At 47.7% G+C, this 127,055-nt stretch overlaps 1 protein-coding gene across 1 annotated transcript; it reads right to left on the bottom strand.

The window, feature by feature from the left end:
- Positions 1-9,732: 9,732 nt before the first annotated feature.
- KIF5C (kinesin family member 5C) lies at positions 9,733-115,833 on the bottom strand. Its single transcript, XM_054177651.1, has 26 exons — positions 115,588-115,833; positions 86,691-86,781; positions 74,475-74,548; positions 68,562-68,666; positions 65,105-65,153; positions 64,241-64,296; positions 63,270-63,357; positions 60,637-60,761; positions 58,091-58,195; positions 57,435-57,583; positions 51,503-51,651; positions 47,485-47,660; positions 44,466-44,534; positions 39,104-39,310; positions 36,874-37,020; positions 34,248-34,436; positions 31,326-31,443; positions 29,365-29,441; positions 27,889-27,998; positions 26,955-27,056; positions 26,293-26,353; positions 23,985-24,056; positions 23,318-23,422; positions 20,339-20,555; positions 19,247-19,360; positions 9,733-11,342 (listed from the first exon to the last, which is right to left on the bottom strand). Exons 1-25 carry the CDS (start codon positions 115,711-115,713, stop codon positions 19,254-19,256), a joined length of 2,874 nt encoding a protein of 957 aa, XP_054033626.1. The 5' UTR covers positions 115,714-115,833; the 3' UTR covers positions 9,733-11,342; positions 19,247-19,253.
- Positions 115,834-127,055: the final 11,222 nt, after the last annotated feature.

The raw sequence follows: 127,055 nt of genomic DNA on the forward strand, positions 1-127,055 counted from the left end.
CCAGCAGGGAGGGGACAGCCACAACCTCCCTGGGCAACCTGTGCCAGTGTCTCTCCACCCTCACTGCAAAGAATTTCTTCCTATCTCCAGTCTCAGTCTGCCCTCTCCCAGCACAAAGCTCATGTGCTTTCCTTCAAGCCCTTGTAAAAAGTCCATCCCCAGCCTTCCTGTAGGCTCCCCTCAGGTACTGGAAGGCTGCTCTACTATCTCCCTGGACCCTCCTCTTCTGCAAGCTGAACAGCCCTGACTCTCTCAGCTGTTCCCATAGGGGAGGTGCCCCAGCCCTCTGCCCATCTTTGTGGCCTCCTCTAGAGTCTGCATGGAATGAATCAAGCCAGGAGTTAGCAAGGCACAGGTGTCTCTTCTACAGCCTTCCCAAGGGCAGAAGTGCCTGTTCTTGTAAGACATTCTTTCCCCTGCAGCACCTTGCACTTGCCAGTTGCACACCTCCTCAACAAAGAGACTGTATCTGCCCTCACCTTGGCTGTGTTCTCCCTCTTTTGAAGGTTGGACTCGATGATCTTAAAGGTTTCTTCCAACCAACACAATTCTATAGCTCTCTTCCTTCCACCAGATAAAGCATGCAGCACCTGGTGCCAGTCAGAAGGTGGAATCCATCAGAAGTCCTTCAAGGATCAACAGGCAGGATCCATCCTACATAAGCTGATTACAGGATTTACTGGACTCCTGACAGTTAACAGCCAGAATGCCAGATGTCAAGCCTTGGAGATAGGGCACTGACAAAACCAGGCCAAGGCAAAAGGCCCTAAAGCTTATCTGCTCTGGAAGGGAAGTCATTGAGAGGATACAACTGGCTGTGAGCAGAACCCTGCAATTATGAGGCTGGGAAATGCTAATTGACTTAAAGCAAGCAAGGCATTCTCTTTGGAGAGGAGGAGGCTGAGGGGGAGACCTCACTGCTCTCTACAGCTCCCTGAAAGGAGGTTGCAGGGAGGTGGGGCTTGGTCCCTTCTCCCTAGTAACAGGTGATAGAACGAGATGAAATGGCCTGAAACTGTGCTGGAGAGGTTGAGGCTGGAGATGAGGAACAATTTCTTTGCTGCAAGAGTGGCCAGGCATTAGAACAGGCTGCCCAGGCAGGGGGTGGAATCGGCTGTTCAAGAAACCTGTGGCCATGGCACGTTGGGATGTGGTTTAATGGCCACGGTGGTGTCGGTTTGATGCTTGGACTTGATGATCTCAGAGGCCTTTTCCAAAACAAAACAATTCTGTGGTTCTAAGGCACGATGTGAAGAGGGAAAGACTCTCACCAGCAGCAGTGGTGGTGAAGTTAATTGTGCATTGACTAGAAGAGCAGAAGTATTACCATGCAGGGACTGATGAATCACCCAGCCGTGCCGGCTGTAACAAAGAGGACAACTCCCTTCACCCATGCTCTAAAACATCCATCCACAATTAGCTCAGGAATTCACCTGCAGGACTGCACTGCTGCTGTGTGGCCTGGCCGCGCTCTGCTGAGGTGCCGACCAGCACTGGCAACGCCAGGGGGACGTTCCAAAAGGAGGACGTGCTCCTTCAGCTTTGAATTCCCCATCTCCAAGCTGGTGTGTGCCTGCTCCAGCGCAGGCAAGGACTACATTTATTCTTTGTTGTCGTAAACCTTCAATTTTGTGTCCTTGCCTTAAAAGCTCACCTGAGGAGAGGCACAGCAGGGTGCTGCAATCAGGAGTTTCAGCGTTAGGGAGGAAGCTTGAAAGCTTTGAGCTTCTGGGTTCACCACCAAGCTGAGAACCAGGGATCTCAGCAGCTCATATTTGAGCATTTTAAAAGCAAACACGTTCTGGAGGGAGGGAAACTTGACTGACGACCTGAGCACCTGGGGTTAGCAGAGCTGTGTTTCTGAAGCAGGCTGCATCTCTGCCTCTGCGGTGCCCAGCTCTACCCCGCACTTCCCCTCAGACAGCAAATCACAGGAGCCTGTTTGCCTGAGATTGCCCTCAGGAATCAACCAGCTGAGTCTTGCAAACCAGTTCTATCTGCACCAACCACACACACTCATCAGCCCTGGGACTGCTTTTATGAACCCTATTACCTGAGAGCCCATCGGCCTTGCGCAGTACCCAGCCCTGGGCACCGCACCAAGGCCGACAGCTCTCGTTCCAAGGGCTTCACAGCCTCATTCAACACAAAAATACACACTTCTGCATGGCAAATATGTACAGGCAGCCCACATCCATCCTCAGGAGAAACATCATTCATAGGGCACCACTGCTACTACCAGCCAGTGGGAGCCCAGCCCCTGCTTGTATACTTTAGGGTGGGTGGCTTGTCTTTTTCACTTGTGCTTTTCACTTACTTGTATTAGTTACTTGCATTTACTTCATTAGGTGCTTCGGTATCTGAAGGAAGCCTACAAGAGAAAAAAAAAGCTGGAGGGACTTTTTGCAAGGGCTTGTTGTGAGAGGGCAGGGGGCAATGGCTTTGAGCTGTAAGAGAGGAGATTGAGACTGGAGATTGGGAAGAAATTCTTTACGGCGAGACACTGGAACAGGTTTTGCCCAGAAAGGTTGTGGATGCCTCCTCCCTGGAGGTGCTCATGGCCAGGTTGGATGGAGCCTTCAGCAACCTGGGCTGGTGGAAGGTGTCCCTGCCCGTGGCAGGGGGTTGGAACTGGATAATCTTTAAGGTCCTTTTCAACCCAAACCGTTTTATGATTTTAATGCTATTTTCTGTAGTGAAGCCTAACGAGCCAGAACTCAGAAGTACTAAGAAGAGTGAGAAGTTCGCTGACAGAGCTGTGAAAAAGGAATCGCGGGTTTGTTTCTCTCTTTTTTTTACAGCTGTATCATCAAGAGCAACGCTGTAATCGCTGCAGTTTTACAACGCGGCTATAAAACACGCTCCGCGTTTGGGATCCAAAGCACCTGACGCCGAACGCCCAGCGCTTCTCACCGCCTCAGTCCCAAGGGTCACGTCTCAGCCTCCCTGCACCTGGACACCGGAATATGGAGCCTCCGGCTCCCGGCAGGGCCGGGGGACGCCGTGCTCGGCACCCACCGAGTGGAGCCCGCAGCCCACCCGCCCTTCCCGTCTCTCACCACACACATCCCCCCGCCGAGGAGAGGCGATGGCGGCCCCGCAGCTCCCGCGGCCCCTTCCCCGCCCGGCCCGGCGGTAACTCACCCTCTGCGCCCGCGGTCCCCGGGCGCTCGGCGGCGGCCGGTGCGGGACGCTGCTAGCTGCGCCCCCGGCTCTGCGGGAGGCGGGCGGCGCTGCCTGCCCGGCGGAGGTGGGGCCGGGGCGGGGAGCTCGGACACCTCCGTGCCCGCCCCCCGGGCGGTGCCGCCGAGCCCGGCGGAGGGGCTGGCCGGGCAGGCTGCTCCGCGGCCCCGGCCCCGAAGGGCAGGGCGATGGCCCCGCCGGTCGTGGAAGGAGCTCCTGAGGGAGAACCCGGCCTCGGGGGGACTGAAACCCTCGGGGAACCCCCGGCCGTGGTGAACCCCTTGCCCTTTAAACCGCCTTTCAATCGTGTGGCGAGGTCGGTGTGTCACAGGGCGCCTGGCTCTCGCGGAGTTCGCAAACGGGGAGCTGGGTCGTAGAATCACAAAGTCGTTTCGGTTAGAAAAGACGTTTAAGATCAAGTCTACCACGGCTGGCGCTAAACCATGTCCCTCAGTACCACGTCTCTGTCTCTCTTAAACACCTGCAGGGATAGGGAGTCAACCACCTCCCCGGGGAGCCTGTTGCAGGGCTTAAAAATCCTTCCAAGTGAAGAAGTTTCTTCTAATACCCAACCTAAACCTCCCCTGGAGCAACTGGAGGAGGCCGTTTCCTCATCCTATGCCTTATTCCTTTGGAGACGATGCCTCCCCCCCTCCCCCTCCTTGTTACACTTCTGGCTGTGAGCTTCACAGCGCTAAAGATGTTGGGCACCTGCACTGGGGAGCCTGTAAATGACAAAGCACCGTTTTCAGCCAAAGGTAGAGGGGAACTGACAACCCAGGAGCTTGAAGGAGCAGGACCTTGCTGCCAGCATTGTCTTGAGGAGCTGACAGTAGCTGAAACTAACCCTGGGACTCTGCAGATGCCACCTGGGCATCAAGGTGGCCACCCAAACACCTCTGCCACAGGTCTGACTGATGGGGAGAGTCCACCTCAGGTATTGGAAGCAGATAAAGTATGAGCACCAAAACTCCTGAAAGCCTCATTTTAGGGTAAATAAAGTCCCATGGAGCTCAGCTGTGCTGCAGGATGAATGTGAAGCAATTAAATTTTATCTAAGAACTATTTTTTATCAGCAGACCTGGAGTGACTTTTCCTAGGGAGGCAAACCCTCGTGCTCTGTTTTCCACTGTGCTCTTGTGTAAGCTGAATCTTGGAGACACCAATTTCTGTTGTTTTGATGGAGTTAATGAACTGACGCAATCCCACTTTCCACAGCCCAAATTGTAGGGACACACTTGCAAACAGCCTGCTCTGTAATTGAGCTCATCCTCCAGGCACAAGCTTTATCTGGGAGATCTTGAAGGGTGCATGGTTCTGACTCACGGAAAAAGCTCTGTGGTGTGGCACCAAACAGTGTTTGCCTCCCTCCGCAGAGCTAGTGGGAAGTGCTTGGGACTCCCTGGTTGCTCTCCCCAGTAGAAACCACCAATGCAGATGAGCCTAGAGGTCTTTTCCAACCTGAACAATGCTGTGATTCAACGAAAGCCTCTTCCTCCCTGATGGAGCCAAAGGTCTCCATCCCACAGGCAGCAGCTGAGGAAGTAGTGCCTCCTGTGTGCCCAAAGCAGCACGATCAAAAGTTCATTCTCATTTAGGAATAACTGACTCCAGATGCTAACAGACTGAATTTCTATGCCTGCTGGGACAGTGGCCTGTCCTGCTAAACATATTGGTTCAATCACCGTGATTATTAGTGCATCTATTTCAGCAGTGCATCTAAACACTTAGTTGCTCAGTACTTAGCTCTTGGAAGCCTGTAGTTGCCCCGCTGACCATCAGTCACCACCAGAACACCAGCAGAGCCTAGCTACAAGTGGCTTCCAATACTTCTGTGTTCCTAGCAGGACTCACAGGATGCACGAGCATACACGAGTCATGATGGACACACACCTCATCCTCGTTAGGAATCTGCTCAGCAGCAGAACCAGACTGCTCCTTTCCTACTGCAGTTCTGGACTGCAAGAGATTGGCATTGCTGAGTAGAAAAGTCATGACCTGACTGAGAAATGCCCAATGATAATCGCTGAAAATAAGCTTTTTAAAGCTCCTGGCTTAGGGGAGGAGGCAGGGATGCTGAAGGTTGTTGCCAGGTGGGTGTTGGTCTCTTCTCCCAGGCAACCAGCACCAGAACAAGAGCTGGTACCAGGGGAGGTTTAGGCTCTAAGTGAGGAGAAAGTTCTTCCCAGAAAGAGTAATTGGCCATTGGAATGTGCTGCCCAGGGAGGTGGTGGAGTCACCGTCCCGGGAGGTGTTGAAAAAAGGATTGGATGTGGCACTTGGAGCCATGGTTTAGTTGTCGGGAAGTGTTGGGTAATAGGTTGGACTTGATGATCTCTGAGGTCTTTTCCAACCTGGTTGATTCTGTGAGCTCCATTACATTGTGAGTGTGACACTGGTATAAAACCAGAAACGCATGCAGAGGGGAAGTAGAGGAGTCTCCCTGCCACCCTCCAGGCTGCTCAGAAAGAGCAGGAAGGAAAAATATTTCCATGGAGAGGTAGCAGAGAAGGTAAAATTATTGAACTCAAAACAAAGAATAATCCTCCGTGAGTCACCTGAGCCTTTTGATTCCTTTCTACACATCCAGAGGCAGTGGCCTCGGGCCTGGCCTCCAGCAGGCTGCCACCAAAGGGCTCCCTCCTAGGTGTGGTGGGCAGGGTGCTCCAGGCCAGCGCTGCCGTAGCTCCGTGTCACACAACACGCACACCGCAAAGTTTAGTTGAGGTTTATTTCTGCTTTCCACTGTAACGGTTGTCGAATGATACATCATGCAGTCTGCCAGCGTATCCATCCGCCTCTCAGACAGCTTGAGAAGGAAGATAAAAGACTTTATCTCCACAGGACAGGGGAAGGAGGGCCGGGGGGCTGCTATCAAGAGTTTAATACATCTCAGCATCGTTTGATGCAATGGCAAAAAAATTTCCCCTTGTTACCAGCACAACGTCTCCAACCATTTATTAAGTAGGGTTTTTTTTTGTTCTTGTTCCTAAATTGAACACTACTGTAAAGATACATAGAGCCCAGAGAGTACACATCTGCAGTACACGTTACACACTTTACAAACTAGACAGGTATAAATCTACAGAATGCCTCAACCCCCGTGGCTCTCCCACAACAGAAAGTGTTGCCATGGCCAAGCTGGTGAGAGCGAGCGAGGAGCCGGTGGAGCGGTGGTTCCATCCCGCACAGCGGATGTTCTCCAGTGCACTTGGCAGTTCAGACAGGCACAGTGAAGACAAAAGTCAAAGCAAGGGTGGACTGAGATTATCCTGACAGCTTATTTTTCGTCCCAGTCCCAGCTGAGATGTACCTCACTCGTGAGATGAGGTCGTTCTTCCCTAAGGGAAAGCGGAGGAGGCCTTTTCCTCTGAGGCCTGCATCACCGTTTGTGTTAAACATCCGTTTATTAAACAATCTTGTTGGCTGACAGGTTGGACTTGATGATCTCTGAGGTCTTTTCCAACCTTATTGATTCTATGATTCTATTTCATGTATTTCCAAGCCTTACTTAGCGGAATTTCAGGCTTTATAAAATGACATTTAGAAGTTACTCATATAAGGTCAATTACCGGAGTACATTTGTGTGTGTGTGTGCGTGACTTGTTTTTTACCCTTCAGCATCTCCAGGATAATCCAACTCTCACCCTTGATGAGTTAAATACAAACTTCAAAATGCATCAGCTGAGATCTTTCCAGGTTCAAAACTTCCCTTGCTTTCGAGAAAACAAAGTTGATGAAACGTGAACTCAGGGACAAACACAAGATATTGGAACATATCCTTAAGAGACGCTCGAGAGAGCGGGCAAGACTCCTTTTAATTCCTAGCCAAAAGAACAATACGCACTTCGGCTCCGGCTGGAGGACGTCTCCCGTTTGCCAACGGTATTCCCACCAACATTTGTCCCATGCATGACCATTCCAGATGTGAAATTTCATTTGCCTCTACAAATCACAACTTTTCCAGTCGGCCTAGAATAAATACAACACAGCATTCAAAGAGCAAAGAAAGTAAAGACAGCGGCGAGAGGTGGGAACAGCAGAGGACAGGGTTAGATCTCTGCGGAGCAGACGTGTGGGGTTCCATTTCTAGGTATAAAATGTGTGAGACTTAAAAATGGTACAAAAGTTGAATATACAATATGCAATACAAACTGAAGTTGCCTAATTGAACTAGGCTTACAAACCAAGAATCTACATCTAAGCAGAGTAAGTTCAACTGACAACAATCTCCAATCGAGCGAATCTCTTCCGTAGTTTGAGAATGCCTGAGGCATCTTTGTCAGCATTTCAGGTTTAGAAAGTCCTCCACAGCCTTGATGGCAAAGTTAACTTGGAGCCCCTTGCATTATTTCAGCTAGGTGAACTGACTGGCTGATCAGCACTAGCACAATTAAGAGATGTCAAAGCTAACTTATTACTCAAGCTGAAGAGAGCTGTCTAAGCCACCACACATAACCGAGGGTGATGCCGTGAGGAACTTCATACATTTATTTGAAGCTAATGCTGCATCCACAAGAAATTTCCATCTACAATATACTTCCATACTGAACTTTGAGACAGAGCAAAGGTTTTACTACAGTACAAAAAAAGAGAATGGGAAAAAAAAAGAAACCAAATCTCTGACAGCAATTCAGCTTGCTTATCTTTTCCAAGATGACTCTCTTCAAACCAAAACAAGAGGATCATTAGCTGAGAGTCGAAATTTCAGCTCTGAACAGCTGGTGAGATAGCACAGAATAGCTCTGAACGAGTCGCTTTATTAAAGATTGCATATGGCAAGTTCACAGTTCGTTATTCATTTGTATTTCTGGTTTGTTTTCTGGCAGTGCACATGCACAGGAAGGAAGAAAGGAAGGAGAAAGGAAGAGAGAAAGAGAGAGAGAAAGAGAGAGAGAAAGAGAGAGAGAAAGAGAGAGAGAAAGAGAGAGAGAAAGAGAGAGAGAAAGAGAGAGAGAAAGAGAGAGAGAAAGAGAGAGAGAAAGAGAGAGAGAAAGAGAGAGAGAAAGAGAGAGAGAAAGAGAGAGAGAAAGAGAGAGAGAAAGAGAGAGAGAAAGAGAGAGAGAAAGAGAGAGAGAAAGAGAGAGAGAAAGAGAGAGAGAAAGAGAGAGAGAAAGAGAGAGAGAAAGAGAGAGAGAAAGAGAGAGAGAAAGAGAGAGAGAAAGAAGGGGAGAAAGAAGGGGAGAAAGAAGGGGAGAAAGAAGGGGAGAAAGAAGGGGAGAAAGAAGGAAGGGGAGAAAGAAGGAAGGGGAGAAAGAAGGAAGGGGAGAAAGAAGGAAGGGGAGAAAGAAGGAAGGGGAGAAAGAAGGAAGGGGAGAAAGAAGGAAGGGGAGAAAGAAGGAAGGGGAGAAAGAAGGAAGGGGAGAAAGAAGGAAGGGGAGAAAGAAGGAAGGGGAGAAAGAAGGAAGGGGAGAAAGAAGGAAGGGGAGAAAGAAGGAAGGGGAGAAAGAAGGAAGGGGAGAAAGAAGGAAGGGGAGAAAGAAGGAAGGGGAGAAAGAAGGAAGGGGAGAAAGAAGGAAGGGGAGAAAGAAGGAAGGGGAGAAAGAAGGAAGGGGAGAAAGAAGGAAGGGGAGAAAGAAGGAAGGGGAGAAAGAAGGAAGGGGAGAAAGAAGGAAGGGGAGAAAGAAGGAAGGGGAGAAAGAAGGAAGGGGAGAAAGAAGGAAGGGGAGAAAGAAGGAAGGGGAGAAAGAAGGAAGGGGAGAAAGAAGGAAGGGGAGAAAGAAGGAAGGGAGAAAGAAGGAAGGGGAGAAAGAAGGAAGGGGAGAAAGAAGGAAGGGGAGAAAGAAGGAAGGGGAGAAAGAAGGAAGGGGAGAAAGAAGGAAGGGGAGAAAGAAGGAAGGGGAGAAAGAAGGAAGGGGAGAAAGAAGGAAGGGGAGAAAGAAGGAAGGGGAGAAAGAAGGAAGGGGAGAAAGAAGGAAGGGGAGAAAGAAGGAAGGGGAGAAAGAAGGAAGGGGAGAAAGAAGGAAGGGGAGAAAGAAGGAAGGGGAGAAAGAAGGAAGGGGAGAAAGAAGGAAGGGGAGAGAAGGAAGGGGAGAAAGAAGGAAGGGGAGAAAGAAGGAAGGGGAGAAAGAAGGAAGGGGAGAAAGAAGGAAGGGGAGAAAGAAGGAAGGGGAGAAAGAAGGAAGGGGAGAAAGAAGGAAGGGGAGAAAGAAGGAAGGGGAGAAAGAAGGAAGGGGAGAAAGAAGGAAGGGGAGAAAGAAGGAAGGGGAGAAAGAAGGAAGGGGAGAAAGAAGGAAGGGGAGAAAGCAAGAGAAAGAGAAAGCAAGAAAGCAAGAAAGAAAGAAAAAGAAAGAAAGAAAGAAAGAGAAAGATAGGAAAGAAAGGAAAGAGAAAGGAAGAAAGAAAAGGAAGAAAAGAAAAGAGCAAACTTTGGAAAATACAAAATAAATACATGCAAATTTGCAAGTTCATTAAATAGTTTTCTTGGTTTTAGCAAAATGCTCCCCCCAAATAGTGCAACATTAAAAAAATAAACCCAAAACACAGCAGTTAAATTAAGTCTGACCTGACTTTGCACAACCTAAATCATTTCAGTAGAAAACAAATAATAATAATAAATAAATACCCAAAGTCAATTCACCACCTTTCAAAAGGCTCTACGTGAACTAAGTAGTTCTACCTCTACTAACAAACACCTTCAGAAATTAAAAAAATCATTAAGAATCCATCTCAACCAGGAGCAAATGTCTGCAAAACAAGACCAGAGGGCTATGCTCGGCCCTAACCTTCCCGGAGTCGGCGCTCGGTGAAGCCGGCGTCGCGCTGCGCATCCCAGCGAGGAGGAGAGATGTGGCACAGAAGCGGTAGGCAGGCAGGAGGAAGGAGCAGGTTCTGCTGCCAAAGGAATGAATTCCAGCACGATTCCAGTGCCCCCTTGCTGAGAAGATGGAAACTTCCTGTCTGGCATGAAAGATCCAAGACAGGCGAGCGCTCTGGTCCTCACCTCCCTGCAGAAGCGTCCCTAGGGCGTTCTTTCCCTGGCAATATGCTCTCCACCTCCTAACCAATGGATTCCCAAATCTGCTCTGCAAAGGACAGATCGAGTGGACAACTCTCACCTCCTTTTGGACTCTCTCCATTGAACTTTTTTTCCAGTAGGGGCCGGGGTTTTTGGGGGGGGATTCTTTGTGTTTGTTGTTTCTTTGTTCTGGCAGGGGACTGTTCACACCTGCCTCTGAATTCCAGGGCAGACAGATTGGGGCTTGCCAAAGGCATGCGGGAAGGGGAAAGGGTTGGCTGGGGAGGGGGAGAGGGGGGATGCTTGTCAGCTCTTCCAAGACAAGATTTCCACAGCATTCTGAAAGCCTTCAAAATTCCATACAGAACAATAAACACATGGCTAGCCATCACACTCCAGGAAAACCCGCCACTGTAGGGAGGACTACAAGCAGATCAGATTTGAGCTTTAAGATAGGTCACACAGATATATTCATGTCACTACCAAAACTTCAAAACCTAGAGCTAGACTAACAGATTTCTCTGCATCCCGTTTGGATCTTTACCAGATACTGCAATCAAGGGGATTCTATACAGTCCAAAGAGAAGAGCTTCTTTTGTTTTTCTCTCCTTTTTTCCCTCCTCATCAGGATATTACAAGTGGTTCTTTGGGGAAATTTACCTCTGAAAATGTAAGCAGTTAAAATTAAAGCATATAGCAGCACATTCCCATCCCCTAAAAATATAAAACAATATGTATATTATACAGTAAATCAGTCATGACAGAGCACAATCACCTGCCTTTGGTGGCACTTGGTCATTGAGTAATCAATTCTTGGATGCCAGCAGTCAGGATTTACTGCTTTGCAACAGAGGACTCCGAGAAAAGCATCGATCAGAGTGCAGAAGCCCCAACCTAACGAGCGCCAAGGGGTCAAACGCGGTCGGTGAGAGATCCGGAGCGGCAGACTTGCTATCGGTACTTAGATGGTTAATGTTAAATACATTGTACAAGTATCTGTAGAAGAGTTGAGCTGGACACTTCTGTACACGTGGAGATCCTACGAAGCTCAAAAGACCTGGGACCGGTGCATTGCAGATGGCTGGAGGAAGCGCAGGAGGAACGGGGCGTGGGGCGGGTTGAAGAAGGGGCAGGGGGGAGGGGAGGAAAAAAAGAAACTAGTGACTTAATGACAGTCCTTAACATGCTAAGTGGAATTGACCTGTCAAAAGAGAGCAAGAAAGGTAATGAGAATTAGTGGATGCTGGAGATTAGAAAGCAGATATGCAAATCATAGAATAGGTTGGAAGGGACCTCAGTGATCATCGAATTCCAATGCCCCTGCCATGGGCAGGGACACCTTCCACTAGAGCAGCTCACTCAAGGCCTTGAGCAGCACCTTCAGGGAGGGGGCATCCACAACCTCCCTGGGTAACCTGTTCCAGTGTCTCACCACCCTCACTCTAAAGAATTTCTTCTTAATCTCCAGTCTAAATCTCCTCTCCTCCACGTTAAAGCCATTGCCCCTCAGCCTATCACTATGCTAAGCCACTCCTAAATCAACAGATATCCACACTTCACAGACACGTGGCAAACAAAGAGCCACCATAAGAGTGAGAAAATTAATCATGTAAAGCACCATTTCAGTCATCCATCAATTTGGGGCCTCAATTATTAAGTCCTCGAGAAGAATTCTGTCACATCTATCTTTAGTTCCCTGGCCATGAACTGGCACAGTTGTAACAAACTGCCTCCTACAAAATTCACTTTTTGCCATCTGCTTTGCCTGAACACATCCCTGAGCACTAAGCTTAGTGGTTTTTCCCCCCCCTGTCATCTCTCTGTTCCTTTAATGGCATTTTTCTCTCCACTGGTCAGCACTTGGAGATGCTGAAGAGCAGATGTGTACATATCTTAAACCACAAGTAATGAAACTAATGGCAGCTGAGTTTGGAAGCTTACTATAAAATAAAGGGATGATAAAATACAAATTCACAACAATCACAGAAGTGTTTCAGATGGACAAGACCTCTAAGATCATCCAGTCCAACCTCCTACCCAACACCTCCATGACCACTAGACCATGTCCCAAAGTGCCGTGGCCACATGTTTCTTGAGCATTTCCAGGGATGGGGACTCCACCACCTCCCTGGGCAGCCTGTTCCAATGCCTGACCAATCTTGCAGCAAAGGAATTGCTCCTCATCTCCAACCTAAACCTCCCCTGGCACAATTTCAGGCCATTTCCTCTCATTCTATCACCTGATACTAGGGAGAAGAGACTAACCCCCACCTCACTCCGACTGCCTTTCAGGGGTTGTGGAGAGCAATGAGGTCTCCCCTCAGCCTCCTCTCCTCCAGACTGAACAACCTCAGTTCCCTCAGCTGCTCAGACACAGAATGGTTTGACTTGGAAGGGACCTTTAAAGGCCATCTAGTCCAATCCCTCTGGAGTTCCACCTGTCTCCTGACAGAAGGATGCTTTCCTGATACACACACACAAATATATACCTAACCCAAGGATTTACAGAAATGTATTTGAATATTTTATACCCAATGTCCTCCTAACATATAATTTTAAAATATTACCATTGTATAAAACATAAATGCAAAGGAACCCCAGGGATCATTCACTCCAACCCCACCGCCATGGGCACGGACAGCTCTCAACTAGCCTCAGCTGCTCAAGGCCTCATCCAACCTGCCCTTGAACACTCCCAGGGAGGAGGCATCCACAACCTCCCTGGGCAGCCTGTTCCAGAGTCTCACCACCCTCATATTGAAGAACTTCCTCCTAAGATCCAGTCTAACCCTGCTCTCCCTCAGCTTCAAACCCTTTCCCCTTGTCCTGTCTATAGACACCCTCTGCAGCCTTCCTGTAGGATCCCTTCAGGTATTGGAATGTTGGTCTAGGGTCCCGCTGGGGACTTCTCCAGGCAGAATACCCCCAGCTCCCTCAGCCTATCCTCATAGCAGAGGTTCTCCAGCCCTTGGATCATCTTTGTGGCCCTCCTCTGGACTCACTCCCAACAGTTCTGTGTCTTTCTTCTGCTAGGGACACCAGAAAGTAAAGGGGCAGAACCACCTCTCTGGACCTGCTGGCCATGCTCCTCTTGATGCAGACATATTTCTCACTAATTTCAAAGTCATTCCAGCCAGAAGCAAAGTCCAAGGCACATCACCCAGCACAAAGATGATTTTCAGTTGATTATAAGACATTTGAAGAACAGACTTTGTGGGTGTGAATCTCCACCTCCCATAGCAGTTGCCTCACACATTTTGAGATCAGCTACTACAAAAATCAGCCTTACAGAGATGTTTTCCTCCTCTACAGTTACTTTAAAACCCCCCAAACCTCATCCATCTTCAACTTATATATAAAAATAAATAACTAAGGATGCATCAGTGTTTTTGAATGTACCCTAAATTAATGATGGCAGCTGTGGTTAGCTCCTAATTATCAGCCTTACTAAAAACCTTCAAGGAAAGCAGGAGGGTTATTCATTTCTGCATTTCCCTGGCTAGATTAACTATGGTCTGGCTAGATTAAAGGAAGTTATTCATCTTCCTGAGGGATGAGGAGGGTGCTGGGAACATACCAGAGGCTTTAGGATAAAGATGCAGAGAGCAGAGCCTGTTTGCACAGCACATTTCACAAGTCCAGAGCCCAGTCCAAGTTGCTTTAATGATTCAGGAGGTCGTGGTGGAGCCTCAGTGCAGCTGTTAGCATATCTGCACATCAGTCCTTTCCTTCTCTTGTGAAACGGGGGATTAGACAAGTTGGAGCAAATATTATCAGGGCAGGACAGGCAGATAACCAGCTTCCTTCAGATAGGAAACACAAAAGCACGCTCATCATCAAGGCTTCTGGCATTGGCCTGCCTGCCCAAGGCATCCAGGAAGCACCTGAGCATCCCCAGTATGCCCAGTTTACTCACAGGGCTGCCAGGAGCAGCAGCTGAGTCACTGAGAGAGGTGTTGAAAAAATGGTGACAGCAAAGCCAGAAGGTTGCAGACAGCACCTGAAGTGCTGTCCATCAAAGCCTCTCAAGTGTGGAATATTATCATCCATGCTTTCTCTGAGCACCAAGCTTAGCTGTCCCCCAGCTCTGCTAGTTACAGAATGGTATCAGAGAACTGGGGTGGGGGGTTGGAAGGGACCTCTGGAGATCATCCAGTCCAATCCCCCTGCAAGGATGACAAAAGCAGGGCTACTCACAGCAGCTTGAACAGGATCACAATGGCCAGGCAGGTTTGGAAGCTCTCCAGAGAAGGAGACTCCACAACCTCTCTGGGCAGCCTGCTCCAGGGCTCCAGCACCCTCACAACAAACAAGTTTCTCCTCATCTTCAGATGGAACTTCCTGGGTTCCAGTTTGTGCCCTTAAACCCTTGTCCTGGAGCTGAGCACCACTGACATTAGTCTGGCCCCAGCCTCTTGACTCCCCCACCTTTTAGCTCCTGCTGAGCATTGCTCAGATCCCCTCTCTGCCCTTCTCCCGGCTCAACAGCCCCAGGGCTCTCAGCCTTTCCTCCTCACAGAGATGCTGCAGTCTCCTCAGCATCTTTATAGCCTCCCCTGGACTCTCTCCAGTAACTCTGTGTCTCTCTTGAACTGGGGAGTCCAGAACTGGACTGAACACAGCAGATGTGGCCTCACCAGGGCAGAGTGGAAGGTGGGGAGAACCTCACTCAACCTGCTGGTCCCTCTGTTTCCCATGTGCAGGACCAGGTTAAGTCCAAGATGTAATCAAAGCAGACTCAAAGATGACCTCTGCTCCATCTTACATCAAGAGCTACAGAAGTGCAGCACCACTGTGGTTTTGGGTACCTTTAGGAAGTATTCCCATGGAGAGCTTGAAAGTTAACAGCATGTGCTCTGTAGCTGACCAGTTTCAAACACATCTGCAGCATAGACAGAGTGAGGAATTGTCTCTAAGAGATCTGCAGACACTCCTTGGCCTCCTGAGTCTCCCATGAAGCCAACTACTGCCAGTTAGCAATTTCAGGGCCACGTTTTATTAACACCCACATTCCTCCTTTCCCATCTGCTGCTGTTACTCATCAAAGGCTACGCGTTCTGGGGTGGAAATCATCTCCTTACATCATACACATTGGCAACGTGGCCCAAACTGGGCCACGGCTCAGCTTTGTCCTGATGAACCTCCCAGTCTTGCCCAGCTCTGCAGAGGAAATGAACTTGATCAAACCAGCAAAAGCAATCCTGGCTGCTGGGTCAATAAATCATCCCCACTGACCAGTTTAACAGCAGAAAGTGTCTGTTATCTTTGCTGTGAATGATGAATGAGCCAAAGATAAATCACCCCTCATCCTGGTACAAGATCTTCATTCCAGACAGAGGGTTTGGCACTTGACAGCAGACATAGGGATAGAAACCCCACCTTTATCTTACTGATGTTAAATGAATAATAAAGACAATTCTGTTCCAGTTCTGATGGTATAGAAGTGTGCACAGTGCAGCCCTAGAGAGCACAGAGATGTTTCCATGATCTTATGGAAATCATCTGTATCAAGCGTTCCCTGCACAAGCAGCATCTTTACTAACACCCTTACTCAGGGTTTCATCCAACCAGCTCAGAATTCAGATTGCTCTGATGCTCCCAAGATCATTTGGCAGCCAAACAGTTGCAGTCTGCCAATTATCTTCTTACCTAAAGGAGCATTATTGGTGAGAACTGATCTTCTCTCATCACTGCTCACTCCTAGTTTACTACATCTTCAAGACATCTTTCTAGATGTGTGCAAAAAAAACCTAGAAATTGACTGAGTTGGATGTTAGGAAGAATTCCTTTACTGAAAGAGTGGTCAGGCATTGGAACAGGCTGCCCAGGGAGGTGGTGGAGTCACCATCCCCAGAGGTGTTCCAGAAACCTGTGGCCATGGCACTTTGGGACACGGTCTAGTGGTCATGGAGCTGTTGGGTAGAAGGTTGGATTTGATGATCTTAGAGGTCTTTTCCAATCTGAATGATTCTATGAGTTTGAAAAACAATTATAAAGCCAACAGTATGAAGTAGTAACAATCATAGAATAAAATCACAAAGTGTCTTGAGGTGGAAGGGACCCACAAGGGGCATTGAGTCCACCTCCCAAGACATTTGAAACTGTTGCTGTACATAGAATGCATGATGCCCAGTACAGCTGGACCTTAGACTCCCATCTCAAACAGTAAGGAAAGCAGATCAATGAAAAACATAAAAGAGCTGTACTGACAGTGAGGAAAAACCCCACATACACATTTTACATGGCTTCATTCCAACCACTGGGAAAAGACACCAAGCCCCACCTGGCTCCAACTTCCTCTCAGGGAGTTTTAGAGAACAAGGAGGTCAGCCCCTCAGCTTTCTCTTCTCCAGACTTCTCCAGTTCCCTCAGCTGCCCCTCACAAGACTTGTGCTCTAGACCTTTCACCATTTTTGTTGCCTTTCTCTGGACAAGCTCCAGCCCTTCAATGTCTTTCTTGGTGTGAGTGGCCCCCAAACCAATGACAGTATTTGAGTGCTGAGTTCAGGGCAATCTTTGCTTGTTCACTTGACATGTGCCTATACCTAATGTGTGGCCTGGTTGAGTGACAGCTTCACAGCAGGTTGTATGTTAAAGGCTCTCCCAGTTGAGGCAAGTAGCAGCCCTTTTACCCCACAGAGCAACTCTCCTGCTGGATGCTTGGAAAGATCTGACACGCCCCTGCATCCCACTCTTCCCTCTGCCCTTCCACAGAGGTGGGAATGCAGTGAAACAGACAGAGGCTATGAGGCTTGCGAGATGGAAAAACCAATTTCACTTCAGAAGGAGCTAATGCACAGAAACCACCTAGCAAAGACTTGCCCTAATTCATCCACAGCGAAAATATGTTGCTTGTAGCTACAGGGCTGATGGAAAACACAATGCAGAGAAACAATCTGCACAACACAATAACAGCTTGAGCGCGACGTGATGGATGGTTTGCATGCATGCATGACACAAAACATTCTCCAAATAAAAGGAAAAGAGAAGGGGGAGAAAGGAAAAAAAGAGCCAAGAATGTTAAGTGCCTAAAGGAAACCACATACTATCAGAAGAGAGTCATAAGACAAAATTAATCCTCAAGGAGGGAAAAATGCCAAACTTGGAGGGACGACTTAACACTCCACTGGCTGCTTTTCACAGCCAGTCACCACCACCCAAACCTCAATGTAAAGTTATCATCTAAAATACCAGCAGATGTTAAAATATCTCTGAAATGATGAGTGTTTCAAGAAATAAAGCTGAGGGAAGGGTACATGAAGCAGTTTCATGACAACAGAACTGTGACCAGCAGGACAGGGGAGGTGATTCTGCCCCTCTGCTCTCGTGAGACCCCACCTGCAGCACTGCGTCCAGTTCTGGTGACCCCCAACCCAAGAAGGACATGGAGCTGCTGGGGCAAGGCCAGAGGAGGCCATGAAGATGATCAGAGAGCTGGAGAATCTCCCCTATGGGGACAGGCTGGGAGAGTTGGGGCTGTTCAGGCTGGAGAAGAGAAAGCTAGGGAAAGACCTTATAGCAACCTTTCAGTACCTGAAAAGGGCCTACAAGAAAGCTGGGAAGGGACTTTTGACAAGGGCTTGTAGTGATAGGATGAGAGGCAATGGAAGAGCTGGAAGAGGGGAGATTGAGACTGGAGATTAGGAAGAAATTCTTTCCAATGAGGGTGGGGAGACACTGGAACAGGTTGCCTGGGGAGGCTGTGGATGCCTCCTCCATGAAAGTTCCAAGGTCAGGTTGGATGAGGCCTTGGGCAAGCTGGGCAAGTGGAAGGTGTCCCTGCCCATGGCAGGGGGTTGGAACCAGATGATCCCTTCCAACCCAACCCATTCTATGAACCTATGACAATATGCAGCTCATCTTCCCAGGATGACATTTTTGCTTAGGAGAAACCCTTAAACCCTTGCAAGTAATGTACAAGATTGACTTTTTCTTTCCCCCTCCCTGAAGAGAACCAAATAAGAGCACAAACCCAAAAGAAACCCACATAAAATGTGCTAAATTGTGACACTCCAATTTGGAGAGCTCTGTGCTGCTGCCCCTCAGGGCTGTTCTACCCTCTGCTGGGTTACACCCGTCCTGGGGGGAGGGCTGTGAGAGCCTTGCTTCCCCCGGGGGACAAAAGAAACCTGATCCAGGTGAACAGAGAGGGACTTGGTTTCCCCCTCCCAGGAGGAGGGGTCCCCTGGGTCAAAGGTGGTCTGTTCCACTCCCCCTTCCTGTCCAGCAAGCCTATAAAAAGGAGGACACTGCTGCTATTTTCTCTCTTTCTTCTGCCTCGCCTGCTCGAGAGGACCAACAGCTGCAGCCAGGCTCCTGATTCTTCCATGTGGTCAGGCCTGACCTCTGCCTCCCGCACCCACGCTTCTCTAAAGGACTGAAATCCATGCACAGCCAGGGAAAGACAAGACCATCCAGGCTTGGTTTTGTGTATTTTCCTATTTGTCCTTATTCCTTACCCTTGTAAACCCTCCCTGTTACTGCTACACACATATATTTTGTTAAAAATTTTACTTCTCCTACTTCCAAACCGACTCCAGGTTAGTTTTGGTAGATTTCTCTCCTTCTCTTTTCCCCTACCCCTTTTTTTGCCTTTCTCTCCTTTCTCCTTATCAGGGAAAAGGAAAGGGGGGGCGGCGGGGGAGGAATTCTCAGTTTGCTACCATCTGAGCTCTTAAACTCCATATAAGGCTCAAAGCACTACATAGCCCTGTCCTGGGCTGGAATATCACAGCATGGAAACATATTTGTGTTACAGAAAGCAGAAAATGCCATTGGCAGCAGGCACCTCTCCGGCTCTATTTTTATGACACAAGTTTCACACCTCGACATGTGAATGTCAGTACAGATTTACCAGAGCAGTTGAGTTTATTAAAGCTAGGTTTAAATGATAAGTCATTAAAAGAAAAACTCTCAGCAGCAGCTTGCAAAGCATTTAACAAGGCACTCCTCAAGTTCCACCACCGAGCTATCACGGTGCAGTTATCAGCCAACAACTCCTACTACAACCAGAAACAAAATACTCTGTGTGTTGTAAGACGAGACTGCAATGGAAGAAAACTGGGTGAGCAGTGAAAGGAGATGAGTAAGTGACTCTGGACTTACTTCTCATCTATTTGGTGTTGTGGTAGTAGCTGGAGTTTGACATCCCTCCCCCTCGGATGGCGTGGACAGCCGTTGGAGAAGACGCTGGGTAATGACCGGGGCGGATGGGCTTGGCTGCAGAGTAGGAGGAGAAAACCAAAGAGGACATTCAGCTTTCGCACAAGGGTTTCTACCTCACCTTCTCCCCTAGCTTCCAAACAAAGAGCTGTGCTTGGCAGAGCAGTCTGTAATCCAGCTCTGCAGAACACAGCATTCCCTTACCTCAGCCAACAACAAATTCATCCATTTTCTGCTTCTGACGGAGCTGCTCAACCATCCCATGCACGCCCCTCACTGACTGTCTACACAACAGAGGGAAGCCATGACCCACTTGGTGGGCAGTGATGCGCTTTCTGTGTCCAATTTGACTGCTTATGTCATTCCAGAAGACGCTGAGGCAAAGCTGCCAAGGGCTTTCCACAGGAGGTAGCACACAGCAGGAAATACTGTGCACCGCCTAATTCTCTCCCAGGTTATAAGACACCACTATTAGCATCACCATCCACAACATTATCCTTCTGCCTTTGGAAGTGCAACAACTCGTTTCCAAAAGTGCCTTCTCTCAGGCGCCTTTTGGTTGGACACACACACACTTTCACATGACAGCCCCAGAAATGCACCGAGCCTCTGAAGAGTTTAGACTCTGCACAGCCCAAATTAAATCACAAGGAGGAGTAATCAAGGAGAAAGAGGGGAAGGGACAAGGGCCAGAAAGGCAAGGGAAGAATGAAAGCAAGGAGAGTACGTGGGGGAGGAGGAAGAAAGTGAGAGACTAATTTAAAGAGACAAGTTTTCAGGTCACTAGAAGGGCACACAAGCCCCATTATGCCATTTATTTAGGGACTGAAATCGCACTCCTTGATGACTTTAAACTTTAGGTGGGGCAGAAGAAGGGAAGCCTTTGAAGATTCTCCTCTGTGCAGCAGAGGAGAAGCAGCCCCTGCGGGTTGCCCTGCGCTGCTGCTTTCAAAGCTGGCTCTGTTCACAGACGAGCAAGCAGCCCAGCCATGAAGCATGTGAGCAGCCACTAAGCCTTTAGCTCCATGTCCTTACCAATCTGAGCAGAGTGTGCTCTCCGTGCCATGTTTTTGGCTCTCACAGCCTCCTTAATGCGATCCACCTCCTGCTGGTAGCGCTTGCGGTCCCGCATGGCGTTCTCCTTGGCCTCCTTCAGTGCACTCTCCAGGGCCTTAACTCTCTCTGCCGTAGCTCGAAGTCGTTTCTCCAGCTTAGGAAGCTCGCAACGAAGATCTGCATTATCACGTACCAGCTGGCAGGAAAGGAATGGCAGAAGTGGCCCCTGAGAAACCTTGCTGCATTCAACACACTGCCACAGATCTCATCCTGAAGGACAAGGCCTGCTAGCCCAGTTCAAGAGGGACAGGGATCTACTTGAGAGTGTCCAACAGAGGGCACCAAGGATGATGAAGGGACTGCAGCACTGTCTTATGAGGAAAGGCTCAGAGACCATGGGCTGTATAGGCTGGAGAGGAGAAGACTGAGAGGAGATCTAATAAATGTCTATAAATATCTGAGAGCTGGGTGCCAGGAAGGAAGGGACAGTCTCTACTCACTTGTGCCCTGTGATAGGACAAAGGGCAATGGATATAAACCACAGCACAGGAGCTTCCACCTCAACATGAGGAAGAACTTCTTTACTGTAAGGGTCACAGAGCACTGGAACAGGCTGCCCAGAGAGGTTGTGGGGTCTCTGTCTCTGGAGACCTTCAAGCCCTGTCTGGATGCATTCCTGTATGACCTGTGCTGGATTCTTTGGTCCTGCTCTGGCAAGGGGTTGGACTCGATGATCTTCAGAGGTCCCTTCCAACCCCTAACATCCTGTGATCTGGAGATGATGAATGTCCAGTGCTTATGGCATGCTCACCTGCTTGTTTCCTCTCAAGCATATCATGAAATCCCAAAATCCCAGCGTGGTGGGGATTGGAAGGGACCTCTGGAGACCATCCAACCCTGACAATTCTGTGATTCTGTGATTTTGCCTCTAGGTATCTTCTGAGATGTAGACTCCTAGTTGGTTTTGAGTAAATATAAGCTAATGAGAGCTATAAAAATCCATATCCCACACCCCCAGCAGATGTGTGAACTGAGTGCTGAAAAGGCAAACCAGGAAAAAGAAAAGCACTCCCAATGTGTCCCAATTTCCACACTCAGAAAGTAGGTCTCTAAACCATCTGTTCCCTGGGAATCATCAAACGCTGCACCTCAGCGGATGCTGGTCATGGTCCGGCGCTGCTCGCTGCTCTGGCACTCCCCAGGAATAAACAAAGCAGATCTCAGAGGGGTTTGTGCCTCACTAATAACAGCTGCAGAAAGCTGTGCTGGAGAATGCTATGTCACTATTCACAAATGAAATCAGAAGGGATTTTGTGCTGCACACCTGGGACGCAGCTCAGAAACACCGATATCTGACAAGAGGCTGGGTGAAGTAGGCACAGAATCACACAATTGTTTGGGTTGGAAAAGCCCTCTAAGATCACCCACTCCAACCATCAACCCAGCACCACCATGGCCATTAAACCATGTCCCAAATTGCCATGGCCACACGTTTCTTGAACACCTTCAGGTGACTCCACCACCTCCCTGGGCAGCCTGTTCCAATGCCTGAGCACTCCTGCAGGAAAGAAATGTCCAACCTCAACCTCCCCTGGTGCAACTGAAAGCCATTTGCTCTTGTCCTATCACCTGATACTAGGGAGAAGAGACCAACCCCCACCTCACTCCAACCTCCTTTCAGGAAGTTGTAGAGAGCAGTGAGGTCCCCTCCAGACCAAATGATCCCAGTTTGCTCAACCACTCCTCCTACGACTTGTTCTCCAGACCCATCCAGTTTTATCTGAGGGGCTTCTACCTAGACACATACACAGGCCATGGATATATACACACCTCCAGTAAGCATGCTACATATCCCCCATCTGCATAGCAGGGACCTAAGGGTGAAGGGCTCTCCATAGCTCTTAAGTCTCTAAACAGCAGAATTCCAAAGGAAATGGCAATTCCATGAAATAGGGGGGGGACAGAGATGGACATGCCCAGAAATAAGCAACCTCAGCATCTCAGGGTGGTAACAGCCCTGAAGCTGCACAGAAACTTTCTGTTTCTTTGCTTTCATACTCTGCTGGTTGACTCCACTCAAGTCACCTCCAAGGGTGCGAGTAAGCAGCTTTGGGCCAGGAGTGAAAACTGGGAATGCTCAATGCATCTAGAAACCAGCACACAAGGCAATGAAAGCCACTTTTATCTGGGCTTTATGCTCCAAGAGAGTGACAATTAGTGCTGCACAACTGCTAGGATCTTTTTTTCACAGAAGAAAACAAAATAATTAGCACTTCCAAAGAAGCAGTGGTGAGAGCAGCTCTGACACCAAGAATTGTAGTTGAAAACTATGGGCACCATTTCCTCAGGCAGTACATCTCATCCCAAATCACCCTTTTCGTAGAATCATAGAGTGGTTTGGCTTGGAAGGGACCCTCAAAGGTCATCCAGTCCCCCTCTGCTGTTAGTCCTTTTCTTTTTCTTTTTCTATTAAGGATGGAAGGAAGGAGGAAATCAGGGTTTCATAGTATGGTCTGGGTTGGTTCCATCCCTGTCCCACCCTGTTCCACCCCTGCCCTGTACCATGAGCAGGGACACCTTCCACTAGACCAAGTTGTTCCAAACCCTGTCCAACCTGGCTTTGAACAACTTCAGGGCAGCCTCTTCCAGTGCCTCACTACCCTCGCGGTGAAGAATTTCTTCCTTACATCTAAATCTCCCTCTTTTAGTTCAAACCATCCCCCCTTGTCCTGTCACAACAGGCCCTGCTCAGAAGTCTGTCCCCAGCTTTCTGATCAGCCCTTGAAGCACTGAAAGGCCCCCAGAAGGTCTCCCTGCAGCCTTCTCTTCTCCAGGCTGAACAAGCCCAGCTCTCTCAGCTTGACCTCACAGCAGAGGGCTTCCAGCCCTCCCAGCATTGCTGTGGCCGTGCTCCAACAGCTCCAGGGAAGGAGGGAAGGAATGAGGCAGAGCCCCTACCTGTTTGTGAACCTTTGTAAGCTGTTCCAGGTTGTTCTCAAGAAAGGAGATTTTCTGCTTCTGCGCAGCACTTCCACCACCATCATCACTGTCAAGTTCAACGCTCTGCACAGAGAGTTGCAGCATTCAGCAAGACCAGGCAGAAACTCAAGAGCAAACTTAGGTCTTTTGTGTATTTAAGCTTCCCAATGGCAGAAGAGTCTTCCAAAGTCCCAAATTAAGGAGAAGTTATTTTACTTGTTCATTTGCTGTTTAAGAGCCACATTCCCCGCTGCACAAAAACTAAACTATTCCTACTGAACCATTATGGTGAGCCCCTTAATAGGAAGATGAGAGATTTGAGCAAATTCAGGGCAGCCTAAGTCAGTGCAAGTGACTTATGAATCATTTCTGGTAGCCATTAATACCATCTGGTAGCCACTAATACCCTCTTGGAGCATTCTGTAACACAACTGAAGTGGATGGGTTTGTTTCGAGGACTTGTCCGTAGCAAATCAGGACCAAAGGAAAGCTAATAAACATCACAACAGTTTTAATCTTACCACTGAGGGTAACTGAAAAAAGACAACATCCCATTCTCTAACAACATGCACTAAAGGCTTCCAGCAAATCACAAGAACAGTGCAGAGAAGAGAAGATTCAGGGTTACAAGGGTCTCTCAGCTTACTTTCTTAACGCGGGTGGTAAGATCCTGGACAAACAGCTTGCGCAGGTTGTGAAGAGTCTGAAGTTCTCTTGCCTGCAAGACAAAACCAGTGAGGCATAGGAGATACTGGGGTGTAACAATTCTGCTCAGACTGGAGTTGGCAATATGACTTTGTTGTGGTTTATTTAGAAGCTGTCCCTGCCCACAGGTACATGCAGCTCACAGAAGGGCAGTGCCCACTATACCCCACTGAAGAGCTCCTGCACCTCCCAAGCTGCTCACCACACCAAAGCCACCTCTGAGAACACGTTGACTTTGTCTCAGGGTGTGGAGAAACAACAGCAGAAGGCTGAAGTCTCACAAACTGGCCATGGCCAATTCACACATACCTACTGGTATAAAAGAGCTCTGGATTCACTCTCCAATCAACTCACAGGCACTTAAGAGCTTTAAGAGCTTTTTAAATCCAGGTTTTCCCAGCTTTTTTGTATGCACATCAAGATCTCAGGCTCAGTAACACAATCACCTTACTCCAGACTGGAGGTGTGACCCAAGAAGGGGCAACCTGCACCTGCTCCCAGAAAGAAGGGAACAAGAAAGAAGGAATCCTTGTGCAGGAAAGACAACCTCATGCTGCACCAGAGCCATGCTGAAGGGATCTCCTTTTCCAAGCTGCTGAGAGCAACCTTAGCTTGGCCATTTTCTGCTTATCCACCCACAGACTGGAATGTTCAGTCTGGAGAGGAGAAGGCTCCGAAGAGACCTTATTGTGGCCTTCCAGTATCTGAAGGGGGCTACAAGAAAGCTGGGGAGGGACTTTTTAGGGTGTCAGTGAGTGATAGGACTGGGGGGAATGGAGCAAAACTAGCAATGGGTAGATTTAGATTGGATGTGAGGAAGAAGTTCTTCCCCATGAGGATGGTGAGAGCCTGGCACAGGTTGCCCAGGGAGGTGGTGGCAGCCTTCCTGGCCACAAGAGCACATTGCTGGCTCGTTATCTGTCCTCACATAGAATCATAGAATCAATAAGGTTGGAAAAGACCTCAGAGATCATCAAGTCCAACCTGTCACCCAACACCTCATGACTAATTAAACCATGGCTCCAAGTGCCACGTCCAATCCCTTTTTGAACACCTCCAGGGATGGAGACTCCACCACCTCCCTGGGCAGCACATTCCAATGGCCAATCTCTCTTGCTGGGAAGAACTTTCTCCTCACCTCCAGCCTAAACCTCCCCTGGCACAACTTGATATTGTGTCTTCTTGTTCTGGTGCTGGCTGCCTGGGAGAAGAGACCAACCCCCACCTGGCTACAACCTCCCTTCAGGGAGTTGTAGAGAGCAAGAAGGTCTCCCCTGAGCCTCCTCTTCTCCAGGCTAAGCAACCCCAGCTCCCTCAGCCTCTCCTCCCAGGGCTGTGCTCCAGACCCCTCCCCAGCTTTGTTGCCCTTCTCTGGACACATTCAAGTGTCTCAATGTCCTTCTTAAACATGAGTTTATTTTAGAATCATAGAATGGTTTGGGCTGGAAGGGATCTTCAAGATCCAGCCTCCCCTTGCACTAAACCAGGCTTGGGGAACCACTAGGAGCCAAACTCAAAGGACCCTAATATTTCAGCTTCGGTAACTAACTCCAGGTGATCCTGAGGCAACCTTAAACTTAAGTTTTTGAAGCATCACACAAAGGAGAAAATTCTGAGTTTGAGTTAACAGCCAGGTAACACTAGCAAGCACCACTGTGGGATGCTCCTAAACCAGCTGTAGCTTTGACCAGCTTCTGAGAGCTTTGAGAAAGCTCCTGTGTTTCACAGGCAGATTAAAATGCAGCTTCCAACAAAAGTGGGCAGCAAGCCACTGATGCTGACCATCACTGACTGCATGTTAAACACTGTATGCATACCCTGCAAGCTGTTACACTGCTCAGATCTGCATCCCCCAGCTAGCTACACTACTCAGCACCTTGGTTATTTCATAGAATCAATAAGGTTGGAAAAGACCTCAAAGATCATCGAGTCCAACCTCAGATGACTTAAGAGACCAAGGACAGCAAAATCAAGAGGATTGGTAGACTTGGTGGTGATACTTATTCACAAGAGGCTACAATAACAGTATTTCATCTTTAGGTCTACAATTCAATGCCATGATGGGGCAAAATGCACTAATTGAGCCTGTTATGGTAGAAATTGGTCACTTCCTTAGGCACAGATACAAGGGTTTGGTAATTACAGAATGGTTTGGATTGGAAGAGACCTTAAAAGATCCTCTAGTTCCAACCCCCCTGCCATAAGACACAGAGTAGAAAAAAGCTGGGTAAGGTGTAATTAAGACATACCACTGTTTCCTCCAGCCCCTTAAGGTCTTCTCTTGCTTGTTCCCTTTTATCATTAAGCAGTCTGGAAAGATCACAGCATCAAACACCAATCAAAATGTTGAAGTCACATAAATGAGAAGAGAATCAATGAACATTCACTTTGAGTAGAACATCTGCAGATGCAAGCAAACTGTGCATCTCCTTGCATCTGTAATTATGCTTTTGACTGTCCCAGATCTGCAGCTTTCTCACAGAGAATGGCTGAGCCACCACCTCCATTTTTCACTTCTTTTTCGGTGCCCAACTTCCAGAAAAGGCTTTTATTCAGATGTCTGATTTACTGCTTCAAAAGCCAGAATAGAAAACAACCACCCAGCCTCCCCAGATTCTTTGTTTGGTTGTGCTGTGAATTAAGGAATGGGGGATTTAGCTCTTGCTGTGACAGTTCATCAAATCAGAGCTCTGAAGAAATGGGGTTGGGCAAGTATCAAACCCACTATTGAAAAGCCTATGAGAGAAGGATAGGCAGTAAGTGGTGACTGGTGCTGCATGTTGGCTTGGTTACTGAAATGATACCCTAAAGTGGATATCCCACCACAAATTCCTCTCATTAGCACCTTTCCTGTGGACACATTAAGAGACACTCCATTGTTAGACACCAGATGACAAAACTGTTGACTTACATCAGCTTCTCCAGTTTCATTTCTCTTTCCTGGTCCTCAATTTTTAATTTATCATAATCAGCACTCAGTTTCTCTTGCTCCAGTTGCAGCTTCTGATTCATACTAGAATGAGAAAGAAAATGTCAGCACAGCTCAGTGCTGAGCCCCATTAACAAGGGTGGGTGACTCTCCATATAGAAAAGGGGGTTAGAGAAGAGGTAGTGAAGCTTTAACTCTCCACTGAAAAACCCTGAAAGAAATTGAGCATAAAGAATCTGAAGAACAATATTTCAGAGTACCAGAGAATTAAATTCATTGTCTTGCTTCCTTTATCTGAAAGGCCACAAACTCTTCTTGCAAGCTTTCTGTCCCACTTCCTCATGTTTCTCATTTTCCCTATCATTAGTCTTTGGCCACACAATAAACATGATGGAAGAATCAGGCTTGCCCAGATTTTATAAATGCTGACAGAAAGAGGAGTACAGCAGCAAAGAATTCTGCTTTCCAAGTGCTGGAGTGTCTGACTTCACAGAATAAAACTGCTGTGCCAGGGGGCAATATTAAGGTGTGAAAAGAGGACATGTTCGAGTCTCTCTGGCTCTCCTACAGCCTCTGGCTGGAGCGGCTGTTGGAAGAAGCCCTCAGAACCTTCAGCTTCTAACATCTGCTCTCCTCCAAGCTACTCTTACCTACTGACCTGCAGGTGTAACATTAATCTTTTTCCTCTCTCTAATTTTATGGCCTTGTTAAAGCTCCACAAGAAAGGCCTATACCTTATAATCCACTGTGCAAAATAATTAGAGGGCTGGCTGCTGCCCGTAAGGACACTGCTTTCTGGAAGACACCAAGGTACACAGACATCAATTAAAAAGTAACAAAACCAACCCCAAAACATCCCTACAGTGGCACAGAACAGATCAGGAGCAAAGAAAAGTGATTAAGGGAGTAAACATACTCTCTGATTTCATCAATTATTTTCTGCTTCTCTTCAATTTCATCCCTCAGCCTGGACAGCTGCTTCTGGTGGGCTTCCCTGTGACTCTCCATCTGCTGCTCCAGTGCCTTCTGCAGAGCACAAAAAGCAGAGCCATGCATGAACAGAGATGAAGTAAGGCACAGTCCAGCTTCCTTCTTACCTGTCAGTGACATCAGCCCAGCTGTCTGGAGGGGAGTGAGGCTTATCAAAGCAGGTTAATGGAGCTTTATCTTTCTGTGATTACAAACCTGCAGCCACTCATCCAAGCTGCTCGTTCAGACACTTTTAAACAACAGATGTACAGCAATTTCTACTCATCCTCCTGCATGTGAAAGCCAGGGTCTTAGCATATCAAGTGCCAAGAATGACACTGGTCTTACCAGCCCTCTTATCATTTTTCACCTCTCTGCTCACCAAATAACTATGTGTAGAGCTCTACCCGGGTCAGAAGTCAAACATCCTCCTCTCTGAGAATTGCTTATTCACAGCCCTGTTATTTAAACTCTAGGATCAGATACAGCTCAGCTACTAAGAAAAACTCACTGCATCTCTTCAGCTTGCTAATGAAAGATTTGGCCCTTCCAACTGCAGGGAGGAACTGCACAACTGTTTTAATAACCTTAACTCTTTATAATGGATGTAGAAGTTCTGCAGGGGAAAAAAAAAATCTCTGGAGGCAGAAGTTCTAAAGCTGGCAAACCTCTCCCACTATCCTTGGACAATCCTATTTTTCCTTCTCTACAATTTACAACCCCAGCAGGAACACAACTCACACTTTACTGCCTGGCATTTCTTTGCATGCCAAAGGAAGAAGAAAACACCAGAAAAGAAGTGCATTATTATTTTTAGCAAATAGCCAGCATTTGTGCAAAATTCTTTGGGAAAGTGGCTTCTTAGCACAGTTTTTAGTGCTTAAATTCTATTAACCCCAGCAGCCAGATTCACTAACCAGCAAACTGACTTTCAGCAGAGTTCCACTGGCAAAAAAAACCCCCAGAGTAACAGAGAGGTGAATCCTGAGCGTTTTACAACCATATACAACAAGGCTGTTCTCACCTGTGGATGCAAGACACTGGGTCTTAGCTTTTGGTTCTTTGATTTGAGGCCTCTCCAGTTCAGCAAACAGAGTCCACTGAACCTCCCTACTCTTTGAAGCAGGCTCAGCACACATGCTGGTCTCAGAAGACATGCTCACCTCAGAAGTTCAGGCTATAACTCACTTCCTCCCCCTCCCATCATCTGGTCAACAACCTCAACACTGCAGGTTCTCTGATTTCATATTGAGCAGAGGTCACTCAATTACATGAGGTCAGGTTTTCTAACAGAGGCTGGAAATGCTGACAGAGGCTGGAAGGGCTTTCTGAAAGCACACAAGGTGTACAGGAAGACAAAATGACACCCCAGGGCTGAAGGCTCTCAGTGGGGAAATGCCCTCTACGATTGCAGCCAGGCTACCTTCATCTCCTCGGCGTCCTGCAGCCGGGTCAGGTGCTCCTTCTCCTTATCCTTGAAACTGACTTCATGCATTTTTTCTGTTTGAAGTTGGAGACAGTTGAGAATTAGCCACACAGTGCCAGGACCTGCTGCATCCAGTCATTAAATAAACACCAGTTCCCCTTTTTGCAGGGGGCAGAGGGATCAGGGAACACAGCTTGGGAGGGGCAGAAAAAGCCATGGTTTGCAGCACCCAAGCTGTGAGCATACTGACCAAAGCCCCTTTTCCTTTACAGGCCACATGGTTTTCAGCCCACCCAGCACCCCCCCAGCCTACCCTTGGCTCCTTATAAACCTTCTTATCAAAATCCAACTTGTCCCCTTTCATTTTCTGCTGGGAAATGGTGCCTCCAGAACCAGACCATTTCTTATGAGCAGGGCAGGAAGACCAGGAGATGGAACAAAAATTGTCTCCTAAAAATGCAGGAGATGTGAAAAAATACAGCAAGTCTTGTCACCACCTGCTGCTCCTGGAGTCAGAGAAGATCCTTTGTGCAGAACAATGATAAAGCCACACCATAATTTTACCTCAATCAGGAGCTTAGCAACACTACAAAACCTGCTTTTGAATGTCCACATTGAAACAGAAAGGAGAAAAAAACCCAAACCTGCAATCCTTAAAATGAAGTCACCTGGATCCAACATAGGAGCCAGGAAAAACTCATCTTTTGCTTGACCCTATGGGAAGCAGTTTCCTTTTGACTGGGGCAGGGCAACTGTGAAATTAGATGGCTATGCCAAGATAGAATAGAATAGAATAGAATAGAATAGAATAGAATAGAATAGAATAGAATAGAATAGAATAGAATAGAACAGAACAGAACAGAACAGAAGTAGAATATTCTACTAATAGAATAGAAGTTTTCACAGAGCAGAGATTCAGCAAGATTTCTTGGTGCTGCTTGGAGAAAGGATTTGGTTGTTCTCTTTTTGTCTCACACATCATTAGAGCTCATGGTGAAAATGGTCATAAAGCTCTTGGCTCTTTCAAAAAATCCAGTTTCTCAGGACTTTGTGAGCAGATTTTTGGCTGAAAGGGGTAATTCTGTGTCAGAGTGGTGGTGAATGGTGCCAGTCACCAGTGGTGTCCCCCAGGGATCAGTGTTGGGCCTAATCCTGTTCAGTATCTTTTTGACTGAGTCCATCATCAGTAAGTTTGCAAGACACCAAGTTGGGGGCAGGAGTTGATCTGTTAGAGGGTAGGAGGGCTCTGCAGAGGGACCTTGCCAGGCTGGACAGATGGGAGAGTCCAACAGGATGGCATTTAACAAGTCCAAGTGCCAGGTTCTTCACTTTGGCCACAACAACCCCACGCAGTGCTACAGGCTGGGGTCAGAGTGGCTGGAGAGCAGCCAGGCAGAGAGGGACCTGGGGGTACTGGTTGACAGTAGGCTGAACATGAGCCAGCAGTGTGCCCAGATGGACAAGAAGGCAAATGGCATTCTGGCCTGCATCAGGATTAATGTGGCCAGCAGGAGCACTGTACTCAGCACTGGTTAGGCCACACCTTGAGTCCTGTGTCCAGTTCTGGGCTCCTCAATCTAAGGACATTGAGACACTTGAATGTGTCCAGAGAAGGGCAACGAGGCTGGGGAGGGGCCTGGAGGTGTTCAAAAAAGGCTTGGATGTGGCACTTGGAACCATGGTTTAGCTGTCAGGAGGTGTTAGGTATTAGGTAATAGGTTGCACTTGATGATCCCTGAGTTCTTTTCCAACCTGGCTGATTCTATGATTCTATGTACTGTAAGGAAGTGCAACCTGTAAAGGATTCTGAATCACAATTCTGTATCTTCCCTGCAAAATACACTAAGGAGACAATAAAAAGTTGTAGGACTGCTGCAAATGTGATGCTTCAGCCAACACTGAACTTTCTAAGGCAGAGGTGGTAAAAGAAATGATGACCACAAGCCTCTATTTGGTACCTTGAGCACGCAGCTTGGCAAGTTCTTCATTGAGAGAGTCCTGTGACTCTTCCAGCTGCCTTCTCTTCTGCTCCATGTTTTGCATGTAGTCTGTAAGGGACTTGATCTTTGCCTCGTGCTTTAAAGACAAAGGGAAGAGCAACCAGATGTGAGATCCTCAGCTTATTACCTAGGAATTCAGGTACATACAGCAGGAAAAAGAGAAAGCTCTCCACATCCTGAGCTGATGACTAGGAGAAAATACAGCAAAGGACCTGAGAAGGAGCCAACAGGTCCAGGCAGACTGTTGTTTTCAAAGGTCACACTTAGTAGCCCCAGACAGACAGAACAGCACAGGTAGTCATTCTTAAACATCATTGCAAGCTCATGATCTGGTGTTCAACAAACTGCAGCAGCTTTCTAAAACCAGCAAAACCATCAGGCTTCTGAGGTGGCTTCCTGGATGTTTCCACCTGCAGAAGCTCAGAGCAACTTTCCCCACCCATCCTGAGGATTTGTTCCTTGCTTACACCTCTCTGGACCAGAAGGGCTCAGGTTTGAATAGAAAATAGTGAAGGATGTAGTGAAAATATCAAAAATTGAATTAAATTTCTAATGGGGATAAAATGAGAATACTGCCTGGAAATTAATACAGCCTAAGGCCACCAAAACATTTTTGGTTCACTGTTCTTGAAGTTCACTTCAGCGGAGAGGGGTTATGACCTCTGGGTTGGTGCTACTTAGAGAAGAGTAATCTTTAGCAGGAAGTAAAATAGTTCAGAGAAGGGGACATGACCAAGGTGCATGCTTTGGGCAGGGAGATGAACATTTTGGGAGAGCAAATATCCTCAGGAATGTGTTCAGCTATGGGATCCTCAGCACAGGAGAGACATGCACCTGCTTGAGTGGGTCCAGAGGAGGCTACAACAATGATCTGAGGGCTGGAACCCCTGTGCTGTGAGGCCAGGCTGAGAGAGTTGGGGTTGTTCAGCTTGGGGAGGAGAGGGAGGAGAGGGAGGAGAGGGAGGAGAGGGAGGAGAGGGAGGAGAGGGAGGAGAGGGAGGAGAGGGAGGAGAGGGAGGAGAGGGAGGAGAGGGAGGAGAGGGAGGAGAGGGAGGAGAGGGAGGAGAGGGAGGAGAGGGAGGAGAGGGAGGAGAGGGAGGAGAGGGAGGAGAGGGAGGAGAGGGAGGAGAGGGAGGAGAGGGAGGAGAGGGAGGAGAGGGAGGAGAGGGAGGAGAGGGCTCCAGAGAGATCTTCTGGCAGCTTTCCAGTGCTTAAAGGGGCTGGCAAGCAGGATGGGGAGGGAACTTCTTCAGGGAGAGAGTAATAGGATGAAGGGTAACAGTTTCAAATTGAAAGAGGGAAGATTTAGCCTGGATATTAGGAAGAAATTCTTTACAGTGAGGGTAGCAAGACACTGGAACAAGTTGCCCAGGGAGGTTGTGGATGCCCCCACCCCAGAAACATCCCAGGTCAGGTTGGACAGGACTTGGAGCAGCCTGCTCTAGTGGAAGGTGTCCCTGATCATGGCAAAGACGATCTTTGAAATCACTTTCAATTCAAACCATTCTATGCCTCCAGCCTCCCTGCAGCTTCCAGCTACAGCTTTATTAAGCAGAACTTAATAAAGACGTCCTGCTGCAGGACAAGAGGCTCTCCTTGCTCTGAGGTTTTCTTAGACTAACAGGTAGCAATTGAAATGCAGTGAACTGTATCGATTCCTCCCCTTCACATGTCCACTTCAAAGCAGCTGAGCATGTCAGAGCAGCCAGCCCCCCTCCCCTGCAGCAGGCTGCAGTAAGCTTCACTGCTTGGAACTGCCACCCACTGTGAAGATCTCCTGCCATCTGGGTTTCTGTCTCATGTAGTCATCTCCTCCAGAATGTAGGGTTGGTTTTTAATTTGCTGCCCAGTTATCTTGGTAGCAAACTAGCAGATCAGATATGGGGAGGCTCTCCAATTGTTTTGCTAGGACTGAGAGAGTTGAGGTTGTTCCATCTGGAGAAGGGAAGGCTCTGAGGAGACCTTATTGTGGCCTTCCAGGATCTGAAGGGGGCTACAAGAAAGCTGGGGAGGGACTTCTTAGGATGTCAGGGAGGGATAGGACTGGGGGGAATGGAGCAAAACTAGAAATGGGTAGATTCAGACTGGATGTGAGGAATAAGGTTTTGAGGGTGGTGAGACATTGGAACAGGTTGCCCAGGGAGGTGGTGGAAGCCTCATCCCTGGAGGTTTTTAAGGCCTGGATGTGGCTCTGGGCAACCCAACCCAGTGTGAGGTGTCCCTGCCCATGGCAGGGGGGTTGGAACTGGATGATCTTTGAGGTCACTTCCAATCCTGACAATTGTGTGATTCTGTAATGAACCATACAATCACTGCTTCCTTTCTCAGCTTGATTTTGAAGTGAAGCTACAAGACACAAATTCATGCTGAGAAAATCACTCCAAGGAGGATTTCAGTATTAAACCATAGAAGAGGACACAGTCTCAAGCTGTGCCAGGGGAAGTTTAGGCTCAAGGAGAGGAGAAAGTTCTTCACAGAAAGAGTTGTTGGCCATTGGAATGTGCTGCCCAGGGAGGTGGTGGAGTCACCATCCCTGGAGGTGTTCAAGAGGAGATTAGATGTGGCACTTGGAGCCATGGTTTAGTTAGTCAGGAGGTGTTGGGTGACAGGTTGGAACTGATGATCTCTGAGGTCTTTTCCAACCTTATTGATTCTATGATATTTGGAGATCTACAGCAGGACATGATCTTGCTACAGAGTGTGCTGAAAAACCTTGGGGGGAGGAACAGAGAAGAGAAAACCCAACCAAACAGACAAGAGGAACCCCACTCTGCTCCCTCAAGTCTTGTTTCTTGCTCTTGGCACACACATTGCACGAGGAAGGAGGCCCAGAAAGTCATCACACCTTGCAGCAAAGGGACAAGGAAGGAGCAAACCTACCTGTGAAATGAGGAGCTGGCAAGCAGCGAGCTCCCTCTCGCTGGCATTCATCTTCCTGTTGGAGTCTATCTGGGCACTCTCCAGCTGCTTGCTGCGATTCACCAGAGACTTCACCTCAGACTTCATCTTGCTGATGTAAAGCCTTGCCATGGTGAACTCCTCCTCAATCACCCCGTTCACATCTGCTAACTAAACACACAGGAGATTGCAATCATGAAGGTGTGGTTCCTACAGGTAAGCTGTGCTCCTTACAGGTGTGCTCCTTACAGCTTCCTGCTGGGAAACTTCTGTCCAGAGCTAAGAAGTCTCTTTGAAAGCACAGCAGGCCTCAAGGAGTACTCATAAACCTTTGGGCCATCTTTAAACACGTTCTACCACTCTCTTCCTTACAATCTTCAGTGACAAGACTCAGAAGTGAGGAAATTGAGGCTTGTGTGCTCAGTGTGTTTTCTTAGTGCAGTGATTCAACATCCAAAACATTCAAGACAACCATCATGGCAAGAGCATATTTTGGAGAAACCTCCTCATGTCACCAGAGCAGGAACATTGCCTTCTTTCAAACTGCTCAAAGCTGCAGAGCAGTTTCAAAGTACAACTTCAAGAAGTCTCCTCTTGAAGGGATGTGCTTCTTCAGTAAGGACTTGCAAGACAGACAGGGGTCTGGAAATCTCACTGGCAAGAGAAAAGGAATCGCTCTTGTCCCTGGCTTAATGTGCTGCCTTTTGGTTCTATGTCTTCAACTGCTTAACTCATGTAACCCACTGAGGAGCTGTGAAAGTTCTCCTGGAGGAAGCATATGGGCAGCAACTTCATCTGCTTTTTGGCCTTCTTCCCAGCACCACCAAGGGCAAGGGAGCATGGCCTCTGTCTTCTCCCAACAGCCTGAAATATGAGACTGCTTCCAAACTCCTCAGCCTGGTCTGAAACTAGACCCACTTTGAGGAGATGCTAATTGCCAACAAATCTGAAGTTATTCTTCTAACAGCTTCTCAATCTGCCCTTATTCATTCTGACAGCTGTCCTGTAGAATGCTGACATCTTAGTTACTATAAAAATTTGTCTCAAGCAGCTTCTGTCTCCATTGTCAAAGATTTCCTCTTCTGGTTCCTACTACAACGGCCACCAGAGGTTGCTGCAGCATCTAGCAAAGCCTGGCCTTGTGGTCCTGGCATCTGCATAACCACCTCAGGCAACAGTGATGGTGTCCTCTGCAGCCAGCCTAGGCTGCAGCAGCTGTTCATATAAGCAGGATATCAACACCTCTCAGAGTCAACTGAAAACACTCCTGCCACACATACTCACTTTCAGCTTGGACTGTGCAGAGAAGTTCAATGCTCACAAACTAAGCAGTGGCCTAAAAGCAAGAAATTAGAGAGCTCTGCATGGAGTCTGCACACATCTTGCACATGAATTTCTTATCCAGATGGATTTCTTATCTCATGGACAGATAAGATGGCATTAAGACTGTCCAGGCCATGGGAAGTTTCCATCAGAGCTGTACCATTTAGCAATGCCTACACAACTATCTTCTCTTAGCATTGTGATCATCTAAGCATTGACAAGGTAGCTCTCTCCTCTACCATATCTGGAAAGCCCAGAGGCAGACAGAAGGCAGAATTCCAAAGCACAGCTGGCCAAAATTGGCACCATCTCCAGGTACTTCAGAAACCAAGGTTTCTGCCAGTTCAACCACCTTTAAGCCCATTCTCAGTATCCCCCATTAATAAATGCATCCACACACAGCTGGGCTGCATCAGTCTGGCCCCAAACACTGAGCTGGGAATAAAAGTGGTGATTGTGTGCACAGACACCAACCATCTCTGACCCAGATAAAGAGCTCTTCAGTGTTTTACTGCATGATCCAGCCAGGGTTTGAATGGCAGTGTCCTGGGAGGAGGACTCCTGTGTCACACACATTCCACAACAAGGCATTTTATAAGCAGCTAGGCAAAAAGAAGCCACAGAAATACCAGGAGCCAACACTTTGAGATTAAGGCCAAGAACATCCTGGCTTGGAACAGCAATGGTGTGGCCAGCAGGACCAGGGCAGGGATCATCCTCCTGTACTGGGCCACACCGTGAGTCCTGGGTTTAGTTCAGGGCCCCTCACTCCAGGAAGGACATTGAGGTGCTGGACCTTGTCCAGAGAAGGGCAACAAAGTTGGTGAAGGCTCTAGAGCACAGGCCTCATGAAGAGCAGCTGAGGGAGCTGCAATTGTTCAGCCTGGAGAAAAGAAGGCTGAGGGGAGACCTTCTGGCTCTCTACAACTCCCTGAAAGAAGGCTGGAGCCAGAGTGGGGTTGGTCTCATCTTCCAAGGAACAAGTGATAGGACAAGAGGAAACAGCCTCAAGTTGTTGCAGGGGAGGTTTAGTTTGGACATGAGGAAAAATTTCTTCCCCCAAAGGGCTGGAAGTCATTGGACCAGGCTGCCCAGGGTAGTGGTGGAGTCCTCAGCCCTGGAGGGCTTTCAAAGCCATGTAAATGTGGTGCTGAGGAACATGGTTTAGTGGTGGCCTTGCAGTGCTGGGTTTAACAGCTGGAATCAGTGACCTTAAAGGTCTCTTCCAACTAAAATGATTGGGGTGGTGGGGGTGGGTGTTAAGCAATCAAGACAGCCAACTTACTGTTTTCACATCATTAGTACCAATGATTCCTCCAATCTCTCCCAGGTCCTTCAGCAGCAAGTTCAAGATTTCAGTGGCTCTCTTCTTCTGATGGTTACTGAGCTCCTGCAACTGCCCCAGCTCCCTCTGGGTCACCGTCAGGGCACTCTGACAAGGTAGAAAAGCCACAGTTAGCCTTCCCTTCCCAGCATGGGCATCAGGTTTTCTGGGCTACCTGGGCTACCTGGCACTGCCTCTTCTGTTTTCCTGAGCATGCCTCCTGGCTCAGTGTCCTGCCACCTACAACTGCACCTTACCATAATCCACTTTCACAACTCACTTGCTAACAAGGCTACTTTAGATCTATTGAATGTGGCAAATCCAGTAAGAATCTCATTTGCATAATGCATGTCAAAGAAGGTTAATCACAGAAGCAGGTAGAGGAGGATATAAAACTCAATTTTTTTCACATGGATTTCCAAGTAATCTGTTTTAGTGAGGGGGGATAATGAAGTCTGCCACAAAAGCAGACCTGTTAATGACAGCTTCCTCAGTTTGTGTAATGAGTTAAGGAGCAAGGATGTATTTAGGCAGACAATCAGCATTTTTCTCAGATCAGATTTGTTCCTTAGGATCAGTGCACATCAGCTGGAAAAGCTGAGTTTTTCTGATTCTCTCCTTGATATCCTAGAATCATTGAATGGTTTGTGTTGGAAGGGACCTTTAAAGGTCATCTAGTCACACCTCCCCACAGTCAGCAGGGACATCTTCAACCAAATGAGGTTGCTCAGAGCCCCAGACAACCTGACCTGGAATGGTTCCCGGGATGGGACATCTCCCACCTCTCTGGGTAACCTGGGCCAGGGTCTCACCACAAAAAGTTGTTTGGGCGGTGTTGGATTGGTTGATGGGTTGGACGTGATGATCTTGAAGGTCTCTTCCAACCTGGTTTATTCTATGTATGTAAGTTCCTTCTTTCTGTCTAGTCTGAATCTCCCTCTTTTAATTCAAACCATCACCCCTTGTTCTGTCACAACAGGCTCTGCTCAAAAGTCTGTCCCCAGCATTCTAATTAGCCCCTTCCAGTACTGCACGGCCACCAGAAGGTCTCCTGGAGCCTTCTCTTCTCCAGGCTGAACAAGCCCAACTCCCTTAGCCTGGCCTCACAGGAGATCCCCTTCCTCTCTATAAAATCCCTGCTCCATTGCACAGAGCAAGCCAAAACACTGCAATGTGCATGAAGCAGCTTTTGACAGCTTTCTTGGCATAACACAGGTTTTAAATAACCACAGCACAGACTGGCCAGGTCTCACACCCACTGCCATTGCCAGCGTGCTCTGCAAAACACAGAGACTGCAAGACAGCCACAATCTGCCATCGGCTTCCATAGGGCAGTTCCTGAATTCCCTTCATTGCATTCTTTGATTGAGATAGAAGAGAAGGTAGCACTGGCAAATGTGGATCTTTAATATAGAATAGAATAGAATAGAATAGAATAGAATAGAATAGAATAGAATAGAATAGAATAGAATAGAATAGAATAGAATAGAATAGAATAGAATAAAATAGAATAGAATAAAATAGAATAGAATAGAATAGAATAGAAATAGAATAGAAATAGAATAGAAATAGAATAGAAATAGAATAGAAATAGAATAGAAATAGAATAGAATAGACTAGACTAGACCAGACCAGACCAGGTTGGAAGAGACCTTCAAGATCATCACGTCAAACCCATCAACCAATCCAACACCACCCAAACAACTAACCCATGGAACCAAGCACCCCATCAAGTCTCCTCCTGAACACCTCCAATGATGGTGACTCCACCACCTCCCCAGGCAGCCCATTCCAATGGGCAATCACTCTCTCTGTGTAGAACTTCTTCCTCACATGCAGCCTAAACCTCCCCCGGCGCAGCCTGAGACTGTGTCCTCTTGTTCTGGTGCTGGCTGCCTGGGAGAAGAGACCATCATCCGTCTGTCTACAACCTCCCTTCAGGTAGTCGTAGAGAGTGATAAGGTCACCCCTGAGCCTCCTTTTCTCCAGGCTAAAACAGCCACTCCAAGTTTTAAAGTACATAATCATAATGTACATCCCTGCCACTCCAAGGTTTAAAGTACATAATCACAGCCTTGGCTGCAGTATCTGAACAGTTCCTGAAATGGGGCAGGCTAGAAGCTACCTGGGAACCCCTGTGCAAGTCCTTAGGGAGAGGAGGCAACCACCTCTATAAACCCCTTCCTCTTACACTCTTCTGTGCCAGCTCATCAGCCAGCTGCTCGTTGGCCCTTGTTTTGTCCTCCACTTCTTGGGATTTCTGGTCATAATTGACGGCTAATTCTTCCAGGGCTTGAAGGACTTCTTTCACTTCATCTTTAGCTGCTTCGTTCTCGATCTGAAGACGGGTCAGCTCCTCCTGAATCTTCTCATAATCTCTCCTAGTGGAGGCCAGAAGCTGGAAAGCAGATATCACAGAAGCATTAGTCACCCAGGAATTTAATCAAAGATAACATTGAAAAGGAGAAAAACAGAAAGAAAGCATGAGCATACAAGTGCCTGCAAGAGAGAGAAAGGGGGAGAGAAGAAACCCTGCTACTCTGCCAGGAACAGCATCAGCTTCAGCATAAATGCATTTGAAGGGAGCAAAGAAGGCTCTGAACTTCAATGAGATGAAAAAATCTGCAACCAAATCCTATTACCACACAAAGCTGAGGCAGAGAAACTTACTTTAAACAGTATCACAGCTCCAAATATATGTTCTGCCCTCAATCCAGCACCACAGCTAGGACCAGAAAACGCCACAAAGTCAAATGTTTAAGCACAGCCTCACGGCTTTGAACTGAACCAAGCAAAAGGGCTCTCTGAGGCAGTCTCAAAGGTCTTGTGGCATTACAGAAACATTTTGATAAGCAAACCTATGAGGAGGCTGCTGAAGACAGATTAGCTGCTCCTATTTGCTGAGGCAGAATATCAACTAGAGGAGATACAGGACTTCACACGTGCAGGTGGGCATTTCTGATTTGTTCTTTACGTGCTCACTGAGAGACAAAGTTCAGTGACAGAGTTGATTGCAGCTCAGTTGTGTGGTCCTCGCCCTTCCTCTTGCCCCACTCCACCTTTATTCAGATGTTAAAAGTCTTAAAAATTCAGCTGTTGGCTTCTTAGTAATCCAGACTCAAACCCAGTCATATACTGCAGAAGGATTTGAAAATAAAGAAAAGGTGGCACCTAATGTTTCCTGCTTCCCTTCCGCCCCTCTGCTCCGCTCTGCTGAGACCCCACCTGGAGCACTGTGTCCAGCTCTGGAGCCCCTAGCACAGGAAGGATCTGGAGGTGCTGGAAGGTGTCCAGAGAAGGGCCATGAGGATGAGCAGAGGGCTGGAGCTGCTCTGCTCTGAGGACAAACTGAGGGAGTTGGGGCTGTTCAGTCTGGAGAAGAGAAGGCTCTGAGGAGACCTCATTGTGGCCTTCCAATATCTGAAGGGGACCTACAAGAAAGCTGGGGAGGGACTTTTGAGGGTGTCAGGGAGTGATAGGACTGGGGGGGAATGGAACAAAACTAGAAATGGGTAGATTGAGATTGGATGTTAGGAAGAAGTTGTTCCTCATGAGGGTGGTGAGACACTGGCACAGGTTGCCCAGGGAGGTGGTGGAAGCCTCATGCCTGGAGGCGTTGAAGGCCAGGCTGGACGTGGCTGTGAGCAACCTGCTGTAGTGTGAGGTGTCCCTGCCCATGGCAGAGGGGTTGGAGCTGGCTGATCCTTGAGGTCCCTTCCAACCCTGACAATTCTGGGATTCTAACATATTTTAATAATAACAACAAAATCAGGACCTGCCATTACATAAACCCATAAAACACAGAACAGCAACTTCTAAAACCAGTCCATGAGATACAAGATGCTCATTCTAAGAGCAAAGTTTGTTCACTGATGCGAGCAACTCATTTCTTTCCAAGGCCTCTCACCTATGGATTCCTGGAATGTTACTATGCTGGGCAGTCCAACACAACCTGTGCTACTCAAGTGTGCTGAATGAACTTCCCCTGACCTGTCCCACCTCTGCCCACCAGGCCATGAGGAAGCTGAGCGCGAGACCTCCAAGCAAAGCAGAAACAGCTCTCTACAACAGATCACCTAAAGGGAGAATGTCAGAGAAGACATTGCTTTTTTTTTGGCTGGGAGTGCTAATGGAAAATAGAAAACCAAGCAGGCAGCTACAGACACTGGCAAGTGCCCAAAGTGGTGGAGGGAGGATTCAGATGTAAGGGAAATTTCTCTCACTGGTGATGCTGCAGCCTCAGAAGTGCACTCACGTTACTGAAAGCCTCACTGAAATGCCAAAGCCAGATGGCATGTAAATATTTAAACAACAAAATAGCTTAAAATAATCTTTCAGCTAAACACAGATGGAACTATTATTTACATTTACTTAAGAGATGTTCTGTGTGAATATTACTGTGACTTCCAGAAAAGGGAAGTGTTAGATATCACCTAGAGCATAAACACAGCTCCCCAGAAGGTCCTTGTGGATAGCACGTGGAAAAATACACTGAGGTTTAAAAAGGCTATTAATAAAGCATCACAGCCATCAGCTGGGAACAAAGGGAAGGAGAGGATGGATCTGTTCACAAGGGGGGAAGAGTCAGAATCCCCCCCAAGAAGAACCCCCTAAGAAACCTGCAAAGGAACCAGAAGATACCAATATCAGCACAGCGCCATCTGCAGCAGGCCTCAGATTTATAATTAACCTGCTAGCTTAATCAAGCAGAAAAAAGTACTCTGGTTAATTAGGGGGAAGCAGAGTGAGGCAGCTGCTCTGCAGCTAATAGATCAGGGAGTTAATCAGAGCTCCAAGACAGAGCAGGTACATGGCTCCCGCAGCGCAGGTGAAGCTTACATGAGGAACACAAAACCCTGAAAAATTAATTCAATTCCCTTAAAGGAGAAACCAAAAATATCACTTTCAGAGGTGTCCAAGCTTCTAGGATGAGCCAGCTGAACCTCCTGAACAAGCAACAGCAGCTGCAGAGGCTTCAGTCAGCCAGCAGAGCTAAATTATAATGTGCAAAAAAACAACCCAAGGGGTGGTTGGGATTAGAGGACACTGAAAACTTGATTCATCTTCCAGATGGGATATGGATTATGGAACACAAAGAGGGTGGGGAACAGAGCAGGGCAAATATCAAACACAAAGAAAGGAAAGCACATCACCCAAAGAAAACATGAAGGGGGAAATAAAGACTTCTCGAGCACACCGGTGTGAGAAAGCTGGGTGAGGCGAGATGGCTGAAATCGATCTTTCTGAGGGGGCATCAACTTCACAGTATCACAGAATCACCAAGCTTGGAAGAGACCTCCAAGATCATCGAGTCCAACCTGTCACCACAGACCTCATGACTAGACCATGGCACCAAGTGCCACATCCAATCCCCTCTTGAACACCTCCAGGGATGGTGACTCCACCACCTCCCCAGGCAGCACATTCCAATGGTGAACGACTCTCTCGGTGAAGAACTTTCTCCTCACCTCCAGCCTAAACTTCCCCTGGTGCAGCTTGAGACTGTGGCCTCTTGTTCTGGTGCTGGTTGCTTGAGAGAAAAGACCAACCCCCACCTGGCTACAGCCACCCTTGAGGTAGTTGTAGAGAGCAATAAAGTCTCCCCTGAGCCTCCTCTTCTCCAGGCTAAGCAACCCCAGCTCCCTCAGCCTCTCCTCACAGGGCTGTGCTCAAGGCCTCTCCCCAGCTCTTCTCTGGACACATTCAAGTGTCTCGATGTCCTTCTTAAACTGAGGGGCCCAGCTTCTGCTCCTTTTGTGAAGACACACACATGGTTAGAACACAATACAGAGGAATCAAAAGAAAATGGTGGCAGGTGAAGAGAGACCTTAGTCATGGAGCAAAATAAAGCTGATTATTCCTGCAGTGAGGTAAGCCCCCGAAGGCAGCAGGTAAGTCGTGGGTGATGAGTAACAGACATTTTTATACTTTGTTCTCTCCCTGCTAAGGAGCTAAACCTTAAAGAGCTAACCCTCTGAGAGCTTGGATAAGGATTGAGACATGGACAGAATAATTTTTCAGTTACAGGAGAGGTTTCAGAGCCAAGAAAATAAAAAAGCAGCCAGCATAATGCTGAACTCCAGCTGAAGTGGTTTGGGCAGCTGGGGGAGGCACACTCCCAGAAAATCACAGCAGTGCTACAGACAAAGGGAGACACAGCAATGATTTGGAACACTGATGATGGGTGAGCTCCCCCCGCACCATGACTCTGTTCTTGCTCTGAATGGTCCTTCTGCAATTCCCACTGCTTGCAAACCAGCATGAAACCATCTTCTAAGAACTACAACAGCAGCTTGGTGATTTGGTGCTACTGCCAGACACTGCACCTTCAAAGCCTCTCATAAACAAGTGGAAAATGACCTGACTCTAAGTTTGTGCCAGCAGTGTGCCCAGGTGGCCAAGAAGGCCAGGGGCATCCTGGCCTGGATCAGGAACAGTGTGGCCAGCAGGAGCAGGGAGGTCATTGTGCCCTGTGCTCAGCACTGCTTAGGCCACACTTTGAGTGCTGTGTCCAGCTCTGGGCTCCTCAGTTTAAGAAAGATGTTGAGATGCTGGAAGGCATCCAGAGAAGGGCAACAAAGCTGGGGAGGGGTCTGGGGCACAGCCCTGTGAGGAGAGGCTGAGGGAGCTGGGGTTGCTTAGCCTGGAGAAGAGGAAGCTCAGAGGAGACCTTCTTGCTCTCTACAACTACCTGAAGGGAGGTTGTAGCCAGGTGGGGGTTGGTCTCTTCTCCCAGGCAAGCAGCACCAGAACAAGAGGACACAGTCTCAAGCTGTGACAGGGGAGGTTTAGGCTGGATGTTAAGAAGAAGTTCTTCATAGAAAGAGAGATTGGCCATTGGGATGTGCTGCCCAGGGAGGTGGTGGAGTCACCATCCCTGGAGGTGTTTAGGAAGAGACTTGATGGGGTACTTGGTGCCATGGTTTAGTTGATTAGATGGTGTTGGGTGATAGGTTGGACTTGATGATCTCAAAGGTCTCTTCCAACCTGGTCTATTCTATTCTATTCTACTCTACTCTACTCTAGGCTCATATTTCCCATCTTAAAACTAACAAACATTCATTTGATGGACAGAATAAAGAAATGAAATACAAGTTTGAAGTGATCAATCCAAGATTTAAAGGGAAATCTGTGGCAGCACCAATGATCAGTTTTCCACCCTCACCCTTTTTTCTCACTGCTGTCTCTGATTGCCAAAATAATGAAGAGCAGGAATTTATTACCAATTTTTAAGCTGTCAGACTAGGAAATCTGTAAGTACATGCAGTCCACAGTGTCTGGGCACCTGGAAGGATACAGACATGGTGAGAAACGTGCTGCAAGTGAAAAATACTGGCCAGGCTCCTACCTTGGTGCCTCCAGCATCCCTTCCCAGCAGGATGCTGTGCTGTTGTAAGAAGTTATCAAGGCTTAGTGCTCCTCTGAGGATGTTATGACATCTGAAGTTTAAACTTAGCTGACACACAGGTTCCCCTTCCCTACTGAACTTTAGCCAGATAATATGAGCAACAATAGCTGCAACAGAATCACTGCACAAGGAAGTTTTTCCTTACCTCCTCTTGATCCAACATTTGTTGCTTCAGTTTTTCTGCCAACTGGCTCTGCTGGTTGATCTCATCATCCTGCAATGAAAAAGGGTTGGAGAGTTTGAGTTTCTTTTTCAGAGTTCTCATTTGGTCACTTTTATTTCCTCTTTCTAGAAAAGGAGGAAGAATAATGCCACAGCTGCACACTTGAGTGATACAAGATGAGGGAAAATTATACACACACACAGCAGTAGGAGCAATGCCTAGATGCAGTTGTTTCTGGCATATATCTAAGCAGAGGTGTCCCTGGTGGTAAACAAGGCACTGATGTGGTCAGAGTTGCACCTGGTAACTTGCAGGAGACTTTGCTCAATGCATGTCATGCTTTATAGATGTACAAATGCATGCACCCCACTCCCCCTTCTCTTACTCTGTCCCAAATTTCAGCTGAAGAGAGATCAATAGAGACAGATTTATAACAGCTACATTTTATAGCTAGCTCTGAGCTGCCTGGATAAAAGGGGAAGCTCAAACCACCACACAGAACTTGTACCCCTCCTCTGCAGAATGCTTGTTTCCCTGCTCCATCAGAGCCCTTGAAGAAAATACTGCTGGGGAATGCACAGCCAGGCATCCAGCTGTACTGACACTTCAACTCCTTTGTTGACAGCATCCTCGTGTGTAGGAACTCAAATAAAGAGAAACAATTAAAGACTCCACAGTGTGAGTCCTTCCTCCAAAACACCACGGGAGGCCCACAAAGAACAGCACCTGACCAAGTCCCTCTCACAGAATGACAGAATTGCCTAGACTACAAAAGACCTTTAAGATCATCGAGGCCAATCATCAGCCTAACTCTGACAAGTCCTTGACTAACCCACATCCCTAAGCACTACAGCTACACAGGGACTGGGGGGTACTGGTTGATAGTAGGCTGAACATGAGCCTGCAGTGTGTCCAGGTGGCCAAGAAGGCCAATGGCATCCTGGCCTGCATCAGGATTACTGTGGCCAGCAGGAGCAGGGAAGTCATTCTGCCCTGTGCTCAGCACTGGTTAGGCCACACCTTGAGTCCTGTGTCCAGTTCTGGGCTCCTCAATTTAAGAAGGACATTGAGACTCTTGAATGTGTCCAGAGAAGGGCAATGAGGCTGGGGAAGGGTTTGGAGCACAGCCCTGTGAGGAGAGGCTGAGGGAGCTGGGGTTGCTTAGCCTGGAGAAGAGGAGGCTCAGGGGAGACCTTCTTGCTCTCTACAACTCCCTGAAGGGAGGTTGTAGCCAGGTGGGGGTTGGTTTCTTCTCTTAGGCACCCAGCACCAGAACAAGAGGACACTGTCTCAAGCTGTGCCAGGGGAAGTTTAGGCTGGAGGTGAGGAAGTTCTTCCCAGCAAGAGAGATTGGCCATTGGAATGTGCTGCCCAGGGAGGTGGTGGAGTCACCATCCCTGGAGGTGTTCAAAGAAGGCTTGGATGTGGCACTTGGTGCCATGGTTTAGTTGATCAGATGGTGTTGGGTAATGGGTTGGACTTGATGATCTCAAAGGTGTTTTCCAACCTGGTTAATCTATTCTATTCAATTCTATTACAGAACTCTGAAATGCCTCCAGGGATGGGGACATCTCTGCTCTGGAGACCGATATCCTTCTCCAAAGGAACTCACCAGAGATAAACAACTGCTTTTCTGCCCTAACAGAGTCAATAGTTACTCTGTGTTTCACTGACAAGCAAGCCAATAGATTGATTTCTGATAGCAAATACAGCTATTAAATACCAGCTGCTCTCATCCATAATGGTCAATGGTGTTAATGTGCCTTTGTTTTTTTAACTCCCCCCCACTTCTTACCTTCACACAAGCTGAAGCTATTAATGGTAAGTTCTGGGTAAATGTATTGCTGACAGCTTTAAGTGCCAATGATGTGTTTCAAGCTGTGCAAATAAATAAATAAAGAAGCCACCTGCACTCCAGGCAGTGTTCACAGCTAAAATAACACCAACTACAGAGACTCAAAGGATGGTTACATATTTTCCTTAAAAGTCTAATATGTAATAAATATATTAAAAATATCAAACTAGGGTCTCTCTTTTTTCTCCTTTTTTCTTGTGACTCCAAGATAATGTCACAGTTTGGTGAGGGATTTCACAAAAATCAGGCTGGACAGATGGGCAGAGGCCAAGGGCAGGAGATTGAACACATCCAAGTACCAGGTTCTGCACACTGGCCACAGCAACCCCATGCAGGGCTACAGGCTGGGGTCAGAGTGGCTGGAGAGCAGCCAGGCAGAGAGGGACCTGGGGGTGCTGGTTGATAGTAGGCTGAACATGAGCCTGCAGTGTGTCCAGGTGGCCAAGAAGGCCAATGGCATCCTGGCCTGCATCAGGAACAGTGTGGCCAGCAGGAGCAGGGAAGTCATTCTGCCCTGTGCTCAGCACTGGTTAGGCCACACCTTGAGTCCTGTGTCCAGTTCTGGGCTCATCATTTAAGAAGGACATTGAGACTCTTGAAGGTGTCCAGAGAAGGGCAATGAGGCTGGGGAGGGGTCTGGAGCACAGCCCTGTGAGGAGAGGCTGAGGGAGCTGGGGTTGCTTAGCCTGGAGAAGAGGAGGCTCAGGGGAGACCTTCTTGCTCTAACTCCCTGAAGGGAGGTTGTAGCCAGGTGAGGGTTGGTCTCTTCTCCCAGGCAAGCAGCACCAGAACAAGAGGACACAGTCTCAAGCTGTGCCAGGGGAGGTTTAGGCTCAAGGAGAGGAGAAAGTTCTTCCCAGCAAGAGAGATTGGCCATTGGAATGTGCTGCCCAGGGAGGTGGTGGAGTCCCCATCCCTGGAGGTGTTCAAAAAGGGTTTGGATGTGGCACTTGGTGCCATGGTTTAGTTGTCAGGAGGTGTTGGGTGATAGGTTGGACTTGATGATCTCTGAGGTCCTTTCCAACCTTATTGATTCTATCATTCTATGCTAGTGCTGAAGAAATTGAGAAACACACCCACCCCACCCCCTTTTGGCTTAGTTTTCCATCTACCCCCAGTGAGTGGAGTCAAACCACATGTCCACACCTTGTCATCCAGCTGTCTGTAGAGACTGGCAATCTCCTCATCGTACTTCTGCTTCTCCTCTGTGGAGATGCTGGCAACAACTGGTGTGATGTTGTCGATAATGGGGGTGTTATCACAGGGCTCCAGGTTCTTCTGCTCCTTCGCGCTGATCTGTTCGTCTTCAGGCACAGCTTCTCCTGCAGACACGCAACCAAAGGTCATTACTGCCTGACAGAGAAGCTTGTCCAAGGGATGGCCCTTCAGGGTTGCTGAGGGGCCCCCAGCAAAGCAAAGAAGTGCTGTATGCAGCTGTACAGGGCAGGCAACACTCACATACACAAATGAGAGGTAGAAGTAGGTGTGGAAGGATGACCATCCTCATTAGAAAGATGACCTCCACGGTTAGAAACGCAGCAGCAGCTTGAATGGCTGTCATTAAAAGCCCTGAACTCCTGGCTTCCCTTTCACTCAAGCCCTCTGTAGATGGGATTAGCTCCATGGATTAACAGAAGTGTAAAGAAGGAGGAAAAAAACCCTGATTTTTGACCTGACAATTCAATGTCTCTGACCCTCCAGTGTTCCAACTGCCTTATCAATGCTCCCACCCCCACTACGAACTGCAAGAGCATCAGGACAAGAAGCAAGACAGCTGCATCTCAAATGATCTTCACCTCCTGCCTTCTCACAGCTCAAATGAAAGCACACACACCAATGTGCAGATGTTGCCTCTGCATACCAGTCAGTGTTCTCCCTACACATTTCCTTTCTCCACCCTCTTCTCAGAGGAATATTGTCTCGTGTAATGGTGGTGCGTGGCAATTACGAGCCTGCTGCAGCTCAGTGAAGAGGGACAGGCAAGGCATCCATGACAGAAATTGAATCTGCTCTCATCAGAGCCTGCTGAGAGATTCTGTGAGCTGCTGGATGCTGCATGTGTGGCTTGAGCTGTGGGCAGGTTACACCCCACCCTTCTCCACCAACAGGTTTAGTCTTTTTCCAACACCCCCACCACAGGCATGGACACCTCCTACTAGCCCAGGTTGTTCAAGGCCTCACTCATCCTGGCCTTGAAAACCTCCAGGGAAGAGGCACTCACAACCTCCCTGGGCAACCTATTCCAGAGTCCCACCACCCTTATACCAAAGAACTTCTTCCTAAGATCCAGTCTAACCCTTCTCTCCCTCAGCTTCAAACCATTCCCCCTTGTCCTGGAGGGAAAGGTCCCCCCTGGAGAGAGACTTTTCATGAGTCCCTCTGCAGCCTTCCTGTAGGATCCCTTCAGGTATTGGAAGGCAGCTCTAATGTCCCCCTGGAGTCTTTTCCTCTCCAGGCTGAAGAATCCCAGCTCCCTCAGCCTACTATCTTTATAGTAGAGGTGCTGTAGCCCTTGGATCATCTTTGGGGCCCTCCTCTGGACTCACTCTAACACTTCTATGCCCTTCCTATGCTAGGGACACCAAAAGCAGATGCAGCACTCGAGGTGGGCTTTTCTATGAAAAGCTACAATATTTTAGACCCCTAAAGGTCTGTGAAGCATTCCTCTTGCCAAAACACCATAGGCACGATTTATCTTACTGGCAGGGAGACAAGGTAAGAGGATAAACACCTCAAAACCCAAAAAGGCTGGTTCAGGGCCCAAAGCAAAACAAAACAGGGCTTGGAAAAGCACAACCAACTAACAGAGAAGAGGAATTTTTTTCAAGCTTAAAGCATGAAAAAGGGAAATGTGAAATCAAGCACCACAAGCTCTCTAAAACTGCCCTGTCACCGATGGCTTGATGATGTTCTGTATTACTGGAGAAGAATGTGAACTGATTCTTTGTTGTTGTGTCTCACTGGGGCAGACTGGGAAAGGTGGGCTCAGTGAGGCTGTGGGACCTTGCCCACAGGGGCAATGCTGCTCAGGGGAATGCACCAGGAGCCTCCCAAAATGAACCTTCATAGATTTTCATTCCTTGGACAAGAACAACCTGTAAAACACATGAGCACATTTTGCACTTGGAGACAGGGCTGCTGAAACCCTGCTGCAGGGAGAGCTGGGCACACCCATTCCCAGCTACACTTTTCTGTTGCATCTTCTTCTGTAAATTTATGGAATCAGCTACACCAGTGGAATATTTATGCACATCCATCCTGCACTTCATATTCCAGCTACAATTTCTGCCAAGCTTTCATTTGCAAAGCGCCTCCGCTGGCTGAATCTCCTTCCAAACAAAGCACTTGCAGAAGGTCAGGCAAGAAATCAATAGTATTTGAAATGAATTGGATGTATTGCTGGGTGAGAAAAGCAGGACAGGGGGAGGGGGTGAGGAGGGGTGTGTTATTTAGACAAAACAACAGGGGCAGCACATTATGTGAGGCTTGCTTACACATATAGAAAGGGTCCATGCAGGGGTTTCTAAAGAAAAAGTGTTTCTAAAGTGAGAAGGGAATTGAAAGTCATCACATTCAGCAAACAGGGAATGCAAGAGGCAGAAGATGAGCAGGTTATAAATCCCCAGCAGTCCTCAGCACCACCGGCAGCCCCAGCGTCTCCATAGCAATTGCTCGGTGCTGATAAGGGAAAGATTCCCCAGGCTGGAGTCTCCAGAGAAAGGCAGGGAGCACAATCATTAGGCAACCATCTCATCTGAAAGGCAAGCTCAAAGCAGGAAGCAATTCTATTATTCTTTCTCCTTTTTTTTTTCACCCATAAAGGTCAGGTATTATCTTCCAAGGAGTGATTTCACCCAGGATGTTCAAAAGCAGACTTGACTGCACAACACAAATGGTGACTAATAATTCAATCACAGATCTGTTCTGGCTTTGGATGCTCCAGGTTTGCAAGAGGGACACACTGCTGAACTGCAAGATGCAGCAGGATGAGGCTGACAAGCAGTCTAGAAAAGGGAAAGGACTCCACAGAATCAGGGGTTTACTGTTGAGGGGTTGCTGGGATTTCAGGGGGCAAGGGTTGGTTTGGTTGGGTTGGGGAGTTGTTTGTTGCTTCTTCAAGTGTTTGTGTGTTTTGTGTCCATTTGGCCTTCTGGCTTTTTTCCAGTATAAGGAATAAAAATGAAAAGCAAAGATGGCTTTGCTGAAACTGTTCATGTTCCAGATTCAATACAAATTCTTTTATTTGTATGCAAGTATAAAAATCACACAACCATGGAATGGTTTGGGTTGGAAGGGACCTTAAAAATCATCTAGTTCCAACCCCCTGCCATGGGCAGGGATACCTTCCACTAGATGAGATTGCTCAAGGCCCCATCCAGCCTGGTCTTGAACACTTCCAGGGAGGGGGCATCCACAATTTCCCTGGGCAATCTGTTCCAGTGTCTCACTACCCTCACTAGAAACAATTTCTTCCTAATCTCCAGTCTAAATCTCCCCTTTTCCAGCTCAAATCCATTGCCCCTCATCCTATTACTACAAGCCCTTGTAAAAACTCCCTCCCCAGCTTCCATGTAGCCCCCTTCAGGTACTGGAAATACTCTTCCTCTTCTACCATCCTACACTTGAATGTACAGCCTACCCTGAGGAGCAATTCCCTGTGTTTCTAAACAGAAAATTGGCTGCTCTCCACATTAATTTCACTTAGGAGCCACAGAAGGAGACAAGTAGTCATTCTCCTAATCAGATGAGACTCCTAATCATTGTACTAATGGATTAATTAATCTAATGTTAAACTGAATCACAACAACAACAAAAAATAAGCCCAAGATCTAGTTCCCTTAAAGCATAATGGAACCAATTCTCCTGCCTAAGGAGCAGAGTTCTTTTAGCTCCCCCTCAAAACAGTGGTATTTTACCTTTTCTCTGTTAATATTGCTAAGGTTATCACAAATCATTGATGCCTTTCTGTATTTTCCACACTGATATCATGCTAGTGATGGCCCTTAAAATGCTACCTTCTGTAAATGGTTGCTGCTGCTTCCCCTGGTTTTCCCTTCTTCCCCTTTTAGTTCTTATGAAGCTACAACTTTTGAATGGAGAGCTTGGATCTAGCGTGACTGCTGTGATTTAACACCTGTACTCATTGCCATCTTCTGGTACTTACCATTCCTCCACCTGTTGAGTTCCAGCTCTAGATGCTGGATAACATTCTTTAGGCTCTTGTTTTTGTCCTTCTCCTTCTCATACTTTTTCTTCCACTCCTCTGCAGTCAGCTCCAGATTCACAGACACTGTGTTCTTGATCGTCTTAGCCCTGTGCAACAAAACCAGGTGTCAGTTGCTCTGCAATTTTTATCTCAAGACAACAGGAACACAAAGGGAAACTCCTAAACATCTGCAATTTGGTTTCTGAAGTGCAATGCCACAATTCCTTTTCCCCCTCAAACCCTCAGTACTGTTACTGCCTAGAAGCCTCAGCAGAAATGTCTCCACATCAAACTTCAGCAGTCAGTGACTTGGAGTAGAAATGGATCTGCCTCTTCAGATTCCTCCAAAACCAGCAGCTCTGGAAACTCTTCTCAGATTAAGGACTTACTGCTCTGCTAGGTATGTGTCACCTTGCTGCTTCTCCTGGCCTGAGACCCACCACAGAGTACCCCACACCAGCCTCTGACCATGGGCTTGCCCTATGCCTTAATGACCATCCCTTGAACTCCACCAAATGCAACAAATCTCAGCTGTGATTCAAGCTTCACAGTGTGAAGGATGTCAACACAGTGAAACAGAGATATGGAAACTTCTGGAAAGCTAAACTGTGCTTTCAAATACATGTTTGGGAGTGGAAGGAAGGGAAGGAAGAGAAGAGCTGGTCACCACCAGGTAACTGGTTACTGCTTTCAGTGGGGAGGGAGCCTGAACTCGTGCCTGTGCCACTGTAAACAAGCTCAGGACTTACTGCAGCTCTAGCAAAAATACCATCAAACTTAATCCTCCTAACAACAACCACCACCACTTTATCATGAACGTGCTTAGCTCTAATTGAACCCTAAACAACTGCACCAGAAAGTGCCCAGCAAGCAGGAAACAATGCAGAGCACCTACTCTAGCAAATCCACATTGAAAAAGAAAAACCAAACAAATCAGTCTGAATTAAGAAAGCCTCAGATCTTTGCCCTTTGCTGCTCAGCTGCTGAGTCCCTCCAAATGACTCCAGTGTTACTGAAGGAAATAGAGGCTAAGGACCAGTACCTGAAATGGGCCTAGGAGAAAACTGGGGAGGGACTTTTAATAAGGGCTTGCAGTGATGGGATGAGGGGCAATGGATTGAAGCTTGAGGAGGGCAGATTTAGACTGGAGGTTAGCAAGAAATTCTTTCCAGTGAAGGTGGTGAGACACTGGAACAGGTTGCCCAGGGAAGTTGTGGATGTCCCCTCCCTGGAGGTGCTCAAGGCCAGGCTGGATGAGCCCTTGAGCAACCTGGGCTAGTGGGAGGTGTCCCTGCCCTTGGCCTGGGGGTTGGAACCAGATGATCTTTAAGGTCCCTTCCATCCCAAGCCATTCCATTCTATGAGTCTATGAATAACAGACAAACTTCCTACACCAGATTGTAAAGGGTGGGCTAAAATGTCAATGCAAGAAAATATGACTAGGAATGGGTCACAGACACATGGGCTTCATTATTTTCTCCACAGCTGCACTTCCTGATTCTAAAGGCATCCTTTAAATGTGGCCAGTCATTAAAAACCCTGAAAGGTCTTTTCCAACCTAAGCCATCCTATGATTCTATGTCCATGCTCATGGCAGGGAGCTGGGACTAGATGATCTCTAAGGTCCCCTCCAATCTAAGCCATTCTGTGATTCTATAGCTGTGTCCCACGCTCCAAACTCTGCTCCAGTGCTTTGCTCTATGTGGCAAGCAGGAGTTTCATTACCTTTGACATAACTTTGTACTTTTAAAATATGCAGGCTCCTAATGGGGGGCTTTTACATATTGTCTCTGCCCAAACTGGGGCTCAAGTTTCCTGAAGCTCACTGAAGTGCACTAGGAGGAGAAAAAAATATGCCACACCATAAAGTTTATCAGCTGCATTACTCTATAGTGATGGATGAAGTACTTAAGAGCACCTAAAATGAATAACAGTGTAAAAGCAGGAGGAAAGATGGAGTAGAAAGAGAAGCCACTGACTCCCTGTAAGCGAGGGGCACGTGTGGATTAGTGTAAGTGGGTCTGTGAAGATGAATTTCACTCCTAACACTTATTTTAATGGTGATATAATTCTGTCTTGCTAGGAAAGATGGGGGCACCAGTAATCACCCATGACTCATAGACCTTCCCTCTAATGATATTCAGGCCCTTACTACTGTCATGAGAAAAATGAAACAGCACAGCTGAAGAGCCTGCAAAAGAAACTGCTTCCTGCAGGCAGCAACACTCCCATCCCAACTACTAACAACCAGCCCTGAGTATGTGCAGTGCATGTGCTGCTCTGCAGGTCTAGCACACCACCAGTCCTCCTGCTTGGCCTCCTTTCTGATAATCCAACGCTCTCCACAAGGAATTCCCATTTCAGCCCCACTCCATAGCTCCTCAGCAAACAAAAATTCCCCCCCAAACCCCAGCCAAGCACTCTCACAAAGTATTCACCCTAAGAAAAGTACTAAAAGGGGCCTAGAAGAAGATGAGGACAGTCTTTTGAGCAGGGCCTGTTGGGACAGGACAAGGGGTGATGGGCTTAAACTAAAAGAAGGAGATTCAGGTTAGACAGAAGGCAAGGATTTTTAATACTGAGGCTGCTGAGGCCCTGGCCCAGGTTGCTAGAGAGGTGATAGATGTCCCATCCCTGGAACTATTCCAGGTCAGGTTTGTTGGGTGCCCTGAACAACCTGCTCTAGCTGCAGAAGTCCCTGCACATGGCAGAGGGGTTGGACTAGATGACCTTGTAACATTCCTAGCAACACCAACCAGTCTGTGATTCCATATGTCCCAATCCTTTCAGCTGACATCCTAGTCCTCAGTGAAGAACAACTTAAAAATGCTCCCCTCCCCAGGGAAGTGTTAAGCCCCATCACATGCCTCCCTGCTCTGCCAACCAGGATGGGCAGAGCTGGTTTGATAACCATTTTGCTCCAAACAGAAAGGCAAGTTTTTCCAGTTACTGGAAATGAAACCAAGAGAAATGTAAACTGAAATAACCCAGAGACTGGACTCCCTCTGCACACACTTGCTCAAGTCCCCAAGAATACAACTGCCCCAAGATCCTGGAGCAGCTGCACATCACACAGCTAAAGTGAACCCTTCCAATCCAGATTTGAAACCAAGAGCTGCATTACCTTATGATCAACTTCATCTGAGCCACTACATTTTATCAATGCATCTGGAGTTGTTTTGGTTGGAAAAGACCTTCAAGAACATCAAGTCCAACCATTCTCTAACTCTATCCATTCTGGTGCTACACCCTTTCCCTCAGCACCACATCTCTGTGGCTTTGAAATACCTCCAGGGGTGGGGATTCAGCCACTCCCCTGGGGAGGCTCTTTCAGTGTTTGAGAGTCCTTTGAGTGAAGAAGTTTCTTCTAACATCCCAATGCTGCTTACATTTCTTTTTACTGTACCTGCAGACAGAGCTCAGCACAACAGCACAGAGACTGAAACCTAGCACAGTACCTACTCATTTATTTAAAATCCAATGTCCCTTGTGGCTGTGTTAGTGCTCTGGAGCCTTATCCAGAGTGAATCAGCAGGAACTCTGGGATTGCTCTTCTGTTCTACAGAGGTGTAAGAATCATGGAATTGTCAGGGTTGGAAGGGACCTCAAGGATCATCTAGTTCCAACCCCTTTCCATGGGCAGGGACACCTCACACTAGAGCAGGTTGCTCAGAGCCACATCCAGCCTGGCCTTGAAAAACTCCAGGGATGAGGCTTCCACCCCCTCCCTGGGCAGCCTGTGCCAGAGTCACGCTTGTCTGAAATCACCTGCAGTGGAAGATTGCATGTGGGGAGGTTCAGACTGTGAACCATCAACACATTTACATGTACACCCTCAACAGGAAAAGTGCAACTCTTTATGCTTCAGAATGATTAATACTCCTCATTTAATTCCTGCATCTTCACCTTCCTAATCAGTCAGCATTTCTGTGAGCTCATAGATGGGATTTCATTAAAACCTCCTATCTTCAATAACTTACACAAATGCTCATCATACAAGGATGAATTAAACCCCCCCAGCACCCCTTAACTCAGTTATATGTTAACAACCACTTCCCCCTTCAACACTCCTGGCCCATAAAAACTTGCTGTAGTGACATAGGAAGTTCCTTTGGGAAGTTTTTCCTGCATGCTGTTATTGAGGTGAGTAGCTCAGAGTTCTGCAGTGAAGGAAGGATACAGCCATGCTACAGGAGGAGCCACATCTACTCATTCTTTGAACACCTCCAGGGGTAGTGACTCCACCACCCTCCTGGGCAGCCTGTCCCAATGCCTGACCACTCTTTCAGTAAAGAAATTCTTCCACACTTATTTTATCCTTGCTTGTTTCAGAGAACTTGACAAGGATGATTAGGGGACTTGAGCACCTCCCCTGTGACGAGAGACTGAGAGCCCTGGGGCTGTTTAGTCTTGAGAAGAGAAGACTGAGAGGGGATCTGATCAATGTCTACAAGTATCTGAGGGGTTGGTGTCAAGTGGAGGGGGCCAAGCTCTTTTTGGAGGTGTTCAATAATAACACAAGGAACAATGGATACAAACTTGAACACAGAAGGTTTCACCTTAACATGAGGAGAAACTTCTTTACAGTGAGGGTGCCAGAGCCCTGGAGCAGGCTGCCCAGAGAGGCTGTGGAGTTTCCTTCTCTGGAGACTTTCCAACCCCACCTGGATGCATTCCTGTGCAGACTACCTTAAGTGATCCTGCTCTGGCAGGGGGGTTGGAGCTGATGATCTCTGGAGGTCCCTCCCAACCTCTAATATTCTGTGATTCTATCAAAGTTGTCATTATTACACTGTGTCCACAGCCTTCATTTTTCTTAATGGTTAAAAAATACTTTTTACAACTCTGGCAATAATCCCTGAGCTGCTATTCAAGGAGGAGACATCCTAAAAGCACCAAGAGCACTATCAGATGAAGCAAACCTGAACCTTTTCCACTGAGTCAGCCAACAGAAGACTGCCCATTCCCATTATCACCCCCAGAACATTTCAAAGAGCAAGGATAATGCTTTGTACTTTCTGCAGGAGCAACGATCACAGCTTCTAAGTGGTGCAGCTGCCAGCCAGCATTAACATTCATTTCTCTGGTACCGTAGGGAATGAAGAAACAGCTTCCTCCTAAGTTCTCCAGGACTATTTTTGAACAACTCCAGAAAACACAATCTCCTTATTTTAAAATGCCCTCAGCTGGCTCAGAACATGTGGAAGAGCCCAAGTGTTGCAGCCACTGCTCTGAGGGCATGCATGCAGAGTGCAGGATCCTTAGCTGGCCAATTCCTTAGCATGCTGCCTAGAGCAAAACAATAGCATTCCATGTGTGCCAAGAACAACATCCTCATGTTGGCACCCTTGGATTGGAATATGCTGCAGAAGCCACCTCCTTGACATGCTGGTACCTCTGATTGGGAAAAGATTTTAGCTTATGCATGTGGTTGGGTTTTACTGGTTAAAGGACTGATAACAAAGAGTATAAAAAACAGCCACTCTGAGCAACAGTTATCTTGGGTTAGGGACTTAGGTAGGAATGGCTTCAGTTAGGGCTGCTAGGGACTTCTGCTTCTGTTAGTTAGCTACTTCTAGCTAGGGCTTCAGTGTAGAGCTGCTGCTAGGGATATGCTCAGGACTTTTGTTAGCTGCTTCATCTGTTAAGGGCTCCCAGGACTTCTTCTGTAAGTGAGAATCTGAGACTCTGTAATGCTGGGGATTCTACAATGCAGCAATAAAGGACTTCTGGGAGGACTTCTGAGTTTCTCTGCTCTCTGCATTGCTGGAGTCTCACTGCTATATGGCAGTGGGGTTCGTGCCTCCATTCGTCACCCAATGGCAGCCCGGATCAGGAAAAGAAAACCACCACCCAAGTGTCAAGCAGACTAAAGCCAAGCAGGACTCACCGCTGTCCAAACATCAGGGTTGACTTGGTTTCTGCTTCATTGAACACAGAAGGAGAACAGCATATCACAATGGTGGTTCTGCAGTTGCCACCAAGGGAGTCCTGAAGTATTCGGGTCATCTTGCTGTCTCGGTATGGAACGTGGGTTTTCTAACCAACAGCAGAAGAGAGAGGAGACCAGAGCAACTTTTTAATGAGACAGAAGGCTGAGTTGACAATGACAGGTTTAATGGGTTTGAAGCATGTAAACCCATGCAATGGTGGTTCTGCAGCTGCCACCAAGGAAGTCCTTAAGTGCTCAGTCATCTTGCTGTCTCGGTATGAAAGGTGGGCTTTCTAATCAACAGCAGAAGAGAGAGGAGACCAGAGCAACTTTTTAATGAGACAGAAGGCTGAGTTGACAATGACAGGTTTAATGGGTTTGAAGCATGCAATCCTGAGGAGCAATTGTTTAGATTGGAGAACCACTGAAGTGAAATCACTGAGCAGCAGTTTCTTTCCTCCAAGCAGAAGAGCAAAGGTGTCACCAGTATGTGGCTGGAAAGCCAAGATTTCTTTCTTTCTAAATCGAAATGGAAGCTGATTTTATTATGAGCATGGCAAAGAAACAGATAAATAAAAAGTCATTCTTCAACAACACACAACAGGATTACTTACAGTTCCTTCTGCCAGAGCAGATATCACATTGCCTAAAGCAGACAAAGACTTATTGATATTTTTAGCTTCATCCAGAACAGCGCCCTCCGCTCCGGTTTTGCTGACCTACCAAAGAGAGCAGGCAACAGTCAGGCTGGGCTGCACCAACACAGCTACAGTGCAGACACTGCAGCCCACAGATGCTCATGGAAGAAAAACAAAGCAACATTTCTGCACAGCATGATGGAGGAATTTTATATGCACTTTCTGTTTGGAAGCCTGTCACCTTTCTTCCAGTCTAGAAGCAAACCAACCCTTACTTTGCTCAGGGAAAAGCTGGTAAGTCACAGAAAGAGAGACTGGCCATTGGAATGTGCTGCTCAGGGAGGTGGTGGAGTCACCAGCACTGGAGATGTTTAGGAAGAGACTGGATGGGGAACTTGGTGCCATGGTTCAGTTGATTAGATGGTGTTGGGTGAGAGGCTGGACTTCATGATCTCAAAGGTCTCTTCCAACCTGGTTAATTTCTATTCTATTCTATTCTTCTATTCTATTCTAACCTGAGGACAGTTGAGGACCACTTCCCAGACCAGACTGTCCATGCAAAGAGGCAACTCCACAGGTATGCTCTCAGGGTACATGCAGTGGCACAGCATAGGCCATGAAATGAGATGCTGAGGGCACTGGAGTGTCTCTCTGAGGTGGAAAGCCTGAGAGACCTGGCACTGTTGAGCTTCAAGAGGAGATCTTCTCAGTGCTCAGCACAAGCTAAAGGGTGGGGGGCAAGAGGATGGGGCCAGACTCTTCTCAGTGGTCAGCAATAAGACAAGGGATAATGGGGACAAACTGGAACCCAGGAGGTTCCATCTGAAGATGAGGAGAAAATTCTTTGGTGTGAGGGTGCTGGAGCCCTGGAGCAGGCTGCCCAGAGAGGCTGTAGAGTCTCCTTCTCTGGAGAGCTTCCAAATCCACCTGGACATTGTGATCCTGGGCAACCTGCTGAGGGTGACCCTGATTTAGCAGGGGAGGTTGGACTGAATGATCTTCAGAGGCCCCTTCCAACCCCCACTGTGCTGGGATTCTGTGACCTTGGCTTTGTATTTTGCTTGCATGGACCAAGAACATCAGGAGAGAAGTGTGACCTCACACATCCTGAAGGTAAGGTTTACCACAAACTGGATCCTAAAGCAGCCCAGGTGAGAAGCGTGGTGGGCTGGGACCAGCACTACTTTAGAGAGCAACCCAGTTTTATAGCCTTTGCTTGCTTTTTGGGGAGAGGGGTGGGGAAGGACACAGGAAGGCAAGATAAAGCCATGTAAATGCCACATGACATACAAGGCAACACAACTGCCTTCTGAGAAGACAATCTACCAAGGAAACCTTCATTTCAGGTTGTCAGTGCAATGTTCAAAGAAACATAATGAACCACATGACTAATGTACAGAGCAAAGTAAGGCCTGACTGGGTGCTCATCTCTTAAACACCACTCAGAGGTTTTAATTTAACATTTAGTGTTACAGGCAATAAGAGAAATCAGCACAATGAATTACTTTGGTGAATGGCTCCTGCATTGTGCCTCTGGGTTATCAAGCAGCACCCCCTCAAGGAGCAACCTGAAAGGTGCCCAGCTTATCAAAATCTTTTAATCTTCATTCTCAGAAAGAAAAATCTCTGCCCACAGTGAGAGACATTGCTTCACCATGAGTTATTATTCTGACAGGCACAGCAGTTACCAAGGATCCAGCCTGAGTAAAAAATCCACTGCTGCCAACCAAGGAGATGTAGCATTTATTTCATTTGTAGCTAAAGAATTTGGAAGACTCCAGAAGATGTCAGACTAACTGGGAAATGATATTTTTTTCCCCACTGTGGTACTGTTCTAGACTGTTACTCTTTGGGGAAAGAAATAGAAGTTCTTTTGTGGTTAGTGTTTTTCTATATTGGAAAGTAGAAATAGTTACCACAATCAAGAGTCATTCAGGGAGCTTCAAATAGACTTCAGCTGTAGAACTGCATTAACAGCTGTTACTTCATTGACCTAATATGTGAAAGCATCACAGAAAACCTAGAAATAGGGCATGGCTGACTATAAGCAAATGAAAATAGCTGTCTAATCTGACAAATCACATTGCTTTCTGCAAATACCCACAACTAAATGTGAGGCTTGATAAAAATACGCTGGTTCAAGCTACTTCATTATCAATGAAGAAGTCTGGCAGATTTGGGGGGAGGTTAAGGGTGGGTGAATTTCACACTGATAGTTTTGATCTGCCCCCTTTCTCCACCCTCCACTTAATAAAAAGAAGGTTGGAGGTTTTTAAGGCCAGGCTGGATGTGGCTCTGGGTAACCTGATCTAGTGGAAGGTGTCGCCGCTCATGGCAGGGGGGTTGGAACTGGATGATCCTTGAGGTCCCTTCCAGCCCTGACAATTCTGTGAAAACAATGATAATCTAAGACCCAATTACACATTCACAAGACCCAGCAAGACCCAGCTGCACGTTCACACCACCAGTTTAGTCACCCCATTAGGGATCATTTACCAGCTTAAGGAACAAGGCGAGATTACCTTCTCGCTTCCGGCCAAGTCGACCAGGTAAAGCTTTCCACTGAGTTTCTTCTCAGTTTCCACATTCTCTTGTTTAATATTGATGAGGAAGATACTGTGGCTCCTAGAGCTGTGTTCATTCATATCTGCAATTACATTTGAAAAGTTTGGTTTAAATGACTTGGAAATCAGTCAAGAAACTTACATTTCACCAGAGCTGCTCCTATGGGCAGGAGTACAAAGCCAGAAGGACATAGACAGCAGTGTCTATGCCAAGAGCTGAAACTAAAGCTCATGGATTTCAGAATGAGCTCCTTACTTTCTCCCAGCATGACCAAATTAACCAAATTCATTATAAATAACAGCTTGGGGGGGAGGGATTAAAAAATCTGCTGGGTTTTTTTCCCCCCTCTTTCTTTTCTGTTTGAAAGTATTTTTATTCCCCTGGAGCAAGAAAATTTGACCAGAAATAATAAACATGACCAAAAAAAAAAGAAACCAAAACCAGATGAATAATAATAATACAATAACATTACACAGATACAATAAGGGGGAAAAAAAAGGTCCTGCATTTCCTGCTTCTTCCTGAGTACAAACAGCTCACACAACAAAGTGTTCCTGGGATAAAGCAGACACTATTTAGACACAGAACTACAATGAGGATTTATGTTCAGCATCCCGGACAGAGGAGTAATTTTGAGCTGAGCAAGAGAATTTACAGAGAAGTATTTATAACTGCAGTAAAAGAAGAAGTTAGGGAGGACTCAGTGCAGTTGTGTGAGGAGATATCCCAACATCTTCCAACAGGTGTTCAAGGCTGAATTGGGCTTTGAGTTACCTGCTCTAGTTCAGTTACCTGCTCTAGTTGAAGATGTCCTTGCCAACGGCAGGGCAGTTGGACTAAAGGATCTTTAAGGCCCCTTCCAACCCAAACCATTCTGTGATTCTATGATTTAGCAAAAGCTTTCATCAAACTCACATTATTTGAATTCAAATTGCAAGGTGTTTTTTATTGCTTGTGTAGTTAAAAATCCCTCTTCCCTGAGGCTATATCTATAGAGAAGGGCAACAAAGTAGGTGAGGGGTCTGGAACAGAAGCCCTATGAAGAGAGGCTGAGGGAGCTGGGGTTGATTAGCCTGGAGAAGAGGAGGCTCAGGGGAAATCTTATTGCTCTCTACAACTACCTGAAGGGAGGTTGTAGACAGGCAGGGGCTGGTCTCTTCTTGCAGGCAAGCAGCACCAGAACAAGAGGACACAGTCTCAAGCTGTGCCAGGGGAGGTTCAGACTGGATGGTAGGAAGAAATTCTTCCCAGCAAGAGAGATTGGCCACTGGAATGTGCTGCCCAGGGAGGTGGTAGAGTCACCATCACTGGAAGTGTTTAAAAGGAGACTGGATGAGGCACTTGGTGCCATGGTTTAGTTGCTTAGATGGTGTTGGGTGGTAGGTTGGACTTCATGATCTCAAAGGTGTTTACCAACCCAGTTAATTCTATTCTATTTGGCTCTGAGGGCTGGCTCCTCACTGCTCTCCTTTCCCCAGCTGTGCTTTCCATCACCCCTGACTCATCAGTTTTCTCTATTTCCAGCATTTCCCCCATTTCCAGCAATGTTTACATCTATCTGAATTCCCTTTTTCTCCTCCATTTCCAAAACCAGTTGTTTTCAATAACACTCCCAAATCTGCCCCTTGCTGCTTCAGTCTCTGTCATCTTTTGTCAGAGCTGCTCTGCCTGCAGCAAAAAGGAAAAGCAGGAGCACAGCCAAAGGTGTATGTTGGATATTTTGGGTTCAAGAGAACAGCTGAAACAATGGGAGGAAAAGAGGGAATATATTTCATTGAGTGTGATGAGAAAGGCATGGGAAAGCTAAAGCAACACAATATTTAACAAAGCAAGAAGGTAGAGACGTGGTACAGAAGAAATTGCCCAGGGGCATCTTAAAAATTACAACTAAATAAAACCCCAAACTAAACCCAAAACTCCATACCCAGAAACCCATCCTACCACCAAGACTTGAGACACAAGCTTGGATCAAAGTCATTTTACAGTATAAACTGGGAGCAGGGTATAAATACCTGCCCTTGTGTCACCATACTGCTAGCAGGCTGCATGCAACACCATGTCAACAAATCTGGCAGAGGCTGAAGTCATTATTATGGGGTTTAATTCCAGATTTGCTTTCTTCAGCATCATTAGAACTCAGTCCAAGTCACTGCTTCATTGGGATAACTCACAGGAGATAAACAGGCAGAGGCTCCTAATTGCTCTGCAGGCTTTGCTGGCCATTTGACCAGTGAATTGCTCTGAGTTCTTGCCCTGCAGCACAAAGGACATCATTGCAGCTACACAGAATTTCCAAGTGTCTGTACAATGGGGAGCAAGGACCTATTTAGATGTTTTATCCAACAATACTGGATAATGACATATTAAATAGAGGAGTTCTGAAAGCTGAAAGTCAATACAAGTTTTCCTGTGCATTGAAGTTGCGAATAAAGGCCCAGCTCTATTAATTTCCAAGTGCTGTAATTTGTCCATCATTATGCTGTTCACATAAGTAACTCAGAGTACTTTGTGACCATGAGGAGTCAACAGACCACTGAGCAGCTCCAGCCACCCACACTTGGAGCCAGAGAAGCCTGCAGAGAATACTTACTCGTGACAGCTACGTGACGGTTAGCTTTCCCTTCATCAATGACATCCAACACTTCTTCAGGACTAGATACAAATCTTTCTGTACAACCCTAGTCAGAAACAGAGAGGTTTAGGCAGAGTCCCAGTACTCCAAATGCTGTCAGGAGAACTACTTAGCAGCTGATGAAGCAAATCATTAGAAGAACCATCAACATCCAACACGATCATTAGCAAGGCAACGGAGCAGAGCAGGTCTTTGCATGACTTCCAGGAGGAGTCCACAGAATAGCACAAGAGACAATGTTCTTTCAGAGGCTTAAAGACTCAGTCCAATCCAAATATCCAACAGAAAAAAGTTTCTATACCCAAATTAGGTTTGTTCTCTCAAACTACAAAACAAGAGGGGACGTTTGACAAGGGCTTATAGTGATAGGATGAGAGAGAATAGATGGAAGCTGGAAGAGGGGAGACTAAGAGTAGCGATCAGGCAAAAATTCTTTCCAGTGAGGGTGGTGAGACACTGGCACAGGTTGCCCAGGGAGACTGTGGATGTTCCCTCCCTGGATGTGTTCAAGGTCAGGTTGAATGAGGCCTTGGGCAACCTGGTCTAGTGGAAGGTGTCCCTGCCCACGGCAGGGGGTTGGAACTAGACAACCTTCAAGGTGCCTTCCAACCCAAACCACTCTATGAAAATTCTTCAGGATGTTCTCTTTCATACCTGACATGAGATGGAAATATGAATACTTCAAATTTAACACCATAATACCACAATGCAAATGTTTCAAGTCAGGAAAATATAGCAAGCATGATTCAAGCCCGCTGATATTTCAGGCAACTGGTTACATGCAGGGACCAGTATTACTTGAAGAGCGCAGATTCTGACCATGAGTTGAATCATCTCAGCAAACACACTGAGAGATACCAATGGAAATGTGTAAAGAAATGCATAGGTGAGAAAGGAAGAATAAAGAAGCATCACATTTTTCCTTGTACCTTAACATATGGGACTCTGTTTTTATCTTCATGTACAGCAAGGTTTGTCTTTGACACTAGGGAAAAAAAAAAGGTGGAGATCATTAGGAATATTGTGCAGGAAAGAATGTGTCAGCTACAGGCATGACAGACAAAGACTATGAATTGATTACATCTGCAGGTGAGCATTGTAGTTGCTTCCTACTCCTTTTGAACTACCAACATTTCTCTTACATAAAACTTGTTTCTTGTTCTGTCAATCTTGGACCTGCTGGGTGGGGATTTTTTCCCCCCAGTTAATTTTATGGGACAAAAGCTTTTTGCTTATTGCTTGGATTAATGAATCAAGCACAGATCAAGATGGATTTTGCCAATGCAGCAAGAATTCCAGAAGAGATTGGAGGCCTCATTGAAATTCAAAAAAAGCTCCAATGCATGTTCCATTAGCATAGATTTCTGCTTCATACTAACACACACAGTTCACACTTTCATTATCACAGAGCACACTTCTGTGGAGACACAAATTCCAAGAGATCAATCACTCCCAACCAACTCTACCTGAAAGAAGCAAAGCAAGGAAGAAGCTGAACCAGATTGAACAAAGCCCCCTCAACAGAACACTATCCACAGGTTTGCTTTAAGAATATTCCTGCCTTGGAGCCTGCAAAATTCTCTGCACTCACTGATCTATAATCAAGGTATGCAGCACTGCAGAGGGAGGGGCACAAGAGTCAAAGCTCAGAAGACTTCAATTGCCAGGTTCTCTTTCACAAACCCAGCCACACAGCTTAAGCTGAAATCTTTCTGAAAGAAAAGAACTGTTTCCTCTTAAGCACAGGTTCAAAACACTGTGACTCAAAGCCACATAAGAAATGCACAACTTACCGTCAAGCAGGTCCCTTATTTTGTCCAAATATATCTCAAAGTAGGAAACCTAATCAAGTAATCAGAAACATTGCAGATTTAAGCTCTGGTGATGTAAAAAAAATCTCCATACCTACATTTCCATACCTGTCAAAATAAAAACCACTGCACTAAAAATAAACCCCACCTCCCACATAGCTTGGATTACATCTTTCAGCTTCACAAGTCATTGATTTCCCTCTGTTTACCAATGATTCAACAGGAAGGCACACAACCACAGCTTGAGATAAATCTTATCTTCACCTTTTTTCTTCTTTCTGCCCCCTCCCCATAACACAGGCAAAATTGACAAAAATATTGAGCAGAATCAGATCAATTCAGCTACCATCACATCAGTACAGCTGCATGATGAGCAGGGTCCAGTTTGACAGCTGTAAGATGTATATTGGTATTTCCCAGCAGCACAAAAGCAGGCAGCACCTTCACTGGTTTAAGCTACCTAAGGCTAAGCAATATATAAGAGATCAAACTTTTAAATGAAGCCTATGGAAAAGTTCTGTCTTGAATTGGGTCTCCAAGAAGAAATTGAAAAATATCTATTTTGTAATAGAGAGAGAAACAACTGTCCTCAAAATAAATGAATGAGGAGAGTTCTGGGCTCCCTGGTTCAAGAAGGACAGAGGGTGCTGCTGCAGAGGGTACAGCAAAGGGCTACAGTGATGCTGAGGGCACTGGAACATCTCTCTGATGAGGAAAGGCTGAGAGAATTTGGGCTCTTTAGTCTGAGAAAGAGAAGACTGAGGAGAGATCTCATCAATGCTGCTCAATACTGAAAGGGTGAGTGTCAGGAGGATGGGGCCAGTCTGTCTTCAGTGGTGCCCAGTGACAGGAAAGCACAAACTTGAACACAAGAAGTTCTATGTAAACATGAGGAGAAACTATGAAAATGTAAAGGTGATGGAGAATTGCAACATGCTGTCCATAGAAGTGGTAGAGTCTCTGGAGACACCCAAAACCCACCTGGACATTGTGATCCTGGGCAAGCTGCCATGGGTGCTCCTGCTTTAGCAGGGGGGTTGGACAGGATGAGCTCCAGAGGTCCCTTCTAAACCTCTACCATAGAAGGATTCTTTGAATGAGTGAGTGACTCCCTCAATAAAAGGGTATTCAATTCCCAGCAAGAAACTAAAATGTGTTTGGGGTGTGGTGTCTATCCAAACCCTAAGTAAGTGTTATCCAGGGATTGTTGAGCTAGAATCCTTGATAGCTAAATTCTAGTGATCACTAAACTCCAGCTATTTAGTAAAGTAACATTTTCCCTCATCTGGAAAATAAATTGTCTTTTTACATATATATACACACTGATGAGTTGACTTTTCTGTGTGGCAACTGCTCTGAAACATTAAGTGCTGTGCATTTGTGCATTCACTTCACCTGTGTCCCATTTAAAGCCACCCCCTGGACCAGCTCGTTTCAACAGTCTGGTCCACCCAGACTTAACTCATGTTCTTTGAATTAACACAGAGGAGGTATCAAGCTTCCCTCCCTGTTCTAAATGGGAGATATTAAAGAGGGAGAAGGGAAAAAAATGGCATTTAATTTTTGAGATGGGCTGAGTTATTAAAAGACTGTGACAGTTTGGTTAAATTCTTGCTCCCAAAGACAGAACATGCATTTCTCTCCATGACAGCTCCTTGTATAATCACTCAATCATTAACTGCTATTTAGGCAGCTTTTCTGTTAAGATATTCATAAATGTCAACTATGAGAGGGAAGCACTGAGAAAAGTCACTGCTGGCAGAATGTGATTTATAAAGTGAGAATCTTCTGCTGGGAGAGGAATTTACTACATCTTGTACAAGGGGGTCCCCATCCGTTGGTAGCCAAGTGTTACCATGCAGAGCAGTAGGCACAGAAGAGCTTCACAGGTAATAAGGTCAGAGTCACTCCTGTGAAACTCCCTTCTAGGAAAATTCAGAGGTGTCTCTTCTTAAGGAGCTCAATACTTCCCAATCTCTTTCCAGCTCTGGGGCCTCCAACACAAGAGAGATGTGGACCTGCTGGGGTGGGTCCAGAGGAGGCCATGAAGGTGATCAGAGGGCTGGAGAACCTCCCCTATGAAGACAGGCTGAGAGTTGGGGCTGCTCTGGGGACACCTTAGAGCTGCATTTCAATATCTGAAGGGGACCTACAAGAAGGCTGGGGAGGGACTGGTTAGAATAGCCTGTGGGGACAGGACAAGAGGGAGAGAGGAGGGGAGCTCCACTCTCAGAAAGAAGTTAGGTGCTCCTAACTCTGCCTGTGCTCAGCTACTCAACCTTACTGAAGCCATCTAGGGATATTTTGTGTGGTTTAGGGGAGGGATGACTCAGGAGCATTCATTTTTCCTACAACCCACTGGGTAATTTTCCTAATGTCTGCTTGGACATAAGCTGTAGCCTGTCCTCAGCTCTGCCAGATGGCCCAGTGCCCCACCATGGCTGAGAGCTGCCCAGGAGACTGGGTGAACAGTGGGAATTGAAGGTCACTTAAACAGATTGGAGAGATCACATGGTTGGGATCAAGATAGGGACATGGAAAACAATAGGAGCTGATCAAACTGAGACTTAGACCTACATCCAGGAACCCATATATAAGCTTCTGAGCTGAAATTACTTCTAAACCTTGTTCCACAAATTGCCCCAAACCATCTTTTCTCCATTTCAAACCTACATATTGAGATAGGAACAACATCTCAGTATTCTCACAACTACTGTGCTGACCAATGGTATTTATGGATATAACAAGTGGGGCTGAGGCCTTTGGAGGAGCAGGAGTGAAATGTTTTCTCCCCACACTGGCTGGTCTATCAATGTGGTGAGAGTTGGGGTTGCTCAGTCTGCAGAAGGGAAGGCTCTGAGGATGAGATCTTATTGTGGCCTTCCAGTATCTCAAGGAGGCCTACAAGAAAGCTGGGGAGGGACTTTTTAGGGTGTCAGGGAGTGATAGGACTGGGGGGAATGGAAGAAAATAGAAATGGGTAGACTAAGATTGGATGTGAGGAAGAAGTTGTTCCCCGTGAAGGTGGTGAGAGACTGGCACAGGTTGCCCAGGGAGGTGGTGGAAGCCTCATCCTTGGAGGTTTTGAAGGCCAGGATGGATGTGGCTCTGAGCAGCCTGATCTAGTGTGAGGTTTCCCTGCCTAGGGCAGGGGGCTTGGAACTAGATGATCCTTGAGGTCCCTTCCAACCCTGCCAATTCCATGATTGTGAGACAAGGCAATCAGACTAGCAAACCTGAAAACACACTCCCATCACAGGCTCTTCACTGCATTAGATGATTTCTGGCAAATATTCTCAGGAAGGTAATGGGGAGCTGAGTTACAAAAGGCAGAAGGGAAGGGTTCTGCAGCAGCCCATGCTAGCAGGAATGCAGATTCCCCACCCAGCTCAACTCCCTTCCCTGCCGGCCGTTACGTAAGGCGTCACTCTGCATTTACCTTTATGTGAAACTCCAAGTTCTCATCCATGGAGTAGATGTGATCAAAGATGTCATGTGCAATCCTTGGAATGATTCCCATCAGCTGAGGGTCGTGCAGCTTCCCCTGCGGACACACAACCAAACTGTAAGCTGGAACAACTTGCTCAGGCACAGGAGAGGAAAGAGCCTTGTCCAAACACACCTTCCCCTCCAGCAGCCCCCTCTGAGTGCTTCTGCTCCTCGCGGGGGGATTTGCTTGACTGAGGTGCACAGAAAAGGTGACAGAAGGACTCCACCTGTCAGGACTCCTGACCCTACAGAGCATCTATCTGTTTTGACAGCTTCCACTGTTTGCCAAGCCTGCTGTCCTGCCCCTGTTTACACTGTCACTCCTCGACTAGAGAGAGAGATGAATAAACACAAACACAGGTACAAATTACAGCCAGCTTCTCCCAGTTAAACCAGAGATTTGGAAAGGAGTCAGAAGCAAGAAGTGTTAAAGTGTTTTGTTTCTCTTTCCCTACCATGCTAGAAAGCTGTGGGGAAATCTGGGTTGCAGGGATTTGGGGATTAGAGTCATATATTCTGCTCTGAGCCTGCTGGGCCTGTTGCCAGAGCACTGTGCCTTGCAAACACTACTGCTCTCCGTGTGAATTTGCACAACTGCCTCCCTCTGTTCTTTCAAGAGCTGAATATTAACTAAACCAAACAATTTCTCTGGCTGTGTAGCTCCTTCTGGTTGCATTGTAAAGAAAATATTAGGAGATATTTCTTCATTGAAAGGGTTCTCAAACATTGGAATGGACTGCCCAGGGCAGTGGTGGAGTCCCCATCCCTGGAGGTGTTCAAGCAGCCTGTGGACCTGGCACTTAGGGACGTGGTTTAGGGTTGGCCATTCTGTGCTGGGTCCAGAGTTGGACTAGATGATCTTTGAGCTCCCTTACAACTGGCTGTGTTCTGTGATTGCTCCTTGCCAGATGTGCAGGAAAGATAAAATCACTTGAACACTCAGAAGAAATTCATAGAATCCTAGAATCAACCAGGTTGGAAAATACCTCAGAGATCATCAAGTCCAACCTATTACCTAACACCTCCTGACAACTAAATCATGGTTCCAAGTGCCACATCCAAGCCTTTTCTGAACACCTCCAGGGACAGTGACTCCACCACCTCCCTGGGCATTCTTTACAGTGAGGAAGAAATTCTTTACAGTGAGGGTGGTGAGACACTGGCACAGGTTGCCCAGGGAAGTGGTGGAAGCCTCATCCTTGGGAGGCTTTAAAGGCCAGGCTGGATGTGGCTCTGAGCAACCTGATCTAGTGGAAGGTGTCCCTGCCCACGGGCAGGGGGTTGGAACTAGATGATCTTTGAGGTCCCTTCCAACTCAAACCATTCTGTGATGCTATGAAAACTGAATAAAAGAGAAACTCAAAATAAAAAGCTTTTCTGACTCCAGTGTCCACTGCATTGCCAAACTGCTTAAACAAGCACTAACAAGTCAGTTGGTTTAAGATTCCAGCACAGCATCTAGAAACTCTAGTAGACCTTTTGAGTGGATCTTGGTCTGAGTAACACCACACACATCAGCACAACAAAGCATCTTACTCCAAAGAGTAGTGTGAAATTATGAGGGTTTTAAAATATACACTCAACAAATCTTTTTGATTAAAAAAGACCTTTAAGAGCATCCAGTTCAATGATTTTCTAACTCTACCAAGGGAGTTGTAGAGAGCCAGAAAGTCACCCCTCAGCTCCTTTTCGCCAGGCTGAACAACCCAGGCTCCCTCAGCTGCTCTTCACAACACTTGTGCTCTAGACCCTTCACCAGCTTTATTGCCCTTTTCTGGACCCAAATACTCAGCACTGCTGAGGTTGCACCTCAAACACATGGTTCAGTTTTGGGAGCCTCACTAGAAGAAAGATACTGAGGGGCTGGAGCAGGCCCATAGAAGGGTGATGAAGCTGGTGAGGGGTCTGGAGAACAGGGCTGGTGAGGAGCAGCTGAGGGAACAGGGGGTGTTCAGTCTGGAGAAAAGAAGGCTGAGGGGAGACCTCATTGCTCTCTATAATTCTCTGAAAGGAGGTTAGAGTGAGTTGGGGGTTGGTCTCTTCTCCCTAGGCAGAATGAAAGGAAATAGCCTCAGGTTGCACCAGGGGAGGTTTAGGTTGGAGATTAGGAGCAATTTCTTTGCTGCAGGAGTGGTCAGGCACTGGAACAGGCTGCCCAGGGAGGTGGTGGAGTCACCACCCCTTGAAGTGTTCAAGAAACCTGTGGCCCTGGCACTTTGGGACATGGTTTGATGGCCATAGTGCCTGATGGTTGGACTCAATGAACCCAGGGGGCTTTTCCAACCCTAATGGCTCTGTGATTCTAATAAAGTAGATAACCATACCATTCCAAATGATGGGAAGTCAGATTTGATTTGTAACTGCTAAAAATAGTCAACCATCCAATGACTTTTAGCAAAAGGTGAAGCAAATCCTACACAGGTATGTGTGCTTGTCAACACCATGCACGTTTATGATTGACTAGTGGGTCACACTGACCTGCCTGCCAACCTTTATTAGTACACTCAGATACAGCCTTCCTATGCATTGCTTCCTGTATGCTAAAGATGGTGGAATGACAAAGCATCAGCCTAGGACAAAGGGAATTTAGAACAAAACCCTGACATAATCTCCCCCTCTATCTCAACGTCTGTATTTGAAGTAGTTAGCAGGCTCCTGCCCTCAAATTACATACACATCTTGGAGGAAAAAAAAGAGGAGAGAATATAGATAATGAGCTCCATTGCTGCCTGCCTGCCCCATAAAGAGGCACTCAGCTGTAGCTGAAGTGTGAATATTTTATTGATATTACACAAGTAACATCACCTCCTGCAGGGGCAGCACTTCAGTGCTATACCATATCCAATAACTTCCTAAGCCTCCCAAAAAACTGGGCAAAAAGAAAAGTTCCTGTCGTAGGACAGACCAGTTTATTTCAGACTATGGTTAAATAAGCTCAGCTCCTGATGGAGAGGAAAATGTGTATGCATAGATGCTTAAATCAAAGCCCAACACTTTGCTCTCCCTGGCCAGCACAGCATTTGGTTCCATCACACGGGGCTGACACTGAGCAGGTTAATACCATTTCCATGTTCTCCCTGAAGAAGTCCTTGGAAAGCTCACTGAAAGCAACTACCCTGCATCACTGCACAGAGAGAGAGACTCTTCCCAAAGAGGGGAAAGGACAATTTCCCAACTTAGGATAAAGAGAGGTTTGTTGCTAGTTCTACAGTGCACACATACCCAACCAGAGGCAGGGCCACGCTACAAAGCGCTGCCAAACACAATCTCCAAGGCAGCAGAACCAGACAAGCTAGAGCTGTGCAGTGCTCCCTTTTCCACAGCAGCTTTGATGGAGCTGGGTCATCAGCTCAGCCACAGGATGGCTTGAATTCAAAGCCTTGTTGCAGAGGTTCTGCCTGCACAGAGGTGCATCAGCTTTGGGATCAATGCAGCAGGTAAACATCCCTTGATCCCTGTGGGGAAGTGACAACTTACAGAAATACCTAATTAAACATTCTCTCCACCCCAACAAGCCCTGTGAGAACTAGGCTTCCCTTTACATCACTTTCTCTGGCTCAGAGGAGAAATCAATCTGCAGAACAAGATGAAGTGTGCACAGAAATCAGTCTCTGCATCTACAGTATCTTGGCATCAAAACTTCCCAATATTCAGGTCAGCAGAAACTTCAGTGAAGCAAGATCACATTCAGGGCTTTAAGAATCACAGAAAAGCCCCCTGGGATCATTGAGTCCAACCATCAACCCAACACCACCATGGCCATTAAACCATGCCCCACAGTGCCATGGCCACAGGTTTCTTGAACACCTCCAGGGATGGTGACTCCACCACCTCCCTAGGCAGCCTGTTCCAGTGCCTGACCACTCCTGCAGCAAAGAAATTCCTCATCTCCAACCTAAACCCCCTCTGGCACAATTTCAGGGCAGAGGAATGAGCTCAGGTCTTTAAAATGCTTTAGCACCAGCAATCTGCTGTGCATTGAAACACATTCATTTTGACTCTGTTATAAAAGGATTTTCATTAAAACAAGAGCTGATTGAAACAGGCCTCACTATAATTTACAATCTATAAACTGGAAGGGAAGAGAAAGGGCGAGGTGGGCTCCTCACTGGATAAAAACACCAAGCCATCTCATGGATTTAGCTGTGACCTCAGGCCATGCTGCCATTGCAGTTAAACTCTTCCAAAGCACCTGACTAGAGAGCTCTCTGCTCATTAAAACCTCTCATTTTAATAAAAGCATTCATTTCCACACTGAAACATAGCAGGCAGTGGCTAGTGAAGTGTAACACTAGAGGCAGTGCTGCCTTCTTTCAGGATACTGATGCAGTACCTACAATCTGTAGGGACCTAGCATTGGAACTACTCTAAGGTCCAAGCTCAGTGTAATCCAGGGGGCAAAAATCAGTAGTTTTTAAGAAGGTATCTACCCTGCTACAGAGGAGGAAGACCTGTGTGTGCCAGAGAGCCCACCCTGCCTGTATGATGGTACCATGGCCAGTTTAAGCTTAACAACTATGAAGCATTTCACAGAAAATCCTCCATAACAGCTTTACCAAGAGGATTTACTCTTCCTTCAACTTCAAACTATTTTTTTCCTCCACAACCTACTCTAGCAACTTTACAAGAGGATGTTAGGTTAAAAGGGGGATTAAAACTGAATACAGGCTTGATTCCACTTTAAAATGACAGCTTCTTTATTAAAGAAGTAAAAGAGGCATTTTCCTACAGTCATTTTCTTTATCTCAGCTTGTAATTCTGAATATAAATTGGCTTTAAGAGATCTTTCCCCATGCCATGTGGAAGCACCAGCTCAAGCCCTGCAGACATTTTGATTTAATTACATTCAGAGCTGGTGGATTACTCAGCCATTGTGCCATCTGTGAGGGCTGAGCTAGTGATTTCCCCCATCCTCCCAAGGACAGACTTAATTAGATGCAAGGCATCAGTTTATTGCCACAATTGCTCCTTTTCCTGGAGGATGCAATCTCACCAGGGCTATTCACTTGAGAGAGTATCACTTTCTTTCTCCTTTAACCTTCAGGTTAGGTAGGTCACCTGTGTTAATCATGTAGCAGAACCATCTGATGCTGTTAAACAAATGAAAGCTCTTTCCCCTCCCCCTCTTTCAATTAGCAAAACTTTGCTGTAGACCTCCTGTTTCAAGTTCATGGCTGCTGTGAAACGCTCCAAGCTAACACACACCCAGTGTTGTGATGGAACAGTCCTATGGGAGGATTAAATGCTTGGATGATCCTCCCTTTTTGTTTTTAGTAAGAGACTAAAATAGCTACATGTCTTCTACTGAACAGTAAAACCAAAATACACTTCATGGAGCAGAAATCTGAACAGACTCAGGACTTCAGCTGCTGTTATTTGGTAGAATTTGGTGTTCCCCTCCTCTGAAGCAACAATTCTCCAACTCATCCATCTGTGCTGCAGTGTGTGAGAGTGGTATTCCCAGAAGGGGAGTGCAAATGAGAGAACCAATAACCAAGGCATGAATTTTCATCACCCTGCACGCAGGCGAGCGCTGCAGACCCTTATTACTCTTTTCAGCTGTGGATTAGCAAATCTCCCTCCAATCCTTTGAAACAGACACATGCCTCAAACCTTAGGTAACCATACTTGGTATTTTTTCACTCACTATTTATTAACTTAGCTTGGCATCTGTAGACATCTCTTGAATAAACTCCACCTCGAAAGAAATACTACGGCTTAAAAGGCAGCAGCAGCTAAACATCCCCAGATCTCTTTTTATATGTCACTCACAGCTGAGTGCTCCAGGGAGCTGCCTTGCTCAGGTAATTGGTACATCTAATTCAACTGCTGCTACCAAACTGATTTCATTTTGCCACTCTACCTCCATAGTATGTGTTTTTCCTGATGATGTCTGTCCATAAGCAAAGATGGTGCCATTGTAGCCTTCGAGAACATCTGCAAGAAGGAAAGAAACAATTAAAAGCTCAGATGGGTTATCGTAAAGCTGAATTAGCAACATCTCCTAAGGCTTAGAATCATAGAATCAATAAGGTTGGAAAAGACCTCAGAGATCTTCAAGTCCAGTCTATCACCCAACACCTCCTGACAACTAAACCATGGCTTCAAGTGACACATCCAATCCCTTTTTGAACACCTCCAGGGATGGGGACTCCACCACCTCCCTGGGCAGCACATTCCAATGGCCAATCTCTCTTGCTGGGAAGAACTTTCTCCTCACCTCCAGCCTAAACCTCTCCTGGCACAGCTTGAGACTGTGTCCTCTTGTTCTGGTGCTGCTTGCCTGGGAGAAGAGACCAACCCCCACCTGGCTACAACCTCCCTTCAGGGAGTTGTAGACAGGAATAAGGTCTCCCCTGAGCCTCCTCTTCCCCAGGCTAAGCAACCCCAGCTCCCTCAGCCTCTCCTCACAGGGCTTGTGCTTCTACAATATTGAAGCTCAAGTAGAAAATAATTTGTGCAATAAGGAATGGGAAAAATATAACAAATAGCTAACTTCAGGACAAAAAAAACCAACATAATGAAATCTGAGTTAGGGAACTGCAGAATTATTCTCACTTTCCTGGGGGTAGGGGGGAAATATATCTCTGGGCAGTAGATATATTGCAACATACCTGTGTAACATGGAAAAGAGAGAATTTAATTGCCTGCATTTTAAACCACCACACATCACAGAGAACATTAAACAAACCCATGCTGTATCTTTCCACAGCTCTAACAGCCTCACCAGTTCATGGCCTCATTAACTTCCAAGCATGGCTGCAAAGCAAGATGATATTCAGACCAAGAGGAATTTGCTTTCTTGACAACACACTTCTCTCAAGGCAGAATGAATGATTTTATATTGCATGAAGTTAGAAAAACCAGCCACTTCTAACTCTTTCCAAGGGCCAGCAACATCCTACCCAGTACCAGAGCTCTGCTCACAGCCTCTGGAGTAGAAACACCAGACACAGAGACAGCAGCAAAGCCTGGAGCTAACAGAGACAAGTACAAGCAAAAGGAGCACTCGACTGGTGCAGGCTGCAGAGGGGACAGAACAGCCAGCAAAGCTGCCCAGCTCTGCCATCCACCAGGGCACAAACCTCCCTGCCCACTGCCACTTCCAAATGCATCTCCTGCTGTCAGAGGTGGCCACCTCTGCTTCTCAAATGTTTATGTTTCCCACCCTCTAGATCTATGCTAAGAGAATCATAGAATTGTTTAGGGTGCAAAAGACCTTCAAGATCATTGAATCCAACCATTCTCTAACTCTGCCAAGGCCGGAGCGAACCGTGGCCCTCAGCACCACATCTCTGCCTCTTTGAAACACCTTCAGGGGTGAGGATTCAGCCACCTCCCTGGGGAGCCTGTTCCAGGGGTTGAGAACCCTTGCAGTGAAGAAAAAATAGCTACCAGAAGAAAGAAGTAGGTGTGTATTTATGGTGTACAGCATTATATTGTGGTATCTGTGATGTTCTAATCTGCACTTGCATGAACACAGGCACACACATAATCATAGAACCAATAAGGTTGGAAAAGACCTCAGAGATCATCAAGTCCAACCTATCACCCAACACCTCCCATGGCTTCAAGTGCCATGTTCAATCCCTTTTTGAACACCTCCAGGGATGCCCTTCTTTATACCTCCTTAGGTACATTGTGAGAGTGGTGAAGCCCTGGAATGGGTTGTCCAGGGAGGTGGTTGAGGCCCCATCCCTGGGGGTGTTTAAGCCCAGGCTGGATGAGGCTCTGGCCAGCCTGATCTAGTGTGGGGTGTCCCTGCCCATGGCAGGGGGGTTGGAACTAGATGATCCTTGTGGTCCCTTCCAACCCTGACTGATACAATGATACTATGATAGATGATCCAGACAGGAAGGGTACATCAGAAAAAATGTTAGAGGAAAGAAGGAACAAGCATGGAATAAAATAATAATCAGACAAAACCCACAGAGAGCAAAGAAATGGATAAAATGAAGGGAAAGGAAAAGAGATCTTTTTCAAAGACAACTGCTGCAAAGATCCACCTCTCCTACAGAGCACCACTGAGCAAGGATGGAATTGCAATGAAGTCATTCAAAAATAGATGTTGTCATTAAAGACAGAGTGGAACTGTATAAGTTGTGGCAGAAGTGTTTTGGAGAGCTGGAGAGGATGTGTCAGAGGTTGTGCAGAGCACAGGTAAACTTTTCACATCCTGAGATCTAGGAGGATGATGGAGTTGGAGACTGTAATCACTACCAGTCTGGAATTAACAGTTTGCATGTTTGTTTATAACCATAAATGCTGCTTGTTCTTGCTTTAAGGAAACAACCTTTTGAAGAAATAATTACAGATAGTAATTGCATAGCCAAAACCCCAATGTCCTCCCACAGTGCTATCCTGAGTTTGTGCCTAAACCCCTTTACTCCACCAACAAGCTTCTAAAAAGGGCCAGGTTTCAAGTTACTGATATTTCAAAGTGTTCATTCACCAGTTGTTTCCTGAAGGGAGCACCTCAGAGATTTCCAGTTCAACACAGAATGAGTTGAGTGGAAGTGGAGGTGGTGCCCCCAGCATAAGAAGGACATAGAACTGCTGTGGCAGGTCCAGAGGAGATGACAAAGATGATTAGAGGCATGGAGAACCTCCCCTATGGGGAAAGGCTGGGAGAGTTGGAGCTGTTCAGGCTGGAGAAGAGAAGGCTCCAGGGAGAGCTTAGAGCAGCCTTCCAGTACCTGAAGGGGGCCTATAAGAAAGGTGAGGAGGGACTTGTGGCAAAAGCTTGTAGTGATAGGTGAGAGGGAGTGGATTTGAGGTATGAGGGGAGATTTAGACTGGAAATTAGGAAGAAATTCTTTCCAGTGAGGGTGGTGAGACACTGGAACAGGTTGCCCAGAGAGGTTGTGGATGGTGTTCAAGGCCAGACTGGATGGGGCCTTGAGTGACCTGGTCTAACAGAAGGTGTCCCTGCCCATGGCAAGGAGGTTGGAACCAGATGATCTTTAAGGCCCTTTCCAACCCAAACCATTCTATGAATCTATGGAGGGAAAGGCTACAACAAAGGTAGCTTGAACACAGGAGAGAGCAGCAGTGAGCCTCACTGCTGGCCCTCTGGCTGCTCCACAACCAAAGCCCATTCACTCAATGTATAGCAAGCATTGCCTTTAAAAGAGATTCAATTTTAACAGGAGATTACAGGCTGAGCAAATTCCTGAAGGTTGTTGATGGTTAAAACTTTAGCACAAATTCTGCCAGAAGCTCCACTCAGCAGGCACCAACCAGCCTGACGTGGGTGAAGCAGCAGAAACACAAAGTGCAGGACCAAGGAGGGAGAGACACAGACATCCCTGGAGCTGTTCAAAATACCTCTGGCCATGGCACTTTGAGACATGGTTTAATGGCCAGGGTGGTGTTGGGTTGATGGTTGGACTCAAGGATCTTAGAGGTCTTTTCCAACCCAAACAACTCAGTGATTCTATGCAGCCAAGGATTTGCACAGAGAGCGGTGGCAGCAGCTCACCAAAGTTCTGTCTTGTTGGAATACAAAACTATTTCCTTTTCCAAAAGTTCATCACATTAATACTGAATTTCAAAATAGCCTCGAGGCAAGGCAGTGTTTCATAGAATCATGGAGGGGTTTGGGTTGGAAGGGATCTGTAAAGGTCAGTTTGTGGACAACACCAAGCTGGGGACAGGAGTTGATCTGCTGGAGGGTAGAGAGGCTCTGCAGAGGGACCTCGACAGGCTGGGCAGATGGGCAGAGGCCAAGGGCAGGAGATTGAACACATCCAAGTGCCAGGTTCTGCACATTGGCCACAGCAACCCCAGGCAGTGCTACAGGCTGGGGTCAGAGTGGCTGAGAGCAGCCAGGCAGAGAGGGACCTGGGGGTGCTGGTTGACGGTAGACTGAACATGAGCCTGCAGTGTGCCCAGGCAGCCAAGAGGGCCGGTGGCATCCTGGCCTGCATCAGGAACAGTGTGGCCAGCAGGAGCAGGGAGGTCATTCTGCCCCTGTACACTGCACTGGTTAGGCTGCACCTCGAGTACTGTGTCCAGTTCTGGGCCCCTCAGTTTAGGAAGGAGGTTGACTTGCTGGAACGAGTCCAGAGAAGGGCAACAAGGTTGGTGAGGGGTTTGGAACACAGCCCTGTGAGGAGAGGCTGAGGGAGCTGGGGTTGCTTAGCTGGAGAAGAGGAGGCTCAGGGGAGACCTTCTTGCTCTCTACAACTACCTGAAGGGAGGTTGTAGACAGGCAGATGTTGGTCTCTTCTCCCAGGCAAGCAGTACCAGAACAAGAGGACACAGTCTCAGGCTGCACCAGGGGAGGTTTAGGTTGGAGGTTAGGAAGAAGTTCTCTACAGAGAGAGTGATTGCCCATTGGAATGGGCTGCCTGGGGAGGTGGTGGAGTCACCATCATTGGAGGTGTTCAGGAGGAGACTTGATGGGGTGCTTGGTGCCATGGGTTAGTTGTTTGGCTGGTGTTGGATTGGTTGAGGGGTTGGACACAATGATCTTGAAGGTCTCTTCCAACCTGGTTTGGTTTGTTTGTTCTGTAGTCCAGCTTCCCTGCAGAGAGCAGGGACATCTGCAACTAGAGCAGATTGCTCAGTCCCATCCAACTTGACCCTAAATGTCTCCTGCAAATTTACTGCAATTATTTCTGATTTTATTTTGAAATGAAAAGCTTAATTGGCCCTTTTCCTACACACACAAACACACACACAGGTAAGCACAACAGAGAAGCTGTCCTATTTAACTGCTGAGGCCATGTTCAGTTGTAAGTATTCCATATGCATTGAGTAAAGAAAGCTCCACCTTTGTTAGCCAGCAAGGCAAGAAACTGTTTGGGTTTAAACTGTTTTTCAATTCTAAACTAAAATGTAGTTGGAAGCTGGAAAAGAAGGAAGGTTCATTTCCCTTTTTAGACTAAAACCAGCACATGGTGAATATGAGCTGAAGTCCTGGAATCCCAGCATGGTAGGGACTGGAAGGGACCTCCTGAGATCATCCAGTCCAGCCCCCTGCTAAAGCAGGGGCACCCACAGCAGCTTGCCCAGCAGCACAATAGCCAAGTGGGTCTGGAATCTCTCCAGACAAGGAAACTCCACAACTTCTCTGGGCAGCCTGGTTCAGTTTATCCTCATCCTCAGATGGAACCTCCTGGGTCCCAGTTTGTGCCCATTGCCTCTTGTCCTGTTGCTGGGCACCACTGAAAAAAAAAAATCTGGCCCCACTCTCTTGCCTCCCACCCTTTAGGTGCTGCTCAACATGGAGAAGATCCCCTGTCAGGCTGCTCTTCTCCAGGCTCAACAGCCCCAGGGCTCTCAGCTTTTCCTCCTCACAGAGATGCTCCAGGCCCCTCAGCAGCTGTGGAGCCTCCCCTGGACTCTCTCCAGTAGTTCCCTGTCTCTCTCAAACTGGGGAGCCCAGAACTGGACCCAGTGCTCCAGATGTGGCCTCACTAGAGCAGAGCAGAGGTAGAAGACAATCCCACTAGACCTGCTGGCCACACTTCTTAATGCACCTTGTCCCTGAGCACAAGTGCACACTGCTGGCTCCTCAAGTGCCTGAAGGTGCACAGAAGTAGATTTTCAAAGGGGTTTAGGCATCAAAAAATTATCCTGGGGTGGTGGTTCAGAAATCCTTGATCAAGCATGTGCAGCTCCTGTTTGTTTCTCAAGCACCTCCCAGCATTCCCAGGACAGTTAAAAAGCATCCAAGAGCCCTCTGCTGCTGTTTCCTCTTTTTGCCAAACTGGGTTAGCATTAAAAACCATAAGAATAAACTATTCTGCCTTATTATCTCCAGGTGAATGCAAGGTACAATGTCAGCTCTAGACTGGTACACAGCCTAGGGGGGGAAATAACCTGATTAATCAACTGTTATGTAAGAAAATGGCTCAGAATTTGCATCCATGTACCCTAAGAAACCTTCTGCTTGAGGAAGCATCAATAATTTATCAGTAATTTATCTTCCCAATTAGGAAAAAATATGGTATTAAAAAAGATACAGTCCTTTGCATCACCTACAAGGCAGTGGGCTCAGAGGCAGAAGAGGTTGTTTTTGTTGGAAGGCTTTCCACCTTAAGATAGTTAATATACCATCTGTCCACTGAATGAGGAGAGAAGACAGTCCCAGACAGACAGAGCCTGAATGAAACCCAGCAGTGAGGGAGAGGGAGGGAGAAAAGCCCCAGATGAACAAAGGGACCAAACAAAGATAAGGATTTTTACATAAACCAAACCTTTAAACAGTGCTTTCCTCAGTTCCTGCTGCACCCTTGCAATGATTTGCAGTTTGATTTACCCTCCTCACAAAGCCAGCCACTCAACTCGACCACCCAGCCACTGCCAGATGGCCTTTCATAGAATCAGAATTGTCAGGCTTGGAAGGGACCTCAAGGATCAGCCAGCTCCAACCCCCCTGCCATGGCCAGGGACACCTCACACTACAGCAGGTTGCTCACAGCCACATCCAGCCTGGCTGCAAACACCTCCAGGGATGAGGCTTCCACCTCCCTGGGCAACCTGTGCCAGTCTCTCACCACCCTCATGGGGAACAACTTCTTCCTCACAGCCAATCTCAATCTACCCATTTCTAGTTTCAATGACAGGCAAGGAGCAATGGTGTGAAAGTGGAACAGGGTGGATTTAAGTTGGACATTAGGAAGAAGTTCTTTGCTATGAGAGCGGTGAAATCCTGGAACATGTTGCCCAGAGAGGTGATGGAAGACCCATTCCTGAAGACATTCAAACTTGAAGGGGCCCTGACCAATCTGACTGCAGTGGGGTTGGACAAGATCATAGAATCAACCAGGTTGGAAGAGACCTCCAAGATCACCCAGTCCAACCTATCACCCAAGCCCTATCCAATCAACGAGACCACGGCACCAAGTGCCTCAGCCAGGCTCTTCCTAAACACCTCCAGGGATGGTGACTCCACCACCTCCCTGGGCAGCACATTCCAGTGGCCAATCTCTCTTGCTGGGAAGAACTTCTTCTTAACATCCAGCCTAAGAACTTCTTTCTTTGTCCTGATGAGGATGGGTAGGACAAGCAGCAACAGCCTAAAGCTGCAGCCCTTGTGTTGGGGTTACAAGAGGGACTTGCTCAGGTTAGGGATCCAGAATGTCCTTGCAGCAGCACTGAAGTGCCCAGCAGAGCTCTGCTATAAGTGGCCAAAGGTGGCTGTGGGCTGGGGACCTTTCAAATGGACCACTGCCAAGTGCAGGACTCTTACTGGCAAGAAGAAAGACCAGATGACTTCAGTTCTGTCAGCCTCATTTCTACAAGCAGATTTGTAGCTCTACACTTATCTTTCCCATCTTTAAACACTCTAGTTCTGCAACTCTGTGGTTCTACACAGCCACTACGACTCTGTATGGGCATGGTGATCTTAGGTGGACAGCTGGGCTGGGTGATCTTCAAGGTCCTTTCACCTGAAACGATTCTGTGACTCTGCATTTGAAGCTCTCTTGTTTTGCAGCCAGAAAAGAAAGTCAATAACTGACCCAGTGAGAGCAACCCCATTACCCCTCCCTCCCCCCCCCCCAAAAAAGAAAATCATTAAAGCAATTTTCTCCTCCTCACAGGACACACAAAAGTGCAGATGTTCACACATGCACTGACATGCTCACAGCTCCAGTGCTCAGCTAATTCTTGGGCCATTAAATATTCTCCCCTCAGTGTAATTATAGGAAAGATGCAAAATTCAGATGCTGACACTCATTGTGTAGAGTGAGGAGATAAAGCTGGAGGCTGGAAATAGAGAGCAAGGGGAAGCTAAGCAGATGTGGTGGCAATCACACACTATTGTTTTTGTCCTCATCTGAGCCAGAGCAGAACCAGTTCTGGTCAGGGCTGGGACTTGCCAGCTCAGGCTCTGCTCAGTAAGGCACTTGATGAAGTTCAGGGCAGGGCGGCACAGCCAGGGGCTGCTTCTAGCAGGCAGAAGCTGATGGGAGAGGTCCTGCCAAGGGATGCCTGCAGAAAGGCTCTGCCTGAGACTTGCTCCTCTGCACACCAAGGGCACTGCCACAGCTTGTGCCACACCTTAGGGGACAGCAAGAGGTGGCAGCTGTGGGGAGGAGCAGCCAGGACAGGGGACCCTCAAGTGCCCAAGAAGGGATTGCAGCCCATGGAGGGCATCTTCAGGAGCAAGCTGAGGGATGCCCAGGGCCAAGCCTCTTCTTCCCTGGCTGGTGTCCCAGCAGGACTCTGTCCCTTCTGCCTTCCATCCCCATCCCTCTGTTCCTGAATCCACTTCCAGAATCCACCTCCTGAATCCATTTCCCATCTGCTGCTGAGTCCAGGCTGAGACTTGCTCAGTGCCTGCCCCCAGCATCAGTGGTGCCAGTGGTGCCCTCATTGCCATCAGGGCTTGGGTTCCATGTTGGTTTGTGTCTCTGTCTCTCTTCCCTGGCATTGTTCTTCTTTCCATCCCAGCTGGTTGAGTTTCTTTCCCAGCCCATCAGTCTCTCTCCCTTTTTCCCTTAGGGAAGGCAGAGGGCTTCATGAAGAGCCTCTGGCAGTTACCTGGTGGTCAGCCCAGCCCTGCCCCTTGACAGTTTCCTTTCAGATTTAGTGATACTTCTTTGGTTAACAAAATGCAAACACAAATTCCCAAAGTGTGACCATTTGTCCCAGTAATGACTCCCTCCACACCTCCACTACTGACACTTCTGCCCCTGGGAGTCCCTTCAATAAACTCAATCCCAGTGCCCACCCTGAGGCAAATCCCTGTGACACACAGACTGCTTCCCCTCCTCTAGACAATTCCCTGTTTCTCACATATGGAATGTGAAATGCTGGGCCTCAGACACTGAGCTGTTTACTTAAACCTAATCCCATTTCTTCTTTAGTGAAAACCAGAAAACATTTAGCTGAATCCTGTAGTTACCATCATTATTGTCCCCATTGCTTTAGAGCCTGTTAGCCCAGCTGGGATGCTCTGTAATCACATTAATCACAATGAAGCCATCAGCTATTCCATGGGAGCATAATGAAAGCTGATAACAAATGGTAGCCTTGAAAAGCCATCAAAAAAAGTCTCCAAGATGTAACTGGTGCTCCAAGTTTTAATGGACTGGAGCTCCTATCTGCATTGTGTTGTTCCAGTCTATCAGAAAGAGCCCAGGCTGTTTCACAGTCACCTTATTAGGCTTTAAACTGGAAATTAAGCTCAAGGATCTTAGGAAGAAGTTCTTCAGTAAGGGGTGGTGGGACTCTGGAATAAGCTTTCCAAGGACATTGTGGATGCCTCCTCCCTGAGGGTGTTGAAGGCCAGGCTAAACGAGACCTTGAGCAGCCAGGCTTCCCTGCCCATGATGGGGAGGTTGGAGTAGATGATCTCTAAGGCACTTTCCAACCTAAGCCATTCCATAGAACATTCCATGAAATCCAAGTCAAAGCCCAAGAACACCATTCCTGTGATGCTGTGCTCTCCCTCTCTTACACTCTCCTCCTCTCCCTCCTCTCCCTTTCTCTCCCCTCTCTATCAATCTCCTCCTCCCTTTCTCTCCCCTCTTTTTCCCCCCATTTCTCTCTCTCTCTCTTTTCCTTTCTTCTGCACCTTTCCCCCATCAAATCTGGCTTTCAAGTTATCTAGAAGGTCCAAGTTAACACACATGCTTGAACTCCCTGGAGGTGTTCAAGGCCAGGCTGGATAAGCAAGCTGGTCTAGTGGTAGGTGGTCCCTGCCCATGGCAGGGGCATTGGAACTGGATGACCTTCAAGGTCCCTTCCAACCCAAACCATTCTATGACTTTGGAAGGCATTTGCCTTTCTGTTTAGTGAATGAAGAAAGCTTAAGTCAGTGATTTAAGTTTTCCAAGTTGCTCTCAAGGAGGATCTTCTTTCTCTCCCCATTTTCAGAGGAAAACAACTCTCACAGGGGACATAAAACCCCTCTGCCAGTCTACAGCCAGCCACGTGCTGCTTCTGTTAGCACACACAGTGGTATTGAAACAGCTCCCTAACTTCCCAAAGTTGAGTGGTGTGCCAGCAACCCAAACTAATGATATCTAAGCTTTGCAACTCCAATCCCACCAGTTTTGATTAAAGGCTTACCAGTCTGAATTCAGAATTGCTGTAATTAGGCTCCCCTCTGAGAAAAGGCAACTGAAGTCTTCTGACTCATTTCCTCTCACCGGCATCAAATAATTTAGCTTCTGGTCCTCACCCCCAGTCAGCTAGACTCTACACACCTTGGTTTGCTCCAGGCTATCTAAGGGAGCCAACCCATTTCCTCCAGAACAGAACCTAGGGTCTGCAGCAGGGCTGCTCAGCCCAGGGACCTCTCCCCACCAGCAGGCACAAACTCTCAGCAGATCCAGCTCCACACCTGCAACTCCAGTGAGTCCTCCAGCAGTGCTTCAGTAGCTCCTGCACCTCTGAGCAATCCCTCACACCAGATACATTTCAGTGTTCAACACACAGCCTTGTGTAGCTATACAAGTGCAACTCTGACACCATTCTCAATGCCTACACAGCTTGATTTAACAACAAAATATGAGGATCAACTCTTGAGGGCCACAAGGACACTACACAAAGCTAGGGAAGAATTAGACCAGGTACTACTTGCGAATGCTTGAGATGCTGTAGCAGTTGCAATACCTTCACAAATGGACTACCCAGCATCAGAATCTAATGGGTCTGAGGCTGATTTGGGATGTAGAGAAACATGGTAGGCAAAGAAAATGCACCAAAACAGTTTGATTCTCAAGTTAAAGTCTTGATACTTGAGTTTATAAAGGCTTTGTTTTAAACTATAGGGGGCTATCCAACAAGGCCCTTGTGTCCTCATTTAGAATCACAGAATTGTCAGGGTAGGAAGGGACCTCATGGAGCATCCAGTCCCAACCCCCCTGCCATGGGCAGGGACACCTCACACTACAGCAGGGTGCTCACAGCCACATCCAGCCTGGCTGCAAACACCTCCAGGCATGAGGCTTCCACCACCTCCCTGGGCAACCTGTGCCAGGCTCTCACCACCCTCATGGGGAACAACTTCTTCCTCACATCCAATCTCAATCTACCCATTCCTAGTTTTGTCCCCCAGTCCTATCACTCCCTGACACCCTCAAAAGTCCCTGCCCAGCTTTCTTGTAGCCCCCTTCAGATCCTGGAAGGCCACAATGAGGTCTCCTCAGAGCCTTCTCTTCTCCAGACTGAACAGCCTCAACTCCCTCAGTCTGTCCTCAGAGCAGAGCAGCTCCAGCCCTCTGCTCATCCTCGTGGCTCTTCTCTGGACACCTTCCAGCACCTCCAGATCCTTCCTGTGCTAGGGGCTCCAGAACTGGACACAGTGCTCCAGGTGGGGTCTCACCAGAGTGGAGCAGAGGGGGAGAATCACCTCCCTTGCCCTGCTGGCTCTGCTTCTCTTGCTGCAGCCCAGGCTCTGGTTGGCTTTCTGGGCTGCAAGTGCTCACTGCTGGCTCCTGTTGAGCTTCTCATCCACCTGCACCTAGAATGGTAGGGGTTAGAAGGGACCTCAAGAGATCATGGGGTTCAATCCCCTTGCCAAAGCAGGATCACCTAGAGCAGGTCACACAGGAATGTGTCCAGACAGGCCTTAAAAGTCTTTAGAGGAGACTCCACAGCCTCTCTGGCTAGCCTGCTCCAGGGCTCCATCACCCTTACAGTAAAGAAGTTTTTGCTCATATTGAGGTGGAACTTCCTGTGTGCCATTTCCTTTTTAAACACAAGCTATCTGCATGCAAAGCAGCTACTAAACCAGTGCCTTCTACATCTTCCTGTAACAGCTCATCCTTCCATCCCAAGACACAGCTCTTCCATGCTCATCCTGCACCGAATGGTCTCGGGCTGCATGAAGAACACACTTTCTGGGGTCATCATGGATGACAAAAAGCAAGGATTTGTGTGGGGTACCAGTCACACAAGGAGAAAGTAAGGGAACAACTACTGCAATTCCTTCAGCTCTTTATCTTTTGGTTTGTTTTCACACAGACAAATCCTTAAAGAAGGAAACACTTGGTATTACTAATTACTGAACTCCCAGACAGACTTCTAAACATTCATTATCTTGTCTTTATATAGCTGGAGGGGACAGGGAGGCATCACCCCTCCCCCCAAGCAGGAAGAAACAAAGAACACCTACCTTTAACAATCTGCTTGGCACAGGCATTATAAACTTGTTCCTGGGTGGTGTTAGGAGGCAGCACTCTATCAAAGACATAGGGCTTCCCTTGCTGCAAACAGAAGAGAAACTCTGTGAGATAAAGAACGTTTAAGGCAGTTTATAGCCCCCATTTAAGCAGGCATCCTGAAACGCAGCCTTTGCTACAAAGGAAGCCTTTCAGTGCAATGGAGACAACAGTGTTTTGTTGGCTAAACAGATGTGACATCTTGTGTGCTCCCAAACCATGGTTTCTGTAGCTGGCAAATAAAATGTGGCATATGTTTTCTGTGTGCTCACATTTGGGTCAGCAGCCAGGCTCACAGGAAAGAATAAGTTGAAATAACAGCAACTGAAAGCTGATGATTTTTCTCCTCCTCATAGGAGGTAATGGGGAAGAACCACCTAAATATTTGCAAGACATTTGTTGTTGATCACTACAAACTAGTGAAGGCTGTGGTGGGAGAAACAGCCAGCAGACCCAAGAGAAGCACAAGACTGCAGATCCTGGGAGCTGCCTTCTGCTGAGGCTGGGGTGGCCCAGCCTGGTCCAAGCATGGTCCCAGCACAGTATGTGTCCTTCAGTAGAAAGAGCCTGGTTTTGTTTCACAGATTGCATCACGTTGGAAAGGACCCTCAAAGGTCATCTTGTCCAACCCCCCTGCAGTCAGAAAGGATATCTCCAACCAGAGCAGGCTGCCCAGGTCCTGATCTCGAATGTCTCCAGGGACAGGACTTCAGCCATATCCCTGGGCAACCAGTTCCAGTGTTTCACCACTCTCACTCTGAAGAACTTCCTCCTAATGTCCAACCTAAATCTGCCCTGCTCCAGTTTCAAACCACTGCCCCTCATCCTATCACCACAAGCCCTCCGAAACTGGCCTTCCCCAGCCTTCCTGTAGCCCCCTTCAGGTACTGAAATGCAGCTCTAAGGTGTCCCCAGAGCCTTCAGGCTCCAGGCTGAACAGCCCCAAGTCCTTCAGCCTGTCCCTGTAGGAAATGTGGTCCAGCCCATTTCTCTGCTGAACACACAAACATGTTTCAGTAAAACCATGGATTATCATAGTATCAGTCAGGGTTGGGAGGGACCACAAGGATCATCTAGTTCCAACCCCCCTGCCATGGGCAGGGACACCCCACACTACATCAGGCTGGCCACAGCCTCATCCAACCTGGGCTTAAACACCTCCAGGGCTGGGGCCTCAACCACCTCCCTGGACAACCCATTCCAGGGCTTCACCACTCTCATGGGGAAGAACTTCCTCCTCACATCCAGCCTGAATCTCCCCAGCTCCAGCTTCATTCCATTCCCCCTAGTCCTATCACTACCTGATATCCTGAGAATTCCCTCCCCAGCCTTCTTGTGGCCCCCTTCAGATCCTGGAAGGCCACAATGAGGTCACCTCAGAGCCTTCTCTTCCCCAGACTGAACATCCCCAACTCCTTCAGTCTGTCCTCATAGCAGAGCAGCTCCAGCCCTCTGCTCATCCTCGTGGCCCTTCTCTGGACACCTTCCAGCACCTCCAGATCCCTCTTGTAATAGGGGCTCCAGAACTGGAGGCAGTGCTCCAGGAGAGGTCTCACCAGAGCTGAGTAGAGGGGGAGAATCCCCTCCCTTGACCTGCTGGCCACACTTAGACCCAAACCAGGCAGCCCAGTCAGATTACATTGCCCTAAGCTTGCATTTTATTCAGAAATTGCCATGATTTTTATCCTTTGCACCAACAAATCACCTGGTGCCTTGTGGAAAGGGCTCCAAAATGACATTTTGAAGGGGACTGGGGCCACTTGCAGGTTGGGAAGCACCAGAGAGGTTGAGCTAATTGCTGGGTGCCGGCAGGACTGACACATGCACACGTATACACGCGTAGCACAACCTGCCCCGCTGGCAAACGCTGCTTCCTCTTTGTAGCCAGTCTAATTGGTTACAAGAGAAACACAGATTAGCAACCCAAAAGATAGGTTTGTGTGACACTTTAAAGGCAAATCAATTCTTAAGACAGCAGTTCAGCTCCTCACAACTCAAAACCAAGCAAGACATTTGCATTTAAAACACAGCTCCTGTATTTAAAGTTACACTAAGCGGCCGTGCAGCATCTTTCTCATCTTCCATCAAAGCCTTTAGCAGCTCCCCTCCAAGACATGACACCTGCTCCCAGAACAACACAAGGAGGCCTTCAAAGCTAACTGCTTGGATATTTGCTGTAGCAGCCTGGTTCTGTTGAGTCAACTGCCATTTGCAGCCAGCTGTTCAAATGCTGTGCTCAATTAGGCGGTTCTGTTCACACTTGAATTTCCCTCCAAGCAGATCCTGTGCTTACACTTCCCTGCTCCTTAAACTCAGGGACTTAACAGCCACAGGGGAAAATACAACAGTGAGGTGTCTGGCTGCAATGTTTCACCCCACAAGTCTGGATCTCAAGGACAAGAGAGTCATTTATGAACAATTTAGTAAATAATCATAGAATTGGTTTGGTTGGAAAAGCCCTCTAAGATCATCCAGTCCAGCCATCAACCCAGCACCACCGTGCCCACTAAACCACGTCCCAAAGTGCTATGCCCACAGGTTTCTTGAACACCTCCAGGATGGTGCCTCCACCACCTCCCTGGGCAGCCTGTTCCTGTGCCTGACCACTCTCACAGCAAAGAAATTGTTCCTCATCTCCAACCTAAACCTCCCCTGGCACAATTTCCTCTTGTTCTATCACCTCATATGAGGGAGAGGAGACCAGCCCCCACCTGACTCCAATCTTTCAGGGAGTTGTAGAGAGCAATGAGGTCTCCTTCTGTCTCCTCTTGTCCAAACTAAACAACCCCAGTTCCCTCAGCCACTCCTCTCCAGACCTGCTCTCCAGACCCTTCACGGTGTTGGGCTGGCATGGAGTGAACACCAGGCCATCCAAGTACCCCACTTGGTAAGACACAAGGCCAAAGGTATGACTCAGACCAACATCACCATTGCAGCCCCCCAGTCCTCCCCCAGGGCAGTGTGGTGGGACTGCTGGAAGCACCCAGCTGGCAGCTAGCCCAAACTCCATCTCTCCACAGCTTTCCAGAGGCAGTACACGTCGTGTGGCTCTGAGCTAGACAAAGCCCTTCACTCCCAGGGTGACAAAGGCTGCCCAGCCCTGCTGTAACTGTTTGGAACAATTTCTCACAGGGCCTTTTTACCCACTTACCCCCATTTTGCTTTGTCCAAGCACCACACCATAAGCCCTAATCCAAGAGGCCAGCAAACACCCAGACACACATCCTCAGCCATCCACTTATCCCATTTCTTTCCTTCATGCCTGACTTGAGGCTTATTAGCTAAGCAATGTAAGAGCAGTGAGCGATGCCAGTACATCATCCTATCACAGTGAACACAGCACTCCAGGCAAACGTTGCTCTGGTGCAAGCAATCCAGCTCTTCCACTAAGCTCTCAACAGCTAGAATGTCAGAAAGGCCCCCAAACCCAAACCCCATCATCACTGTGCTGCAGGCAGCCGAGAGAAGCACAGGCTGCAACTGCTCCTGATCTGCCACACTGCAAAGCCACACGGGGAAAGCAGCAACTCACAATCCCACCACAGAGGTTAAGTTTCTTCCTCAGGATTTTTGCTGTGGGAAGCTAAAAAGACAAACCCAGCTATCACTGGTATCTGAAGAGAAAAATAAATGCATGTGCAGGATCACAAAGCAGCTGTCAGCAACCCCACAAAATGAGAGCTCCATTATCCGAGCAGCACTGGGGGAGGATGGGGGGGGGCTGGGGAGGTTTTCTGTGCTTCATCCCTGCATTGATCTCAGACAAAGACAAGTCAAGGTTCACACTCCTTTCCACAACACAGAGTAGCAGTGGGCACAGACACTGTCTCTCCTGCTGGACAGTTTGTACTTTTGCTCTACAACCACTTCTCCTCTGCCCTAAATGCTCTCAGTCTTGCCCAAGCCTCTTCTCTCCACCCACACCACCAGCCCTGCTCCTCACCCTCCTCACACTTCCTTTTTCAGAAGTTTCTGCTAGGCTATTTGATGTTGGAGAAATGTTAGACACCTCACCCCACTCCCTCCATCCAGCATTCTGACCCCTGTGTCCCACGGCCTCTCCCACAGAGCCTTTCTCATCCCCATCGCCACCCAGCATCAAGCTTGGTGGCAGGCTGGGACCTCACTGCTTCTCCCACAGAGATGGCCTAACCCCCTCCATGTTCCAGCCAGGCAGCCCACAGAGCCACTCTGCACATGTTGCACAGGAGCTCAGCCTCAGCTTACAGGAACTGGAGGAGACCACAATGCCTCAGACAGGTAGAAGATGTTGAGCCTGAAGGGAAGCTGAGTCCTCAGGGGCTGCAGCCAGGGGCTGTAGACTGGCCTAACTTGCACAGGTAATGTGATAAATGGGGGGGCATCAGGATCTGCTTGCTCAGCACTGCCCTGATGCCGAGCTGTGTAGGAGCTCGTGTGGGCCTCTGCCACACCAGCAGATGCAAAAGCCAAGAACTGAGCGGCAGAGAAGCTGCTCTCCACACCTTAGGAGAAAGCTGATGGTTGTAAGAGATCTCCAGCCATGTTGCTTGCTGTGGTGGATGCTTTGTTTTGCCTTCCAAAGCCCTCAAGTTTCATATAGTGGACAATAAGAAACAGATACTTAGGGATGTTGCTGCTGGGACACCATCTCTGGAAGTGTTCAAGAGGGGATTGGATGTGGCACTTGAAGCCATGGTTTGGTTAGTCAGGAGGTGTTGGGTGACAGGTTGGACTTGATCTCTGAGGTCTTTTCCAACCTTATTGATTCTATGAAGCTGTGACAATTCAGCTGCCAAGATACTGTTAAGACAGAAGGGAGCAAACTACAGTTTGGGGTTGGTTTATGGTTTGGGTTTGTCTGGGGGGGGGTTGTTTGGTGTGTTTGGGGTTTTTGTTGTTGTTTTGTTTGGGGGTTTTGGTTGGGTTTAGGGTTTTGGGGCTTCATGTTGGTTTGGGAGGTTTTTTGGGTTTGGTCTGGGAGTGTTATTGTTACAAGCTCTTAATTTCTGGCAAACCTTCCCCCAAGGTAACAAAACCCACATCCATCTCACAAAGGCAATGTGCTGGCAGGCCCAAAGGTTTTCTTCCAAAACAGGAGGGTGAGCAAGCATGGGCATCATCATGTTTTGAGCACCTTCTCAAGCAGTGCTTTTCCTCCTATTGTCACCTTCAGAAGTGACACAACCACAGAATTGTTTGGGTTGGAAAAGACCTCCAAGGTCATTGAGTCCAACCATTGACCTAACACCACTGTGGCCATTAAACCATGGCCCAAAGTGCCATGGCCACACATTTCTTGAGCACCTCCAGGGATAGAGACTCCACCACCTCCCTAAGCAGCCTGTTCCAGTGCCTGACCACTCTAGCAGCAAAGAAATTGTTTCTCATATCCAACTTAAACATCCCCTGGAACAATTTCAGGCCATTTTGTCTTCTATAGCCTGATACCATGGAAAAGAGATCAACCCCCACCTGGCTACAACCTCCCTTCAGGGAGTTGTAGACAGCAATGAGATCTCCCCTGAGCCTCCTCTTCTCCAGGCTGAACACCCCCAGTTCCCTCAGCTGCGTCTCACCAGCCCTGTTCTCCAGTCCCTTCATCAGCTTTCTTGCCCTTCTCTGGGCCTGCTCCAGCACCTCAATGCCTTTCCTGTTGTGGGGGGATAACTATTTTTTTTTCCCCAGATGTAACTCAACTTGAATTAACCACCAAAACCTGGAGGGTTTTAGACTCATCAGAGCTTACTGAAGAAGGCAATAAGCAGCTGGAAATAAAGCGCTGCTCTCTGAGTCGATGCTGTTTTATCTGTGCACCTCCTCCATACATTTCCACCTTTCTCATTCCATGCAGGGTATTATCTCTCATCCATAAATCACATCATCTTTCCTATGCCATTACTTCCAACAGTGCCCCTGACACAATCTGTTCCATTAACTTCTGCCACTGCTGCATAATGGCGAGGCTAAGTGCTCCGATCCACCCACACAATTGCTGCTCAAGCTGTATTGACAGCAAGATAGATTCTGCTCTGCACTTCCAGAGCAGGAGGAATGCTGGTCATAGGCATTGACAGTTGCTATTATTATTATTTTACCAGCTTTATGCTTAGAGTTTCCTATGGAGCCTAAAAGCTTAGCTGTGGCATCTGGGCACAGACCCCGAGCGGTGTCCGGGAGGCGAGAGAGAGGGGGAAAATAAACCCTGAGGATTTCACAAGCACAAGAAGGATCTTAACCACAAATGTGTGTGCTACCAGAGCCATCACTTCACAAGCAGCAGCACTGTCACTAGATGCTACCCCAGTTTCAATTAAAAGTAACCAAATACATTTCCTGTTTCAAACAGAAATCACAACTCTCCTCAATTCCACATGGACAGGAAATGAGAAGTGCTCAGTGCTCGGAGCTGCATGCTAAGAATTAGGAGCCTTAATGCAATTTCATGATTAATTCCCTGTGATCTTCAGACAGACATTCAGGGTCGACTCCAGCAGTGTGTCTGGAGGGTTTGATGCTAAAACAAGACCACACCTGACTTTCAGGCAGCTGAGCTCAGAAGCAAAATTCGCAGTCTGAGGTCCATCCCTAAAGCGACTCTCAAAAAGCCTGGGGAAGGTGAAGTGGCTTACAGCAGAATCCCCAACAGCCAGCATGCAGCTCAGATACAGAACTGCTAAAGCACAAAGCAAGAAAGCACACAAAATGATGGGCTGCTTTGATTTTGGAGGGTTGTGAGGAGATGTTTGAGTCAGATTAGGAATTATAGCCTGAAACTCCCTAGAATTAGAGATCTCATCCAGATTTATCCCAGGGCAGATGCAGCTTGGAGTAACTTATCTGACCCTTTCTCCTCTACTTGGGAGAAAAGACTGCCCCTCACCTGGCTTCAGCCTCCTTTCAGGGAGTTGTAGAGAGCCAGAAGGCTTCCCCTCAGCCTCCCCTTCTCCAGGCTGAACAACCCCAGTTCCCTCAGCTCCTCCTCACCAGCCCTGTTCTCCAGACCCTTCACCACTTTCATTGCCCTTCTCCAGCCCCACTCCAGCCCCTCAATGTCCTTGAGTGAGAGGCCCAAAACTGAACTCAGTATTTGAGGTAAGGCCTCACCAGTGCTGAGTAAAGGGGCACAATCCCTTCTCTATGCCTGCTGGCTGTACTGTTCTGATCCAAGACAGGATGCTGTTGGCCTTCTTGGCCACTTTTTGGGCAAGGGAGCTCATTCAGTGTACACATAGTGTACAGGGGTTTAAGCACCAGCAACAAAGTGGGACCACAGGTCAACAAGGTCCATATGTTCATGCTGCCAGTTGTGTGAGGAGGTCTGGAAAAGGGCTTGAGCCTCACCTTGGCCAGACTGCTGGATTCAATATCTGAAGGGGGCCTGCAGGAAGGCTTGGGAGGGACTATTCAGAAGGACTTGTATTACTAGGACAAGGTGCAGTGGTTTGGAACTGGAGCAGAGTAGATTTAGGTTGGACACTAGGAGGAAGTTCTTCACTGAAGGTGTGGTGAAACACTGGAACAGGTTGCCCAGGGATGTGGTTGAGGCTCCATCTGTGAAGACATCCAAGGTCAAATTTGATGAGGCCCTCAGCAACCTGCTCTAGCTGGAGAAGTCTCTGTTCACTGCAGGGAGGGACTGGACAAGATGATCTTTGAGGGTCCCTTCCAACAGGATGCATTCGGTGACTGACTCAGCTCTTCCTAAGAGCCACCGTTAGGACACACAGCTGAACAGGCAGATAGATCATGCCCACAGAGTCCCTCTCGGTTATCTCAGACTTCTGTCCCCTGAGAAGGCAGGAATGTTCTTTTCCCCAGAACCTGGTCACACAGAGGCCCCTCCCTTCCCCCTGCAAAAGGCCACACAGTCAACAGCTGATAGATAGCAGGGGGGGGGGGGGGGGGAAATTTTGATCCCTGCAGAAAGGCAACAGTGCCGAACCACACAGCTCAGCTGATCAAAGGAACAGTTTGGCAAACCATGACTCTGCTCAAACTCTGGCTCTCCTGCACTCAGTGAGCTTTACTGAGGCAGCTGGGATGAATGCTCTCCGAGCTGTTGAACACATCACACGAGATGCCCCTTCCAGCACACGCAAGGGATGAGGATACAGGTACTAGAAGCCTGCGACCCGCAGGAGCTTAATTAATGGGGAATTATTTCCCAGCTAGTTTGCACTACCATAAGTGCTCTTGTAGGAGAGGTTTTCTAAACAAAAGATCTCTAATTGCAGGCCTGGCAGACAGATTTTTTCCAAGAGCAGGAAGCAAGCTATTACCAGCAGCAATTAGATTTTTCAGCCCTCGCACAGCACCGAATTGCTCCCTTGGAAGGTGGCACAAACCCCACTTCTCCCCTCTAGCCTACAGGAGTAGGAATCCAAGCCTTTGGAAATGCAGAGGCCACATTTGCCGAGTACTGCATCAAACTTGCTCTGCTCTCGAGTGGGACAAATAGCTGGCCCTGCAAATTCCCCCTGGGATTAGATAGAACTTATTAGAAAGAAGGGCTTCTTTTCCCCCCAAGTTATATTATTCTGCAGCTACAAGGTTATTGTGCTGCTGATGAAGCACAAGAAATAATAAACAGGATTCATCCCATTCTCCTGAATCCACCTATCTCTAGTGAGAGCTGAAAATATGATTAAAGACAAAGGGAGATGATAAAAGCATCTTAGCAAAACAGCAAAATGTAGTTATTATGTCTTCCCTTCATTGAATCATACTGACTAAGGAGCTGCTGCTGCCCTGCTATCAAGTTTCTGTGTTTAAAAATATTGTGGCAAGCAGCAAGTCACCCAATGGATGAGAATTCAGAATATCTGAGAGTTCAGAATAGTTGGGATAAAAATGATGAAGGGACTTTATTCAGGATAACCTGAATGCACTACATTGTCCACAAGACGTCCGTAAAGCTTGGTAATCCTCCTCAAACTCAGCTGGAAAATCCATGAAAACAAGCAGTCAGGTCTGACCAGGCACTGCAGAGCAACCTGAGTCAACACAGCATTACCTTTGCAGAGTGAGCTTAATTATTGAGCTGCCTGCTGAATATTTCTGAGAAGCTGACACAACTTGGCTTGTGGCCAGAGAGCCACTTTTAGCTTTCACTCCCACCAGAGAGAACCTTTAACTCCTTTTGCAACAAACCCCGTTTTCAAAACACGTTGCTTTGGTTTGCTGTAGATTTGCTATTTAGGAAACCAAACCTTTGACAGCTTTTCTTCCACCTAAAGGCACCACCTGGGAAAGACTCTGTAAGTAACCTTATACGTATTTTAAGTACAAAGATCTCCCAAGAAGACCTCAGCTATTGAGTAACACCCTGTAGCAACAATTTTTTATACCTCTGACACAGCAACACTCAAGAGTCACAGCTTGCTATCACTGTTTACTTGTACTGCTACAAGTTAGCCACCACTGTCCAGAGAAGGAGATGAACCCAGTGTCTCCAGCCACCACAAAAGCTCTCCCCCCACGCTGGCACTTCTGCCTGTCAGCTGGCATGTTATCTATACAAATGCTACTCACACGAATAAAAAGCAGGGCAAACTGTCTGCCAGCCCCCAGCCTGGCCATCAGATGGCAAGCTGCAGGCTGACAGACTCTTTGAATCTAGGAGAAAGGCTGGGGAAAAGAGCTGGAGCAGCAGCACACAGGGCTCCATCGCTGCTGGAGGCACCCACCAGCACCATGGAAAGCAGGACTTATTCTTACTTGAGAGCACTGACTTGCTCCTCCTCCTCCTCTTCCAGGACTTCCCAATGCTGTGTGGCTCAGGAATGGGACTGGGAGGTGGAAAGGCCCCAGGACACAGGCTCCTCCAGCACCCCTCCATCCTCATCTCTCCGTGGGCACCAAGCATGTTGCGTGGCTGCTGCATTACCAGCAGGGCTTGATCCGTGCATCCCTTTGCTGCTCCTTCCATGGTGCAGCTTAATGCCACCAGGATTAGCACCATCCTTCCAGCCTACCAGTACCCTGCACACCACGTGGCAGCTTGCAGATTTGGGTCTTGATTACTTAACTGCTTATGCAACAGCACAACACCGAGTGTCTGGAGAGCAGTGGCAGCCTCCGGAATCTCTAAGCAGGTGAAGCTCTGCTCACAATTGTGAGCAAAAAGGGTTTCATTTGTACAGCACTAGCTTGAAAACAGGCAGCACTCCCCCTTTCCTGGGCCTTTCACCTCGTGTTAAAAACATTAAAATAACCTTTTCATGCTTGAGTTCCTCTGGCAAAATTGTTTCTTCCCTCTCTTCTCAGGAAACTAAGTTTGAAGCTCAGCAGACCTCTCTGCTTTGTCATAGCTACAAAGCCATCCAAGTGAGGAATCAGACAGAGGCTACTCTAGTGGTCCTAAGGGAAACAGGAGAACATCATCCCCAGCACCATTCTTCCAGCTTTCAGGGAGCTTGCACCACTGTATTATGTCTAACAGATAAGTACAGGTTGCATTTAATGTGCTCTAACTAATTTAACAGACCATTTCAGACCCCCCATCTTTGTCCTGTTGAGGCCTCATCTGGAATACTGTGTCCAGTTCTGGGCTCCCCAGCTCAAGGACAGGGAACTGCTTGAGAGAATACAGCAAAGGGATACAAAGATGATTAGGGGACTAGAACATCTCTCTTATGAAGAGAGGCTGAGGGACCTGGGGCTTTAGAGTTCAGAGAAGACTGAGGGGGATCTCATAAATGCTTATAAACACTTAAAGGGTTGGTGGCAGAAGGATGGGGGCAGTCTGTTTCCAGGGGTGCCCACTGACAGGACAAGGGGTAACAGGCACAAACCTGAACATAGGGAGTTCCATCTAAATGTGAGGAGGAGCTTCTTTGAGGGTGGTGGAGCACTGGAACAGGCTGCCCAGGGAGGTGGTAGAGTTTCCATTTCTGTCAGGATGCTATTCTGTACAACCAGCTCTATGTAAACCTTCTCTGGCAGGAAGGTTGGACTGGGTGATCTCCAGAGGTCCCTTCCAACCTCTATCATTCTGTGTCTGTGTAATTCAGCTGGAGCAGGCACAGCAAATGCATGCTCCTCACCTTGTTCACTGTGTGCCTCACAGAATGTGCTGATGGCTTGATCAGTGCTGCCTGTCCTGAAACACAGTGACTCCTCTGACCCTGGCAAGCCACGTTCCTCCTGAGCTTTACTGCTGACGCTCTTGATAGCTGTTCCAGTTGCACTGCAAACACAGTTGTCTGCATTCTTACAGCTCAGCCTTCCCCAGCTGCAGCAGCAGTCTGATCCTCTTTAACAGCCTGACACTGAGTGTTGTCACCACAAATCTCATACAAAGTGCCACTACTGGAGACTGGTTACTGGTTAGTCTTGAACTGTTACCTCCATGTCACAGCCCTCCTTGATTTCCTCCTCTTTTATATCACCTTTTCTCCCCCTCCTTTTCTCATTTATATTGCATTTCATTTCCTTGATTTTTCCCTTTTACATTGCATTTTCTTTTTCTCCTCTCCTTTTCCACATCACATTCTGTTTGTTTTTCCCCCCACTCACAACTGTTTTTATTTTCTTCCCACTTTCTGGGTCAAGCCTCAATACCCAGTGGCAAACTCTGCTGTCATTTGATAAACACATTGGCTTGATTATATTTCACTTTATGGTATCTTCCACAGTTTAACTTCAAAGCAAAACAGCTCAGTGATACAAACAAATCCTAAAGCAAAGTTAATCTTGCTCTATGGAACTGCCTGTTCCTTTAGACTTGAGGAAAATGTTTGCTTAGATTGGTAATAGGGGATTTATTCTGTGCACTGCCTGCTTTCTGTGCAGCCCAGATTTTCTGAGTATTAGAGAATAACCTCACCCATAAACTTCAAACAAAACTGTTGCCAGCATAAACAATTTATTTTAATCTTGCCCTACGTGATCATTGAGCTGCAAAGCTCTGTGCAAGAGTTGCCTTCCCTCTTTCTGTGCACAAGCAGGGTAGGACTCTCCTGCAAAGAGCTGAAGCACCTCACCTGGTTTCATACCTGCTGTGTTTTGTGAGGAAACACACAAAGAAGGAAAAAGAATCAGAAGTGGGAAGTCCTGGTGTCAGTCTCTGGCTTGGAAACACCCAATTTACCAACAGAATAGAATAAGCCAGGTTGGAAGAGACCTTCGAGATCGTCTTGTCCAACCTGTTATCCAACACCACCTAATCAACTAAACCATGCAACCAAGCACCCTATCAAGTCTCCTCCTGAACACCTCCAATGATGGTGACTCCACCACCTATGGGGAAAAAAAAACACAGAGATGAGTCTGGGTTGGAAGGGACCTCCAAGGTCATCTAGTCCAACCCCCTCTGCAGTAATCAGGACCATCCTCAACTAGATCAGGTTGCCCAGAGCCCGGTCAGTGGCACCTCCATCCCCTAAGCAAGCTGTTTGAAGGGCTGTTGCTTGAGATGGCTACAAATGCAAGTGCAAGCAAATGCAGAACTGGCTGCCTCACTCAGAGGAGTGAGAAGCTGAGCCCTCAACAGCTTTCCAGGCTGCCCTACTCTCCAGCAGAACTGGAGCTGCTGTGAGGCAACCGGCTCCCAGTGCTGCCTGCAGTGCTTTTTGAAGGCTGGCTGTATGCAGAGCTAGTGGAGAGGCTTGTGGATGTGGTTCTTTTCCAGAAGCAGGCTGAACTGTTGCCCTGGGGGTTCATTGATTTATTTTACTTTTAAATTCCCTGTCATCAGAAGTGGTCAGGAGGATGTCACTTAGTATGGGACTCCTGGTATGCTTCACTTTTATGGTGCGCCCTCGTGCTAGTTCAGAGCAGCAGCACCATGTGAATGCAGCACCTGAACTGAGCACACTGCTCTTCTGACTTGATGCAACCCCTAACCTGTTCACCTTAACAGAGCTTGCATTTGGCCTGCTTTGGAGTCAGACTTTGTGCTGGAACTGAACAAACCTACAAAGATGCTGAGGAGACTGGAACATGTCTCAAATAGAATAGAATAAACCAGGTTGGAAGAGACCTTCAAGATCATCATGTCCAACCTATCATCCAACACCACCCAACCAACTAACCCATGGCACCAAGCGCCCCATCAAGTCTCCTCCTGAGCACCTCCAATGATGGTGATTCCACCACCTCCTCAGGCAGCCCATTCCAATGGGCAATCACTCTCTGTGTGTAAAACTTCCTCCTAACCTCCAGCCTAAACCTCCCCTGGCGCAGCCTGAGACTGTGTCCTCTTGTTCTGGTACTGGTTGCCTGGGAGAAGAGACCAACCTCTGCCTGTCTACAACCTCCCTTCAGGTAGTTGTAGAGAGCAATAAGGTCACCCCTGAGTCTCCTCTTCTCCAGGCTAAGCAACCCCATCTCCCTCAGCCTCTCCTCATAGGGCTTGTGTTCCAATGAGGAAAGACTGAGAGAACTGGGAATTTTCAGTCTGGAAAAGAGAAGACTGAGGGGGGATCTCATCAATGCTGATCAATACTGAAAGGGTGGGTGTCAGGAGGATGGGGCCAGTCTGTCTTCAGTGGTGCCCAGTAACAGGACAAGGGCTAATAGACGCAAGCTTGAATATAACAAGTGCCATCTAAACATAAGGAGGAACTTCTTCAATTTGAGGGTAAGAGAGCGCTGGAACAGACTGCCTAGAGAGGTGGTGGAGTCTTCATCCCTGGAGACATTCAAGTCCTGCCTGTCCTCTCCAGCAGAAACAAACAAAACCTGCATGACACAGGACTGCCAACTAGCAAAAAATAAAGAGGATAAGGAAGGTGCAAACAATCATTAAGACCTTTCAGAATCCTAGAGTTGTTTAGACTTGAGAAGATCTTTAAGATCCTCAAGTTCAACTGTTAACCAAGCACAGAGTCCTCCTTCGATAAGCAGGAATGGGCCTGCTCCAGGTGCTGCAGAGCCCACAGCCCCAGAGGAGAGAAATGGCAGCTGCTGAGCAAAATGGCTGCACTCCTGCATGGGGTCTCTGTTCTGTGAACACCACTCTCCAGCCATGTCTGAAGAGGTTTGTTGCCAGGAGCAACTTGTCTGCATTACTTGGTGACAGGGTAATTGCTCTGCCTGCCTCGACATCTGAGCTCCGTGAGGGCTCTTCCATGCTCACACTGTCGCTGCTTCTGCAGAGCTGAACATTTCCAAGATACAGCATGGGTCTGGGCTACGAATTGAAGGTGATGCCAGGGCAGCTGCACATCACACACCTCTCCAGATAAAACCAGAAATAGCACTGCACTGTTCGGTGCCCTTTTGGTTCTTCTTTGGAGTACCACATTTCAGTGGAAAAGCTGGGAGGAAGAACAGAGGCAGTGGTGCTGTCCTTCCCCTTCCTTAATTCTCTGCTGTGTTTTCAGTGCCTGTGGTTTTAATGGCATGCAAAGGAGGCTGGGGCAGAACAGAGATAAGACTTTTGTTCTGTTTTAAAATCCTGCTGCCTGAGATCAATAAATATTCAAGCTCCCGGAGCTACTGGCATTTATTATCTTAGATTTGCTTCCTCGTTTACAAACCAAGTTGTTGTTACTGGTCTCTCAGTCAGGAACACACTCAACCAGCAAGATAAGAAAGGGTGAGGGTTATTTCCTGATCTCTGGGAGTACAGTTCCTCCTACAGACCATGGATGCTGGTATCTTCCTCTCTCAGATATCTTGAACACTACTAGACTGGGGTTTTGAACACTTGAGATCTTTCAGTGCTTGAGGGCAGAGAAAAACACTCATAGAATCATCTAATTGTTTTGGTTGGAACAGAACTTGATGACCTTAAAGTTCAACTCTTAGCCCAGCATTGCCAAGTCACCACTAAACCACATCACTCAGCACCACATCTCCATGGCTTTACAAAACCTGCAGAGATGGGGACCCCACCACTGCCCTGGGCAGCCTGTTTTAGTGCCTCATAACACTTAAAGTGAGGAACCTATTCAATCTAAACCTCCCCTGGTACACCTGGAGACCATTTCTTCCTGCCTTATCACTTGTTACTTGGGAGAAGAAACCAACCCCCCCAGATCCACGTGTAGTAGTGTCACTGTTGGTGACAATGGGATGAGTAGAGTGTGGTGCACGTTTGGTGGAGTGTGTCCCCAGCATGGAACCATGTTCTCATCGTGCTGTGCTGCCATGCAGGTGCCATTTTGGCTCCCCACAGGTACATGTGAAGGGATTCAATCTAGGGAGCAGCAATATTCCTGGACTCCCTGCACAGGCTTGCTGCTGGGGTCTGGGCTCACTGCTGCTGTGATCAGCAGGACCCTCCAGGAACTCCTTCCCTCAGGATCCTCTCACACAATAATAGTGGCTCTGGATTAAGCCCCAGGAGACTGAATGAGTGTATAGCCCAGCTGCTAATGTGACAGGTTCTGCTTGTGAGATGCTTTCTCTGCAGAACAAATAGGGTACAATGCAGGCAGTGGGGTGCAAGCCTCTCCCTCATTTCTTTTTCCCAGTGCATACCCAGCCTGACAGGACTCTCCATGCCCAGCGCTGCAGATTGCTGTCTGATCCCCTTCAACCGTTGGTTTTGCGGAGCACGCTGAAAAGGAAGCTGCTCTACAGGCCAGTGATGCCCTCACATTTCACTTTGACCTCTCCTGACCTGAGGTGGATTTGAATCTACAACTGACAGGGCTCAGTATCCCGTTACTAATCTCCTGAGCCACCCAGTTGCCCCATAAATCTGTAAGCGATATGTTTAACAAAGTGGAGATTAACAGCACACTGCCAGGGCAGAATGAAGATGTAGTTATGTCTTGAACCAGAGCCGCTTCATGTTACACTTCTGGAGGTGGAGCCCAGTGTCAGCACCTTGCTTGGGTTTTTTACTTCATAAACACCGCTTCATTTCATCTCTTGAAAGATCAACCTAGTTTTTGGCTTTTTGTTGAAGTATTGGAAAGCTGAGGGACCCTGGGCTGTTAAGCCTGGACAAGAGCAGCCCCCGAGGGGATCTGATCAATGCTCAGCAAGAGCTAAAGGGTGAGGGAAAGAGGCTGGGACCAGACTCTTGTCAGTGGTGACCAGTGACAGGACAAGGGGTGATGGGCACTAACTGGAACCCAGAAGGTTCCATCTGAATATGGAGGTCCTGGAGTCCTGGATAGATTACCCAGAGAGGTTGTGGAGTCTCCTTTTCTGAAGAGATTCCAAACCCAGCCGGCTATCATGATCCCGGGCAAGCTGCTGTGGGCAACCCTGCTTTAGCAGGGGGGTTGGAGTGGATGATCTCCAGAGGTCTCTTCCAACCCCTGTCATACTGGGATTCTGTGATTATCAACACTGATGATCAGCAAAGACACTGTTCTACACAATTCATTCCCACAGACACCCTGCTCATGGAGTGGCCTTGCCTGACTCCTTTTCCATTGCTGCTGTGGGAAGCTGCCTGGGGATGAGTTTTACCACATTCTTTCCTGGCTAAGAATTTTCTGATTTTGGTACAAGAAAAATCACAGTATTCTTCAACAAAACACCAGGAGTTTAAAACCAGTTTTAAAATACTGCTTTTCTACAAACTAGACAATTAAAACATTGTCACCTCCTTGAACTGCTGGAGCAGAACCAGAGGAGGCCACAAAGATGATCAGAGGGCTGGAGCACCTCCCCTGTGGGGACAGGCTGAGAGAGCTAGAGCTGTTCAGCCTGGAGAACAGAAGGCTCTAGGAAGACCTTAGAGCAGCCTTCCAGTACCTGAAAGGGGCTACAGGATGGCTGGGGCGGGACTTCCTACAAGGGTTTGTAGTGATAGGATGAGGGACAATGGCTTTGAGCTGGAAGAAAGGAGATTTAGACTGAAGATTAGGAAGAAATTCTTTGCAGTGAGGGTGCTGAGACACTGGAACAGGTTGCCCACTGAGGTTGTGGATGCCCTCTCTCTGGAGGTGTTCAAGGCCAAGTTGGATAAGGCCTTGGGCAACCTGTCTAGTGGAAGGTGTCCCTGCCCATGGCTTGCAGAATGGAACTACATTATCGTTAAGGTCCCTTCCAACCCAAACCATTCTGTGAATCTATGAATGATGTTTAGATAGAACTTTCCGTGTTCAAATTTGTGCCTGTTGCCTCTTCTCCTGTAACTAGGAACCACTTCAAATTCATCACAATCATTTTTTGTTGGAACATCACTATGTGCTATGATCTAGTCCGCTGTAAGTATAGATAGGCACACAGAGCTATACATCCTCCAACTGCATTCTGTGCTCCTCTCACCAGGCTCCAGTGTCTCCAAGGACAGCTGCTCAGCTATTTGTAGTGCACAGCAAAGTATTGAGGGGGAAAAAAAAAAGCCAGATGACTTTCCTCAGCAATAATCTGTTCCAAAAATCTCCTAAGTGAACAATACAACATCTCAAAGCTCCCTGAGAAGCTGCAGCATTATCCACATCTCGCTGTTTGGCCTAAATACAGAAATCCAAGCAATTCAGGGGGACTGTAGAGCCAAGAAAAGAGATTACAACTGCAGAAAAATCCAACTTCTCCTAACAGCTTTGCTAAAAATATTCCCTAACCCAGTTACCCCAATTCAGACAACGCTCTCCTGCACATCCTCTGCTAAGTGAAAGAACAATTTAGCAGCCAGAACGGTGCCGGTGTATCAGAGATTCAACTTCCCTGTAGACTCCAAATGTGACTTCACAAGTCAGTTTTCACCCCTCAGAAGAGGAGGTCATCTTTATCTCACAGGCTGTCACAAGGACAGTTAAATAGAAAAGCCCATGTTGCAGCAACAATATCTAAGTTCAGGCACACTTTGGTCAGGAGTCCAGAACAAGTTACTGAAAGCCCTTGCACCATTTGACACACACAAAAATGTGGTTTCCAGTACCACATCCTCTTCAAGCAACAAAAATGTTTAAGAGCAGCTTCAAAAATAACCACAGTTTCTCAAGAATCCTGCTGCTCCATGACCCAGAAGAGTCTCTTACAGCAGCCAAGGGCATCTCCTATCCATCATTACAAGTAGGTAGTGAGTAAGATTTCTCTTAGCAGAGAGTGGAGCGCTGAAAAAAATGAACCACTTTTAGCAAAGACATCTAAGAGGACTACTATTAAATATTTAAGTCCTTATCTCAGCATACTCATTTCTCATGGGGGAAAAAAATCCAACAATCCTGGTTTCAATTTGACTCCATCTCATAATTTGAAGATATGCATTTTCTGAAGCTGTCATGGGACCAATTATCAATCTTCTAACAGGAATCTGATTAACAACAACAGCTATTTCCAGGACATGCCATAGAAAGTTAAGACCCAAAATGGTCATGAATATATAGCAATGCCTTGGCTCTTTCCAGTAGATGAATAAAGAGAGGAATCCATCAGAAACACCTGCAACTCAACATCTTTAAGATGCCCAAGGATCCCATTTTGGGGTATTTTGCTGTCGTGTGGGGTGGGTTTGGGTTTCACAGTATCACCAAGGTTGGAAGAGACCTCAAAGATCATCAAGTCCAACTTGTTTCTTTCAAGCATGCAAAAATTCCACACTCCAAACCCCAGCAAAGTTGAATAAAGGTGTTTTCCCAGTTCACAAAGCCATGGATAAGCAGCATTATCCAGTGCCCACCCTCCAGTGGAACTGGAGGGAAAAACCAAACATTTGCAACACCACTGTCAAGACAAAAGAGTCCAACAATTACCAAGCAACTCTAAATCACTTTCCTACTCTCCACTGCAGCACACTGTACTGCACACTCAGGCTGCTGTCTCAGACAACTTGGATCCATCATTGCCCCTTCACTTTTCAACCCACTGCCAATGCAGAGCTGCCTCACCCTGCAGCATCCTGGTTCTCAACAGCAGAACTGAGAGCTGACCCTGAAACAAGGCTCATGCCCACACAGATACTGGGGGAGTTTTTTTCAGTCATTCCAGTAACTTAGTAAATATCCTTTCAGAATGAGTCTCACCTTGGTGTGTCCTCTGAGTTTTCAAAGGCTGCAGCATCACAAAAGCTAATAAAAAAGGGAAAGTAAAAGGTCTGAAAGTAGTTGGTAGATGATTGAGTTTGGCCTTGTTGGGCTGCATTAAGACACAACATAGAACACAACAGACTAGAACAGAACACAATAGAATAGAATAGGAATAGAACAGGAATAGGTTACAAAAGACCTTTGAGATCATCGAGTCCAACCTATCACCCAACACCATCTAATCAACTAAACCATGGCACCAAGCACCCCATCCAATCTCTTCCTAAACATCTCCAGGGATGGTGACTCCACCACCTCCCTGGGCAGCACATTCCAATGGCCAATCTCTCTTTCTATGAAGAATTTCTTCCTAAACTCCAGCCTAAACCTCCCCTGGTGCAGCTTGAGACTGTGTCCTCTTGTTCTGGTGCTGGTTGCCTGGGAGAAGAGACCAACCCCCACCTGGCTACAACCTCCCTTCAGGGAGTTGTGGAGAGCAATAAGGTCACCCCTGAGTCTCCTCTTCTCCAGGCTAAGCAACCCCAGCTCCCTCAGCCTCTCCTCATAGGGTTTGTGCTCCAAACCCCTCACCAACATGCCAAGGGATCCAACAAAATCAGCCACAAGCATCCTGTGCAGAGGGCTGTTGTCTATGTTAAGAGAAAACAAACCCCAAATAAATCTTGTGTAGAAGAGATATTTTTGATCAAAACATTGATGCCAAATTCCAAGTGCACTTTGGTGTTCAACAAAGCCAGCCAGAATTTAACAAGGCATCAGCAACCAGAACCATCCCAAGCTGGGGAAGGTAATAGGTGGAAACAGCACAATGTGGACGTGGCACCTTGGGGACATGGTTTAATGGCCATGGTGGTGTGGGGTTGATGGCTGGACTCGATGATCTTAGATGGCTTTTCCAACTCAAACAATTCTATGTGCTTTTCTAAGCAGAGATCATCCCATTCAGCTGTTTCTTCTGTGCCACTAACTGCTTCCAACACGTGTCCACAACTCCCCTTTTCCCTGTGCTTTTGGTATTGGTGAAGAGCAGGGCTCAGCTTATGCACACTGAAACCTTCCAACAACACAACTGACAGCTACTGATGATGGAAGAGATTTCACTGTCCTCAGTGGAAGGGAAAACCCCACCTTTAAGAAAGCACAGTTGTGAGATCTGCAGGTGTTACAGCTCTGCAGCTTGCTCTGATTCGCTGCTTACAGAGTTAGAACTGTGTGTCGGTGACTGGAGACACATGGCAAACAAATAAATGGAAACAAACAGATCCTAAGGTGAACCATTTGAATGATAACAGGAAGGAGACCAAAGAACAACAAGGGTGTCAGCAGTCTAGTGGAAAGCAGTCAAAGGAAAACTAAATGAAATAAACCCTCATCCTAATCATCTGGGTTTTTGTGGAAGCATCCTCGCCCCAACCCTCAAAAAACAACTACAGAGCAAAGCATATTTAATATTAAAGACTTCTAAGTGGCACCTCATCCTTCATTTTGTCTTTTCTAACAGCTTTTATTCTTCTGGCACAGTTTGAAGCCCTGGAACAGTTCATGGAGATGTAAGCACATCTCTCTCCCTCACTGCACGCTAAGCCTTCCTTCAGAGCAGGAAGCTCCAGGAGAAATCATCTCCAATGATGCAGAAAAACCCACCTACTCCCAGACTTCCCCAAATGCCAATAAATTTAACTGCACCAGACTGAAGAGCCATTTGCAAGACTGAATCCAAACAGCAGTGACTAAACACTGCGTCTCAGGGGAAGGAAACAAAGACAGCAACAAGCTGGAAGGAGGTGCACGAGTGTGGCTGCTGAAGGTCTTACAGCTTCTGGTCAAAACCAAAAGCATCCTGCAAGAGCTGCCAGAGGGAAAAAAAAAAGATAACATCAAGAGAGGCATGAGGCTACATTTTTAAGCTGTTTGGTAGTCTATCTTGATGCCCAGGGAGGTGGTGGAGTCGCCATCCCTGGAGGTGTTCAAGGGGAGATTGGATGTGGCACTTGGTGCCATGGTCTAGTCGTGAGGTCTGTTGGGACAGGTTGGACTTGATGATCCTTGAGGTCTCTTCCAACCTTAGTTATACTGTGAGACTGTGAAATATATAATCTGTATTTTAAGTGTCAAAGTTTCAAGTAGGAATCCTGGGCTGCATCAAAAGAAGCATGGCCAGCAGGCAGATGGAATTCTTCCCCTCTACTCTGCTCTAGGGAGATCCCACCCACAGTACTGTGTCCAAGCTCTGGAGGCCCCAGTACAAGACTGACAGGGAACTTGTAGAGCAGGTCCAGAGGAGGCTATGAAGATGATCAGAGGGCTGGAGCACCTCCCCTAGGGGGACAGGCTGAGAGAGCTGGAGCAGGCTCCAGGGAGACCTTAGAGCAGCCTTCCAGTCCCTGAAGGAACCTCCAGGAGAGCTGAAGAGAGACTTTTTATAAAGGCACAGAGTGACAGGGATGAGTGGTAACAGCTTCAAACTGGAAGAAGCTGGATTTAGATTAGACAAGAGGAAAGAATTTCTTCCCTGTGAGGGTAGTGAGGCACTGGAAGAGGTTGTCCAGAGCAGCTATGGAGGCTTTAAACCTAGAAGTGTTCAAGGGCAGGTTGGATGGGACCTTGAGCAACCTGCTCTAGTGGAAGGTGGCCCTGCCCCTGACAGGGGAATTAGATGGTCTTTAAGGTCCCTTCCAAACCAAACCATTCTCTGACATTATGGATTCACGTCTTTTGTCAGAATAGGTATGGGAAAGGAAGGTATTTTCAGAGGAAAATATCCAAATGGGATTAGGAACAGATAAAAAAAGCCTTCAATGCCCCTGGGAAAAGACAAACAGGAAATTGCTTTGCTGAAAAAACAATAAGCTTTGCACTGTGAGTAAATCATCTTTCTAGCACCACCACCAATAAGCAGGAGCTCTTTTCACACCTGATTTGTCACTATATTTTCAGAAAACAGAAAATCACATATAAGTACAGCTTCATCCAAGCAGCACATATTGATCCATGATGAATAATTTTCCCTCTCTCTCTTCCAGGAGAGGAACAGCAAAGGATTAGGAAAAGAAGCCAGCAGGAGCACCCGAAGCCACACGGTCCCTGCAGAAGTGACTAGGTTCCCTCCAACCTAGCAAGCTGTCAAGCAGAATTTAACAAGTCAAGGAATTTGCTTCGAATCTCAACTGGAAGAGAACTATTTCTGTCTCAGGAGCCTCTTGGAAAAGTGGTTTGGTGCCAACAGAGTCCCAGGAGCATAACTGGCTGCCACTCATGCTGATAGCACGCACCGGTGCTGCCTGTGGGAAGCCCTCTGAGCAGCACCAACCAAGGGGCTCAGGCAGCCATGAGGGTACGGCACTCTCCAAACAGCAGCACATCGTGCCCAGGTGATAGTCCAGGACTCAAAGCTCTGTTGAGCCAAATCCCCCACACCAACCCCTGCTTATTCCTTGGAGAAGCTGTTTCCTTATCCCACACTGACCCAGTGCAGGTTGTGGGACTGGGCAGACGCAAAGGCTGGTGGTGGAGAAGGAGAATGTTTGGGGTTTGGAGAAGCTCAGAGACATTTATGCAAACCCTTATCAAGATTGATGTTTTTTTTCTGTTGACTTACAATATGGAAGCAATACTGTACATCATATTTGCTCCAGGGCTTTATGGGAATATCACTGTGTCAGGACAGAAATGTATTGTGTTTCCTGAGAACTGGATCCAGGACAGCTTCTGTCTTTAGCCAACACACTGTGAAAAACCAAAAACCTACTGTGCTGGTCACCTCCTCAGTCCCATTATGTTAGCCTTCTACACAAGCTCCTGAAAACAAACACGAAGCACAGCAGTATGCCTTAGAACACCTCTATTCTTTAAACACCAAGCAACCAAGCAGTCCCCTGGATGACAACCACACCAGTTCTCCAATAAACTACACAATTTCTTCTGTAGGGCACAGCAGAGCTACCCAGACCCAGTGGAATCATCTTGGATTTGCTGTTTCAAAGAAAACCCCAGCAACATGCTGTGATCTACAGGCTTCTGCTTCTTCCTGAGACACTCCCTGGCTTAAGCTACTGAGAAAAATCACCTAAAAAAAAAAAAGGCAAGTGCCAGATCTGTCAGTCTTGTGCTGCTGCTGCTGCTCTGGAAATAGTCTGACCTGAAAGCAGCATACCCCAAAGCCACAGGGGAATGAGCATGCCACGCTGTGGCTCATCCCATCCACTAAACAGGAAAATGCAGCAGGTTAGAGTCATCTCCAAACAGGAAAATCTTGGGGGACAGGAGGATTAGCAAAGGTTTTGAAAGAAAGGGCTCCCACAGAGGTGTTTATCAGCTCTTGGTGTCTTCAGGTAAAAGCCAGGCTGAGCTAAGACAGGTACTTGTATCTCACAGCAGTCATCTGCAAAAAAGCTTTCACACAAAGCTTGCTCAGTCTTCACCAGAAAAGAAGAGAGGAGAGAGGCAGAAAAACCACACCAAAGAAGCTGGGAGACAAAGCAAGCCTGAGCTTCCCAGCTTAAGTGTTGTGCTAGGAAAATGGCATGCTGCATATCCACTGACATGTTTCACATCAAGGCAGAAGCTCCATCTCGCTTCATGTTCTACGTCAAACCAGCATGAGCTTTTTATAGAGTATGAACAAACCCTCCCTAAGCAGAACTGTTGTGCACATCCAAGGAGAGATGGAGGCTTGGCTTTTGTTAGAGGCACAAGGTACCACACCCCAGGAAACAAAACACCAAACCCAAAACAACAACAAAGCCATGGAGCACAAATCACAGAATCATAGTATCAGTCAGGGTTGGAAGGGACCACAAGGATCATCTAGTTCCAACCCCCCTGCCATGGGCAGGGACACCCCACACTACATCAGGCTGGCCACAGCCTCGTCCAGCCTGGGCTTAAAAACCTCCAGGGACGGGGCCCCAACCACCTCCCTGGACAACCCATTCCAGGGCTTCACCACTCTCATGGGGAAGAACTTCCTCCTCACCTCCAGCCTGAATCTCCCCACCTCCAGCTTCATTCCATTACTCTGATTGGAAAAGACCTCTAAGATCATTCCATCACTTTGATTGGAAAAGACCTCTAAGATCATCCAGTCCAACCACCAACCTAACACCACCATGGCCATTAAACCACGTCCCAAATTCATTTAATGTTTTTACAGCTAATCTACTAACACAGTGTGTGGGGTTAGGGCTGTCTTAACCAGAGAGACAAGTTCCTGACAGCATACAGAAATCCCTGTGCAGGAGGGACTTCAGACCATACCTATCTTCTTTTCATTAGCACAAACTCTGTGGACTTCACTGACACACGTAAAACAAAACACAGCCAAATATCCTAGGGATGGAAAGGAGTGAAAAGTCTCTCCATAAGACGCTTCAAAACAGTACTTAACAGCAGACAGCATTAAAATAAAAACACCACAGCCTTGCTCAGATTCCACCCACTTACTGCAAAGGCATCAGCCATCCCTTTTTGGTTGGTTTCTTTCATGGAACATGTTTTCCTTTCTTTCATGGAACATGTGACTGCAAGCCAGCAGTGACCATTACATGGTAGCTGAGTATCAGGTGATGATTTTGTTTGGTTTCAGCCACAACAGTTATGTGGAACGTTTCACAGATGAAAGAACAGACTTTTCCCCCCTCTGAGCAAAGCCCGATCCTCAGAGACCCTCCCACGTACCCTGCAGCTCTCTGCTGGTTTTCCCACGGGCAGTTTGCCCAGAGAGCTGGCACAGACCTGCCCCAAGCCCCCAGCACAGGCAGCGAGGGGCTGAGGAAGGCTCTGCGCTGCCTGCCTGCCACCAGGCACGCAGCAGAGAACTGCAGCGCTCAGCAGCTCCTGCTAAGCCAGGCTTTACACATCCCCTCACGTCACAGCTCAGAAAGCAGCTGACAACCAGAACGAAGAGTCTTTTATCCCCTTTCTGATAATGCTAACATGAGGTTTCCAAGCTGGCTAAAAGATTTGGTTTAGAAATTCTCTTTTGCAAACAGCAGACGTTTGCCTGAAAAATCAGCATCAGGTCAGGCTTGCACTAGGAAGGAAGCAGTCACTGTGGGCTGCACAGAAACAGGAGGTGAAAATACTGTCTCCTTCACCACTAAATACCTTACAACAAGGGAAGGGGGAAGGGACTGGAAGCACTGATTCTATGATTCTATATCCTCACAGGGAGCATCCCACCAGAGGCTGAGCCTCTCTGCACTCTTCCTTTGCAGATGCGCTCAGGGGAACAGGGAGCAACACGAAGAAACCACTCGCCAGAAGACTTGCCTCAGTTGCTTACTACAGCAAACAGCTCTGCACTCTCCAACAAGCCCATAAGAAGCAAGCCAGCTAGAAAAATACATTTTTAGGTATGTCAGCCAACACAATCAATTGCAGAGTCACCTTGAGGTTGCAGAGGAGCAGAAAGATAAAATGAAACTGCAGTCTGTTGAGACTGTTGGGTAGCTAACCGCAAAAGCAAGCGATGGATTTACCACTGTCACCGTTTCCTGCCATGCTTAAAGATACATCCAAAAGGCTTTCAGATGTTAAACTTTAAGGCAGACTCGAAATGTGGTAGGTTTTCACTGTTTTAACCACAGGGAAAATTAAGGCAAGCCATTTGAATCCTCCATACTTCACTGCTTTGTATGTGCAACGTGCTTGAAGATCGATGGAAAGAGAGCAGAATGTAAGACACTGGGTCAAATCCCAACTCTGGTCTAACAGAGTTAGGACTTGCCCTAAGACCTCCTTGACAAGGAGCTCTGAGCTACACAACCACAGGCAACACAGAGATACAGCTTCAGTCAGCATGAAAGATACCTTGGGGAAACTCAAGCCTACACTGCTAAACTTCCTTTATTGCTGTTTGTTTTCACCAAACACAGACTTAAGACCTTGAATTTTGGTGGGAACATTTGCTCAGGGTCCTAGGGGTGCAGGGTGGGAGATGACAGTGGGAAGCTGAGAAAGAAATTCTTCCAGCAAACCATGGTGGGGAAAGAAAAGGAAATGTATTCAGACTCACTAGTCAGAAAAAAAAAAGTATAGAGAGGTTTCCTTTAAATCATTTCTATTTGGTTTTTTCTTACACCACGGCAGAATTCCCTGGAGGGGGTTTGGTGGTTTTGTTCCTTTAAAATTTTAGCAGAAAATTTTCTTTCCAACACTTGATGGACTCAAAATAGGAGCTGCATTGCAGTGTTTTTCAAAAGCTGGTGTAAAACTAAACTACAAAAGTGCTTGGCTCTGCTTTATTTTTGCTTTACGTGATGTTTCTAGGAGCCTTTGAAGACTAAAGTCTTGCTTTTTTTTTTAGAAGGAAGTCTACTCTGGTAGTGCCCTCCTCCAGAACTGAGATACCTTGTCCCTTCAGGCATTATTTGCTGGAGCTAAGGAGCAGCCACCCTAAGCCAGTGGAAAAAAAAAAACAAGCAGTCAGTACCACTTTCTACTAACACACCGCAGTGACATCCTCTGTAGATCGAGTTACACCAAAGCTCAGGGAGCCCAGCACAGAGAATAAAGAGGACAAAGACCCAGGGAAGATTTTTCTTGTTCCTTTACACTTAGAAAACTACAAACATCCCCACGGCAACCCAGCAGGATGGTTCCTCCAGCAAAACAAGAAGCTGTATTTGAGGCTGATTGCACTAGCTAAGAGGACTAAAAGACCTGCATGTTGCTCTGTGAAAGAGAGGCAAGGTCTGGGCTTCTGGTGAGATTTCAGATGGCAGTTAACCACTCAAGATGATCCTGGCAAGTCGAACATATATTGAAAAATAAACATTTATATGTATTTCTATGCATAAATGTGTATTTACATAATTAAATGCACCTATTCCTTGTGAGTTTGTACAATTAAATGCACCTATTCCTTGTTTCTATTCTTTTCTTTAACTTTCACGGTAGGAAACTGACAGCTGCTGTTCTTTTTCCCTTTTAGCCTCTACTAAAGGAATGATCTTCAACCTGCAAGATAAAAGACACCTTTTTCATCATAGTTTCTGTTTTCCCAGGCAGCAGGTACTTCATGACAAGGTGTATTATACACTTGCACATTCATTTAGGTGGGGGGAAAAAAGGTCTCTAAATTCTACTTCTCTTAAAAGGCAGAATTATTCTGGGATTTACAGTATTTTAATCAACCTTTAATGTGTCTGAGGGCTGATTTATTTAAGGTGGGGAGGGGAATTTGCTGACATTTGTTTCTTTAACACCCTACACTTTCATCCCCAATATTTGTTGACCCAAGCATTTGGTGACCAAAGGGCTCTCCAATGCTGACTGAGGAGGACAACCGATCTGATCACTCTCTTGGTAACAGATTGTTGTGGGTGTTACAACCTGAACCTTCAAACAAAGAACGTTCAGCTACACAGAAAGCAATTCATGAAATCAAAGTAAGAAAATGTCAGTCATTTATGTCCACAACTGACTCAATTTTCCCCTTGTCTTTCCATAACTGTTTTGAAACTTCCATGAGAAAAAGTTTATGAAAACCTCAAGGTTTTAATAAGAAACTTGACAAATTATAGAAGTAATTGCTCATTCTTTGTATTAACCATTAGTTTTCAGATGGCTTTGTCATAGTACAGTATGGATCATATCATCAGCTTAACCACAGCAGATCAATAAATAAAACAAAGCACCAAATCAGAGAATGGTGGGGGTTGGAAGGAACCTCTGGAGATCATCTGGTCCACCCCTCCTGCTAAAGCAGGGTCACCCTGAGTAGGTTACAAAAACAAGGGTTGGTCAGGTGGGGTTTTGGGGCGCTTGGATAGGGTGCTGAGACATCTTAATCTAGATTGGGCTTTCCCAAGAAAGGTTGGACCAGACGAGCCTTGAGGTCCCTTCCAACCCGGTATCCTGCAATTCTACGATTAAAAAATACAACTCAGGTTCAAGCATACAAACCAAACCCGGCCCCAGCAACCTTCGGAACCCCACCGAGAGCCCTGCACTGCTCTAGCTGCGGGAAGGAAAAGCAAAGGCACTCTCCCGTGCGAGCTTGAGGGATGAGCTGCGCCATGTTCAGCACTCAGCCAAGGAGCTACCTCCGGAACCTCGGAGGGCCGAGGGACACCCACGCTTTGTCCCTTTCGAACCTCGGCTGCTGTGACCAGCCCGCCCCCTACAATGCGGGAGGGGGGGGGGGGGGGGGGGACACACACACACACACAAAACAAAGCTTGGGTATGCTCTTGATGCAAGCGGGTGGCGACCTGATGTTAAACTAATTTATTTCAGAGAGAAGGCAAAAACTTCACCTCGCGTGGCCCATTTTAACTAACGACTCTTCTGCAGTCCCCCCGAGGGGATCCGCAGGGACCCACCGGCAGCGACAGCCCTGCGGGCCAGGCATCAGCCCAGGCACCGTTTTCTACACCCCGACGACGAGGAGCACCCCAGGATTTGGGGGCTGGCTGCGTTTTGTCGCGCACCACCAGTGCGCGGAGCCTCGGCGAAGCGGCTCTCGCCGCGCACCGGGACAAACTTTCTCCGCGGCGGCTGCCGCAGGGGCGCGGCGGAGGCGCGGCCGGCCGCCCCCGCGGAGCTCCGGCGAGCATGCCCAGTCACCGGCATGACATCAGCGCCGGCAGCACCGGCCGCCCCCCGCCCCTGCCCCTCCCCGGGCCCGGCCGGACACCCCCCGGGGGGAGTCCTGACCCCTTGCCCAAGGTGGGAACGGGGGAAGCCCTGCCGCAGGGGAGCGGGCACCGCGGGGAGAGCCGCCCGCCGCCGCCCCTCCCTCGCTCCGCCGCAGCGGGAACAATGGGCACGGAGGGGGGGAATGCGGCGGGACCGCGGGATGAAGGCTCGACCTAGGGAGCGGGGGAACGATGTTCGGCCTGGAAAGGGATGCTGGTCCCGCGGGAGGGATGTTTGCCCCCCGGCGCGGGATGCTGGCCCCGCGGGAGGGATGCTCGCCCCGTCACGGCCCCGCGCAAGTGGGAGAAAGATGCAGCAGACTTACCCCGATGACCACGGTCTCATCGCCCTTGAATTTAGGGATGAATTTATCCCCCCGGAGGATCTCCGCCTCATTGAGGGGCCGGAACCGGCACATCACTTTGATGCTGCACTCAGCGGGATCCGCCATCTCGGCAGCTCGGGCGGGCGGGCGGGCGCCGGCCTCAGGGAGCGAGGGACCGCTCCACCGGGCAGGTGCCGCAGACGCCCCCTCCTGCAGCCGCCGACCGGGCGGGGCGAGGAGCCGCTCCTCAGAGCCGGCAGCCGCCGCGTTTCCCTGGCTCGGCCCCCCCGCCGGACCGGCGCGGCTGCGCGGGGCGGGAGGGAAGGAGGGAATGAGAGAGGAGGGGCGGTGCGGAACGGAGCCGAGCCCAACCCGCCCGAGCCCCCCTACGGCCCCGGGGCTCCGCCGCCTCAGCGCACCCCAACGCGGGGGCTGCCGGGAGGCGTAGTCCTCGCGGCAGGTGTGGGCGCCAACGGCCCCTAACGGCTGCCAACGGCCCCCGCGGCGCCCCCTCCGCGGCGCCCACCCCGCCACGGCGTAAAGGAGGGAGAAAGAGAGAGGGGAGAGGACAGGCGGCTCTCCCCCGCCAGCTCTTCCTCAGCACCCAGGGCAGCTCTTCTTCCTTGGTGATTTAGAGGTACGGTGCCCTGCACCCCCGGGTGAGGGCTGTGCTTTGAGTCGGTGTTGGGGGGACCGTCGAGCCGAAACGCAGGTAATTCGCTTCCACCTGCTTGTCTCAGCTCCGCTTTTAAGGTTATAGATCAGGCCTCCAGCTGCGGCTGCTGTGCTCTCAGGTAAAACAAGGACTGGAGGAAGAAGGCAGGTCTGTAACCGGGGTAAAGGATTTCTATCGCGGGGCTGCCATGGCAGCACTCCCGCTTGCGTTACCCTTGGGTTTCTGTGAGGCAGAGCTGGGATGCTTTGACCTTGTTGGATTTACAAGAAGTTTGACACCCTGCAGTCTGTGAATCAGCATCTGGGAGAAACAGTGTCTGGAACATGTTCCAAAGCATCAGGGTTGATGACCTCCTCCTCCTCCCTCACTCCTTGACAATGCTTCTTCCTTACCTGCTAAAAATACCTGCAGCTTGCCCATCCCTATTCCAGGGCTAGCTCATTTCACTGCATCAAAGGTGTTTGGAATGGCCTAATGTACCACAAGTGATCTCCTCATCCTCCATCATTTTCTCCTTGCAAGCAGCCAGACTGCTTGAAGGGAAAAAAATTCTTCACTGGGAGGCTGGCAGAGCACTGGACCAGGCTGCTCAGAGAGGTTGTGGAGGCATTCATTGCTTGCCTGGATGTGTTCCTGGGTGATTTACTCTGGGTGATCCTGCTCTAGCAGGGGAGTGGGACTAGATGATAGAATTGCCTGGTTGGAAAAGACCTCAAGACCATTGAGTCCAACCAAAACCTGACATCTCCCTGTACACAGCCGTTAGACCATGTCCCTAAGCAACTCATGCAAATGTCTTTCAAACACTTCCAAGGATGGGGACTCCACTGCCTCCCTGGCAGCTTGCTCCAGCGTTCAGTGACCTTTGGTGAGGAAAATTTTCCAAATATCCAATTCTAAACCTCTCCTTGTGCAATTCCAGGCCATTTCTTCTCATTCTATCATCTGATACTAGGGAGAAGAGACCGATGCCCACCTGGCTCCGACCTCCTTTCAGGGAGTGTAGAGAGCAATGAGGTCTCCCTTCAAGCTACCTCGAGCACCCTCAGTTCTTTCAGCTGCTCCTCACTAGACCTGTTTTCCAGACCCTTCACCAGCTTTGTTGCCCTTCTCTGGACATGCTGCAGCCTTTCAACGTCCTTCTTGTAGTGAGTGGCCCAAAACAGCCCAGTGTTCGAGGTGTGGCCTCACCAGTGTTGAGTACAAGGGCACTATCACTGCCCTGATACATAGAATACATAGAATAAACCAGGTTGGAAGAGACCTTCAAGATCATCGCGTCCAACCCATCAACCAATCCAACACCGCCCAAGCAACTAACCCACAGCACCAAGCACCCTGTCAAGTCTTCTCCTATAAACCTCCAGTGATGGCGACTCCACCACCTCCCCAGGCAGCCCATTCCAATGTGCAATCACTCTTTCTGTATAGAACTTCTTTCTAACATCCAGCCTGAACCTCCCCTGGCACAGCCTGAGACTGTGTCCTCTTGTTCTGGTACTGCTTGCCTGGGAGAAGAGACCAACATCCGTCTGTCTACAACCTCCCTTCAGGTAGTTGTAGAGAGTAATAAGGTCACCCCTGAGTCTCCTCTTCTCCAGGCTAAGCAACGCCAGCTCCCTCAGCCTCTCCTCGTAGGGCTTATGTTCCAAACCCCTCACCAACTTTGTTGCTCTTCTCTGGACTCGTTCCAGCAAGTCAACATCCTTCCTAAACTGAGGGGCCCAGAACCGGACACTGATCCTGCTGGCCACACTGTTGCTGCTCCAGGCCAGGATGCTGTTGACCTTCTTGGCCACCTGAGCACACTGCTGGCTCTTACTCAGTTAGCTGTTGACCAGAATGCCAAACAGCTTTCAAGATGATCCTCAGAGGTCCCTTCCAACCCCCACCATTCTGTGATTCTGTGAATGCAGCACTGGTGTCTTCTGGAAACATGCAGTTTTCAGCAGCTCCAAATAAATCCTGAAACCAGTTTTCTCCAAAGAGCAGAGAGGACCAGATGCATTCAATTAGCCTCAGTCACACAATTAAGATGACAGTGGCCAGCTCACCAGCCTTTCTATAGAGACTTCCTATTCTTCGAGTCACAGGAGTTGTGCTGGTTCCCCAGTGTGGATGGGAGCAGGCTGGTTACAAAGGCTCTCAAGGCCTCCCTAAAAGCCATTCCATGGGGGAGCATTAGCAGTGTGCAGCATGTGATAAGAGGTTATTATGTAATGGGATTGATTCCCCTGGGTTACCAGTTCTCTGGCCCTTTTATTTCTCTTCTGTTTCAAGCTTTTACCCTGAATAGCAAATTTGTTAGTCATGACAAGTAAGGGCTTAGTCATAAATGACAACCCTTTGGATGAATTAATCCTGATCTTTCTCCATTATCAAGAGCTCATTTTGGAGCAAGACAGCAAAACTCTTTCCCAGCTAAAGGAGGTGTAATCTGCAATCAGTGAGAAGGCACTGCAGAGCCACCTTTTCTTAGCAGTTTTGTCACAAACAATATCACATTGTCTGCCCTGTACACAATACCTTTTGAGCACAAAGCTGCTGGCTTCAATACATATTACCAGATTACTGCTTAAGCAGCCTCCTAGGGACATTTGTTTTCAGCCAGATTCAGGAGTGATCAGGACCTCCAGAAGCTGGTGAGCTCCTTCCCGGCTGCTCTAGCTGCCTGATGGAAGGTTTGATTTACAGTTCATGTAACATATGAGCTATGAAAATACAGAGGAGCAGTTGTACTCCCCTGATGCAATAGTAAACATCAGGGTTATTAATGTCTTTCATGTCTGAGACATCATCAGTGAACTGAATGAAGGGACAGAGTGGACCCTCAGCCAGTTTGCTGATGATACCAAACTGGGAGGAGTGGCTGACACCCCATCAGGCTTTGCTGACATTCAGCCAGATACGGACAGGCTGGAGAGCTGGGTGGAGGGGAACCTCATGAAGTTCAACATGGACAGGTGTAGGGTCCTTCACGTGGAGAACAACAACTCCCTGTACCAGTACAGGCCAGGATTTGACCTTCTAGGAAGTAGCTCTGCAGAGAAGGACCTGGGAGTGCTGGTGGACAAGTTTCCTACGAGTCAGCAATATGGCTTTATGGCCAAGAAAGCAAATGGTCTCCTGGGGTGCACTGAGAAAAGTGTGGCCAGCAGGAGAAAGGAGATTCTTCTCCAAATCTACTCTGCCCTAGTCAAACTACAGCTGGAGTACTGGGTCCAGTTCTGGGCTCCTCGGTTCAAGAGAGACAGGGAACTACTGGAAAGAGTCCAGTGGAGGCTAATGCAGATGCTGAGGGGCCTGCAGCATCTCTGTGAGGAGGAAAGGCTGAGAGCCCTGGGGCTGCGGAGCCTGGAAAAGAGCAGCCCCAGAGGGGATCTGAGCAACGTTCAGCAAGAGCTAAAGGGCCCATGGGCGGAAGAGGATGGGGCCAGACTCTTGTCAGTGGTGCCCAGCAACAGAACAAGGGGCAAGGGGCACAAACTGGAACCCAGGAGGTTCCATCTGAAGATGAGGTGTTTTGATCACCCTGGCAGATTGGACATGGTTTGACAGCTGACTGACCCAGCTTTTCAGGCAAACCAAGAAGAGACCATGAGGTTCTGAACAGCAGCAGAACCTGGACTGGGACAGAGGGGTGGTCCCACAGAAATAGGGGGAAAGATGCCTGGTTTTTCAGAACTGAAAAGCCAGTTTCCTATCCACAGTGACAAGAGAACATCGCTTCCTTTCACTGCTTCTGAGCTCCAGAGCTCATTCTTGGAGCCATGAAGGAGCTTCAGGAGAAAAACTAACAAGATTGAATTTCTGCTGTCCTTAACAAATCAGCACAATGAGCAGACACCAGCGCTGGCCAGGGGCACAACTTGCCAGCAGCGAGAGCAGCTTTAATGTAGCTTCCATTGATCCCGGTGTCTCAACAACACTCACCAAGATGAAGTTTGATGATAAGCTCGTGTCATCAGTGCTGAGAAATGGTGCCAAAGGATTTCTTCCAGGAAGTACCAAAAGGGTTAGGGACCTCCATGACAAAAAGCAGTTCTAAATGTTCAGGATGGTCAATGTCCCACTGACACCAGAAGACATGTTTACAAAGACTGGCTATAAAGTGTTTAACAGGAGTGAAAATAAAGCAAGCCAAAGACTGAAGAATAAGGCCCCAACATGAGCTACAGAGTGCTGAGAAGGCAGCTAAAGAGAGCTGAGATACAGACACCATCTCACCTGCATCACCAAAGGTAGGGAAACAGATCTGTGGTTCAGGGGAGACTGGGCTACATGACCATTTATCCAGGCAGAGGGGAATATCTACACAGCAAAATCTCTAGGGCCTGCACGAGTCACACTGGCCTCCAAGATGATTATCCTAGAAGCAGCATTTCCTTTGCTCAGCAAGCTCAAGATTCTTTGGGGACCAGGGGCCATGGGGGCTCTGTTCTGAAAAGTCAGATTTGGAACCACTCAAGAGACTCTATCAGAACTGTCTGGGCTGTGCTGGCAGGGAGCTTGAGAGCAGCCACCTCTTCTTATTTCCAAAACACTTACTTCTAAGTATATCTATAAAGTATACACATAAATCTCAACCTTCACATAAATTATTAACATCATGCACAGTCATACCCAGCGTGGTCACCCACCTATAAAGCATAGCTTTGCTAAAAAGAAATAGATTGATTTTTACCACTTAGTGCCAAAGTGTTGGGACTTCAACACTCAAAATGTTTTTCCAAGTTAACAACCCTTGCATTTGGGTTACTCAATAAAAAACCTGAAGAAAGGGATTGTAACTTAGAGGGGAAATCACAGGAAAGTGAGGGGCTGGAAGGGACCTTGAAAGATCATCCAGTCCAACCCCCCCCTTTGCCTGAGCTGGATCACCTATACCAGACCACAGGGGAACACATCCAGGCAGGGTTTGAATATCTCTAGAGAGGGAGACTCCACAACACCCCTGGGCAGCCTGCTCCAGTGTTCTGTCACCCTCACAGTGAAATTTTTTTTCCCCTCATGTCTTCCTGAACTATGAGATGCGATAAAGCTATTGTAGAAGTCACAACCAAGTAAACAAAACACACACACCCCAAAGCCTCCACATCGGATTTCATTGTGTGCATTGTCACCCCCCCCTCGCTCCCACCGCTGGGGGTGAGGCTCCAGAAAGAGTTAACCACCACCACGGGCAGACGATGCCATCTTCTGGTGTCACTTACACAGCTGTTGATTTAAACCCGGCTGACTCGTCTGCTCAGATCATTGTCAGGAAGATGGGTGCCGATGTTATTTTGAGCAGGGCTTTGTCCCCAGGGCAGGGTTCAGTGAAATCACATTAATTCAGGAACGCTCAGCCAGGCACGAACGGCCATGGTGGGAAAGCAAGCACCAAGCTGCAGTCACTTCACAGCCAGCTGCCACCAGCCCGGCCCCAGAGGTGGGCGGGGGGTGGAACCTTAGGGCTACATTGCAGGGCTCTGCATCCCCATCAAAGACCAGTTTGAACTGCTGCTGAGGTTTTGGGAGCGTTAACGATTGTGCCTTGGTCCGTTCATTGCCTTCTGCCCCAGGAACCTCTTGCTGCTGTCCTATGCAGAGTTCAGCACAGAACAAATTTGGGTTTACTGCTTAACAGAGCTCTCCAGAACAGGTATGGTGCTGTGGGCAGAGTTCTCTCCTTCTGTCTCAGACCTCTAAATAAGTGGTCGTGCGCTCCCCTGAGACAGAAGGATTTTAGGCAGGTAGATCTCTTCTGTCAACAATTTTATCTGCTAGAGCACAGCCTTAATTAGTTGCCTCCCTCCTTCATTTGCCCCTTGCTCTCTAATTGATCTTTCTCCATTATCCTCCCTGTGTAATTACATTTGTATTAGAGTTTAACCAGTGGCTAATGAATTGAGACCAGACTGGACTGAGCAGATTTTCCCTTTTTTTGTCATGGGGGAAAAAGGGAATTTCAGGAAAAACAAACAAACAAACAAACAGCATAACTGAGGTGCAGGCTAAAGACATCTGCAAGATTTTCTGCACAGATTGTGGGCTGTGGTGTCTCTTCACACCCATACATCCACTTGGTCTGAGGCTGGGGAGGGACACTGGGTTGCACCACAATTACTGCAGTTGGACTACCATTTCCCACTGCATATAGACCAAGAATGGGAAGATGTTGATATTCAGAGAAAGATGTGGAGAAAGGACCCAAGGACTGGACATAACCCATGGGCAGGAAGCAGCTCAGTTGCTTCACTTTTTCCCTTTTAAATTTCAGTCCAGCTCTACTACTTGCTTTGCTGGTTTTTGTTTTGTTTAATTAAAGCTGTGGTTACTGGGTGACAATCCAGACTGTGATTTAACAGGGTTCAGTTCATTGCAGAAGTTAACTTGCAGGGGCACTCTGCATCAGTTTTGAGATTACACCATTAAAATGGGGGAGCCAGCATGTGCCCAGGTGGCCAAGAATGCCACCAGCATCCTGGCCTCAATCAACAATAGTGGCCAGTAGGACCAGGGCAGGAATTGCACCCCCTGTACTTGGCACTGGTGAGGCCACACCCTGAGTACTGGGTTCAGTTTTGGGCCACTCACGCCAAGGATGGTGAGGGGCTGGAGTGGGCAATGAAGCTGGTGAAGGGTTTGGAGAAGAGGTCTGGTGAGAAGCAACTGAAGGAGTTGGGGTTGTTCAGCTTAGAGAAAAGGAGGCTGAGGGGAGACCTTCTGGCTCTACAAGTCTCTGAAAGGAGGTTGGAGCCAGGTGGGGTTTGGTCTCTTCTCCCAAGGAAGAAGTGACAGGACAAAAGAAAATGGCCTTGAGCTGCACCAGGGGAGGCTTAGGTTGGACATAAGAATCCTTTCAATCAAGAAGCTTCTAAAAAGCTGGAACAGGCTCCCCAGAGAGGTGGCTGAATCCCCATCTGTGGAGGTGTTTAAAAGCCACAGAGAGGTGGTGCTGAAGGACATAGTTTAGCCCCAGCCTTGGCAGAGTTGGAGAATGGTTAGACTTGATGATCTGAAAGATCTTTTCCAAGTGAAACAATTCTCTGAAAATAATCCAAAACACTCCCAGACTGTATTTCAAGATACACTTGGTGATGTGGAAACAAGCAAGTCACTGAGAAAACAGGGACCTTAACCTGACACTGCCTTTTCCTCCAGGTAGGCCCTTCAGCAACAAACATTCTCAAATTAGGCAATATTGTATGGGGTAGTGCCTATCACCAGAGGAGAATGGTAACCATCAAACCACTTTAAGGACAGGAGAGGGCTTCACATCACCTCACTGCAGGCACTGAGCTGGTACTCCTAGGTTCTCCTTCACAGTGTCAGTGAGGATGCAGCTACCTTCAGCCAGCTCACAGAAGGATGTGCCGGGAGGCACAGCAGCACTCACTGTGGATCTACCATGGCTTCAAGGAATGCTGCCCTTACCCCAAAACTGCCTGTTCTTTCCCCTGTTCTTTGTGCTTCTCAGGTACAAGTGGTCCACAGCAGGCTCCACACACCAGCACACCACTTGTTTACTGGTCTGGATGTCTTTCCTGACAGATGAACTGGCCCTGGGTTGCTTTGGCCCACGGCCAGCCATGGCCTCTGTGTAATGTTCTCCACATCACCAGCTGGTTAGATGAGAAGCAGTTATCCACCACCTGCCTTTGTTCAAATGTGAACTCTTAACAGCTGATCCTTCTAGTGCCCGGCTCTGCTGCTGCACAGGGAGCATCTCCTCTCCCTGTTAGAGGCATCTTTCCCAAGCAGCAGTTACCTGTCAAGACATGCTTTAATTTATGAAGGTTATTTTCCATCCTTCAGGGTCCGAACAGTACAAAGCCTAGAACAAGTGAGTGAGATCTGAAACCTTTTCACTGAAGTCAAATCCAGGAAGTCTGTTGAGATGACAGTCCTCTCTAAAGGGTATTCAGTTTGCTGTAGCCTCCAGAGCTTTCCTGTTTGGTGATGTGAATTTCTGCCAGGCAACTCTGAAGGTCTGAGCAGTTCCTCCTGAATAGCACTGGAAACCAAGAGGAAGGCTGACGACTGCCACCATGATGCTGAGTCCACCTTGGCATGAATCGGTCACCACCTGGGAACCTGCACCGCTTCAAAACTCACCCTATGGAAGCATTCCTGTGATTCTCTACAAAGGAGACAGGGCAATGGGCTACAAGGGAAGGAAAAGGAGTCTCAGAGTCTCAGGAAAACCCAAAGGGCTACAGTAACAGTCTTGATGTTCATGGGGTGGGGGAAACCTGCACACACAATCTGCCCTGGAGGGGGAAGGAAAAGGGACAGTTGTGAAGAGAATAGGATGTTGTCCGGAAAGCCCTGCAGCAGAATTGGAAACAAGATGGCTACTATTAAACATGTACCCAAACTCCAGTCAATCTGTAGATTAAATAGATCAACAGCAGCAGCAGAATAATCAGCATTTTCTAGGGTGATATTTAAAGGGCATCTCTGCACATGACACATGCAGTCTGGTATCATAGAATCACAGAATGGTTTAGGTTGGAAGGGACCTCAGATCATCTAGTTCCAAAGCCTCTGCCATGGACAAGGACACCACCTACTAGACCAGCTTACTCAAGGCCCTCCCCAGTATTATTGAACAACACTCCCCAACATGTAATAAAGCAGAAGTCACTATTCAGATGCTGTTGCAGACATGCATGATGTCCATCAAAGGGAGTTCCAGAAGGTGGCCATATCCTCATCACACAAAACCAGCTCAGTTGCTGGTATTCCCCACTGCCACCAGCATCAGGAGGAAGTAGAAGACTTTCCAGCAGCACTCTCTTCCTTGACTCTTTATTTAATAAGGATTTCAGCATTATTCCTCACTGGAGGCTCACAATTAATAGCCAGAAATTCCTCAGATGACCTCTCACAGTTCTACTCTGAAGCAAGCTGCTTCAGTGCTAACCCTGCTTACTCAGCAGCCAGCACACTTCCCACCACAGTCCCTGCAGTTAATGGAATCCTTTGCTCCGCCTCACACTCTTCCACAATCCATTAGAAGTTAGAAGCTGCAGCTAAAGGTTTTTGAAGCAATTAGCTGAGGATTAGGCTACACCAAGTCAGGGACACACAGCAACTTTAGAGACATTTTGGGTCCAATTTCCCATGAACCTGATGTCCGTTTGTTGTGAGAAGAGTCTGTACCCCAGAGCTTGGCTACTGATGTTTGCTAAGGGTACAAAGCTAGTGACAGGACGAGGGGTGATGGCTTCAGGAAGAAACTCAATTTAGATTAGACAAGAGGAAGAAATTCTTCATCACAAGGGTGGTGAGGCACTGCAACAGGTTGCCCAGAGAAGCTGTGGAGGCTCCAAGCCTGGAAGTGTTCAAAGCCACGCTGAATAGGGCCTTGAGCAACCTGGTCTGGTGGGAGGTGTCCCTGCCCACAGCAGGGGGTTGGAACTAGATGATCTTTAAGGCTCCTTCCAACCCAAACCACTCTGTGATTACCCTATGAAATGATTTCACATTGTCCCTAAACCTCCCAAAGGGTTTTGGGGATGCATCAGAGAAGCAAGGTTATTTTTGTTTACCAAGGAGATTAACTTCTTTTCTCTTTTTCAGACTTAATTTTGCAACAATTCTGCTTTCTAAATAAAATTAAATTAATAAAAATAATCATTCATCCTTCAGCCTACACAGGTTGTAATTATCCCAGGAAAGGAACCCAGTTCTACAGCAAACCTTAGACACAGGTGAAGAGATCATGCACATGGAGAGAACAATTTGTCAGGAGCAGCAGATTCAGTGAAGGCCTGGTGCAGAAAGAACATTGCAGAGGTGCCTCTCCTGGTGCTGAGCCACCACACCTCTCCTGACCAAGGTAGGGACAACTGCCATGCCATGGTTTCCTGTGGCTATTCTACACAGATACAATCTATCAGCCTCTCTCTTTGCAGACTTCACACTGAATAGGAAATAAAACATCAGTTAAGCAAAAAATAGATAAATTTAGCCATCTCGAGCTCCTGACAAGCTGCTGGTATTTAAAGCTCTGCGTTTTTTACTGTCAGAACTTCTAACTTACAGAATGTAAGACAAAAACACGGTTAAACACAGCTTGGATTCAAAACAGCTCTTTATATGAAAAGCCAAGAGGAAAAATACACTGACTGCATAATATGAGGCAAACAGCTCTTGACTTTCCCAGGGGGAAAGAGGCTGGACCAGACCTTATCCTGAGGTTCTTTCCAACCTCAGCCACTCAATGATTTATAAGAAATACAAAAAAAGTGATCCAAATTCCAGGTGGAAAACCAAACAGCGGAAAATCCAAAGGATTCCCCCTAAGGAACACCTGATGTTTGCGTGGCAGAATAAGAAACTGCCTGGTGCTGGTTACTGCCAGGTCTTGGGTCCAGCAGCTCATCCCTCCCCTGCCACAGGAGATAACCACAGAAAGGGCCATCTCTGAGGAAGCTTATGCTTTGGCCAAAACCATCAAGAGGCCTTAAGCAACCTGCTCTAGTGGAGGGTGTCCCTGCCCACGACAGGGAGCTTGGAACTAGATGATCTTTGAGGTCCCTTCCAAACCATTCTATGAAGCTATGAGAAGACGACTGCCGGGCTCTAAAGCTCACCCTGCTTGCACCTTGTGAAATAACCACGTATGCACCATGTCCATGTTTTGATATGTATTTTTATTTCCCTGCAGTTTTCACTTATCAAGAACAAGTAACAGGGAAAGTTGTCTGAACTAGTGCATAAACAAACATTCTGAAACACCACTACACGTATCTAATGTACAAGAACCGTATAAAAAAAGTCACTAAAACACTACACTACC

Source organism: Dryobates pubescens, chromosome 2 (assembly GCF_014839835.1).
Source record: "Dryobates pubescens isolate bDryPub1 chromosome 2, bDryPub1.pri, whole genome shotgun sequence".
NCBI lineage: Eukaryota > Metazoa > Chordata > Aves > Piciformes > Picidae > Dryobates > Dryobates pubescens.

Bases quoted from the DNA above. Each gene is read 5' to 3' on its own strand.
- KIF5C (XM_054177651.1), bottom strand. From the start codon at position 115,713: ATGGCGGATCCCGCTGAGTGCAGCATCAAAGTGATGTGCCGGTTCCGG. The intron at 44,535-47,484 runs GTGTGGACATGT...TTTTCATTGCAG, and splicing joins ACAGACAGCTGGATGACAAG to GATGATGAGATCAACCAGCA. The intron at 23,423-23,984 runs GTAAGCTGAGAG...CTCTCTGTGCAG, and splicing joins TTACCACCCGCGTTAAGAAA to AGCGTTGAACTTGACAGTGA.